General features: G+C 44.6%; 1 protein-coding gene and 2 pseudogenes across 17 annotated transcripts; 1 reads left to right on the forward strand and 2 right to left on the reverse strand.

The window, feature by feature from the left end:
* Positions 1–1,904: 1,904 nt before the first annotated feature.
* On the reverse strand, positions 1,905–2,375 carry LOC125162640 (succinate dehydrogenase [ubiquinone] cytochrome b small subunit, mitochondrial-like; annotated as a pseudogene).
* Positions 2,376–15,595: 13,220 nt separating this feature from the next.
* On the reverse strand, positions 15,596–120,659 carry ADD2 (adducin 2). 17 transcript variants are annotated; one of them, XM_047853645.1, is made up of 17 exons: positions 120,116–120,659; positions 63,428–63,545; positions 58,927–59,063; positions 57,760–57,976; positions 55,872–56,010; positions 48,522–48,673; positions 48,041–48,121; positions 45,448–45,597; positions 43,910–44,053; positions 41,881–41,979; positions 37,195–37,371; positions 33,210–33,467; positions 32,122–32,241; positions 31,139–31,228; positions 29,086–29,233; positions 27,291–27,416; positions 15,596–22,084 (listed from the first exon to the last, which is right to left on the reverse strand). In XM_047853645.1, the coding sequence occupies exons 4-17, from the start codon at positions 57,940–57,942 to the stop codon at positions 21,780–21,782; spliced, it is 2,172 nt and encodes a 723-aa protein (XP_047709601.1). In that variant the 5' UTR covers positions 57,943–57,976; positions 58,927–59,063; positions 63,428–63,545; positions 120,116–120,659; the 3' UTR covers positions 15,596–21,779. The 17 variants fall into 17 exon arrangements, with proteins under 17 accessions (XP_047709601.1, XP_047709597.1, XP_047709596.1 ...); XM_047853641.1 differs by lacking the exon at positions 58,927–59,063 and adding an exon at positions 62,933–63,036; XM_047853640.1 differs by lacking the exon at positions 58,927–59,063 and adding an exon at positions 62,933–63,036 and having other exon boundaries at positions 63,136–63,545.
* Positions 101,097–101,961, forward strand: LOC125162948 (high mobility group protein B1-like; annotated as a pseudogene).
* Positions 120,660–126,599: the final 5,940 nt, after the last annotated feature.

Genomic DNA, 126,599 nt, shown 5'->3' on the forward strand with positions numbered 1-126,599 from the left:
CAGGAATACAGCTATGCAGCAGGCCTACAGACCAAAAACCAGCTCCTGTAGGAGAAAGCAGGTCCTCATGAAAGGTGGTTCCAATAGCGAAAGAAAGAAAGAAAGAAAGAAAGAAAGAAGAAAGAAAGAAAGAAAGAAAGAAAGAAAGAAAGAATTAAGTTGCTTGATGTTGTTGGCCTTGTAGAAAAACATTCTGAGAGACTTTTGGAAGTTGCAGGGTTAATTGACAATTAAATGCAAAAAAGTTAAGTCAATGAAAAAGCAAGGCAATTATCCACTACAGATAAAACAAGAATTAAGAAAGGAAACATAATCGTAGTGCACTACAATGCTCACTGTGAATAATATTTGTCTAGGCAGACAATGTAAACAGCGACTATTGATCTAAAAACTGTAATCTACATGAGGAGGAGGAGGGACAGGAAACAGAGGGATGCGGACAGTGGTGTCCAAGAACGAGATTGAGATCCTCATCTACCACAATAGGAAGTCAGTGGATCGCACCTAGAATTGATGAAGTGAAAGATAGCATAAACTTGTTATTTAGAAACACAGGGATGAGGAAACCCAGGGAAACAGCAGTTGGCAGTGCTGGCCCCTGGGGTGGAACCATGTGGAATAGGACAGGTAGAACAAGGAATTTGTATTTTGTTCCAAATACGTTCGTTCAATTTGACGTTTGAAACTGTGTGCACTGCTAAAAAATTAATTTTAAAAATGGATGGATTTTTCCTAGCATCTTTTCTTCCACGTCTCCTCATGGCCTCTGAATGCTCTGGTGTCTTTTTCTGGCTGCCCTGGTCAAGGGGTAAGGCTTAGAAGATGACAATCCCACACACCCTTAAAAACTACCTCTTATTTTTCTACAGGTGTATGTTTCTTTTTTTTTTTTATTATTATATAGCATTTTATTTAAAATTTTTTAATGTTTATTTATTTTTGAGAGAGAGAGAGACAAAGAGAGAGGGGAAGGGCCAGAGAGAGAGGGAGACACAGAATCTGAAGCAGGCTCCAGGCTCCTAGCTGTCAGCACAGAGCCCGAAGCGGGGCTCGAACTCACAAATCGCGAGATCATGACCTGAGCTGAAGTTGGATGCTTAACCGACTGAGCCACCCAGACGCCCCTATAGCATTTTATTTTTTAAAAAAAACTTTATTTCATAGAATACATTTTCACATTAGAGATTCCTACAGTGGAAGAATAACTATTACTTACAGTTTTATATTTGTAGAACATTAGGACAAGTGAAATAAACACATTTGAGGATTAAGTCCCAGTTCAGAATCTGTAATATTTTGATACATCTATAAGGGGACCTCTTCCCTACATGGAATTTTTCTACACTCAGAAGCTCTCCAGGCTCCTCCTCCCAAGTTTTAGAAATGAGCAGTATTTCCTAACTTTAAAGCTTCCCTAGGACATGTAACCATTAATAACTGGTATAACAGAGAGGAAGTTTTCAAAAATTAAACACTGACTGATTTTCTGCAAAGTCTTTACTCGTGAATGAACAGTCTTTCCCTTTCACCATCATTCCCAGGACAAACATATACGTTTGATCAGGTATTGATAGTGATAAAGCTGAATTCCCTTTAAGAATTTGAAAAGCTAACAGGCAAAAGCTCATATGCAATGTTTAGTTATGCTGAGTCTTGTGAGAAGCTGGGAGACAACCCCTATAAACTCACCAGAACAAGGAACTCAGTCCCCAAAATACTTGGATACAATTCCTCTCAAACCTTTTCCTCAAAGACGAAATTCTAAAAATAACAAGGCAATTAGGAGAAGAGGTTTGTCTCACCAATGGACTTACCTGTCATTTCCTCCTTATTGTGAGTTGAATGGTATGCAGGGCAGAGGCAAAAAGGTGTACATCAATTCTCGCGGTATTGAGTCAAAAAGGTCAGAGCTTCCACAGCATGGCAACAGCTTTTGCAGATGCCCACATCATGATAGTTGAAATAACACAGCCCAGCAAAGGTTAAAGCTGACAGGGCCAAAACGCCTGCCTTGGCAGTTTTCTGCAAAGCATCTCCAGGAACGTAGTCAGTTAACCATTTATCCAAGGCCCCAGTGACTATGGAGCATGAGGGCTGCAGCCAAGAAGTAGTCCATCGCAGAGCTGGGATTCAAATAAGCAGCTGGAATTAGGCCCAGGAGCAAAATACTGACCACCCTCTCACCAGTCCAGTGGAGAGATACAGCCTTGGAACCAGCATGGTGGTTGGGTGACAGGTGAATGTGCTGTGTTCTACACTGTCCTGGGGTAGGTTGGTCCTGAGACATAAGCAGGTCTGACCACTGGAATTCGGAGAAACGGAGCTTGGCCTCCTTGTGCACCACACAGGACACTCAGCCTCCAGAGATTCGCCATCTTTTATAGGTGTGTGTTTCTTAAAGTGGGCTATTATTTCAAAGAACAGTGCCCTACGTAATTTTATATGGAAGAATGAAGAAAGTGATCATGGCAAGAAAATTAGAACTGTAAATTCCTTAAATGCAAGTTCAACACTTTGCATTTATCAGCCATCTTAATTTCTCATGTCCTTAATTTCCTTTTTGACCTCTTGGGAAATCTTTAGTTTCCCCCCTTGCATTCCTGGACTGAAGTCCAGCTCTCAGGCAACTGATGGCTTCCCACATTTTGGGACCCGCTCTGGGGACTCTGTGGAGCCCAGGCTTCTGCTGACTTAAGCCCGTGTCTAGTTCTTTCTAACCGGCTCATCTTCCCCTTGAAAAACAAGGATGTCCCCTCCCTTAGAGCAGTGTCCCGCTCACCACCCAGAGCTTGGCACAGAATATAGTCTAGGATAATTAACTGAATGAATGAACTGCTTTTCTAACCTCAGAACAATCCTTAAACTGCTGTAAGAGCTGAAGGGATCCTAGTTGATCAAGTCCAACCACCTCATTTTGCAAAATCCCTGACAGGAGCCAGCATTTGTTCAGGTCACTTGGTGAGTTAGATACGGAGTAGGTGTGCATACTCATATCCTCGGGCCACTGTAGCAAAGCACCAAGAAATGGGTGGCATTAAACAACAGGAATTTATTCTCTCATGGTTCTGGAGGCTAGAAGTACAGAATCAAGGTGTGGCCAGGGCCATGCTCCTTCCAAAGGCTCTGGGGGAGGGTCTTTCCTTACCTCTTCCAGCTTCTGGTGGCCCCAAGAGTTCCTTGGCTTGTGAAAGACTAGCTCCAATCTCTGCCTGTCTTCACGTGGCCATCTTCCCTCTGTGCTGGGCGTCTTCGCATGGTGTTCTCCCCACCTATCTTCACATCTTCTTTGTATAAAAACACCAATTATATTGGATAAAAGGCCCACCCTACTCCAACATGACTTCATCTTAACTACATCTGCAACAACCCTATTTCCAGATGAGGTCATATTCTGAGGTAGCAGGAGTTCAGACTTGAACGTAGCTTTGGGGAGGGGACCCATTACCACCCGTAACAAGATGGAAAAAGGATTTTCTGTTTTCTAAACCTGGCCAGTTGGGTTGCCCACTTGTTTGCATGGTTGCCTTTCTGTCCCCTCCCCCCCCCCCCCAGGCTGGACAGCCTGGCTCCACCCAGCTCCCACCCCATGAAGACAGCTTGTCCAGCTTGCTGGGAGGAATACTTTAATATTACTGCTTAATGTCAGTTTGCATATTAAAAGAGGCTCTTAAAAAACCATAGATTCCTTTGAGAGCGAAATAAATGGAATAAGTGATTAAATGAGAGACAGAATTTCAAACTCAGTGAAAGGAGTGGGGGGAGATATTTGAGAAAGTGTCCTTCCTGGAACCCCTCCATCGCACTTTGTGAGTTTCCGCCCTCTCCTCATGAGCTCAGATGTGAAGGCAGGCATTTGGGGATAGAAATGCTGGCCCTCATCCGAGAGGATAGATCTCCTCTTCTGCTTCCCATATGCCAGCACCCCCGTATCCCGGGGCTCCAGCAGTGGCTGGGAGGTTGGGAAAGCAGGTGGCCACAGAACATTCCCATAATGCCTGCCTTTGTGCTGTCATCTGTGGTCTGTGCCTTTCTTGCCCACATCCAATGGCCTGTTCCTCTCCAGTTGCCACATTGACCTGACCCGGCTCATGATGACATGGAAACAGGAGCCCAGGGTCACGGGTCTCTTTCTTGCCATGGAAGAACAAGAATGATGGTCTCACCCATTTAGGATGACACAATCTTTTGGGCTGGAACATGCTGTCTTTTCTTTTTTAAGTTGAGACCACAGGCCTCTGTGGATAAGGACAGGCTGTCAGGTCACAATAGCCCTGTGGTGTTTATTTTAAAAGCCACGAGAATAAATCTGATTCATGCCTCTAATGATTCAGCCTTCCCCGTAATTGTGAGGGAGGAGAAGTTTTTCTCTACTTCCCCTTCCTTGCTCCTCTTTTCCCTTTAGCTGTCCTAAGGTCCCACCAGTCCTTCTAAAAGCCGTATCTCTTGGGGCGCCTGGGTGGCGCAGTCGGTTAAGCGTCCGACTTCAGCCAGGTCATGATCTCACGGTCCGTGAGTTCGAGCCCCGCGTCAGGCTCTGGGCTGATGGCTCAGAGCCTGGAGTCTGTTTCCGATTCTGTGTCTCCCTCTCTCTCTGCCCCTACCCCGTTCATGCTCTGTCTCTCTGTCCCAAAAATAAAATAAACGTTGAAAAAAAAAAAAAAATAAATAAAATAAAATAAAAGCCGTATCTCATGCCTGTGTGTTAACTGGTGTCATCCCTCCAAGGAGGCTTTGCACTATTAAAGAGCAAAGCAGAAAGAGGGACACAGAAGCACCAAGCACCTTTTGTGCAAAGAAGGCAATCTGGGGGGAGTGGGAGGGCTTCCAGTTAGTTCACCGCTAACTCTGCTCAGAATTGATGTAGGCAGTGGGCTTTGGTGTTGGGAGCCCAGGCTGCTAGAGGAGGGGCTAGAGATGGAGGCCCAGGGGCTGACAAGAGCCATGGGGAGCCCAGGGCCCAGGGGCTAGCCACATGGATGAGACCTAGGGAAACCATTATGTTCTTCCACCAAAACAAATTTCAAAGGCAGTGATAAGACAGAAAAGCTGGGTAATGACATGTCTGAGCTTCCTTTCATCTAAGCATCTGGATTCTCTTGAAAGCATTAATTACGTCTTCCTCCCTCTGGATAGAGAAGGAACCCTATGGTTGTCACCGTAGAAGGACATCTCAGCTCACTGGGAAAGCGGAGAGCAATGGACTCAAGCCAGGAGATGGGGTTCCAGCCTTGGCCTGTCAGCATGTGGTTCTCAGGCAAATTCCTTGACTGGAGTCTTAGTTTCATTATGCTACAAATGGGAGAAAGAATAATAATACTAGTAATGATAATATTAACCTCTGTGAAACACTTCTGTGGAGCTGGGTATTGTGTGAGAGCTGCACCTGCCTTATCTCAGGAGGCTGGTACTACCATGGAACCCATTTTGCAGGTGAGAACATCAAGTCCTGGAGAGAATGAATGGCTTTGGCGGTAAGTAGAGATGTTGGTGGGTGAACACAGGTCAGCTGAGGGCAAAGCAAGGGCTGATAGGCTGATATGAAAATCTAATGAGACAGTGTGTGGTAGAGTGCTCAAGCAGGTTCCACATTGCGTGGTAACAGAAGTGAGTGTCAGGACCAGAGTTCCAGGCCGGGGCTGCCATCCCACCTTCCACCCCAGGCTATAGGCTATTATTGTATCTCTGGGTCCAACTTTCTCAGGGATGGTGCTTGTGCAAGACTTAGATCTCCAGTGGCTTGATTCTGTGGGAGGAACAGCATAGAATGTTCTAGATTAAAACGTTTTGTTCCTTTCAAAACCCCCACACGGCTTCTGAATGCTTTAGTCCAGGAAAGCCAAACCATTCTAGCCTTCATCAATTCTGCACAAGCAATTGTCATAGTGAGATGATAATTGAAAAAAGACTATTCTCTGTGTGTTACTTTGTACCCCTTCCCAAAGCTTGAGCAACATTGTTAGATGGAGGAAAAAAAACCTGGGGTAGGATATGAAGTGTCTTTTCCCCTTTTGGTGTTGAAAAGATGGCTGATTTTGTAATTAATGGTGTGCACTCTAAATTAGTGACATCAGGGTTGCATAGCATTCGCCTGAGTGCAGGTGAATAACCAGCCAGGAGAAAAGTCCCCATGGCCTGTCTCGCCTTCCAAGAGCCTTTTCTCGATTGTCCCCCCCAACTCCTCCCCCTACAAGTTTGCTGGGCACGGTGCTGGGTGCTGCAGTTGCGGGGCGGGGGGGGGGGGGGAGGATGGGGAAACCCCCGCTGCAGGTGGAGAGCCCTAGGAGTCCACACTTGGCCAGTATTGACAGACGGGTGGAAGTATTGACAGAAGAGGTGAAGGGTACGCTAGGCAGGCATAGGAACACGGGATGCTGGGACACAGGACGGTGTCCCAGAGTCCAGCAGGTGAGGCTTGCGGCGCGCTTAGGTCCAGATCTAAAAGGTATCCTGGTAAGTCTCGTGAAATAGGTGGCGTGGCCTACTGGAGCGGGCGGTCCTTGAAGTCGCTGAAGCAAGGATGTGAACGGAGGGACCGGAGTCCTGTGTGGGCGGGCGCCCTCTGGCGGCTGTGGGGCAGTGCAGCGAGGCAGGGAGGAGGGGGCTGCTTCCCCAAGCCTGGGAGACAGACGGCAACGCACTGGCGACCCAGACGCAAGTGTTCTTTTTAATCCTTGTCCAGCATTCTGCAAGAGAAGCTGCTGCCTATTGAATCATCCGTGTAGTTAGTGAGAATCTAAGACACGAAACAAGATTTCCTCAAAAGTAAGTTGTTTCATGATTGCTGTAAGGGTCCCAGCACAAACTGGAACAGAGGAATCATTCGTCAATGGATTGTTAGATCCTTTTATTTTATTCTTATTTTTATTTATTGGGGGGGGGGAGGTTGTTAAATCCTTTAAAATAAATTTTTTTTAATGTTTATTTATTTTGAGAGAGAGGGAGACACAGAATTGGAAGCAGCTCCAGGCTCTGGGCTGTCAGCACAGAGCCCACCAGGGGCTGGAACCCACCAGCCATGAGATCATGACCTGAGCTGAAGACTGAGCCACCCAGGCGCCCCTGTTAAATCCTTTTTAAAAGTATTGCTGCTGCTGTTCTTCACTTAGGGGTTCACCTGGTGATGGTAATGACAACAGCAAACAGAGAACATTTACTACATGTCCTGCTGTGCTCTAGGAACTTTCAACAGGTCAGTGTGTTAATGTCTGCAACGACCTATTATCTCCCATTTGTTGGTGAGGACATTAAATAAGCAGTTTGGCTCTGGAGCCCCCTCTCGGCTGCTGATCTGCTGTCTCATCACTTGACATGTCCAACGTGCCCAGCATTTAGTGGCACTGAGCTGCAGAGGGTTCTTTAGCCAGAAGATACACGTAAGAGCTTTGTGCACATGTGTATTTTTTGGAAGAGAGGGTCTTTGCTTTAGGCACTTTCTTGGTCTCAATCACTGAGTGGCAGTGTGACTTTGGGCAGGTGGCAGCCCCTCTTTGCCTCAGTTTCCTCATCTGTAGAATGAAGGAGGGGTGGTGAGCCCTGTGATCTCCATGACTTCTTGCAGTTCTGGTATCTGCTGCTCTGAGTTAGTCTGAGAAATATCTGAGCCCCAGGGACCATGCATGGTCCAAGTGCTCTGCTGGGCCCTGGGCTACAGGGGAGTAAGACCGGCCTGTGCCTCCAAGAAGCTTGTGTTCCCCCACAGGGAAACAGCCATTAGGTCCAGTCTCCCTCCCTGACAGCTGGGGCTGGGAGAGGAAAGTTTGATGGGATAGCATCCTGGCTGACCATGAAGGCAGAGCCTCTCTTGGAACAGTGGTGGCACAGAGCCGAGAGTGCGGGACTCCTGTGCCCCAGGCTGCTGTGAGTGGAGTCCTACTCGTGAGGCCAGTGGGCTTCCTACTTAAGCCCTCAGGACAAAGATTCTGCCGTCTCTGCCTGACTCTGAGTTGTGATCTACCAGTGAGCACGGCCTCACTTCCTTCTGTCTGGTTTTCAGTATTAGCTCTTTCTCCAGAATCCAGTGTCATTTTAGGACCTTCTCATCCATCAGCCTGAGCCACCTGCCCCACCCTCAAGGTCACGCCTGAGCTCGTCATGACCCCAGGTTCAGACTCTGCCCTTCCCGTGTTCATCCATAGGCCCCCACTGGCCCTCCCTCACCCTCACAGAGCCCATCAGCCAGCAGGCCCCTCTGCTTCCCTCCCTGTTCAGTCTCTCTGCCCTTCACCTCTCAGTGCCATTCTTGACAACAAACGAGATGCCTCTGGCCCCTGCTCAGTTTAATTCCCTACCAGGCCAACCACCACGGCAGTTCCCCTGACTCTACGGGTCCCGGGCTTTTCGGGCAGCCACAAGCCAGCAGCACGGGCACTGCATAGTCAGTGCCCACCAGCCGCCTGCCAGGCGGTGGTAGGGGTTTGTCTTGTGAGCACGCCCCCCCCCCCCCCCCCCGCCACTTACCCCTCAACGGTCTCTGCTCTCGGCACATCTCTAGCCTCCCTTCCGGGTCCCCCTGACTCCCGGCAGACAACCTCACCTCCTGCTTCAGAAGGAACCAATAACTGGTCACCCCAAAGAAACTCACTCACAGTTCTGTAGCCACACTGCCCAGCCATCTGCACCTCACCCTTCACATGTCCCTTCTCTGCAGGGGCTCCAGTTGTAGTTTTTCTTAACGTAATACATTTATTTAACATTATCTGCAACGTGATTAAAAGGATGGCATGTGGTAGGCATTCTTCTGGGACTTACCTTTTTCACTTACTATGCATCGCTAAGACTCTTCCATTTGGTTGCATGTTTTTGCAATTCATTTGTATGAACTGCTCTGAAATGTTCTGTGTGGGAAAAGACCACAAAGGAATGATAAAAAATGGGATTCAGGATGGTGGTCACTTTCAGTGGGGGGTGGCCAAGGGCATGATGGGGAAGGAATACATAGTAAGTTATTGTCAATAGGCTAGTTCTTATGTAGGATGATAATTTCACAACTGTTTCCTATAATATTAATGTTAGTAAATAAATATCTCAGATATGTACCTAAGATGAGGATGTTCTATGAACTAAGACATGCAATTATTACTGTTATATATAATCTTGTTATAAAGTATATTAATCATAATCCTTATATATGCTCTTATGTGTATGCATGTATACATAATGTGTAATATATAATACACAGCATGTATTATGTACTATATACTAATAAAATACGTTAATATATATACCATTGTTATGTATTATATAATAACATACTTTATTATTTTATGACATATTTAATCTTTAATAAAATAAAAAATATATTATCATATATGGTAATAAATTAAAACACTCATACTCCTTACCCCCCATACTGCTCCAGCTGTCACTGTTCTTTTTCCTTCCTTTTCAGAATCACATTGCCATCCTCCCTGTCTTCATTTCCCTATCTCGAACCTTCCTTCTCTTCTGACCCGCGTCATCCCTCTGAAGCAGGTCTTGCCAAGGTCACCGATGGCCTCCGTGTCACTGAATTCAATAGGCACTTTCAGGCTGCCTGTCAGCAGCTGCTGCCACTGTTGACGACTCCCACTTTCTCAGCACACTCTTCCCCTGGACCCCACGGACCACACTCTTTCGTTTCCCTCCTACCACGCTGGCTGCTCCTTCTCAGTCTCCTTTACCAGATCACCCTTCTCCCCCATGGCTTAGAGTCTCCTCAAAACTTCATTTAAGGCTCTTTTCTTACTCTCTCCCTTCATCCATTTCCTCACTGCATCATCCTCATCTGTCCCCCAAGCCGGGTCATTGGTCATTGGTGACATGTCCAGCCAGACATCTCTTTTGAGCTCTAGATTCAAACGTCTGACAACTTGGATGTCTCGGAGCTCTGCAACGTAGTGTGCCAAAACAAAGCTCACGCCCTCCTCCAGCCGGATCCTTCTCCCATGTTCCCTGTCTCAACATGGGCAAATGATCCAGCTGGGCCAGTGGTGGCCACCCCTGGCCCTAGTAAGTGGCCCTGGAGTGCGCATGGGGCCTCAGTCAGGCCGATCGGAGCCCTTCCTGAGATTTCTTGTGTGCATCTCAGGGAGCAGACTCCCTTGTCTCTTGGATTATGAAGCTAAGGGGGTATGAGATATGAGATGGAGTGTCCTGATGAAAACCTATCTGCAGCAGAGAAAATGATGAGTCTAGGCAAAGTTGAGTCCTGCGGCTTTAAGCGCTGGTTCCTGTCCCCAAGGCTCTTGCCCCTATTCCTGCACTGCTTCCTTTGGTTTGTTGAGCACCTCCACATCTATCCAGTAAACCAAACTTTTTGTTTAAGCTAGTTTCTGGTAAGACCCAGGGGTCCTTGCAGAATGAAGAAACCAAGACCTTATAAGCTCTCCCTGTGTCTCGATCATGAGGATAGACTAAAGTGTGAGTGACTTAGATCTGTTGCTTGGCAAGAATGAGTAGGCTTCTAAGGAATGTGGCTAGTATCCCAGGCCCAGCAAAGACCCTAGGAGCTGGTGGGGCTGGGGCTGGATGATCCACTGGACCCGGCTCCCCCAGCCTCTGGTGGAGTCTTTTGGGAAGAAGTGACTGCCTCAAGGCTTGATCTCTGTGGGGATTGGGCCAGTGTCAGAGAAGCACTATAGCTGTAGGCAAGTGTCCCTCAGGCCATGTGTGATCCATTTCCACAGCCCAGCAGAGCTTCACTGACAGGCACAATGGCAGAAGTGGGTTCGTGTTACTGTCTGGTTATCTTCCTAGTGTTTGAATGCCAGACTTCAGACCCAGTCTCCCCAGCCTGGGTGTTAGGACAATTCTAGAGGCAGCTGGGGAAGGCCTCAGGAGGGGAAAGCCGACCTTTCTGCAAAAATGGTCCCATGTAGACTGAACAATCAGTGGGATGATCACATCTGCACCCCAAGGTGAGTTGTGGGTCATGGGTGATATTAATAGACAGTACAGTGAGGCTGCAGGCCCAGAGCTAGAGGCCAGGTCAGCAGATGCCATTGCCAGTATGGCACTAAGGAGCATGGAGATGTGGAGGCTGGAATTAGAGACCTGCAGTTTCTCCCAGAAGGAGCCTGTGTTTGGGAGAGGCCTAAAGGATAAGATGAAGGTGCCTCCCTGCATGTCACCAGGAAATAATCACACAAAAATGCAATCTCTGGAAAATAAGCTATAATCCTGAGCCAGATCACCCCTGGGGGATCTGATAAAATCAGTTATCTGGCCCTACAAAGGGGAGAGGCATATGGGTAGTGAACTAACCAACAGTCCAGTGCTGTTTCCTGTCTGCACTCACCATGTTTCAGTAGCCATGAATGAGAGGGAGAGAATGGAAATGCTCACCATTCTGGTTTCAACACCGCAAGAGGGTTCCTTGTCTCACTGCATTTTGGCATCACCGGAAGAAACTCATGCGGTTGTTTAGATCCAGTGAAGGCAAAAGACAGCTTGGTTTCTTTCAGCCCTCATGAACCTGGCAAATCAACCTACCATCTTAGACCAGGTCTTGTCAAGTGTTTATCTTCCCTTGTTGTAGCCAAACACTTCTCACCCAAGCCCATGGTGAGTGTCCATTTTATGGTTAATGGGAATAAGGATATTGTGCTGTCTTCTCAGGAACGTTACAGACAGTAGCCACTGCTTCCTGGCCCCTCCCAAGGGCTTTGGGAAAAAATACTGCCCTTAGACCTGAACAAGAGGGGCCCCTGCCTTGAGTCCTGTACTATAGAAGGTCCTGCCCTGATGCTTGCTCCAGCCACACTCTCCATGGGGGTGGAGTCAGCAGGGCCAAGGGAGAGAGACAGAGTGCGAGTGGAGCGGGGGCGGGGGGGGGGCGGGGGTGTTGCAGAGAGAGGGAGACACAGAATCTGAAGCAGACTCCAGGCTCTGAGCTGTCACCACAGAGCTTGATGCGGGGCTCAGATTCATGGATTGCGAGATCATGACCTGAGCTAAAGTCAGATGTTTAACCGACTGAGCCACCCAGGTGCACTAAAACTTTTTGATGTTTAGATATATGGTATGTGAGCTTCCAAGTATATCCTGGGCCTGCACTTCCAAAGGTTCAGAGTGGTTATGTCGGTCAGGGGTGACCTTTGTTATATGCTGACTGTACGAGGCAAAAATCCATCTCTAGAGAGGAGCCTCCTGCTGCTTGCTCTGAAGTCAGGGTCTTTTGAGCAGATAAAACAATGGAGGCTGAGATAATCTATTTCAAGTTCATTTAGAATAAGGCCAAGGGTGAGTATGAGAGAGAGAGACAGAGAGAGAGAGAGAGACAGAGACAGAGAGAGAATGTGTGGGTGGATGTGTTGGTTGTATGTGGGGGTGTGCATGAGAGGACTATGCGTGTGTGTGGGGATGTGTGTGGGTGTGTGTCTGGGAGTGTGTGTGGATATGTCTGTACATGCATTAGGTTTAAGAATAGTAGAGGCTGACCTTTAGAAGCCCAAAGGAGTGAAGATTTTATGGTGTCCTTCACTGTACAATTGAAAAATAAAATAATCTTAATCATCAAAATTAGACCCCCAAATTGGGATTTTCCATACCGATTATTTTCTCATTTTGCAGCTGAGGGAACTGTAGTTTAGAGATGTTAAATGACTTGTCCAAGGGCACAGGGTCAGGATTCAGTCCAAGCAGTGTGGCTCCAGAGCTCTAGAACCCAGTTCACTATCATGCATGGCCTCTTGGCCAGAACAGATCTCGGTGAGCTGGGGCCAGTGGGCCAGCTCCCCAAAAGATGGGGAATCTGGAAACCAGGCAGAGAGTACTGAGTATTAGGTAAGTGTTAAGAGCTGCTCAGAAATCAGGTTGTTAGGTCTTGGGTAAGGAGGCTCACTGCTCATCCTTGATCCCGTTGCTGGTGACAAAAAGAGGTCGAGTTCCACGACAGCACTGCTGGGGTGTATCTGTCAGAAAATGGAAGAGTACTGCTTGGGACTGTTTCTGCAAAGTGGTAGCAGAGAAGAGAAATGTCACCTCCTGGTGGTCATCTTTAGTAGTGGCAGCAGGAGGCATAGCAGCCTTAGCTTTGGGGTTGGTGGTTAAGGCAGGGAAACTTTGTTGTGTCCTCCATGGACAATCATTTCCAAGTGCTGTAAAAATCATTATTTCATATATTTTATCCGTTTGGGGGGTATTTATTTTAGCAGGATGGTAAAAATGGTTTCTGTTATTCCATCTTAGCTGGATTCCTATTGATTTCTTTTTTATGGTTATTTTTCTGTTCCATGATATGGAAGCTATATAGTCTTTTAATAAAAATCATCTTTACATTTTTATAAATCATCTCTATGTTTACAACTTTATATGTAAGTGAACCATTATTCCTATAGTAACAATTTAAAAGATGAAATGATTACATCTTTCTCTCATCAGTAATGATAAGTCTAGCATAGTCTACCTCTCTGCTGTTCTAGATGTGTATGTATTTCAATAGCTACTTTTTAAACAATTGCTTTAAGTTTGTTAAATTAATAATGCAAAACTAGACTTCGCTACAAATTTGTGACTTAATTGCTTACTACCATTTTTTAATTCAGTGTTTTCCTCATTTGTGAATTATTTACTTACATTGATTTCCCAATCAGCAGGATGCATGACTGGCTAATTTTTTTCAAGTGATGGGCTTGGGATCTTTCCATGTCTAAACATATCTTTATGTTCTCCTCATTCATCAACAATATTCAACCTGCTGCTGACTATGCCTCATTTTAAAATGTGGCATTGTTTTTCATCACCAAAAAATGTTTTCTTGATTTGAAGTGCTCCCTTTTCATGACTGGCTGGTGCTTTCTGACAAATGGATATTAACAGAGATATTCTTAGCCTTCCTCCTGCTTCTTGCAGTAACTCTGCTTCATTGAGGAGCATGTCTTCCAGTTTGTCAGAATGGCCTCCTTCTTTTGAACTATTAAATCAATAGTTTTAAACTATTACCACATTATTTTTCTCCATGCTGATTCTTGATAGAGTGAGATCTCTATCAGATTACGTGTGGTTCCTGTCAGAGATGTGTGGATCTGTGTCCAAAGGCCCAAAGGAAGAAAAAAGGAAAGATTTCTACTTTTCTAATGGTTACATTTTGCCGGATTATGGTTAGGTGGCAGCCGTGGCATCCACAATAACTTGGCTGAAAATTTCCTTTTGCATATTTATTAGGGTAGGCAGCATTACCTAGGGTCATGGCACCCCTCTCTGATGCTTGTCAGGATCCTGGTGCTCAAGCATCCCCCTTCTCACCTCCTCATTTAGACCTTGCAAACAGGGCTCCACAGTGTGAACCCTGGCACCCTGCTCACGCTCTGAGGTCAGGCCTGGAGCCCACCGCATTTCCCCAGTGTCCACGGTCGCCCCTCGCTGCTTTCATCCAGCTCCGGGTGGAAGCTGGCGCCCCCTGCCCGGCCTTTCCACTTCCTGTCCAGGTGGTGCTCCTTTCATGCACAGGGAATTGTGGGTCGCTGGGCCCTAGGCCTTCTCTCCCCTGCTGGGCATACTCTGAAGAAATCCCTCAGCGTTTCTGGAAGGTGGAGGGCGTTCTGTTTCCATGTTTGTATGCCTCAGGTCTGCAGTGGACATTGAGGACGTGAGGAAGAGGAGCTCCCCTTGATGGCTTGCACCACCACTGTCAGCTGCAGCAAGCTCTATAAGATGGTGTGGGCACACTGGCTGTGCTTCTTGGCCTGAGTGGTGCGCACAGCTGTGTGTCACATGGCATGCAGGTGGTCTCCTTGGGGACTTCAGGAGAGAAGACACTGATGGCCTTGGGGCAGGGCTGTGCTAGGTCCATAGGAACCCGTGGGAGCTTTGGGTATAAGAGGCAGCACTGGGGACACAGGCCCACCAGGAAGTAGTGGGCCTGGGAGTGACGATGGGGATGGGGAGATTTGCTCAGGACACTTGGTTAGTGGGAAGTGGTGGAAAGATTAAGGGCTTGCTTACCTAGAAGACCTCGGTTTGAATTTGGGCTTCACGACATACAAACCTGTGGCCCATGAAAACCTCATTTCAGAGCCGGCTCCTCATCTGTAAAGTAGGTAATAATAGGACTTCCTTTTGGGTTTTATGGGGTTTAAATGAGGTGCTACATGTGAGACACAATGCCTGACCTATATGTGTGTGGACCTTCAACAAATCCTGGGCTCCTTATGTAAGTAGAGAGGAGCAGGGATGGGGCGAATGGTCTCTTTCATCTTTCTCTTCCCTAGGATCTCTATTCCCCTTTCACCCTCTGGGTGACCTCTCAGCTCTCCCCAGCCCACTGATTCTGGCCTGACACTTCTTTGCATTCCAGCCCATGAATCTGCAACCCATGGGGACCATCCACATGTTTTTGTATGCCTCTCCTGTACCCCACCCCATCTAAACTGATCTTCCTCCACAAGCTGTTTGCAAATCCACATGGCCTTTCCCTTCTTAGAAGCCTACAGTATTTTACTCTATTACCTCCCTCCCCAGCCAGAACTCAATTATTCACATGTGTGAGGAATGGTTTCAAAAATGGGAGTTTCCTGTGTGGCTGGATGTTCCTCTACATGGACCCCCTCTCTGGCTTCTACTCTCCTGAGAGCAGGGCAAGCTGGGTGGCCGACAGAGATGGGTCACACACTGGGAAGCCAAGCACGGTAGATTTACTAGGGTAATATCTGCAGGTGAGATAACAGCACATACATACAGAAATTCATGGGCAGAGATGCCACCCAGCACCACAAACACCAAAGCAGAGAGGGAGTGGGGGGCCTCAGGAAGTGGCTTTGGAAAGTTCTCTTGAAAATCCAAGGGCAGCTTTGGTGCTCAGAGATTCAAACAGAAAACTATACAAAACCAACCCATAAATATATATATATATATATATATTATATATGTGTGTATTATATATATATAAAATTGCAAAATAAAAGCCCAAGAAACTAATCATCAATCTGCACATCAGTGGCTCAAAAAGTGTTAGCGTAAAGGCAAAACCGTTTGTGGGAATGATGCATGATCCAGGGGGCTGGCATTTTCAGTAGCAGAAAGAGTATTTACATGGAACCCCTATTTGAGACTTCACAATACTAGGAAAAGCTAAACACAGACAATGCATGTACAAGGGAAGACGATTGTCAGACACAGACATTTCACTGAAACCATCCACGGCTTTAGAGAACACGGCACTCTCTACCTAGACCCCCGCACGCTCAGCCAGGTGAGCCCAGGCCCTGGACGCCCTCCCCACTTGAGTCTTCCTGGGAGAGGGATGAACACAGTGCTGGACTCGGCTGTAGCATAGATGGCAGGAATTTAAAGGTGGCTGGACCACGGAGATCAAAGCAGGCCTGGCAGGCATGAGGTGGGGTTGAAATGTGGGGGCAGAGGTCCCCAAAATACAGTCCCGTTTTATAAGAGCTTTGATGTATTTAAATGTGACCCCTCCATCCTTGGTCCAACCGTTGTCCTCCTTTGATTCACTTAAAAAGAGAAGATCTAAAGTTATACGAGATGATCTGCTGGAGATGAGAACAGTTTGGGGGGTTTTCTATAGTTCTCCCACCACCCCAAACCCTCACAATGTTTTCTCTAAGCTACTTAGAGGTAGGGACTTGCCATATTGCAGACGGCCTCTTCCTGCCCCTTGGGAACCAATGGGTGAGAAGAGAAGCTGCCCCACGGGGAAAGCTACTGAGGCTCGGCCTCCAGCCACACCTGTGTCCCCTGTGTCAGTGACTGTGACCAGTTCTCCTCCATCTTCAGGTCTAATTTCTCATAGCAATGACCCAACTTTTGGGGACACCTTGAAGGCAAATGGCACCAAACATCGATTTGGCAAAACCCAAGTACGAACCAATATGAACCATCACTTCCATATTTTTAAGAAAACCCTCAACTGGAGATTCTAATTGTTCCTAAAGAGAGTAACCTATCTATATAAAATGGTGAAAGGAAATTTCTCCACTAAAGAAGGACACCCCACCTGAAATGCCCACGTTGATTCCTGGGTGAGGGTGGCTTCTCACTGAGAGGCTCAAGAGGGTTGGATGTGCCCTGGTGACAGGGCTCTACCTATGCTTTTATTTCTGGCAAAAAGTATGCCACATCCAAGTGGATAGGTTGGCTAGACAGGGCATTTGGCAATAATCACTCTACTGTGTCTGCTCTTTCATATTGTGGCACAAGTGGGATTGCAACAGAGAAATAACCAATGAGCATATTTCATCGGTCAGTTCAGGCCTCTGACTTTTCACATTGAATCATCCCTTTTGGAACAGATGGGGAACAATTGTGGGGGTGCCCTGTGTTTTCTGTGGGAGTGGATTTACCTCCTCCCTAATTTCTTCTGAGACTCTTTGAATGTTATTGTCTTTGAGAGTTTGCTTAGACTCAAGTGGTGAGAGAAAATACAAGACCTGTTTTCCTCTAAGCTCAGAGAGTCAACAGCAACTGTACCAACCAATTCAAGGGCTTATGCTGACCTGTGTAAGGAAAACGAGTAAGGACTGTATGTTTTCTCATTTGTTCAACAAAAACTGAATACTCTTGGCCTGGAACTAGAACATATAAAATACACTTGTGCAAAAGATGGCCTACAGGCCAATGGGAGACTATGTGTATATCCACCCCCATGGATACCTCCATGGAAAATTCCAAATTTCTTTTTGATCTTTTCAGCTTTCAGAAGTAAATCGTGGTGTTGGGTGAATGGTTCTTTCAAATCCATGGTAACCAGAGAAGTGGCCTTACAGTGCTTCTCCACATGTTGACAAGAGTGATAGCCCTGTTATCATGGTGCCGAATGACTTCTGAATGACTGCCTTGCCACATTCAGGAGTGACAGTGCATTAGACACTGGGAGCAGGATTCAAGGCTCAGTATACATAAATCCATAGTATGAGAGCAATGTTTTTAGTGGGGCTCTTACTAGACCAGGGTGCTCATCCAAATCCCTGCAAGTCCCTTAAGAAGAACTTCTCTGTCTGCAGAGGAAGAACCCTATTTTCATTACAGCACTGTTGAGGGAGGCTATTTTTAATCTGTGTGTAACCTGGACAAAGTCAGATAGTTGGGTCACTACAGGCCAGGAGGCCCTTTTGGAGCACAGATCTGGGCTGGAGGCTTGCCTCTTAGCAGAGCTTTTTGCAAAGTTTGAGAAAGGCCACACTGTGTGGACAGTTCTCCCACATCACTGCTGGGTGCCAGCCATCAGCGCACAGAGAGTCACTGGAGCCAATTTGTCTCTCTGTAACTGTCTCCTGCCTCCTGACCTCACTCCAGTCTGTCTTCCCATGGAAACAGCCTCAAAACCTCCCACTGCCCAGCTCAGCCATCCATAACACTGCAGACTGGCTCGTGTTTTCTCATCCCTTTCTGTGGCAGATTCATGACCAGTGGCTTTACTAGAAATGAACCTACTGCCTACCCATTCTGAGCTCCCCATAGATGCATTTTCTCCAGAAGGATACTGGTAAAAGTTTTCAGCCAACTTTTATCCAAATCCAAAGAAAATGGCCTCTCCTCTAAAAACCTCTGGGTTTTTTTGGATTGCATGTCCCCTGCAATAGCACCCAGTGCACCACCTTAAGCCTAGAGCTAAGGGCCCCACCTCCTGCGCATACAAGGGAGGAAGAAATTGGCAGAATGACTCAAAAGCTCTTGTAGCAATTCTGCACTAAGGCAAAATAGACCTGCAAACTGCACCAGGGATTAGCTCTTTGAATATTTCCCTCTCCTTGTTGAAAATCTCTAAGATGCTTTATCCAAAGAATTTTAGGGAAGTAAAATTCTGTGCCAGAAGCATGCTATATGCTATAAAGGAAAATGTAGGTAAGGCAGGCCACCAAGAACGTTTCAGTGCTGACATTTCAGAAAGGCCTCATTTTAAGATCTCCTGTGCCTTCACTGCTCTCCTCCTCTCCAGGCCATTCTCCACCCAGCCGCCAAAGAGATTTTTGTAAAATTCAAGCTTGATTATGACATCCTGACTGTAAGCCATCAGCAACTCCAAACACCCTACATGATAAAATCTAGTTGCACATTTTCTACAGGTTTCTCTCTGATCCAGCCCTTCCCACCTATAAAACAAAGCCTCCCACCCCCTCACACTTTATGCTCTGGCATTACTATATCACTCAGTGGACCTGTCATGGAGCCTTGCACTTCCATGCCTTTGCACATGCTTTTCCCTCATCAGGAATATTCGAACAACCCTTTTGTCTTCCTGGAGAATTCCTCTTTGTCTGAAAACCTAACTTAATCATCACATCTTTCAGGAAAGTTTCTCTGGTCCAGAAGATAGTAAATCATTACTTCCTTATGCCATCTCTGCCCTCTTGCCCTTTTGGTAACTTGTCTACATGCCTCCTACACTTAAAAACTTCCTGTGGGCAGAGACTATGTTTTGCTTTCAGGTCTGCTGTTTTGTTTGAATGTATGAGGAATGAGAAAATGGATAAATGTAAGGTGGACCCATGGCATAAATTCCAAGGATGATGCTCCAGCAAGGCTCTGGCATTTTCACCTATGAGGCCTCATTGTTGTAAAGGGAATAAAGAGAATTTGTTGAATGCAGAGTCAAATCAACATCATCTCTGAGCTACAACCACTTGAACACAAAAAGCTGTGTCAACGGTTATGTCGTCTCCACTCCTAACATTGTTTCCTGCTGATTATTCTAGCTACAATGATTATTTCCTTTTAATGACAGCATAATGCCTGATGCTTAGTGGGTACTCAACAAAGATGGTGAGGGATAAATGAATGAATGTGAAATCTATTTTTTTAAAGAAGGCATCAGAGGATTGGCTTTTGAAGGCATTTCCCACATCACAGACTTTTTCTGAGGCATACATGCCCTTGACCATTGGCTTGCCCATCACAAGATCCAATCAATCAGAAAGTAGAACGAAGTAGAGGGTGGGGGAGCAGTTAGGAATCTGACTAGAGAGATGCAGCACTGGGTTCTCCTTAGTCAGGTGTCAGTTTCCTTCCTTCTTAAGAAATAGCCCAACTATACTCTGGCCCAACCAGACGGCTCCTGCCTCTCCTTTGTTGGAGGTCCACATTGGCCTCACCACAATCCACGTTTATTGGGAACTTAACGTGTATTGATGAGGGAGAACACGGGTAGTTTTCTGCTTTCATGTCAACTGCTGACATTACACAGTGGAGACCAGTCACAGAAATGGGTCCTGGACTAAAACAACCATCCTTGGGGATTCAAGTTTTCTAATCATCATCAACTGTTAAGAACAAGGCTCTGGACTCAGACTGAGCTGGGCTCAAATCCACGCTCTGATCTTTCTAGCCACATCACCTGAGCAAGTCAATTGTCCTTTTGGGGCTCAGTTTCCTTAATCATAAAATGGGAATACCTCACCCACATCACAGGATTATTGTGATGGTCAAAGGGTGCAACGAATGTAAAGGCTGCACAGTGTCTATACATAGAAAATAAGTGCCCCAAAGTGGAAAACGATGATTAAGAACTTTCAAAAGTACTTTCACAATCATCAGGACAAAAAGGAAAAATACTCTTTGAAGACACTGTGCTATAAAGAGAATGGATTGTCTATTTTTTAGGAGCCAACAACGCTTATTACTCGATGTCCCATGGAAGGATATGAAAAGGTAGTGCTGGCATTTACAACGAAAGCCATAGCTCTTACTAGGCCCCAGGATGGACAGATAGTGACAGGGTGAGGACACTCAAGCTGATTTCTCTCCTAGATGATTCAAGAGACTTAATCTTGAAGGGCTCATCTCACTCTCCTCTGCTGGACCCAGAGTGACTGAGTCGGAACTCAAAGGAGCCAAGGGTAAGATGCCAGTTCCAGTGTGTGAGCCAGGTTCCAGGTTTGCGGGAAAGTCAGGGGACACCTGACTGCCAGGTAGGAGTGAAACAGGTAGAGCCACATTGCTCCGTGTGTCATGCAAAGCTAGAAAGGCATAGCATTTCCTGTGTTGTTTTGATCCTCCTTGTACAACCCAAAGCCAAAGGAGGATCTAAATTTCCCCAAATTTCTGCCCTGAGCATGAGACAACTTTTCTCTAAGCTAAATTTGGTTTTAGTTTTGAAGCGCCTGAGATGCACGATTCAAATGGGCCGAGTTCCTGGCTTCTTATATTGATTAAACTACTCGAATCCTGTGGCTGACTTGGCTTGCCCTCACGTCTGCCCGCTCTTACAATTCTTCATCCATCCGTCATTCAGGAGGTTCCATGAAGAAAGCTCAGGGTTAGTGGTTGGGGAAGCATGAGCTAAGCCATCAGCCCTTGGGAACAAAGATTAACTTCTGGTGGAGGGAACAGGTCAATTTGTCTGGTTACTGTGAGCAGCAGAGCAAGGACCCTGTGGGAAAGAGAGATTTCTAAACTGTGACAGCTCCATCAGCAGGAGATTGGATTCCCGCAAGGAAAAGGACCTTTCTCAGGGGAAGCCTCGACCTGTCTGATTTGGTCTGAGGCTGTGCGAGCTTGCAGCCCACTCTGGCCTTCTGCCCTGGGCTCAGATTGGTGGGCAGCAACCTCACAAAGGCGGCCCACAACTAGGCAGTGTTATATAGTGGAAAAAGCACTGGACTAGGGGCCAGGAGACCCGAATTCTAGTGCTGGCTCTGCCACTAACTAGCTGTGTGACCTTGGGAAAGTCACCTGATTTCTCTGGGGCAATTGTAAAATGAGGGGTTGGTTGGGTGATCTCTAAGTTCCCCCTCAGAGTGTGATCCAGGGTCCTATTCTATCCTTTGTTGGCCCTGTGCTTCTAGGGACAAAGTTGGGAGAAGGGAAGGGGTGGAGAGAGAGGGTGCAGATGAGAATGCTACCAATCAGGACTCCACTTTCTCCTTCTTTTTGCTCTTTTTCAGGAAGGACGGGGTTCGGAATTTCTTCTTCTTTTTGGAGGGAGACTTGGAAGGTGAGCCCTCTGGGGACATGGGGCCGCTGGTGACCGACTCAGTTTTGTCCTTAGAGGTATCAACATCTGTGTCAGCATTGGTGGTCATCTGGCTCAAGCCCTTGCTGAGAATTTCCTCTGCGGTCTGTTCTTCCTCCTTCCCGTTGACCACCACTCCTTCTGGCTGCGTTGTTTCAGGCTCTGTGGTGGCTTTGCTTGTTTCTGTCTTAGCACCTTCTAGAAAAAGATCAAAAGACATGACCCATAAGATTTCAATTTCAGGTGACGGTTTCTACCTGGGGTTAACAGAACCATTTCTAAATAATTCTGTAAAATAAGTGTAGAGCAACAGGAGAGACAGGCTGGCATTGCAGGGGGTTGGCAGGTCTGTTACTCTGGGCTATTGTCTACAAATGTAAATAAGGTAATGATGTCCAAATGTGGCAGGGGGCTCAGTGAGGACCAAGTTGAGAACTTTTCTAGGCACAAAATGAAGAGACAGACTCAGGCTATAGGAAAGGGGAGAGCAGTGACACTCATGACTCAGAAGGGGAAGCTAAGAATTGTAACTATTTCAGTTTCCTCAGTGAAAATATGGAAATTACATTTTTAAAATTTTTATTTAAATTCCAATTAGTTAACATGGAAATTACATGTTTTTATAGCCATTTCCTTTTCTGTACCTGAGAAGAACTTTGGGAAAAAAGGAGAATATCTTCCCAGGAGGCACAGAAGGGAAGGCAGAGGGAGAATGGAATCCCTGAGGGACATGGACCCTGTATTTCCAAGATAAAAGGATTAACCGAAGGGGAAGATGAAGGGGAAGATGCATGGTCGGCTCATTCTAGTGGCCACCTGGAGGGAACATGTTTAGATTGCCGTCATGTTTAAGGCCAGAGCTGCTCAGATCCCAGAAAATAAGCCCCCCGGCCCACCTGCCTCCCTTTCTCCTCCCCACCCCCCATCCCATTTCCACTCAAGCTTTGGAATGCCTGGATGGGGAGGGAGGAGGGGAAATTATAAAACCACAGACTTTGAAAAGTAGAAAGGAATTTAAAGATCATCTAACTCAGCTCCTCCCCATTTTACAGAAATGAAAACTGAGTAAAGTAGTAAAAGTGGGCAGACCTCAGTCTCCTGACACCCGTTCTTGTGTTCTTTTCACTATGTGAAACTAAGAGGAGTATATGAGTGATAAGCATGTGTGTGTGTGTGTGTGTGTGTGTGTTTATAAGTGTGTAAATGTGTGGTGAGCTGTATATGTGTGTGTGAGTTGAGTTTGAGTATATGTGTGTGTTTGTGAATGAGTGTGTGGGTGTGGTGTGTGAGTGTTGGTGTCAGTGAGTGAACTGTGTGAGTTGTGTGAGTGTGGGTGTGTGAGATCTCACACTGGGCATGCTCAACTCTGGGAATGTGAGTAATGGGTGAGGTATAACTGGTATGACTTACAGAAGAAATAGGTGAGGATAGAAGTTTCATGAAAAGACAAGGGTTTTTGACAGGGGTAAAGACTGGAGAAATGTATGGTTGCATGGAAGATGGGACAGATGAGTGTAAATTTGGGGACAGTCAGAATGGGTTAGTTTGACTATGGGCAGACTCTTATAATGAGATCTTTTATAACTTCTGAAATTCTCTGGGCAAGTCAACATCCTCTTTCAGATGAATTCTAAGGACTGTCTTTCTCTTAGTATCCAGCACCTTGGCCTCCTATCCTTCTACTATCTGTGGCCCATGTCCTGTCATCATCCAGCTACTAAATTCTCTAATTCCCTTTACTTCAATGGTCCTCACTCCCCTTCCCTTGCACCATGTGTTCCCATCATCATCACCTGGCAATAGACTTGAAACTTGCCTAGACACAACCTTCTTTCTGTCCACTCTCCTCTCCTCACTTCACCTGCTAGTTGGCCTCATAAACCCTCTTGTCTGGCTAAAGCCTCCCTTGACATTTGGCAATGATCTTGTCCTTTTCTAAACCTATTGCCAATATATCCATTTTACACTTGCGTATGTCATTTACCTTTTTTTAAGAAGACACAGTTGGGCATGGTCCCCTCCCAAAATGAATCTGGCTGGCTCTGTGGCTCACAGTGACCAACAGAATGATGAGGAAGTGCCACTGAGCCAGCTACAGGCTGAAGACTTAAGAAGGCCTAGAATTTCTTGCTTTTAGATTTTGGGAAGCCCTGAGCCACTATGTAATAAAATCTGACTACTATAATGGAAACACACATGGAGAGGCCACATGGAAAGGCCCTACAACCACATGGAGACAGAGAGACACAGAGAGAGAAAGAGAGAAACAGAAAGAGAGAGAGACAGAAGACCAGCCATCCCAGTGTCCCCAGCTGAACCCAGTCTTCCAGCTATTGACAAGAGTGCACCATCTTGGAAATTCTAGTTTAATCAAGCTCCCAGATGACTGCAGCCCCAGTGAACATGAATGGAGCAGAACCATCCAGGCGAGTCTAGTCAACACACAAAACAACTAATTTCTATAAAACCAGCTCTTATTATGCATCATGATTTAATAATTATCTATTGCTGTATAACACCCCCCACTCCCCGCCCCATCCCAACTTAGTGGCTTAAAACAGCAAGCCTGTATTTTCTCCCACAATCCTGGGAACATAGGACATAATGAGAACTCATTCACGTAAGCACATCATAAGGCCCTTTGGTATTCATTTGCAAATTTTATCCCAATAACAACACTATGAGTCAGGAAGGGCAAGATTTGTGTTAGGCACACTCCCCGCCCACCCACCCCCCCCCCAAATTCTGCAAGGTTTTTAAGTAACTTATTTAGATGGTGAAATCAGTAAGTGATGGTGTTGAATATAGGGCTATTTCTTGGCAGGCACAGCCAGTGCTTCCTGCAAATTTACTGGGGGATGGAGTCAGTAGGGACAGGGACAGTCAGGAGCCAGTCAAAGAGAAGGCAACGACAGAGATGACCAGTGTGGAGGAAGAGGGTTTGCAAGAGTCTCCTTCAGGGAAGCCAATGGGGTAGGAAACAGATGAGGAGGGACACCAAGGTGACTCAGCACCAGAGCATTTGAGAGCATGGTGATGCATGATGACAAATGGAGAAAAACCAGCCCTGATCCAATGGATGAGCTAAATGTGAAAGTGCACACGTAGAGGGGAGGGTCAGCCCTGTCTGCCCTGGGGAGCCAGGCAAGCTATCGGGCCACCTGGCCATGTCCACCCAGCCCTGCTTCACATCGGTCACTTGAGGCAGCTACAACTCTGGCCTCGTCATGCAGAGTTGGCTCTGTCTGTGCTACAGGAAGAGTCTTCAGGGAAGACCTTGACTTTTCCAACAATTCAACCAGGGTATGCCTCTCTGTGAGGGCTCAAATTTGGACCAGAGAGGGCAGGAATCGTGCTACCAGTGGGAATGATGTCAGGGGTGGGTAAGCAGTTATCCCACCTGTCATACACCTCTCCTCCCGCCCTCTGTCCCCCTGAACAGCAGAGATTGCTCCAAGGAGCTCCCAGGAGCTGAAATGGAATTACTAACCTTTGTCCCACTGCTTCCATAAGCCTCCTCTCCAGCTTGGATTTCCCTCCTGCAGTTGGTGCACATGCCCCAAGGGATGACAAAGACATGGTCATTCAGGTCAGGTGCTCTAAACATCTCCATAAGGCAGTTGGTCCCAAGGCCATTCAGGCTCTGGGCCACAACCCTAGAAGAGGTCATGAGCTCCTTGGAGGGGCCACGTATTAGGAACAGGGATGCAGATGTGCTCCTGACGGCATAAGCATTCCCTCAAAGGGAGTGCCCAGGAGCCAGCCCCACTGCCCTTTCACTATGCAGGCTTGTTGCTTCTGGGTGGTATGCCCTGTGTGAGTACAAGTGTGTGTTTGTGCATGAGTGCATCCTGTGTGTGTATATCCTAGAGTGAGGCCTAGCCCATGCATAGCACATATGGACTTGGCCTTGAATTTTGTAGCCAGGAACCTCCTGAAGGCAGAGTTGCCATAGAAAAAGATGGGGAGAAACACATTTCTTTTGAAAAAGTCCTCCCTCCCCCATTGCAAGTGTTGGAGTGAGTTAGTAAATGGCCTCTCTATACTTACTACAGAGACAAGTATTCAGAATCGGAGGAAAGTCCTTTGATGAAGGCACAAATGGGAAGAGAAAGGAAGACATTGTGGAGACAGGTTGACAACACCATGATGAGACACAATGAACACAAACAGGCAGGGGACATCCACTTGGAGCTCTGGCCACAAGCAGATGGGTTTCCTCTGGCAATGCTGGGACTGCACTCAAGGCAGCAATTCACCTCTGGAGGAAGCTCAGGGCTTAGGGGATTCTAGCAGCATCCACACATGTGGTCATTCGACCCAGGAGGGAGAAGATCTCATCAGTCCACCAAGCCCGGCTTGGCGGTACAGCCTTCCCTGGTGAGGGCTCAAGGGACCCAGGGGAGGAGTGTTCATGCCCCAGAGTGATTCCAGAAGCTCATTAAGGACACTTTTCTGATCTAGGTGGTATAGACTATAATAACGTCATTATCTACCATATGTATATTATTAATCATTATCACAATTAGATCTTACATTTAAACGTTCTTATTCTTTCAAAGTGTACTCTCTTCCATCGACAACTTCCCTTATATGTATAAGAACCTTTAAAAGGGAAAATATTAGTAGTCTCATTTGACAGATAAGGAAACTGAAGCCCAGAGATTATCTGATTTTCTAAAATTAGCAGTTATTATTAGTTAGTGGTTGAGTTGGGCCTAGACATTAATTGTCTAAACTAGTATCTAATTAAGTGTTTCTCAGCCTGGGCTACACATTAGGTTTATCTGGAGAGATCTTAAAACTCCAGTGCACTCTTCTCTAACCTACCCCTAGCCCATTTAGCTGAGAACTACTGGGAGTGCTGTGGTGGGAACCCAGGCCGACGTCAGGATTTTCAAAGTTCCCCATGTAATTCCAGTGTTGAGATTCCAAAGGTTGAGAATGACATCATCATCCTTACCCGGGAGCTTGTTGGAAATATATGGTCTTGGGTCCCACCCTAGACCTACTGCAACAGAGTTTTCATTTTAACAAGATCCTGATGATCCCTACGCACATTACAGTTTGAGCACTGGGCTGGTGCATCTAGAAAGACCCATCAGCCAGTCTGAGTTAGTGGTGAAAAGGCTGTGGGCCAATCATTAACTCACTCATCACTGCTCAGACAGGCACTTAAATTGTAAACTGTGTTATCACAGGTTGTGAATGAAACAAGGTTACATTTGGTAATCCCTATTTCAGATTCCCTAGAAATGGCAGATCAGAAAGCTTTTGGGGTAGCTTTTCAACACCTGTTTAAAGGCAGGGTCCCTGCAGTGTGCACCCCTGCCCTGCCTTTCACACAGACCCCTTTCCGGGCTGTGGACATGCCTTCTCCCTCCCAGCTGCACACTGCACTCACCGTCTAAAGACTTGGAGGGAGAGACCAGGGGGCTCTTCGTCTCTGACTTTGCTGGACTCTGTGCTGGAGAAGCAGGTGCAGACCTTACAGGGGAGCCAGGCTCCTCTGCAGGGGTTTCTTTCTCTCCTGAAAATACAGGAAACCACCTCAGGTTAGGGATCAAACAGAGGAGAGGTAGGCAGAGAGAAAACATTTACAAAAATGCTTTCTTCTAGCTGGTCCTCATTTCTCCAGGCTGAAGTTAGCTCCTTCCCCCAACCTTTTTAAAATCTCTGCTACATTCTGGGGGAGGCAAATGGGAGGAGTCAGACTCCTGTCTTGTTTCCTCCACCCAAGCGCATCTGCCAGTGGAACGCTAGCCCTGATGTGGACCTCAAGGCTGCAGGCTTCCTGCCTGTGATTTGTTTACATGTAGCTTATGTATCATTTATCTAATTTTCATGTTCAACCCAAATAACCCCTAGGGATGTAAAGCACCACGTTTTCTATCTACTTTTTCAATTGTCATATTAGAATTCCAAGCAAGCTAGCAAGGGTTTTTCTAGTGTGTGCTTTGTGCCCAGGAGGATGACTGACTCTGGGTGGGGAGGGGGTTGTGGAAGAAGACTCTGCCCTGAGGGAATAAAAGCCTCGCCTAGTGGCCTAAACCAGGAGCTGAATTCTTCTGTGTCTCAGACCCCAAGTGCTCTTGAAACAAAGAGAAGGGATAGCTCAAAGTGGGGGGGGGGGGGGCGGTGGAGAGGGACAGAGAGGGCTTTTTAGCTGGAGAGGGGCTGGAGATGGAAGTCCGGATCAGGCTAGCTGAGAGGGGAAACTGTGCCAGGAAGGGACAAAGGCATGAGTGAGAGCCCACAGGCTATCATGAATGTGAATATTTGGGAGTCAACATGGAGAAATGAGCTTGACTGAAGATTCTGAAATAAAGAAGGAATAATAATTTTATAGATTAATAAATATCACTGTTATAATTACCTTATCATACCTAATGTTTATCTGACCTAAACCATACTTACAGGCACTGTTCTTTTTTTTTTTTTTTTAAAGAAATCAGTAATGTTCTTTTTCTTTTTAAAATATTTATTGATTTTTGAGAGAGAGAGAAAGAGCATGCACACAAGCAGGGGAGGGGCAGAGAGAGAGAAGGAGGGAGGGAGGGAGAGGGAGACACAGAATCCGAAGCAGGCTCCAGGCTGAGCTGTCAGCACCAAGCCTGACGCAGGGCTCATTGGGAGAGGGAAACAGAATCTGAAGCTGTCCATGCAGGGCTGGATGTGGGGCTGGATGAGGAGCTTGACGGGGGGTTCAATGGGGGGGGGGCGTTGGACGGGGGGCTTGAACCCACGAGCCATGAGATCATGACTTGAGCTGAAGTCTGACACTTAACCAACTGAGCCACCCAGGCGCCCCTTAAAGGCACTGTTCTAAGTACTGTGCAAGGATTAACTCCTTTATACCCAGGTGAGAGGCTCAGACAAGGTCATGGCAACACTGTGTCGCCGTCACCATTAGGCGCTGAGCAATGAGGACCATTCTGTAACTAATAGCATTATGCTGGTTTATGGGGCAGGAAGGGCAAACTGAGGATATGAGAGAGGAGGGAGAGAAGCAAGTGAAGATTGAGAGTGAGAGCAAATGAAGGCTAGCTGGAGCCCCGTGGGCCCTGCCAAGCAGAGGCATGGGTCACAGGGGTACTGGTGGGAGTGAATGGCTGGCGGCTCTGCTGCCTCTCTGGGTGCCCCCAGCTCTCCCTCCACCCTGGGAGATCCTGAAGCACTAGGGAGCCAGGGTTATTTACCGTCAAGTTCTAGTTTCTTCCTCTCCACCTCCTTCTTGTACTCCTCCAGCTCCTGGTCAGTGAGTTGGCTGAAGGGGTTGGGCACAGTCTCCTCTGAGTCGTCTTTGGTATCCGCATCGCCCTTGGACATCAGCTGGCTCTCTGTAGACTGAAAGTTAACCACAGAGTGTGTGTTGCTCTCTGAATGCCGTGGTTGGGGCCCAGGCCCGAGCTTCCTTTCAGACTCATGTGGCTGCCAGCGGTCTTGCTAGGGGCAGCGTGGCATGCAGCTCCTTGGAAACAGCTCAGGGCCTCTGGGTAGGGGTTGTTCATTCCTCCCCACGGCTACCTCACCCCCAAACCTGGGTTCTTTGCAACTACCTGGGTAAATGCAGGGAGTCCACCCTCTGCCCTAGAAATAAAATCAAAGGATGCTCCCAAGCAGAAGGAAGACACACGTTTATTGCAATCCCTCCTGTGGATGCTTGCAAGCCATCACTATGCAAATACAGTTGGCAGCCCAAAGTCAGTTAGCCAAAAGCCGGCAAGCAAAGCGTTGGCTCAAGCCAGCTTCATGCCAGCCATTCCCCACTACACCCTCCTCCCACCCCCCGACAGCAGCACAAGCCACAGCACACAGCAGTAAGTCAAATGCAAAACACACAATGGCTTCAGCGTTCTCAGTCCAAATGGTTAGTCCTGTTTTGCACACAGTCATAAATTACAAGGAGGCCAAGGTCCTGAATCTCAGATCTTCAACCTGCCTGTACTGCAGGTCCCTGGGGGACAGTGGCAACAATTCCTGGGGGGCTCATTGGCTGGACCTTGTGTGAGCTTCAGGAATCCTTTGACCTTTCTAGCCCATGACAAGGTCTAAAATTCAGACCCCATAGCCCTTTCTCCTAATTTGGCATCTTCATTGTGACCTTTGAGAATGCAGTGCTTGGAAGCTGAGGAGGAGTCAGAGTGTGAAACTCAGGAGGTGAGCCCACAACAGCTGGGCCACACCACACACTCCAGGCCACCTTCCCTGGCCTACCAGGTCCTCTGACAATGGGCCTTGGGCATCTTCCAAAAGAGAAGCAGCATTGGCTTATCTTAAGGAATCACAGAGTTCAAGAGAGAATCCAAGACCAGGATCCCCAAAAAAGAGGGATTCCAAGAACATGGTGTAAATCTCAGAGTTTTTAACAGTTTTGCTCACTGTACCGAACTATCACCACCACCACGCCAGTATCATGGGGTGTTTCTATCCTTGCTCCTGTGGCACATTGGGTGTTCCTCATCCTGGCTAGTGGAGGTGGGTGACCGTGCTGTTGCAATGACATAACCTTCATGCCTCCTGGCATGGGCACCCACCTTGTGGGCTGCAGCCTGATCTAAACTATCTCAATTCACTCTGCAGAGGGGAACAGTTCCTGTATTTTCCCCCTTCTTACCACTAAGGTATATGCCATGCCCACTGCTACCTTGCAATGAGTAACAATGATTTTCAACACAAGCCAGAATTATGATCTTCACCCTTTTTGCTAAGCACTAGTAAAACACTGTCCTATCTCAGGCATGGAAACAACTTTATACTTTCTAACTCTATGTGGGTTTGTGTGGGCAACTAACTGCCCCTAACTGAGCACCAGTCCTTATATACATGCCTTCCCTCTGTGAGCACATGAGCATCTTCCCAGCGCTATGGCCTGATGATGCCATATCCATGCACAGAGGCCAGAAACGCTCAGGGCAGGCAGGCCTGGAGCAGCTGGGAGTCACCAGCCACACTCCTGTGATGCCCACTGGCAGGATACCAATAGAGGGCAGAGTGGAGTTCCATGGGTAAGGCATGGAAGTTAGCATCCCTCCTGGGGCAGGCCAGGCTCCCCTGCCCAGTACCCAGAGAGAGCAATTAGACACTGTCCCTGGTCCTCACAGCATCCGTCTTGCAGCAAGAGCACCAGCACCCCGAATCATGGGGGAAGGTGGGCATGAGGACTCAGGGGTCCTGCTGCCCAGCCCCAGGCACTGAAGACCCAGAAGGCAAACACGTTTCCCCTCCAGACAGGGGCAGCCTCTGTTGTACCGGGCTTCGACTCTTCTCAGCGATGACGCTCGCCAGGAGCTGGGATTGAGGCCCCGCTGACTTCACATCTTGTCGGTTTTGTTCTCGAATCTGTGTGGCAAGGGAAGGGGAGAGTGAGCTTGCTGTTCAGTGTCACGGTGTGGAGTTTGGGAGGGAGCATTTGGAAGGCATACTGGTGTCCATCGTGTTCCGTGACTAGGGTCTACAAAGGTCCTTCCAGTGGGGTGGGGGCCTGTCTCCTCTAACACAGTGTGTGCCTTGAAGAGACAGTCTCCATGTCTGCTTCAGGGTGAATGAGTAGTTTATGTAAAATACCAGATTCTCATGCACTCTGAGGAGGTCATTTTAAGAGGTGAACAAGGCATAGTAGCCCCTTGAAGGAGGTCCTCATGTTTTATCGAAGCCCCTGAGAAATTTCTTTAATATAACAGATTCCCGGGGCCACCCCACAACCACTGAATCTGAATCTGTCTGTGGGGAGGAACAGGGGATTGGCCGTGGAATCTGCATTTTAAACAAGCACTGCAGAGGGTCCTTGAACCACACATTAAATCACCATTCTGTGATTTTACCTTTTGGGGGTGGTCTACTACAACTTAAGTTCTTAAAGTAACATGAGAAATATGAGTGAGTGAACTATAAAGCAAAGGTCGAGAAATAAACAGAAAAGATTTTGAAATTTTAAAAATGAGCCAAAAGAAAAATAGCATAAAATTCGTAAAAACTCAATTTGTGGGCAGGTTTCTTAGACATATCTAATGTCTCAAGCAAGTATCTGTGTCTGAGGGTTATTTAGGACCACATAAGTACAGGAGTGAGCACAGCGCTAGAGTATGGCCAATGAATAGTAGCTTCTTCCCCACAAGAGGCATCTGGGGTGTTAAGACAGGTGCACCCTGGGAACTCATCTCACGTTTGTGAGACCTGAGACTGCTCCCTGCTTGAGGGAGAAGCGATGGCAAGGCAAGCAGCTCCCACCTTACCTTGTTCCGCATGTCCAGCACTTCTTGGGGGTCGGTATAGAGAGGCACAAATTGGTTTGGGTTTTCGATCCGTATTGGCATGCCACTGCTGGATTTCTCCACTTCATCAGCCTTCATCCACTGAACACACACAAGGCCAGGTGGGTAAGGCAAAGGAATAAAGTCACCATGTCCTCCCCCATGGCTCACCCCCTGAGATCTGGGCCATGTGGCCTACACGGAAGGTCAGCAGGCCTACATAAAGATGTCTTCTCTTCTTGGGTCTCTTTCATGTCTGTCTGTTTCCCAGAAGAGACATGGGTAACAAACGACCCAGCTGTCAAAGAAGGTCCCTCAGGTCAATAGTCAGTCATAAAGAGCACTGGAGACTAGGGCTCAGAACCTTGACAACCAGCTTTGAGAAACAGGTAGCCACTTGAGCTTCAGTATCAAAGGATTTAATGATTTTTTAATTTGCAGGGCTTCATTTTTTTTTTTTTTATGAAGAGCTATTCTATTTGGCTGCTAGTTACTTTAATGTTAATGAAAAATCAAATTAAGAGTGGATGTGTATGTATGTGTATTTGTGTGTGTGTGTGTGTGAGAGAGAGAGAGAGAGACAGAGAGAAAGGGAGGGGGAGAGAGAAAGAGAAAGAGAAAGAGAAAGAGAAAGAGAAAGAGAGGAGGACAGAGAGAGAAGAGGGGTGGGGAAGGAGAAGACTACGTAATAGAAATTAATATCCCACCTGCCTCTTGGGTTTATATCAGATGTACAGTCCAAATGTTGGATGGCCATGAACTTTGCAGAAGCCCCCTCTGCATGGGGGAGCAAGAAGCAAAAACCAATTGCTCCTAGGTTGTGTGCTGTTGAGAGTGAGGTCCAGCTGTGCCCTGAAGAAATCTGCTCCTCAGGCCCCAAAATCTCAATGCAGAGGTGCAACAAGGTGGCCAGAGATTTTGTGGGCATGAGCAGCTGCTCCCAGATGCCCAATAGGAAGCCCTAAAGGGAAACTGTAATAACCCAGACCTGGGGATATTTGTTCTGTTCCCCCTTTAAAGCTGTCTAGCCCACAGAGGTAGCCAGGCACCCTCCCTCCTGATCTCCTTACTGTGGTCTTGGGCCGGGGGCTGCCCATGCTCCTCTGCACCTCGTCAGCCACGTTGACCCGTAGGTAGGTATTGGGCGTGTTGAGCCAACGGGTCTTCTCCTTCTGCTGTTTTTGGGCATGCTGCCGCAAGGCAGGCATTGGGACCCCGTCCTCCTCAAACACGAAGGCTGTGACGGTGGCTGGAATCTCCACCTCACTTTTGTGTTTGGTTTTCTCTTGAACAAAGGGATAGCGGTATGTGTAGCCTGTTCTGTAACCCTAAACAAGACAGAAATAGAAAGAATCACTTACTGTGGGGAAAATGGCCTCCACGCACATATCCCACATACACTTGTCCCTTCTCTCTAAGGGATTCTGTTTAAACCAAAATCTCCGTAACGCAACATAGGCCTTGCTGTTCCTTTTTTGTGTTTCAGAATTGCTCCCTCATCCTGATCCCCCAACATCTTCCTCCCTTCACCCCAACAAGCCCTCTGATTAGAGCTGAGAAAATCCCTAGAATCCTAGACAGGGCTCCTTACTCTAATAGTGCCCCAATTTTTCATCTACCCCAGTGGTTCTCAACCCTGGCCACACTTTGGGATCACTTGGGAGCTTTAAAAATGCTGGTGCCTGGGCCCCTCAGAGCTGCTGATTTCCATGGACAGTGGTGCAGTCTGGGATGCAGGATTTCTGAAAGCCTCCCAGATGATTCTAAAGTCAACCCTCATTTTCTCGACTCCAAGGCTTCTTAACTATTTCCTTCTTAGAACTCCAAAATCGGACTCAAAAACATCCCTGCTTCTAAGCAAGACCATATCCCAAGGTGGAAATGAGTGATGATTGGTGAGAACATTCAGTCATCTTGCTTGGCAGCTTCTGAAGCAATAATTTCTTGACTTTGCCTACCTTCTTCCTTTATTTTTTTAAATTAAAGAGGCATTAAGATATTTTTATGATTGTAAAGAAAATATAGACCTATCTAGAAAAATCAGGCAATATGGAAAAACATAAAGAAAAATGGGGGGGGATGTCTTGGGGGGCTCAGTTGGTTAAGCATCTGACTCTTGATTTCAACTCAGGTCATGATTTCCTGGTTCATGAGCTCGAGCCCTGCATCAGGCTCTGAGCGGACAGTGTGGAACCTGCTTGGGACTCTCTCTCCCTCTTTGTCTCTGCCCCTCCCCTGCTCTCTCTCTCTCTCAAAATAAATAAACATTAAAAAAAGAAAGAAAAAAGTGGGTTTTATATAAAAATCTCATCCCCAGAGAAAACTAATAAAAATATTTGTGGCTGTCTCTGTAAACACACACACACACACACACACACAAATACACATATGTAAGTATATACATAATATATAACTATAGAATACATACAGTAATTATATATAACATATATAAAATAGTATATAAATGGGACCATACTGCATAAACAGCTTTATAAGCTGCTTTTCTAGCTTATCAATGTGTTTTTGGAGATTTTTTTTCATGTTATTGAACCTATAAACACACAGAAACCTTTTTTTAAAAATTTTTTTTTAACATTTATTTATTTTTGAGACAGAGAGAGACAAAGCATGAATGGGGGAGGGTCCGAGAGAGAGGGAGACACAGAATCTGAAACGGGCTCCAGGCTCTGAGCCATCAGCACAGAGCCCGACGCGGGGCTGGAACTCACGGACCATGAGATCATGACCTGAGCCGAAGTCGGACGCTCAACCGACTGAGCCACCCAGGTGCCCCAGAAACCTTTTTTTTAAATATGAAATTTGTTGTCAAATTGGTTTCCATACAACACCCAGTGGTCATCCCAACAGGTGCCCTCCTCAATGCCCATCACCCACTTTCCCCTCCCTCTCACCCCCCATCAACCTTCAGTTTATTCTCAGTTTTTAAGAGTCTCTTATGGTTTGGCTCCCTTCCTAACTTTTTTTTTCCTTCCCCTCCCCCATGATCTTAAGTTTCTCAGGATCCACATAAGAGTGAAAACATATGGTATCTGTCTTTCTCCATATGACTTATTGCACTTAGCATAACACTCTCCAGTTCCATCCACATTGCTACAAAGGGCCATATTTCATTCTTTCTCATTGCCACATAGTATTCCATTGTGTATATAAACCACAACTTCTTTATCTATTTGTCAGTTGATGGATATTTAGGCTCTTTCCACAATTTGGCTATTGTTGAAAGTGCTTCTATAAACACTGGGGTACAAGTGCTCCTGTGCATCAGCACTCCCACACAGAAACCTTTAAACAGCTACAGAATATGCCAATGAATGAATATATCATAATTTAGCTAACCAACAGTGGTAGATACTTTGTCATTTTCAAAATATTATAAACAACCCTGAAATACGTATATTTATACATTTAACCATACTATCTATAAAAAATAGTAATTTTGGGGGCAGCTGGGTGGCTCAGTTGGTTAAGCATACAACTTTGGCTCAGGTCATGATCTCACAGTTTGGGAGTTCGAGCCCCATGGAGCCTATTTCAGATTCTGTGTCTCTCTCTCTCTGCCCCTCCACCTCTTGTACTGTGTTTCTCTTTCTCTCAAAAATAAACATTAAAAAAATTTTTTAATAGTAAATTTGTTTCCTTTTCAATATTTTATTTTTATGCCTCCCATTTTAGATTGAGGTCCAATATTATTCTAGAACAATATTAAAAGTGCTGACAGCAAGAATCATTGTTTTGTTTCAAAATTTAATGGAAATACTTTTACTTCTACTTCTAGTGTTTTACCATGATTTATTTTATCATGTTAAATGTCCTCCTGTCTTAACAGCTATATTTATAAGTTGATATATTTTTATCAAATAACTTCTGATACTAAAATGACCAAAAGGTTTTTATCCTTTGACTCATTAATATCATAAAATACATTTAAAAGATTTATAATATTAAACCATCCTTGAATACTAGGAATGAGCCTTCACTTGGTTATTAGGTATTATTATTCAATGTTATGCCACATACTATCTGCTAGTGTTCAGAAAGCATTTTTCATCAACTCAAAGACTGGTCTGAATGTATTATGATCATTATGGTTTTGTGTCCTGTTTTCATCCTCTGAAACAGTTTAAGATGGCACAAGAATTGTCTGTTTCTTAAAGATTTGAAAGAATTCCTGTATGAAACTTTCTGGCTCTGGTGCTTTACTTAGGCATGGATTACTCGGCACACGAATGTTAATGGGAATTATATTTTCAGTGTGGATTGTATTTTTCATCATTATAACGTGGCCCTCATGGTCAGTCTCATAATAATGTGGAGATGGTTTGGAGGGACTGGAGGCAAGGGGAAAAAGATTAATTATCACAATGGCCTGGACACAATAAAGAGGGTCCAAGGTAGTAGCAATGAGGAGGGGAACATGAATTAGATATAGAAACGTCTAAGGATAGGTTTCATCCTTCACTTCTCTGAGCAATCAATGTTATAGTCTCTTCCTGCAACCAGTACCTCATGGTGCATGCTTTCCTCTTGTTCTCCAATTGTCTCCTGTTTATAGGTTGTATCATCAACTAAACTGTTAGCCCCTAGAAGGAAGAACATCTTAACTTTCTTTTGTATCCTTTCAAGCACACTCCTGGACACATACTGGTTAACTCCTTGCAGGATTGATTCGTTCAATCATTATGACAGCACGTTGTTAGAATACTGCTCACCAGAATAAGGAAATTAGTATATTATGTGTTTTCTACATTAAAATCATGAGATAAGAAAGGCAGAACTAACCACAAAGGAGTGAACTGAGCCACAATATAAGATGGCATCCACAGCCCTTAGAAGGGGTGGCAAAGGCCATCATTTAAGAAGACTCAACTACTATTAGAATGACCACAAATTCTGAGTCAGGTGCCAATCAATGAGGCCTTCACAACTTAACCCTGATGCTGGCAGTTCTCATGCCCACGTTATTGTTCCACTGACTGGTTACAGGGGCCTGAGGCTCAAGAGACTGGCCTGAAAGGACAATGGCACAAGACTCACCAGGTTGTCCAGCATCCTCATGAGGGCCTCAAACTCGTGCTCCCCCAGCCGGCTCTTCTGCATGGGTCCGAAGGTGCTCCCTGCCCACTGCACAGAGCCCACTTCGTGGGGTCGGTGCTTCTCCTGCTCCAGGAGGATGAGGTTCTCCACTCCCCCAGCGCTGGACAGGGCGGACACCTGCGGCAAAGAGCAGAGAGACCTCAGTTTGTGTGTGTGTGTGTGTGTGTGTGTGTGTGTGTGTGTGTGTACACATGTCTAGAAATGTGAGCTGCATGTGACTTTTTCCTCCCAGAGGAAACTTACTGGGCATACACCCATTTCCAGGAACAGAGGTATTAGCAATTTCTTTCTTAGTGTTAGTTCTTAGAGACTACAGAGGAGGAGGAAATCACGCAAATGTTAAACCTTAAGAATAAAGCAATATGGAGGACTCAAAAGTTACCTGGGATACAGACTAACCTCAAATTGTGATTATTTTGCAGGTGGGGTCATACAGTAAGATCAGAAAGGGCTCCAAAGGGGCTTCAATTCTTGTCTGTAATATTTTATTTCTTAAAGAGGAAAAAATCTTAAGTAAAAAGGCTTTTACTTTTTAAATCTGAGTGGTGAATAGTGGGTGTATATTCTATTATTCTTCTGCACCTTTCTCTTTCTCTCTTCAAAATCTCTCCCTCTGTTTTTTTTTTTTTTTGTTTTTTTTGTTTTGTTTTGTTTTTTTAGAAAAAAAGTCACTCGAAAGAAAATAGGCTAGCTTCTCAGGCAATAAAAAACATCGGAGTAGCCTGATGGCCTGAATTAACAGGTCTAAAGGAAGAATTCATCTTCAGCAGTGGTATTAGTTGGTCAAGGAAACCCAGAAAAAGGAGATACATGATGTGCTGGTAGTACACAGCCGGGCGCTGTGCAGGAGTCAGGCAGCTTCACCAATGAACTTGGAGTATATGTCCCAACATGTCTCCATGGAAAGGGGCTATAACAAGTGGTTGCAGGCAATGGACTCTGGGTATTAGGGCAAGAGGTGTGTGTATACAGCAGGCGATTTTAATGATCCTAAAAAACATTTCCTAATCTAACTAATCTCCTTATTTCCTAATTCTATATTCATCTAATGGTACATTCTATTTGTTCCATGAATCCACCGCTCGGACATAATTGGTTATGATTTAGCTTCCAGGGTGAGTCCACCAACAGGGAGAGATGGTGATTTCTGAGTATTATAGGTAGTGAGCCAGGTGTTTTGTGCTGCAAATCTGATTGATATTTGATATCTCTTGTAAGCCTACTTATTCTAGGAGAATGCTCCAATTATATAAACATTCGGTGTTCCAGTTTTTACTGAAAATAAAAGTGTACAATTTAGCTTGCTGGAAAACATGTCTATGAAACCCATGAGGCTCTGGGACACACCCAGAGTGTGTAAAATTCACCAATGTAACAAATGGCTCCTACGAGATATCCTAGAGGTCAGCCAGGCCACCCCTGCAAGGTGACCCCTGTCACCCTGTGAAGTGGAGGGAGCAAGAACACTCATTTTCCATTCCCTCTTCATTCAAGACATGTGTCCAGTGGAAGCCTCCATTTTTATCTTACAAAGATGACTCCATTTCCTGGCAAAAACAGAGACTTCAGTAGGCATTTACTCCCCTCTCCCACCAAAACTAAATGTCCCTGTCCAATATCCCTGGAAGATGCTCAGATCCGTGCCTATTGAGGTAGCCTACTATACTGTTGTCCAAATGTGAGAAGGGTTACAGTGAGTTCATACAGATTGCATTGAGTTCAAACCTTCCTTTTTGTTACGTGCATTCACTAGTTCCAGTTCTGCCCTCTGTTGCTGTATTTTCTAATGCTGAAGTCCCTCACACCTACACTGGGGCCACACCATGGGAATGCACTCTCAATGGCCATGAATCCCAACTGGTAGATCAATTACTTAGTTCATCGTGGGTCCCTATCTAGCCAAGGCAGGGCTTTAGTCCTGGGACCGTGAAACCCTGACTTGGAGTGCAGACTGTCAGTTGATGTTTCCCTGGCTGACTTGGAGTGAAACCCTGACTATCAGCTGATCTTTCCCACTGACCCTCATTGCCCCAAGAGGCAATGCAATGTAGTGTCTAAGGACATGGACTTGGGACATAGGCTGCCTGGGTTTGAATCCTGGCTCTGCTACTCACTCACTGTGTGACTTGGAACAGTTATTTACCCTTTCTGTGCCTCAGTTTTCTCATCTGTAAAATGAAAATAGTAGGATCTACCTCATGAGTATCATGTAAGGCAATATTCGTGAAGTACCTAGAATAGCACCTGGTACATAGAGAGTGCCACATAAATGTTTATGATAAATATATTCTGAGGTTTTACTATGAAAGAAACAATATGCCCTGGGGGCTAGTCGTTATGGAGGAGGAAAGAATTGCCCACATCCTTACAAGAGCTGACTCCTTCCACCTCCCTTCCCCGCCCCCCATTAGTTTCCATGGTGATGGGTAGCAGATGGGGAAGAATTGCCTGAGCTTCTTCCCATCTGCCTGTAAGCAAAGCAGGGAGCTGCCTCTCTCAGCTGGGGATGACCCAGATTCCTAGAACCCCAAACTGATGGAGAGCAATGAGAACACTCTCCCCAAGGTGAATGGATAGGCTTTTAGCCTTGAACCACTAAAATGACCACAGCCACATTTGCTTGTTTGCCAAGGTCACTGGGGGAGAAAAGTAGGCCCACAATGGAGATAGAACCTCAGTGCTGGCTGTTCAACTAGAAATGGCCTGGCCAGGGGCTGCAATCCCAACAGCATATGTCAGCCCCTGGGATCATTCATGCCTTAAACCATCCACACTTCTGGTCTAATCTTGCCTGTTTTGCTTCTATACCTTCCAGCTTCCTCTCTCTCTCTCTAGAAGCTTCCCTGTTCTACAAGCTGGGGAAAAAAGCCACTGGAGCTTTTCTGGGAGTTATTTGGCTCCATTGCCTGATGCACTTTAACAAGGTCACATCGAGTCAGTCCTGACTGAAAAGAAAGGGACAGCAGGCAGGGCCAAGAGAAGCAGCTGGGGCTGTTGGGGCCAGTGGCTGACAGCTCTGCGCTTTCATCCCCTCAGCTGCTAGACAGCCATCCTGCCTTTGGTTAAACTGCACAGAGGCCATTTCTTAGTGTGGAGCAGTCTTCACCATGTGGGGGGATACATGGGCATCTCTCTCCATTCATTTTAGGTCCATGCTGTCTTTGCAAAGTGATAAGAGCTATTTTCTCATGGAAGCCTCTTCTTCAGCAGGAAGGTGGGGAACTTGTAAGAGCTCAGATATGGGGGAAACAAATTGGGCATATCAGAGGCTCTGCCAGGTTCTAATGTCAGTCATGGGACAGAGCTCAGGGCCAGCATCTCTGGTTGGGGTAGGGAGGCCACCGCATCTGAAAGGTACTGCCTTGATCCTGGTTCTACCTTCACCTTCTTCGGTTCTGACCACTGCTGTTTGGGGGGTGGGGAGACTTCTTCTAACACCTATTCATCATTGTCTTAATAACTGTCCTCTCAACTTAGGCCTTTAAAAACCATTGAGAAAGGTGCCACTTGTAGTCTCCACCTGGGATGCTTCTGGGATTGTCCCATTCTTCCGCCCACCCCTCAACTCCCAAGACAAAGGCAGGCCTTCTGTCTGTGGCACTGCTCTGCCTAGACGGGCCAGAAGAGAGCAGACAGGAGACCAAAGGACCTTGCAAGGAGCTGACTCATCCTGGAGCAGTTAGCCTCCCCTTGTGTCAACCGAGTCCTAAAAATACCATCAGCAACACCTCTCCTTGTCTGAAAGGCCCCATCCTCACAAGGACTCCACAGGCCCCATGTCTCCAGCTGAGGAAACATAGGCTATGGAAAGCAAGTCCCTGACCCAAATGGAACACCTCCCAGAGCTGGGAAGGATGATGTCCATTCAGCTTGCAAGGCCACCTTCCTCACCCCTGACAGCTTGTCACACTGAAAGGAGCATGTGTTTGGGTTATCCAACATTATTTTGTTAACTGGAAGAACTATAGGGTTTGTGCTTTCCTATTGCTTCTCCACCAATTCCTCTAGGAGGCCCATGATCACTGACACTCCCCACCCACCCTCTATCCCATCGCTTACTAGTTAGGGGAACTTTGTGATGGGCTCCCTGGACATTACTTTGGGGATTCCCTGGTGTTCAGGCTTGCCATGTCAAACTTCACCCTGGCCTGCTCTCCGCTTCTCTTTCTGGGCTGGACCATGTTAATAGTATTTACAAACTACACCCTCCACGCAAAAAAAAAAAAAAAAAAAAAAAAAAAAAAAAAAAAAAAGACCTACCTAAGTGGTGTCTATTTGGCATAGCTAGATGTTACAATTATACCCCAGGTAGGACCTGAGCATGGTAAGAACTTTTATATGCCCTATTATGGTTTCTACCACCATCCAATTGATGGGCCTACAAAGTTCCCTGCCCCGAGCACTGACCCTCAAGAGGTAGGCAATGGTTGTTAGATAACAGTGATAAATATTTTAAAGCTGCAAAACTGATTCTAATTGTGAAACTTTAGAAGGATAAGGTGGTTCCAAGGCAGAGAAACAGGGCAAGGCTTTCAGATGGCTGGCTCACAGGACTCCTTAAATCACAGCCAGGGGGGCCTGCGTCAGAGGCACTCTGGGGCCCACTCTCCAGAGGAACTTGCTCACCTGTATCTCACATGCAGCCTGCAGGTGGAAGACCTTATAAAACGCCTCCTCCACGGTGTCACCTAGAGCAACCACTCCATGGTTTCTTAGCACCAGGATCTGCAGAGGAGCAAATGGCCAATTAAAACTTCAAGTCTTTTAAACTTTAGTTAAGAAGGAGCAATTTTTCATTTATTCCAGATCAGTTTCCATATCCAATCCCAAAGCACCCTCCCCACCAACTCCTTGTTCATTCTCCCCCTACAAACATTCCTAGCTACCCCACATGTAATATGAACCCGAGGCATCATCTGTAAGAAATGGAAGATGCTTTGTAAAACTGAGACTAGGTAGCTTGCTGGATTTCTTTGGGCAATACCTGGATTTTTAGGCTTTGGAGGGCTTAGAAATCTAAAAAACTGGTGTCTGTTAAATTGAACGAAATTACTTGATGTCCAATATTAGGGACTAACCTCAAAAGCAACCTCTGGATCCTGTGACTTGGTTGACTTGGAAACCAAAACCCAAGGGGGTGGCTCTCTCAAGAGGTGGTTCTGAAGAAACAGGTGAGTCATGTCACCTCTCTGGACCTCAAGTCTCCTCTCCATGAATTCGGTGATGTCCTGCCAGCTCTAAGACCCTATAGCTCTGTGAAAGAAGCTGTAGTGACCTTATACTCTAACTCTCTGGTTTTACAGAAGAGGAAACAGAGGCCTAAAGAAATTGAAAGTCTCCCAGCTAGTCAGGGGCAGAATCCGAACTAGAACCCAGGTGTTTTCACTGTTGGTGCAATGTTTGTGAGTCAGCCAAGAGCAGGGAGATAAAAGGGGTGGTGGTGGGGGAGAGAAACAGAAATGAATTTACACTAAGAGCCTGACTCCCCAAAGTTCAGATGTAGAAACTGTTCCTTGGTTAGTTTTATCTTCAAGAACTCTCTGAAAACAGATGATGCCCACTGAGTAACAGGAACACAGATCGGTGTGTTGGATTTGTCCTTGCAGACCTCGGCTGAGGCCTAGTGGCCTCATCATCACATTCTCTGTTGCTGAATGAAAACAGCTGGAGTTTTTTTCCTCTCAAGGGAAACAGGAAGGGATGATGACTCTGGCCTCCAAAAGACTTTGTAGATAGCAAATGCCCCATGTCTCAAACTCTGACAGCATTTCATAGATGTGAACATCTCCTCCTTCTCCGGGCATTGCTAATGAGGCATTAGAGAATGTCAGGAGAGAGTGGCAGGGATTTCTCCCTTGTGTCAGAGATGGGAAGACAGGGGCTCTCAGACTGGAAATGACTCAGGCAGTGAGTGCCTTTTGAGGACAGGAACAAGCATCTATCAGCCCAGGCTCCGCTCCAAAACTTCCTGTACTAAGCTGGCCACCCCTAATTATTTGCTGTTAAAATATAGGTCTTTAGATTAAAAAAAAAAAAACAATAGTGAGATTCTGTTTCTACCAAGTTAGCAAAAAAAAAAAAAAAATGATAACAAGTTTAGGAAGACTAGGAAGCAGCGTTCTCACATACCAGATGCTGGGGAGGAGAGGGCAATTTGCCTATATGAAGTAAGAGTTCTAAAATGTGCATCCCAGGCATTTATCCTAAGGATGCAGTCTCAGGCATACACAGAGATTTAAATGAAAGAATTTTCATTGCATGTTGTTCATATCCAGGAAAAATTAAGGGGAAAAAACCCTCCAAATGTCCAACTACAGAAGACTGTTAAGGTAAAATGGTGACACAGCCATTCATATAATGAGGTATATTTTAATAATTTAAAATAGTGATTTATAAAATAATAAAACACAACGGTATTTACTGGATATTGCTAAGGGAGAAAGGAGAATATATTTTATGATCCTAGTTTTATAAATTTATGTGACTATATTTCGAGTGAGCACCAAAATCTCAGGGTAGTGGCATATAGAGAATCTTTTTTCACTTTTTTGTATATGTGCAACTTTGAAACATTGTCCACTGAACACATGTCACTCATGATGTAGGCTTTTGACAATCCCACCCCAGAGCGTCTTCCCGGAACAGCTGAGCAAACCTTGCAGGTGGGTCCAAGGCACTTCTGCAGGCTGATTCGATCCGCTTCCTGCTCCATCCCACCATTGAAGTCATAGTAGGCCATGTCCCCCACCAGCAGGGCATTGTGGGAGACAGGCAGGAGGCCGCACTTCATGGCCGACACCTTCAGTGAGACAGTGGAATGATTAGCACCTGCAGCTCCCCTAGCTCCTCTGTCACATCTGCGCTTTCCTCAGAGTGGCACAGCCAGACTCTCCTCTGGGGACTACTGGTAGAGGGAGTAAGCCCCCAACAAAGGCACCACCCTCTGCCTCTGCTGCACCTGATTGGGTCTGGCTTTCTGCTTCCTCTGATGTCTTTCCAGATTTCCCAAATCTTACCATTTTGATAGCAGCCATGTCAATATACCATTTTCTAAAACTGCTACAGAGAATGCCCTTGAGAGAGCTGGTGCTGCTGCCCACTCCCAGCTCTTCTCTTGTCCTAGGACTCAGGGAAGAGGCTGGGGTGAGGCAGGGTCCAGGGTCCTCTGGGATGGGCTGGTGGAAGTCCTCAACCTTGAGGTCAGGGCAGAAACAGGGAGGCTCACTGAGAAGCCCCGTCTTACTCGTGACAGGGCAATAAGAGCACCAGGGAACAGGGTTAAAATCCATGCCCCACACCCTGCCTTTTATTAAAAGCAAGGGCATGGAGAGATTTAGGAGAGCTTCTTGCCTTTGTTCACTCATTCTGCCCCATGAGCAAGCCTGCAGAAATGGACACTCAGCACACATATATCATTCAGTCTTGGCCCAAATTTTGGAAAATCTGAATCCTCATAACTAGTGTACTTGGTAGAAAAAGCCCAAGGCCAGTGACAAGTCTGCTCTGCCCCTGTAGGTATGAGGCCTCGTAGTCAGAAAGATGGGTTGAAGGCTGGGGAAACATCCAGAACTGGTTGGTGGTTGCCTTTCCAAGTGACACTGCAGTGTCTTAGGTACACATGGGGAAATTACCAGAGCCCTTGAACGGACAATCTGATACTTGAGGGTATCGCTTCTACTCTCTCCTGGTTTTCCTTGCTGCAATCCCAGCTCTCAGCCTACCTTGGGCAATGAGGAGTGGACAAGTCCAGGTTCCCACTGTATTATCTTTTATCAAGATCTCTCCTTACTAGAGAGAGGGGCTGGGGGCAGGTGTCAGCCCTTAGTCCAGTAGGACTGACCTGAACAGAACTCAAGAGATACCATTACCTGGGTCAGTAGTGCTTGTGTATGTGTGTGCAGCAGGGTGGGGGACGCAGTAGAGCAGGCATTACACATCTTTACCTTATCTCCCCAAACCAAGACTTTGGTGCTTAGAAAATGGAGAGGATTAGTGTCCCCACGTTGGGTGTTCCCTCTCCTCAACTTGGCCTGAGTTCCAGGAAATCTTTCCAGAACTGTTTTTAAAAAACAAGACTGCTACCAGCTTGGGGGGCTTAGGTCTTTCCTCAGGGAGAACCTCAGAGAAGCAGGTAGCAGGGGTCTGTCGCCAGCCTCAGGGTCTGAAATGCCGGCCTAAGGAGTGGACACTCACGGCTGCGGTGGCTGGCGTGTGCAGGTGGATGATGCAACGCACGTCAGGTCTGGCTGCGTAGATGGCCGAATGCAGACAGAAGCCCGTGGTATCCACTGGGAAGCAGCTGCTGCCCTTCTCCACCACCTCTCCCAGGATATTCACCTTGATCTGGGCCAACGAAGAAGAGAGACTGATGGCCACAGGGCCGGCAGAGGCCCTCACAAGTCTCCCTGCCCGTGGGCCAGCACACGCCTACCCACTGTATTCAGACATTCCAGCACACCAGGAGCTAGGGCTGGGCTTGGTGTTGGGAGAAAAAGAGACCTGGTTTCTGCCCTCAGTGAGTATACAGGCCAACAGGCAACATGGGTGATTATAATTCAGCAGGAAAAATACTACAGCAGAGTTTCTCAAACTTTACTGGGTATAATAATCACCTGGAGATCCCATCAAAATGCAGATTCTGATTCAGTAGCCAAGAATGGGGCCCAAGAGTCTACATTCCTAACAAGTTCCCAAGTGACACCCAGGCTGTTGGTCTACAGACCACAACTTGGGTAGAGGGGCTAGAAGACAGTCCATCACAGAATTCTCTAGAAACAGATGGAAGGAGTGTTTGATCCCAGTAAAAGAAGGAGATCAGAGAAGTCTTCCCAAAAGAAGTAACATCTGAGATGTTTTCTTGTTTTTTTACTCTTTACTTTGAATTTTTAAACATACACAAAGGTAAAGAGAGTGGTATAATAAACATCCATTTACTAATCACCCAAAAGCTAGGTCTTAAAGGACAGGTAGAAACTAGTCACTGGTCTTATAATATAATCTGCTTCTGATGCCAAGGAGGTAGTAGGTGTCATGGCTAAAAATCACACATTCATGTGATGTGCGCGCGCGCGCACACACACACACACACACACACACACACACACACCCCTAATGGTGGCTCTGGCTGGCTCTGCACACAGTCAGGCTGTGGTGTTCCCTGCTTAGCATAAACAGTTTCACGGAACATCACCACTAGAGAAGGTCACTTTGTGACACAGCAAGACAAAAGACTATTCCTTAATCATGCTTAAGCATAGACAAAAACAACCCTGTGCGAGTACAATCATGTCCATACCTCCTCCTGGCTAAGGGGAAACCCTGGAGCTTCTTTATCAATGGCAGCTTCTGCCTCACTCCAATCCCCCACTCCTGCCTCACAGAACTGCCCCTATGCCTGACATTGCACTATCCAAGGCAGCACCCTCTTCTTAGCACCAGCCAGTTGTCCTAAAGTCACTTCTGCACACAGCTGGCAGGGTACGATTGCTACACGGAAACCTGGCCACATCACTCACCTGCTTACAGTGCTTCAGAGGCTCTACACAACCAGCAGAATAAAGTGAAAGCACCATAACAAGGCTTTTGGTGCCATTTATCATCTGGTCCCTGTCACCATTCCAGCCTCACTAATATATGAGCCAGATGCAGCCACTCACTGTCCTCCTAAGTGCACCATGATCTGGCATGTGTCTGGCTTTGTGCAAACTGTCTTCCTGCTGAGGACACAATTGCCTCTGCCCAGCCCCTCCCTGCTGTCCCGGTCTATGTCTGCCTATCCTGTGGTTTCCTGGGGACTCAGTTCATTCACCACTGGGTCAACCCAACTCCTTTGCCCCTCCTGCTGGGGCTCCCTAAGCTTCCTGCTATAGGAGAGCATTCTTCACTCTGAGTTTACTTGCCTGCTCCCCCACTAGGCCACGAATGACTTAAAGGCAGAGCCTGTGCCTCCTTGTGTCTTTGGTTCCAGTCTGACTCAACCATGACCTTGTTAGGTGGCCCTGTTCAAGTCACTTACCTCCCTGGGCACCAGCATCCTCTCTTCCCTGTAAAGTGGCCTTGGCAGTCCTCATGGTCCTGCCCTGCCCAAATACACTGTGACTTTGTCAGCTGGCTCTTTTAACTGCAAGCCTGGACTCAACATGTGAGAGTGTGTCAAGGCTGGCAGAGGCCTGGAGGTGGCACCCTCTGGCCTCGGCTGTGCAGCACAGATGATGTAGCCCCTCGCAACCACTGGCCCTCTTCTGCTTGTAAGACAGTCCTTTCTACTGTTTTCCTTCTCCCACCCAGGAATCTTTCCTGCTCAAGACCAACTTCTGGAACTTTCTTCCTACTACACCTAAAAGGAGCAAGAGAACCAAAAGGGGTCCCAGAAGCTATCTCGAATGGCACCAGCACTAGGCAGGTCTTGCAGAGTGCTTGAGAGAAAGTACTGGCTGTTGTTCTAATATATCCCCGAATCTAGTAAGGCCTCCCCACTCCCAGCCTTTGGGGTCCAATCCCAGGCATAGGAAGACCCCGTGCCCATCTCCTCCATTTCCTCCTCCTCCTCCTCCTCCTCTTCCTCCTCCTCCCTCCGACTGCGCTTGTTGCCTGCACCTTGCATTTGGTCTCATGGTTGGGTTGTGCTATGGGTATTCTGCTTCAGGGCCATGTGTCTTCTCTGGCCCACCAGACTGCAAGCTCCACAAGGAACAGGACAACAGCAGCTAATCTGGAGATGGCCTGTCACTCTAGGCTGCTGTTGTTTCAACAAGGAATAGGCAGCAAGATGCCAGACTGTACTCACCAGGCTGGATGCGGTGACTTCACTACAAGAAACTCCCTTAGGGCTAATCAGGAAGTGATCCTGTTCCTTGCTGACTCTCAGCTGGAAGGAAGACACATGTTGTCAGTGGCAAGGAGAGAGAGGGATCATTTCCAAGGACTCTCTGCTTGAATCCCCTCTTCCCCTGAATCCACTGCATCTAAAACTTCCTCCCAGGAACCCTTATCTCCCTCCAGCACATGAGAGATGAAGAAGATCCAGCCTTTATTTGGAACTGGGGCAATGGACCTACAATAGGAATCTCCCAATGATTAGGGGTAGCCCTAGAAATAGGCTCCAGGAGTTCCTAGCTCCTTATCTAGAGAAGTGGCCACGAGTGACCACAATGGTTAGAAACCTTGAAAGGGCTCAGTGCATGACCATGCCAACAGCAGGAGTTCTCCCTTCCGATTTTGTCAGGGCCACACACAGTGCCCACCCCACTCCACGATGCTCTCCTCACCGTAACGTAGGTGTCGCTCAGCTGGGCCCAGCCATAAAGGTCTAAGAGACGGTACACGCTGCTGATCTTGCACCGCATGAGCCGCTCTCCCTTGGCCAGGTTCAAGGTGTCAGCTGTGTGGAGGTCATTGATGGGTGTCATCATGGAGAAGTCTGCAGGGAAACAGGGCGGGGACACGGCAGCTCTCAGGATCAGGGCTCCTGTCTGCCCCCCTTCCTTCCTTGCCTTAGTCCTCTCCAAATTCTCACTGGCACCACAACTGCACAAAACTTCCACAGGCAGGGAATTAAATATTCTTTGACTCTTACCCAGGGGGAGAATGTCCATAGAATGGATAGTTGTGCCCAAGTAAGTCTTCTGCTTATTCAGATAAAAATGGCATTGCTTTTGGTCAAAACTCATGGCAATATTCAAACCACAGAATGGAGAGTTCTCAGAATGCCAAGCCTACAATAAATCCTGAAGATGGACACTGAATAAAAGCAGAAGTAAGTTTATGGGCATCAATAGGGATATATTTCATCAACTAGTTTTCATGAAGAAGTTCCTAATCATTAGACCTGCTATTATCATATTGTTTAAACTATATCATGTAATATAACTTCTCCTCTGCTTTAGAAACAGGGAAGATTAGAAAGCCAAGTCAGGCAGGAAGTCAATTCCTCAACCTTTTCTGACAAGTCATAAACTTCCAGAAGTCAGTATGGCTGGCTGAAAGGCTTCAGGCCTCAGGCAGGCCACATCTTTTCCCCTCTGGATGTGCAGTCCCTTGGTTACTTATGGTTCTTTCTGGGAATTTGGAGGGATGTGGAAAGGATTTGGAAATTGGCCTAGAAGATTTGATGGTCCTATCCTCAGGGCACCCAAAGGGTCTAGGAGGTGATGTCCAGTCTATCCCATTAAAAATGATGACTGCTGCCTGCACACCTCCAGAAGGCATAAGAGGGTGTCTGAGACCAGCACTTCTGATTAGTATCCAGAAACCAATAAAAGAATCAATAGGAGAGGGTTCTGGCTTAAAATGATGTCTGGCTGGGAGCCTCCTGATGCTGCCTCTCCCAGCATCTCACTAAAAACTTTAATGGATTCAAATGCCCTTTAGAAGCTTCCGCCATCTCAATAACCTCACTACTACACAATGTGATATATGTCCTATATCAGGTTTGCCATTAGTTGAAATGATGAGGTTGTTTGCAGAAGTGAGGGTGTATCAGGTGCTGTTGGGCCTATGTAAAGCAAACAGAACCAAACTCAAAACACCCCATGTCAGGAATATGCCCCCAGAAAGCCTGTGACCACCAGAGGGATACCTCCAGGGCATGTGTCCAGTAACCATGGTTGACAGAGAAAGAAGTGGTCCAAAGGCTCAGCTGAACTGGCAAAAAGGACAACAAAATTCTAAAGTCAACAATTTCTAATTGGAATTGACCAGTCTGGGATCCTTTCTTCCTCTCTGTGCATTCCCTAGACAAGCAATTACCTCTTTGCTTCATCCCTAGCAGCAAGAAGGGAGGGATATCAAAAGCAACCCCGCCCCCATATAAAGCCAGGCAAGAGGGGCTATCCACGATTTCTTGGAATCCTTCTTTTACAAATAACTATGGAGTCCCAGGGATGGCCAGGAGGCCAGAATAGGTCTAAAAACATGCCATCACATCTTCCGTGTCCTGTATCAGTGTCCCCCTCCCCCACTCCATGGAGCTTTGCTGTAAGGATTATCCCACCCACAGGCCCACGGTGGGAGAAGAGACCAGAAGCTTCCACCAGCAACTCAGAACCTCTGCTTTCAGGGTTTTAAGAGAAAGAATGCTTGTTCTGACCAGCTTCACAAAAGTTAGGATACTGAGTGCCAGGTTTATGACTTAGATCTAACCAAGCCATTTACTCAAGGGACCTAAGAGAACACAGAAAAAGATGAAAATTCACTAACCCCTCTAGGAAAGCTAAGACTGAAGGACACACTATTGCAAAAAAAAAAAAAAAAGAAACCAAAATAAAAACACAGAACCACCACAAAATTCTAAGGCAAATGGAGCTGGACAAAGAACAACCTATCTGTGCGTGAATTCATGACTCTTGGAACCTCCCCTGTCCACAATCCCTGACTCAGATACCCTGGACATAGACTAATCAGATTTTCAGGCATCCAACTGTCTTTCTGACAGTTGCTGGCCAGTGAGGCAGTGAGAATTCTGGTCAGCTCTATTTCTCTCCCAAAAGAAAGAATATAAGGTCAGAGACATGAAAACGATGAGAAAAAAATAGGATAGCTATGGAAGACAAAGACCAGAGAGTCAGCATATAGATAATTAACATCAATATAACAGAAACAATTTCTGAACTGAAAAAGAGACCTGTGTAAATAAGTTATAAGGATTTACTACATGCCAGAGGGAAAAGTCCATGAAGGGAAAAAGCCTATAATTATATGCTTCCTGACACATTTCTGAAATACAAGGATAAGGAGAAAAAATGCACAAACACCTACAAAAAAATTTGGGTTACCTACAAAGTAACAAAAAAATAGCCTGTTTCAAATTTCTCTGCTATAGCAATAGATGCCAGAAGACAATGCTACAGGAGGTTTACTAACAAACAACACTAAAATAAAGTGACATAAAGCAGGTAAAAAGAAAAGAGTCACCAAAACTATGCCCAGAAAATGTAAACAAAAATAAACAGAGATCATAATACTATTATCAAAATAGAAATCAGGGAAAGCACATCCTTTTGGAATATTCATCCTTGGCACCAAGAAGGGAGGTATAACAAAAGCATAAGGACCCCAGACAAAGCCAGACAGCAGAGGTCACTGTTGGGAGGACCATTGTATACATTATCCTACATGAAATAAACCTATAATTCATAATGAAGCTACAGCTATAAAGAACACTTTTGCTTTGGATACCGTTTCAGCAAGGTCCAAAGCAAAAGCCATCAGAAATACAAAGAGAAATGAACAGTAATCAAATATACAGAGGAAAACAACACAAATCTCACTTTTTATAAAATTGAAAATAATAAATGAAGATACAGATTAAACACTATGCCCTAGAGACAGAATCTACATATCATTTAAAAATGATATTAGGGCACAAAGAAAATCTCAGTAAATCCCCAACATAGACATTAAATAGGCCACATTACCCAAACACAATGCAATAAAATTAGACATTATCAACAAACCTTTAAAACAATACAAATTAAACCACTTGGAAATGAGAAAGCACACTCCCAGACAGTTCTTAGAATAAAAATAAATCAAAGCAGCAACTGCAAACTATCTAGAAATTAACAATAAAGGAAATACTGTGTCAAAATTAATGAGGTAAGACCAAACTTACATTCAGAGAAAAAAAATTCATAGCCTAAAATGTCTTTATTATTGAATTAGAATGAAAATAAAGTATTCATTTTATTCTATTCCAGAAAAAAATATAAATATCAAAATAAACCAAAGAAAACTTTTGGAAAATAATTAATGAATAGAAAAACAAAATCAATGAATTGGGAAACTTGAAAATTAGTAGAACAAATACATAGATCCAAGAATTGGCTTATGCAAGATATATGAATAAACCAACATCTGGATTGGCTGTAAAAAGACAGGGGGAATACACAACACCAGAAATGAGAATGGGATGTCATCTCGTCCACAACTGAAAGTTTAAATGGTAGAAAGATGGTACATTACTCTAATAATTTTGAGACTCCCTATGAAATGAATCATTTATTTAAAATATATGGCCAAAATTTACTCAGGACCTAGCAAAATAAATTTTTTAAAGACCCTAGATAAAACTGAGAAAAAAAAATGTTATAAAAAATGTCGCCTATCTGGATGGCTTTACTAGTGAATAATAAATCTCCAAGGAAGAGAGACTTCCTATCTTATTTAAATTCCATCAGGACAGGGGCATCTGTGTGACTCAGTTGGTTGAGCATCCAACTCTTGATTTCAGCTCTGGTTCATGATCCCAGAGTCCTGGGATCAAGCCCCATGTCCAGCTCCACACTGAGTGTGGAGCCTGCTTAAGATTGTCTCCCCCTCAGCCCCTCTCCTCCTCTCTAAAATAAAAACAAACAAATAAATAAATGCCATCAGGACAAAGAAAAGTGCAGGGATCACCTGATTTATCTTATGAAATTATAGCCTTAATACCAGTACTAAATGAGGACTGCACAAAAAGGGAATTTCTGACCAATCTCATGTATGAATATGCAAAATCCTGAATAAGTCTAGCAAATCAAATCTAGAAGAATATTTTCAGAAGAATGCATCAAGACCAGGAATGATTGATTTCAGGAACGAAAAAATACTTCAATATTCAGAAATCTATTAATATAATTCATCACATCACTAGTTCAAAGAAAGGAAAGTCAATAAATGCCCAAAATGCATTTTATAAACTCAACATCCATTTCTGAGAAGAACCCATATTGAACTAGAATAAGAAGAGATTTCCTCAACATGATCACAAACTCAACTCTTCGGGTAAAGGGTTTCTATTAAAGTCAGAAACAAGACAAGAATGATTATTCTCTAATCGATTATTAAACATCGTTCTGAGAGTTCTAATGAATACAGTGAGAAAACTGGAAAAAGAAAACAAAGGGTAAATGTTGAAATGAAGGATTCAAAATGAACATCATTTGCAGGTCATGGGATTTTTTTTAAATATACAAAACCCAAGAGAATTAATTGAGAAACTATTAGAATTTAAGAGTTCAGCAAGAAGCTACCTTTCTGGTACTGGTAAGCTTCTGGTAAGAAGCTACTGGTGACAGCTATAACCAGAAAGAAAATTGAGTGGAGAAAAAAATCATTTAAATAACAAAGTTACATAAAATTTCCAAGATAAACTTAATAAGAAATTAGTAGGGACTATATGAAAAGAACTACTAACCTTCTCTGATGGACACTAAAAAAGGTTAAAAAAAAAGCAAATAAACAGAAGACATACATCATCTCTGAACAGACTTAAAATTCATTCATGCAAATATTTTTAAAACACCTACTCTGTGACAGCTACTTTTCTAAGTCCAGGACACTACTCTAGGGTACAGCAGTGAACAAAGGATACAAATATCTTTTCTCCTGTGGAACTTATATTCTAACATAAAATTGTAAATTTATAAATGCTTCACCAAATGAATCCATTCAATACAATCCCAACCAAAATCCCAAAAGGGAATTTTTGAGGTAGATTGGCGGAGGGTGGGGGGGGGGTGGTGGTGGTGGTGCGGAACATGACAAATTCTAAAGTTACTTTTAAGAACAAACTGGCACAAATAGTTGAGGATTTGACAAATAAATAATTAAGGGTATTTGTCCCATGAGATGATAAAACATGGGAAAGGTGTTTCTGAGTGTGTAACCAAAAACAGAACACACAAAGGAAAGTACCGACAGATTCAGAATGTGATACAATTCTGAATTGTACTACAATTTACTACAAAAATAAAATCATCCCAGTATGTATATGAAAATATATCCAACCTCATTAGTAATTAAATAAATGCACATTAAAACACAAAGTGCTATTTATTGCCTATCAAATCAAAAAGATGAAACGAATGGCATAATACATACTATGCACAGATCAAGGTGCAGGAAATGGGCATGACTGCATTTTTTGTGGGAATGTATATTGGTTCTTTCTTTCTCCAGGGAAATCTGGCATTATGCATTAACATCTTCAAAACATGCAAATTCTTTAATCCAGCAATTCTACTTCCAGCAATCTGTCTTTAGAAACTAGTCATAGAATAAATCGAAGAATTTATTGCATTGTTGTTCACAACAGCAAAAAATTGTAAACAACCTAAAAGTCCAAAAATAGGAAACTGGTTAAATGAACTATGGCATACTCAGCCATGCCACAGAATATGCATACCTCCACCAAACATTGTATTACAGAACCATGTTTTATTATGTGAAAAATTAGTCAAGATATGTTAAGCTATCAAATTTGCATATATAATGTGATTCCATTTTTGTTTTCTTAATTTATCTATGTTAAGAGAAAAAGGCTGGAAGGATATACACCAAAATATTGATAATAGTCATTTCTTGGTTGTAAGAACACAGTACAGTGATTTTTATTTCTCTTTCTTGAATTATTTTCCTAATTTTCAGTCATATTCCTGTATTTATGCTGTTGAGGGGAAGTATTTTTAAAATTTTTTTTTAATGTTTATTGATTTTTGAAGGAAAGAGAGACAAAGTGTGAGTGGGGGAGGGCCACAGAGAGAGGGAGACACAGAATCCGAAGCAGGCTCCAGGCTCTGAGCTGTCAGCACAGAGCCCGATGCGGGACTCGAACTCATGAACTGCAAGATCATGACCTGAGCTGAAGTCGGACAATTAACTAACTGAGCCATTCAGGTGCCCCAAGTATTTTTTTTTTTTTTTTAATTTTTTTTTCAACGTTTATTTATTTTTGGGACAGAGAGAGACAGAGCATGAACGGGGGAGGGGCAGAGAGAGAGGGAGACACAGAATCTGAAACAGGCTCCAGGCTCTGAACCATCAGCCCAGAGCCCGACGCGGGGCTCAAACTCGCGGACCGCGAGATCGTGACCTGGCTGAAGTCGGACGCTTAACCGACTGCGCCACCCAGGCGCCCCGCCCCAAGTATTTTTTAATGTTTGTTTCTTAAAGGTTGTGGGCAGAGCTTCAGAGACTAGGAAAATGGTTTCATGCCCAGCTCTGGATGTGTGTGGCTCTTGTCTAGGGAGTCAGGTTGGTCTGTCCAGTGTGAGACTGAGACACTGGCTTCAATGGCCTCCTCTCATCCCCACGACCCCATCTGCAAGGGAGTGGCTCCAGGAGACTGAGGAAAGAGCAGCCTGAGTCAGGGCCTGCTGCTAGAACACAAGGATTTTTCTTCGGTTCTGCACCTGTAACTAGAGTAACAGGGAGCAGAATCCTCACTCCCCACTCCTGGTTGCTCAAGTAGAGGCCATGTAAGGGACTTTGAGCTGCAACACTCTTCCCTTCATGCTAATCCACTTATGATATGAGGGGGACTGGAAGAGTCACATAGAGGCTGCCCTGCCTCTCACAGCAGTGACACCATGTCATTCCCGTTCCCTCCCCCAGCAGAACGAGAAAAAGGTTTTCCTGTACGTCATCCTCCCCATTCTATTTCTGGGCATCAGGAAGAATTCTTCTGTGGGTCTTTAAATCCAGCAGCCTCAGAAGCAGAGCCAGGTACCTCTTTGGCTGGTCCCCCAGGTCTGCAAACCCAGTTGCACCACTCACTCCGTAGCCTGGCAACCAACCCTCTCTTCCCCGCCCCACTTCCTCCACCTCTGCTCCTGGCAGCTCCCCAGCTCCCCACATACTCATGGAAGATGTTGGGAAGACTGCGTGGGAGGTGCTGGCCATGAAGTCCGCGATCTGCCGCAGGGCCCAGATGTTGGAGGAATTGTTCCCCTTCTTCATCTGCTCCTGGATGAGGCCTTCCAGCTCCTCCCTGAAAGACTGAAGCAGGCCCCAAGGCGCTGGTCCCCCCAGTGTGTCTCATGCAGGAGACTGAGGGCCCCTCTTCCAAGTGCCCGCCCCTATCCCCGGCTCAACTAGGCCAGGGCCACACATGGGATCCTCAGGCCCCAGAAAATACTGGGGGTTCCACAGGTACCTCAGGAGACCCCCCCCCCCAAACTGCTGTTTGGGAAGCAAAAAGGAGATTCCCCTGCTGTGTTCCCTTTGCCCTATGAACCGTAATCCAGATTCCAGGTCCTTCCTGGGTCTAAGTGATAGTCAAGACACACTCCCCATCACCCACCTGGACTTCCCCTACCCACCACCATCAGGCTAAGGCGGCTTCACTTTAGTAATTGAGACATTTTAAAAAGCAGAACTGAATGGAAAAGTGTGCTATTGTCCCTGTCCAGTAGGCATGCCTATGGCTCTTCTAGGCCTCCGTTTCCTCATATATGGAAGGATTTGCTGTCCTCCCTGTAGCTTCCATTTCTGATGTCCTATAACTCTAAGCCTGGCTTTTCAGACCATAACTAAGACATGCCTGTCCACCAGATGGCAGCAGGGAACACGCAGGAGGAAATAGGCATTGGTGAATCTATAAAAGGACAGAAGAAACATGACCTCCTCATGTCCTCATTTCTTGCCTGGGAATAGAGTCCTATCCATTCAGGCCCCAAAACTTGGGTTGGTACTAACTCTGCCACTCCTACCACACCTGCCATCTCTCCTAGTCACAAGTTGGAGTTTTTCCATCATCTCAATGCTTTTAGTACCTGCCATATTCCTCCAGGCTCCTCACATAGACACCTGTCACCCAAAACTCAGGACCATTACCTCAACGCTCCTCTGTGAGGTCTGAGCATTCACTGTGTGCTCTCAACCAGGGTCCCACACAGCCCACTACATGTCCTGGCCCTCCAAACCCCGTGGGGACTGAGGCAGACCCCCATCCCAGCAGGCACCTGGAGATGCCAGCTCCATCCTGAGCTTCCCAAGCCTTAGGATCATGCACTGTTTCCTGAGGACCTCGCAGCTCTTGTGCCCTCACCCTCCCATTCCACAATGCTCTGCTGCCCCCACCCCCCACACCACCCAACCTGCATCAGCCTCCCACTCAGTGGTCCATTAGGTCCATGCTTTGTTCTTCTCAATGCACCACTTGTGGAAGGATGAGTTCTGTGTCCATGCCATGCAGGTACCAACTGACCTCAAGTCTGGGGCCATGGTAGGGTGATCGTGACTTGCCCTCTCTTGCCCGGCCCATATCTCTCTGTACCCTCCACTCTCTCCACCTCCTGGGGCTTCCAGACCCTCTTCACCTCTGCCCCATACGTGTCAACCTTCTTGCCCTGACAGTGAGTTCTTTGCGCTGTTCAAAAATGGGAGGCCCGAGCCTTCCACATGGCGCCCCCTGCTGGCCTCTGGTTTATACAAATATGCCTGTTAGTTCAGTGTTACAGCTTTGGTGGAAGACTGGAAACTGAGGCAGGGCTCCTGTCTTTCATACCCACCTCCTCCCAGTACCAAGCCAAGCCATCTGCACATAAACCAGGTTTTGCCATCCACCAGTGACTAGGGAGAGAGTTAAATCCAGGGCCAGGCCCGTCAACGGGCTTAAAATTGCTAAGACGCTGAGCAAGTAGGAGTTCTATAGCTTTCAGGTTCACCCAAATGAATACGAGTTCCCCTCTCCCCTCCCTCCTTCTCCTTCTCCTCTCCCACCCGCCTGGGGCGGACCTCGCTCACCGGGCTCTGCAGGATCATGGTGACGCGCTTCTTCTGCTCCATCAGGTTGAAGTCCTGTCGCAGGTCCGCTGCGCGACCGCGAAGGCGCAAGTATTCGGGGTCGTCCTCAGAAAAGCGGTCGAAGTACTGCTGCCCCTGCGGGGGCGGGGGGGAGGCAGCCTCTGGGACGGTCTCTTCACTCATTCTCCTGGTGGGTTTACGATCCACTCCTGGAAACCTACAAAGAGAAGAGAAGAGGGTGCTCCCAGTCGTAGTACAGTTTTCTAAAACAGAGGGGCTGGATTCGGTTGTATTTACACGCTGGAGGTGGCTATTTTCAGTAGGGTTTGTAAGCCAAGCAGCGGTTTGGACTGCAGTGCGCCGGCAGCTGCCTATCTATAGGGGGCGCTAACACATCATCGGACCAAGCGAAAATATGGCAGAGGCTCAGGCGTCTACCACCCTTCCCTCACTAACCTGCCCCGCTTAAACAGCAACACCCCGGTGGAAGTGGACAGTTTGGAATCCAGTGTGAGTATGACCTGCACATCTTTTGGAGCATTTCTATGATGCATATCTATATAGTGTAAACCTATATATTGGGAGTTAGTACTTACTAAAGTACTATATCTAGACCTGATCCCACGAATGAGGACTAGGGCAGCCTTAGGAGAGTTGGACTGGGACCCCTTTTTAAGCATGCTTTTTTTTCCTAAGGTCTGAGGACAAATATAGGAATGTCTTCTCTTACTATATTGGAGCCCTTCTGAAGAAGCAGGCTCTGCAGTTCCAGCCTCTACCTCCCAGCTGTGGGACTTTGGCCACAGCAGTCTCCCTTCGTGTGTCAGCACCACTAGGCCTTCAAATCAAGGTTATGCCCCTTCAACACTCAGGCCAGCCTTACAGAGCTCTAGCCTTCTCCCTGTTGTGTGATCCCCTTCTCAGCAAGAGGGCCTTAACCGAGCAAGAATTAGCTTCTGAACACGAGTAGAGAGATGCCAACAAAAGAGCATTACAGGGGATCAGGACACTGGCTTTCATCCTTAACCTGTCCCTCCCTCACTTTACCTCCATGGGCTCACATTTGCATTCCATGAGGAGGTGGAATGCTCTCTTGTTCCCTCAGAGCACTCCTGCCTCCTCATCCTGATCTCTTCTTTCCCTTTGGCCCATTCTGTTAGTCCAAACCTTGACCTTCATGACAGCCAGCAGCTCATTGCACAAGAAGCCTTGCTGACAGCTAGTAAAGCATATTCTTGTTGTCGGTGAGCTGTATGTGACTTCTTCCATCTTCTGTCAGGCCTCTACCCTCCACCTTATAGTTTCTGAGTGGGGCAGACAGGATGAAGCATTAGGTAATAGGTAAAGTGGGAATTCACCCCATCAGCCCAGAACACTCAGGTGATCTTTCTTCCTCTCCCTCTTCTTTCATTTTTCCTTCCTACCTTCGTTCCATTTTTCCCTTCCTTCCATTCCTTCCTTCCTTCCTTCCTTCCTTCCTTCCTTCCTTCCTCCCTCCCTCCCTTCCCTCCATCCTTCCATTCCTTCCTTCCTTCCTTCCTTCCTTCCTTCCTTCCTTCCTTCCTTCTTTTTCCCCTTTTGGGGAATAGCAAATGGCAAAGTTAAGGGAGGGAACATATGCAGAGTCCCTTAGCTTATTGCCTGAACCTGTGGCCTAAAGCAGTGGTTCTTAAACTTGGGTGCAGGTTGAAATCTGCTGGGAAACTTGAAAAAAATACTGATATCAAGGATTTTCATGTTATTAGTCTGCGGTGTGACCTGGACATCAGGATTTTTAAAAGCTCCCTGGGTGATTCCAATAGGCAGCCAGGTTGAAATACCACTGGCTAGATGTTAATAGTTGTACCATGTAATGGAAGGTATACATCCCAGGTGTTGGCCATTTAGCATGCCAGCCAAAGATGGCACAAAGCCTCATCTTCTAATACTATTTCCAGGTGCCACTTCCCATGACTATCCCAAGCCCAGTCACCACCTGCCACCATACACTTGACCTGGGACAGCAAGAGTGCTCTAAATGCCACCACAACCCGCTTTTACAAGTTTGCCAAACCATGACATCTCCTCTTAATTCTTTCAGTAATTAATCATTTCCTTATAAATGCCCTCATCAGATCTCCCCCAACCAGCATCATGCCTACCAGTCCTGTAGATGAGCTATTTGCCTGCAAGGGATGGAGTATGGGGAAGGCATCTTCCGGAAGTGGCAGCGAAAACACCCAAAAAAACAAAAAGCATTCTCTAAAGAAAGATTTGTAGCGGATTTGGCAGAGTGCTAGAGTGGCTGATGTTGTGCTTAGTAACATTCAAGCCAGATTCTTCATTTAAGTAGAGAAAGCGATTGAGTCCATCATGGATGTTTCTGGTGGGATTAGCTATAGACTAGAAGCCAGAGTCTGCAGTATCACCCCCCCCCCCCCCCGTCATTCTCTAGCTGCAAAGGCTTGGGCAAGTAGTAATTTCCCTCTTGGGGTCTCCTCTTGTCCGTCTGTAAATGAGGTAGTGAACAGAATGAACTCTGGAGCTCCTTCCAGCTGTACACCATATGGAGAGAGACAGATTCGTATAGAAAAGCAGAAGGATGGAGGATCTGGATTTCCAGAGCAAGAGACCTTCCTTGTGCATCCTCATATTCTCCCCTTCCCCCTGGGGCCTCTCCCTCAAGCCAGATGCCAGAAGAGAAACATCTGCAAAGAATACACATGACCTATTGACATTTGCCTTGTAGGTTCAAGTCAATCCCTTGAGCATAGGTTGAGTTAAGAATACTTCACCTCCACCACGCTCTCAGACAGCCTCATCCCTGCAACTTGGGCAGTAAGGAAAGGGACTGCAAGGACAAAGACAATGGGAGTGCATCAGAGCTGTGCACACACGCAGTCACCACCCAGACTCTCCTGGGCAGACAGCACTGCAGACATTTTTCCAGAGGCACTGCCCCACCCTTTGTAATTCTCTTTGGCATTTTTGTAGCCCCAGTTTTTGATGTTACTTTAAAAACAAGCAGCCTTCTAATGAGTACAATGGATGTGCACATGGGGATGAGCTCCCTGTGTTCCTTATGACTCCAGGTCCCACCAGAGGCTGACCCTCTTTCCTTCCCCTTGGAGTGGCTGCATTCCCAGGAATGGGTCTGTGAAGGCTTGAAGTAGCATTATCCTCCCTGAAGCATGAGGAACAAAAAAGTTCAGGTTCTGCTGGACAGGAGCCCGTATCACCATGCCCCCAGCCCTGCCTTCACTTCTCAGAGCCCATCCCAGAAGGTTACTCCAGAGATGCTCCAATGGGACTGGGTTAGAAAATGGAAGCCCTGACTCCCTCACCATGACAACAGGGGGCAGAGAAAACCACTCTTTGACTTTGTGCACCAGAGGCATTCTTTTGTGCTCCTTCTTTTCCTTCTAACATGTTACATAGGTGACCAAATTTACGTGCAGTGTGGCTTAGTGGTTAAAATCAGGGACTCTAGGGGCGCCTGGCTGGCTCAGTTGGAGTAGGTGACTCTTGATCTTGGAGTTATAAGTTTGAGCCCCACATTGGGTGTAGAGATTACTTAAAACTAAAATCTATTTTTTTTTTTAAAGCATGGACTCTGGAATAAGAACGTGATGAGTTCCAATCTTAACTGTGCCACTTATTAGCTATGTGATCTTGTTGGGCAAGTTACCTAACCTCTCTGCCTCAGTTTCCCCATATACAAAATGGGGATTGGAACTATTTAACCACCTCTTTAGGCTGTTTTGAGGATCTAGATGAGTTAATGTATGTAAAGAACTTAAAACAGCACCTGGTGTATATCGAGTGCTCTTAAGCATTTGCTCTTATTATGTGTTGTTTGGGGCTAGAATCATTACAGCATTAGGAACTCAAGTAATGAGAGGCTTAGGATTCAACTGTAAACAGGTGCATATCAAGTACTGTAATTATATGTTGTAGTCCAAAAAACTAACTCAATCTTGAGCTATATTAACAAAAAGAACATCCAGAAAAAGACTGATGAGATTGAGTCGTTCTCTGACCAGAGAGTGGGAACATGTCAACCTGGAGATCACAAAAAAAGAGGATAAGCAGGATGGTGACCATCAGAGGCAAGCGCTTTTTGGGCCAGGTGTGACATCATAAAGAATGTATCTGGCCTTTGTCCCCAGTTCCTGGTACAGAGCTTCAAAAAGCCTTGAGATTTCTAAGATATCCAAAAAACATGAAGAGGGTCTTTTGTTATTCATAATGAGTCCATCTCATCAAACCTGAATTTATGCTAATGAGGTGACTTATGGCGGGCCCTTAGATGTTTCAAGGGAGGGACTAGCCAGCAAGAAAGACCAAGCACATGATTAGAGGGTTGGAACTTCAGCCCCATTCCCAACCATGGAGGACAGGAGGGGAAGGAGATGGAGTTCAATCAAGTGGCAGATGATTTAAACAACTATGCCTAGTACTAATAAAGCCCCCGTCCCCAGTGGTGCCCCCCATTAAAAATCTCTGGACAGCAAGACTTAGAAGAGCTTCCTGATTGGTATGCTGGGATGGTGAGACACCCAGATTCTGCAAGGAGGGGGCACGGATGCTCTGCACCAATCCCCCACCCTCCCCATGTTCTGCCTTATGCATCGCTTCTATTTCACTGTTCCTGAGTTGAATCCTTTATAGTAAAACTGTAATCACAATTATAGTGAGTTCTGTGAGTTGTTACAGTGAATTAGAGACTAAAGAGGGAGCATGGGAACCCTCAAATTTATACCCAAGTAAGTGAGAAGTACAGTGGCAGAGGAGGGGCAGAGAGAGAGGGAGACAGAGGATCTGAGGCAGGCTCTGTGCTGACAGCAGAGAGCCCAACAGCAGGGCTTGAACTCAAGAACCATGAGACCATGACCTGAACCAAAGTCAAAGGCTTAACTTACTGAGCCACCAAGGTGCCTCAAGTGTGGACAATTTTATTGGTGACCTTGCCCTTTACTTGTGGTAGTTAACCTGTGTGCCCTTTAACTCAGTGTAGTGTCAGAATTGAGCTGAATTGTAGGACACCCCATTTGCATCAGAGAATTGGTGGCAGGACAGCACCAGGTAACTTCTATTTATGGTTCATTTTCATTCCCAGGACGCTTCCATAGAACAGATGTTATTGTCACAGTTTTACAGATAAAGTGAATTGCAGAGAGGTTAACTAACTTGCCTGAGATCACACAGATAACAGTGAGGTCAGGATTTCAACCAGGACTGTCTCTGGCTCCAGATCCTGCATTCCTCCACCCCAGTTGTCCCCAGATGTCTGTTAGGCTGCCATGTGGAAGAGGGAGGAAACGGATTCCTTAGAGACTCCAGGGCCAGAATTAGGTGGGCAGATTTTAGCTGAGGGTACAAGGGGAAACTTTGTACCAGCAGGAGCTCCTCAGGAACAGGAAGATGGGACAGGCTGCTTTGTCAGGTGGTGTCTCTCTTCTTGGAGCTCCGTGACTACAGGATTCTGTAGAGGGGCTTCTGCCTCTTCCAAGGGGATTGCACTAATGACCACTAAAGTCCTTCAGAGTTCATGGGAGCTCTCGAGTCAGCAGGATTGGGGGAGTTCGTGGCAATGACTTGGGAAACTGGAAGCTCATCCTGGTGAGATGACCTCAACCAAAAAGCCTGCCTCACTCCCTGTCACCACCAAAAACTGCTGACAAATTACCGGGAGGCTGGACCAGCCTTGTCCCAGGCTGCTGCTTCTCAGTGCTCGGCCCGTGCACCCTGCTTCGTTCTCAGGGACTCCAACCACATCTACAGGATTTCAAACATCTGGGTGGAAGCTGAAAAACACAAACAACAAATATCAGGGTCTTGTCTGTACCACCAGGACTCCTCATCCTGTTTTTGTAGCACCATTAGGTGCTGATTTATTTTAAGGACTGTTAAGAAATTCTTTAAAATGAAGTAGAAATGAAATTTTAGTTTAAAAGCAAATTATACCTATGAAAAGAAGTAAAGAAATCTTCATTATCTTGACAAATGGTATCAAAACTCCTTTCAAAGAGAGGAATTGAAAAATCTCTTTGCTGAGTGTTGGCTTCAAGGAACAGGGGAGAGAAATTGCTCTACACAGTGGAGGGACAATGTGGAACTCCCGAATGAGCCCAGAGGGGTCACGGGCTGCTGTGCTGGAAGGCATATGACCCCTTCCTCACACCCCCCAATACTTCACTAACAGCTATTCAACTCACAGACATGGGTATGAGAGAATTTTGGGCACAGCCAAAGAAGCAGGAGAAGCCTGAAGAATATCACACCCCAGGAAAGTGGAAGGGTTTTGGAGGTGCACAGGCTATGAATTGGTGGATTCAAGACAATTTCACTGAGAATTCAAGGGGAAGAGAGGCCCCCAGCTGATACCTGGGGAACTGGTCATGAAATACCCCTGAAGGAGGAATGGAAAGTTTTGAAAGTCTTACAAACAAGGATGAGTTACTACTCCAAAAATCCTGGGGATCAAGGTCTTCAAAAAACACAGTTTTCCATTTTCACTTGGGCAATGTTCACTTGTTGCTCAGAGCAAGGATGCTTGTCTCCCCCAGAGATGGCAGCATCCCAGACACCAACTCCTATTCCCACCATGGCCCCAGGCCCAGTCCCTGACTGTCCTGCCTCACTGGCCAGCTCAGCTCCATCCCTGACCCAGTACTGCCCACAGCGGAGCATCTGGGAAGACTTGACTTACCACTGAGGGACAGGGAGATTGCATCTTGGTAGTTACTGTGTGCCTGAGGGAGTCCGGGACACTGCATGCCTGCTGAGGCACAGCTTCCTTCTCAGCCCGGACGGGGTACCCTGGGCTCAGCAATTCAGTACTGTGATGGCCCCTGAGCCCAGTCTTGATGCTCACGGCTCTAGTTAGGGACCTGGCAGTTGCTTCCATAACCTATTCTCTATGCTCTGCACGTCCAACTGCCAGCTGGGGTCCTCTTCCCACTAGTTTTATTTTTAGGCAGAACAGGGCCATGGCCACCACCTGATGCTGCTTCTGTCCAACATCTACCAACATGGAAGGGACCCTCCCTTCCAGGGCTGTCTAGCTCTAGGGCAGGGCTTGCTGACATAACTCTGGATGCTATTCTTTTTTTTTTTTTTAAGTTTGTTTATTTTTGAGAGAGAGAGGGGGAGGGAGAGAGCGGGGGAGGGGCAGGGAGAAAGGGATATAGAGAATCCCAAGCAGGCTCCACACTGTCAGTACAGAGCCTCATGCGGGGCTTGAACCCACTAACCATGAGATCATGACCTGATCCAAAACCAAGAGTCAAATGCTTAATTGACTGAGCCACCCAGGTGCTCCTTTGCTATTCTTTTACAGGTGGCCATTGATGTCCCATAAGGACCAATCCTGCAGCCTCGTAAGTTGTCTTATCCAAAGCACAAGCTTCTTCCCCATCCCCAGCAGCCCATGCCACAGGGTATGAGATATGAGGTATACTTTAGTGGCCATAACCTGCTAAGATTTGGATTTTCAGAGTCTGAGCTATTAATTGTATCCACTAAGAAAACTAATATTTTGCCCCCAGAAGTGACCTGTGTTATTCATGTAAGAAGACAGACATCTTTCCCCCAGATAAGTGGACCCTGAAAATAATAATTCCCATCCTAATCTCTGTTGGTGTTGAAATTCCACTATTAGAGTTTCATTCCATAGGTTGTAGTATTATCCCCTGATTAAAATGAAAATAGGCCTGAAAGATATCATAGGCAAATATTGCAAAATATTCCCCTGCGGTACCAAAACTATCAGATCTCTGACTGTACAGTCAGGCTGAGCAGGGCCAGGACAGACACCATATCAACAAGTCTTAATGAGAAAAAGGTGTGATGCCAGGGCCACTCAGAAGGGTCTAGCAATTGGGGCAGGACTGCCACCCTGAATGGACCTCAAGGGACCCCGGTCTGACAACTCTCTGAAGAGAGATGATAAGATGCAGGCTTTTAGCCAGCACACAAAGCCCCATGAATCTCTCAGTGCCTGCCCCCACCCTCCCTGCCTCTCGTGGGTGCTCGGAGGCTGTGCCCAGGACCTAGAAGGCACCAGGCTGGTTCCCAACTCTATGCCTTTGTCCGTGCTGATCTCTCCCTGGAGAACTCTTTCCTCTTTGCCTTCTCCCTTCAGCTCTCCTCTTCAGCTCTTTGTCCTTTCCTCCTGGAAGCCTCCCCGCCACACCCCTGTCCCTTAGGCTCTCCCATCATCTTTCCTCACCTCTTTTGTTCCACTTACAATCTGACAGCAACAGACTATTACCATGAGCTCCTCAGCAGGCAGGGCCTGTGTCTTTGGCATTTCTCTGTTTCCCATGTTGCCACAAGTCGTGGTGCCAGTCAGATGCTGAATGAATGTTAGTTGAACCAAAACTCAATTAACAGTACTTTGGAAGTTCGGCCAGTTCGGCAAAGCAGCACTGTCCAGGTCCTGGGGTGCCAGAGGTGAGAGAGGCTCTAGGCCCTAGGGGGGCTCATGGACAGTGTGGGGAAACAGAGCCCTAAGCAGCCTATTTCATGGTAAGGTGCTGAGTGTTAACGGAAGCACATATGGCAGGCTCCCTAGTGCCCAGATCACCTCCTTTAAAACAAAATGGTCTTTTGTTGTACAACCCAAATGGCTGGGCCCCCTCTGGCAGCCAATCTTCCTACCTATTTTGAAGCAGAATTCTAGCAATTGACCACAACTCTTTAACAAATCCAATTCCACATTATAACACTGATTATGGGGAGACAGAGGAGAAAGCAATATGCACCACATACCACCAGCCACAATCCCCTTGGCTCTCCACAATTCAGCCCTGCCCCCTTATCTGTCTCTCTCACCTCTGCCCTCTAGCAGCCCTTCTCCTGCCCCCATCCCAGGACCCTTGATTCTGTGCTCAGGGGAGCCCTGAGGCTCCCTCTCAGTATCCCCAGTTTGTATCCTCACACCCTTGACCCCTACTCGGCAAAGACTCTGCCTGGGGTTTCATCCTCCTAGCAGAGCAGCTGGGGACTGCAAATCACGAAAGATGCTCTCTGTCACAAGTCATTTTCCTCACTGTCCCACCGAACACCAGGTGTTTGTAATCACTCGAGTATAAAACCACATTTCTATGGGTCATTCTTAACTGCTCTAAAAGGAACAGAAGGTCTAGAAGGAAAGTAACAGATGCCCAAGTTGTCTGACCTTTTGTTAGAAGCTGTTTGAGCTCCATGTGCACCTAAGAGAGGTGGGTGCCTGTCTCCTGCCCCTTCAGCGGGAGGTATCAAACAGGAACAGACAGTCTGAGCACCCTGGGCCCAAAATGGAAAGATGCTGCAAGCGATCACTCCCAGCTACCCCCACCACCACCATGGGCATGGACTCCCCTGGGGTGGTCCCAGCCCTGGAAAGCCCTAGGCCCCCAGCCCCACAGCACACCATTTGCTCCAAGCCTCAGACCAAGTCAGAACCCAAGCTCACCGATCCTTGAGACTTCCAGAAGGGAGGGAGGAGCCGGTCATGGCTTTGCTGCGGTTACTTTGCTAAGTAAATGGAGACTGCTGAACAAGGGGCTGGACCACACCCTGCCTGGTCTGTTCAGATAAAGAGAAAGCTCGCAGCTCTGCATGGTGGGATTATGGGTGAAGCTTATCATCAGCTTCTTCATACGGTTCTGAATTTCCCAAGTTTTACATTAGGTATCAACTGCTGTGACCACTTAGGACAAAAATAGTTTAAAAGAAGAAGAGGAGAAGGAGGAAGGAGAGAAATGGTAAAGTCTCTCTCTATCCATCTCTGGAAACCCCCTTGGCTGGAAGAACCCTTTAATCTCCTGACTGCTACAAGTCTAAGAAGTGCTCATTTCTGAGCATCCCTGATGCATCTTTTCCTAGCAAAGTCCAGTGAATTTTAAAAGCCCTTTAGTAAAGGGCCCCAGACCTAATGGTTGGTAGGCACTTTTTTCCATTCTTCTATCATCTAGAAATTGTGCTGCTGTGGAATGAATGGACCCAGTATTTTTTCTCACCGCTTGAAATCAGTCCCATTGCCCCTCGCTAGACAAGCACAATTATTTGTTCAGTACCTATTGGTGCCCAAGAATGAGCATGAACTGAAATTGGGCATGAGAGGAAAGATTTCCAAAAGAAATGAGATTTGGCCCCTGCTTGCTAGAGGCCTACAGTCATAGTGAAAAATGTGAATACAAATGTAGATAGATAGAATAACAAGCATTGAACACATACTTTCAGACCACCTCTGAAATGACGATCTCTCTCTCTCTCATATTATATATATATATATGGACCGAAGTTCTGAGTTAGATATTGAAGGAAGACATTATTCAATCAACAGAATTCGGGCTATTAAAGCCAAATAGGCACAGTTGTGCTGGGCCCTTCTCATTGACACTTCAGTGAAGGGCTCATCTTCCTGGATTTCAGGTGAGGAAAGTGAGGCTCCAGGAAATGGGGTGGCCTGATCAGGGCTACAGAGCTATTGAAGGGCAGAGGATAGTTTGAACCCATCTGGTTCCAGAGCCTGGTCTCTCTTTTCACTTCGCCATGATTCCCTCCCCTCCTCCAAATGAAGATGAACACATGCAAGGGGCCTGGTAGGAAGGTGGGGAATGGAAAACAGCAAATAGCAAAAGCCCAAGGCCCAGACTTCATATTCTTCAAAGAAGCCAGGCCCTTAAAGGATCATTTTGTTTCCTATTTCTGGCATGGTGACACCAAAGGATATGATTCCCAATCCCTGCTCTCAAAAGGCCCACAATGTAGTTGAAGCAGGGACAGTTCATAAAGCAATCATTGCAATACTAGGGGGCCAGTGCTCTAGTGGATCCTCATGAACCATGGAGTTCCAGGGAGGTCCCCACCTTGGGTCTCCAGCATTAAGCTTTAATCCACTTGTCAGATGTCTGCCACCAATCACAAAAACATGTGGACTTCATGCCTTCAATGAAGAGGAAAGAAAGGGGGATTCAGGAATTCCTGGTGATGCAGAGACAATGCTGAACTAGCAGGAAGGCTGGGTTCAGCCTTCAAATAGTCCCTTCAGTGAAAAGGTCAGCCAAACTTGCACACTCTGTGGATAAAAGCTCATCAAAAAGACTGTCTAATTGAACTGACATGTCCTCTGATTCACTGTTCCACACCTCAGGCTGTCCTAGAATCCAGTCACAGATACTTTTAAGCAGTCATCTTGTCTACCTTTGGCTTCTGGCAAGACTATACCTAAGACCAATGGGGCTATATTTTGAAAAGCTTTACCTCTGTCAAGTTCAAACATAAAACATTTGGTTCTGCTTTTTTTGACCTAATCTGAGAACATGTGTTCTTCAATAGGAAAGTAAAATGTAACTCATTGAATCATGTGGCAGGACTATCCTTGCCCCCCATCCCCACCTCCAGCCAGGAAATCCAGAAAACAGCTATTGGGTGATGTGCCCTTCTATGTCTAATAAAGTTCTACAGCCACAGAGATGAAAATAAATGCTCTTTTAGCACATTAAAGCCAGAATTGTCTTGTTGTTTTTTCCATTGGTGGTGTTGGAAGGGTTTTCCTCACTAACTGGGCATAAGAGAAAATTATAAGAACACCTTGCACCTAGGACTAGAAGGGGATCTGACACCATCTCTCCTCTCTCCAGACTAAAGAAACTAAAACTTCACAACCCCAGTGAGAAGACTTTGTAGCCCCAGGAAGAAGGGATGGTGAAGAAGTGTTAAAGGGCAGAGGGTCTAAAGGCTCACATGGAGAACTCTACTGGCCTCTAGAATATCCATGTGGAGACATCCCAAAAGCCTGAGAGGTGAGGTTCAGACTGTCACAAAGTGTCAGGACAAAGATGGAAAAATTAGGAGGCATGCTGTTTGGCTTTGCTGTCCTCTCTGTGATCCTCGCTATTATTCTGTATGGTTTAGATTTTATTGTGAAGGTATTAAGGGAGGAACTATTTCAACTTCTCTGTATATCTGTATGTGTACTTGCATCATAGACAATGCCATGTGCTCACCAAACCTACTTCCTCTTCTTCCTGGGCACCCAAGTTCCCAGCCCCACTCCGATCTATCTGGCAAGGGCCATATGGGATGTAAGTCAATGGGATATAAGCAGAAGTGATGTGCCTCACCTATAGCCCAGGCAATTAAGAGCAGAAATGGGTTCTTGTTGGGATGAGCACTGGGTGTTGTATGTAAGTGATGAATCACTAGGTTCTACTCCTGAAATCATTATTGCACTGTTTATTAACTGACTTGGATTTACAATTTTTTAAGTTAAAAAAAAAAAGCAGGGGCACTTGGGTGGCTCAGTTGGTTAAGCGTCTGACTTTGGCTCAGATAATGATCTCGCGGTCTATGAGCTTGAGCCCTGCATCAGGCTCTGTGTTGTCAGCTCAGAGCCTGGAGCCTGCTTCAGATTATGTGTCTCAGTCTCTCTCTCTGCCCCTCCCCTGTGGTCTCTCCCTCTCAAAAATAAATAAACGTTAAAAAAGAGAGAGAGAAGTGTCTTGTCTACACTTTCTCCTTTCTTGCCTCCCTGCTGGATGCAGAGGATCCAGTAGACATTCTGGTACCCTTGGGGGATAATGCAGCTGCCAAATGGAAGGAACCACAGTGTCGCTAAAAGCAGTCCATTGAGCATCTGATTGGAGATTCTGAGGTTGCTGTTACAGCAGACAGCCTACCCTGAACAACATCTTCACACCTTTTTTTTTTTTTTTTTTTTTAGCTCAAGATAGTCTTCTATTAACTGAATCCTAATGTCTCAGGATCACCAATTATCCATATACTGAATCTCTGTTCTCTACATTTTTTCATTTTTCCCCTCATTAGTTTTATTATTGACACTTTCCTTGCGTTCTGACAGTTTGTCAGGATTTCCAACTTCACTGGTGTTAATTCAGCAGAACTGGTATGGTTTTAATTAGAATATGGGGCATTTTGTCTGTTGCATACTTTCCTTCATCTCCATTTTCACCTCCGCCCCTTTCCTCCTAAGCTCTTCGCTCCTGTGCCTATCCTCTCCTATTTCTTAGAAGCCATGTCTTTTTGAACTACATTAAGAAAACCAAATCATTTTCTGACATTTTTCTTGTGATTCCTATAGCAGATTATTACAAGAAGCAAGCACTTTTGAGTCTCCCAGATCACTTATGTTCCTCTGAAGTGTCTTTTCTCAAGACACTTCTAATTGTTTTTTCGTTCACTTTATTCTCAAATAAGATGAACTCAAGTCCTCTAATGTACAGGAAAAATAGCTTCTAGCAAAAGATGATCAGGAAACCACATGTTTTCTGGAAATCAATCACACAGGCCAGCATAAGGAAGACTTTTGATTCAGGCCTCAGAAGTGAAGGCAGAAAGATACAAGCCCAGATATTGATTTGATAGTGAGGGGTAAAAATAAACATTGGCATGATTTTATTTCTTCAAATCTAAGACATCATTGACTGACACGCTATTATTTCAAGTATTACTAGGAAAGGAAAACCATTATCAGTTATAATTATAAGTCATCATTAACTGGAGGACACATCCCAATTTCAAAATGCTGACATGTGGGGAAAATGTGTGCTTTAGAACTGACGAAGTATGGAAACACAACTTAGAAGTTAGGTCACCAACTTTGGAACCGCTTTTCACATGTGGATGGCAGATCACCCACTGGGTCAGGAAGCCAAGGGATGGAGACAAGAGAAAGAGGCCATGAGGCTTCAGGAGAGGCCCATAAACCTGGATTTGGGGATTTACCAGCAACTAAGTTTGTTGGCTGTCAGTCCTACTTCCACCAGGCAGTGCCCCAATATCCACAATTGCAAGGCAGGCTGATGTGCCTGGCTGCTGAACATGTTTTGCTCCATGCACATCCACGTTCTCCCAAGGAGGTATCTTCCCCCTCTGTGAGACAGGAGCATGATGTCATAACGTATTATGACATTATGACATTTGTCGTCCTATGATGAGAAAGCCAAAGCAAAGCTTAAAATGTGAGACAAAAATGGAGATGGATCCACTACCTGGATTTCTGATTTGCTAAGTGGATGAAAACCACCCTGGCTGGAAGTATTCTCCAGAGGGACTAGCACATAGTAGGTGCTCAATAAATTCTACTTCCCATCTCCTATATCCTCTTTCAGAACCCTCCCTGATCTGCCATTGAGATCTGCCCTGCATTTTCTCAATACTGGGAATAGACAGATTCGAAGCAAATGGAAGGGAAATTAAGAACTCCTGAGAGGGTTAGGGGAGTAGAAGTCCAAAGCTATCTCACATTACTTACATTAGGGAGTTGGCTCCACACTACAGCCTTGTGGGTAAGAATCCAGGCTCTGAAAAGCACTGAGGCCTCGGATCAAATCCTGCCTCTGCATCTTTCTAGCTGCGTGTACTTGGACAAATTAATTAATTTCTCTAGACCTCAGTTTCTTGATCTGTACAATGGAGAGAGGAACAGCACCTCCTCAGAGGATTATTTGAGATAATATATGAAAGCACAGGGCCTGGTAAATAATATGGGCTCAATAAATGTTAGATTAAATCATTTTTCCTGTGGTATATTGACACTATAACAATTGAATTTTTAAAATTGCAGTCAGTCTGGATTCCATCTTGCCAGCAAGCATACATCTGGGCTCACTGCCCTATCAAATGTTCTCAAGGGAATGTCAATGCATTTGTGAAACTGAGCTTAATAAAATTAGGCAGATTATGTTTGCTGCTGAATTTCTGTACTAAAGACATAGGTAGATTTTTGGCTGATAGGCAGCTTTAAATGGTAGGTTCCACTCTTCCATCTGAGCAGGTGATCTAGAGATTCCAGTGCTGTTACAATGCTCCTTGCATCAGTGATGAGAATGCCTGGACTGGTAACAGATTTCTCCAGCTAATTCCCTGACCCCCTTGACCTGGCTATTTATTATGGGTACTAAAAGCTGTGCCCAGCCATCTGACATGCTTGTGTCTTGGCAATAAAAGACTTCTGGCCCTTCCTGGCAGGTAAGCCTAGAATTCAAAAGAAAGGGGTGAGATTTTCAGTCTGGGAAAGATAAAAGTGGCAAAGGACTGCAAACTAAGGCAGAAAATCACGAAAGGTATAAGGAGAGCTAACACATGGGAGAGCCTACTTCTCACCACTCAAAATAAGGGCATTTAAAGCAAATTAAATAAGGTTTTACAAGTGGTTAGTAAACAAATGGAATGTGCTAGCCCAAGGAAGGATATATACTAAAGTGTATGAAGCCTACTAAACATCCACCTAAAGACCTTTTTGATAATAAACTCCCATAAGGCATTTAGCCTGGACAGGCTGTGTGCATCGATACAGTGTTAAATGAAAAAGGCTTTGGGTTGGAATAAATAACAGCGGGGTGTCCCCCAACTCCATACATTATAGGGTAGGGGTAGGACAGCTGCCCACACTCCATCTTTGCCTTCTTTGTGCCCAGCGTTTCTGGGAAGTGGGACAAAGGGCACTCATGGCACCTCTCTCCTACACCTTTTAGAACCCTCTATAATTTTGGAAACACATTACATAACTTCAGAAGCATTACTATATGCTAAAGCATACAGATTCTGGGGAAGACTGCCTGATTTGTATCCTAGGTTCACCTCCACCAGCTGTGAGATTTTAATGTTTATTTATTTTTGAGACAATGTGAGAGACAGAGTGCAAGCAGAAGAGGGGCAGACAAAGGGAGACACAGAATCTTAAGCAGGCTCCCGGCTCTGAGCTGTCAGCACAGAGCCCGACGCGGGGCTCGAACTCACGAACCGTGAGACCATGACCTGAGCCTAAGTCGGATGCTTAACTCACTGAGCCACTCAGGTGCCCCAACAGCTGTGAGATTTTAGGAGAATTACTGAACCCCCCGGGCCTCCGTTTCCTCATCTATAAAGTGGGGGTAGTAGTTATGATAGCAACCCCAAAGAACTGCTGCAATTAAATGGATTCATTCATGAAAAGCACATAGGACAATGTCTGTCACAGAAGATGTATTCAATAATGCTATTATGTGGCAGTTGTCAGCTGTATGGGTGAATCCAAACACCACGCTGGACCAGCTGAGGAGGGTGAGCAATGGCAAGTAGCTCGGAAGCACGCTGCCTCGGAATGTTCTGAGGGGTGTGTAAATGGGTTGGATAGTAGCCTCTCAAAAAATATGTCCATGTCCTAACTCCCAGAACATGAGAATATGACCTTATTTGGAAAATGGATCTTGAACAATGAAATTAATTTAAGAATCTCAAGATGAAATCGTCCAAGATTATCCAGGTGGACCCCAAATCCCATTACAAGTGTCCTTATAAGACACACAGATGAGATGGCCATGTGAAGACAGGCAGATATAGGAGTGGTGCAGCCACAAGTCAAGGGACACCAGCAGCCAGCAGAAGCTGAAAGAAGGAAGGATTGATTCTCCCTTAGAACCTTTGGAGGGAGCACAGCACTGCTGATGCCTCGTGATTTTGCACTTCTGGTCTCTAGAACGGTCTTAGGGTTACTCCAACCTTAATATGTATACAAATTGCTTGATGATCTTGCTAACCTACAGGTTCTGATTCATCAGGTATGGGGTGAGGCCTGAGATTGTGCATTTCCCAAAAGGCCTTAAGTGATGCCAGTGCTGATGGTCCACAGACCACGCTTTGAGTCACAGGGGTTTAAGAGCATATTGTCACCAGCAGCGCCATGATGACAAAGGGGATGCCTGGAACAAAGGGTCAGAAGTTGTAGATCCAATCAGCCACCACACTTGGCCACTGTGACAGTGGAGGAGCCCCCTTTGCAGCTAGAGGATAAAGAGCAGAAGCAAGTCACTGAGCTCTGGCGGCACGTCTCCCTAGGCTCGGTCGATGCTTCTGAATTGAACAGCAGCTCACTGGGGCAGTGCTAATGGGTTCTGACTGCTCCTGTTCATCACTCTCTAACAGGGTCAACCAAGAAGTGGTCTCGTCCTTTTGGATAAAAACAAAACAAAACAAAGACAGAATAAGATTTCCTTATCCCTGGCTTATGGAGGACCCAGAATATCTCGTGGGAGAATGGAAACTTTGGTTACAGAATCCCAGTTTCCAAATTTAAGTGAACTTGATGGAGACTTATACATCAGTACTTTTGCCCTATTGTTTTTATGGAATGAAAAATGCTTGGTCCAATTTGAGGACGAGAACTTGCCTCTAAGGTAGCCTGGGCTCTTACACCTGTGAATACATCTTGAGAAGCTCAGGTTGGTCACCAAGAGAGGAGGGGATACTGGTATGCCACAGGATGAGGGTGGGAATAAATAAAGTAGCTTATCCACTAAAACAACCTCAGTTAAAAGAATGAAGGAAGGAAGGAAGGAAGGAAGGAAGGAAGGAAGGAAAGAAGAAAGAAAGAAAGAAAGAAAGAAAGAAAGAAAGAAAGAAAGAAAGAAAAAAGAAAAAGAAAGAAAAGAACAGAAAAAGAAAAAGCCAGTCCACCAAGTCTAATCAAGTCTAATGTAGGAATGGGAAGAAGACACAGAAGTTTCTTGGCCTTGTTAAAAGAAAACCACAAGCCCAAAATGGAGTCACTTATGCTAGGCCAAGTCACCAAACCAGGGCTTACTACCTAACCTAATTGCAGTTTCAACCTCCTCCCAGAAATGTTGTCTTCACTGCTCAGTCAGGAATTTTCTAGTCAGTACCAGTGAGGTCATCTGTCACATGGGCCCTCTCCCTGTCCCAAAGGAAGATGAGGTCATCCACCTAATAAGACCCCTTGCTCCGTCCCCTAAGGGGAAGTGACCTTGCCTGAAACAATCCTTTCTATTCTTTTGCCAGTTGTCCCTCTCTGTTTCTGCCTATAAAACCCTTCCATTTTGTACAGCTCCTCTGAGCTCCTCTGAGCTCCTTTCTATTTGCTAAATGGGATGCTGTCTGATTCATGAATCACCGAATAAAGCCAACTTGGTCTTTAAATTTACTTAGATGAATTTTGTTTTTAACAGCCTGAATTCTATTTTCATTTCCCACTGATCTCCTTCTCCAGTGCCCCTCCTGCAAACCAATCCACACACACAGTTTTGTCTCTAAAATGCTTCACAAAAGCCACCCAAGACTTCCCATTGTCCGTAGCCAAGCCAGCCATGAGGCTTTCGATCATGTACCAAGTCCAGTGGATTGGTGGCACTGACTTAAGAGAGCTTGAGTCCTCCTCTGAGTTCGGTCGGAGAGGAGGAGGGGATTGGTTTCCAGAGTCAGCCATGAGCTCAGGGCAGAGGCAGTGGCATAGTGCCATTTTTTTCTAAACAACAGGATAAAGCTCCTATTGGCTCTCAAGGTCCTCAGGCTAGCACTTCTCCCAGTCTTCCTCTGAAGGAAAGCCCCCAGCTCTACACATGTCTCTCCCTCCTCTTCCCCTGGTCAAGGTCTTTCCATTCTCCAGCACTTAACTCTCTCCCTCTTCTTGGTTCTGGCACCTCTCATTTGCCACCAAACTGGCATCTTTTCCTGCTATTACTCATCTCTGTATATGAGTCAGGACAAAAATGATTAATGTATGAGTGTTCCCAGCTTTTCCCCTTCCCGCAGCCTCTCTCCTCCATGAACTCCAAGAAAAGCCCACCTTGCCTTATTGGCTCCTTTTGGCTTTGTGAGGTAGAATCAACAGGGAAGGGAGCTGGGAGAGAACAAGAGGAGGGATCTTCAAGGAAGCTGGTGGCTTTTAAGGCCTTGTGTTGAGACAGGAGCAGCAATATGAGGTAAGACGGCAGCAGGCAGCAGAAAAAAGTGGATTTATAGGAGTTGTGTAGCTTGCACCCTCCCTGTTTCAAAGTCAAGAAATGCGAGACCTTAAGTTATCACAAAGGGCTTCTGTTTATTTAAGTTTGTGCTGAGGCCACAACGATACACTCAGTCCGGACCTCATGGGACATGGCCATGCAAGTGTCCCATTTATGCCTCCCGTGCTCTCTTCCTGCATGACTTGAGGGGCCATTCCTGCACCTGTCTTCCAGGGTCTGGGGCAGATCCCAGAGTGGCAGAGTCAGGCAGGCCTGAAAGCTCACTCAATGTCCTTACTTTACAAAGAGCCTGAAGCCCAGAGAAAGGGTCTATAGTCCCTCAACTTCCACGGCAGCTAAAATGCCTGTGTGAGCAGTTTTCCCAGAGCTGATGGCACAGTGTGTCTGCTAATGCCACTTCCCTTCCTTCCTCCTTCAGGATGAGGTACCTTAGGTCAGGGGATATCAAACCAGTCCAGTTTGACAGGTATTGATTGAAGACACTCAATGAAAAAGTACTCTGTATGAAAATATGTTAAACATTCTAGAAAAGCCTACTATGGACACTAACCTATTGTGAATTATTTTATGATGGGAAGTATCACTTTACATAGGCAGTAATCATCCCTGGTCATGGATAAGACCCTCTGACCTCTTTGCCTTTGGGTTCAGCCCTGCACTTACAGGTACAACCCCTCCCCTATCTTCTCTTTCTCATCCTCTCCTACTCTCATACCTTCCTCATTCTCCTCATCCACAAACACCACCCCTGAAAGCTTATCTCATCTTCCCTGCATAGAGGCAAGTCCATTGCATAAAAAGCTAGGTGCACCTTGGGAATGTTTGTTTCTGATGGTGGGAGTGGGGGAGTCTCATTAAAGATCACTCTGGTGTTATTGGCCTGACATACCCATTGGCAAACTCTCAAGGACACATTTAATGTCTGGTTCTTACTGAATGAAGCAACCTGGCCTGGGCTGTTCACAGCTAATCATTCCTCAGCCTTCCCAGCTGACGATGGCAGACTCCATGTCAGCTGGCTTCCTGCTGGGCTGGGGGCAATAGTAGGCATTGACCCAAGACAGAGGGAAGACGCCAGGACATTTCCTCCCTCTCTCTGCCTCATGTGGCACCTCCTCCATGGCCCCAGCTCCCACCTGAGAGGCCTACCATGCCAAAGAGCGAGTGACCCTGGCCCTATGGCTGGGATGACACCACTTTCCCCAGCTTCACCCTCCAGCCTCCTAGCCTCCTTCCTGGCAGAAGTAACTTCCTGCTGGGGCTAATACCTGGGCTACCTCCCAGGAATCTGATCTTTTACTTCCTCCATTACCTGTGCAAATGTCCTGCATTCAATGCCCTCTGCTGAGATACTTAGAGAAGTTCCTGTTTTCCTTCTACGAGGCTAACTGATACACACCCCAACTCTCCACCTCCCTTCATAAAATCTATGAGAAAACTGAGGCCAAGAGAGTGTGAGTCATCCAAAGAAAGACTCAGTGACACTTTATGGTCAGTGCCTGGATTGGGCTTCCTGGCTCTGCCCTCCTCATCTCCGCAGAAAATGTCAGGGAATGCTTGATTTTCACTTTTAAGCTAAGATTTGCAACTTATCGAGATCAGCAAGTTTGAAATATGTGACTTGTAAAGCACAGCCACAGTCCCTTCACACTCCTGACATGCCCACTGGACATGGGGAGTGATTTAAAGCTTTGCTCTGAGAGATGGAAACACATCAAGTAGAATAGCCAAGCTGTCACCACAGCCAGTCACCATCGGCTTCTGTACCTCAGTTTCTACATCTAAGGAAACAAAAGTGACACAAAATGATCACTTCCAGAAGCATTTGAACAGTTCTTTTAATATATGCAGCAAAATTCAACTCTTCAGAATTTGGACCAGATGGATTCTCAACTCTGCAAAGTAGGTTTAATTTAATAGTTATTTAAACATGCCACATATTTTAAATACACAGTGCTTCTCCTAATTAACACTTCATAATTTCTCAAAAGAGTCCCATAGGCAATTGCTACTATTTGTAACTGGTGAAAGGTTGTGTCAAGAAAATGAATCCTATTTCTTTCCTGAATTGCAGCCCTGGGATAGTGTATGTGAAGGATCTTGTCTCTTCTACCTCATATGAATGAAATGGTAGGAGAAAACAAGGGTCACTCCCCTGGGGTTGGTTGATGGAGACATGTGGGCATAGGACCACCTTGTGCACTTCAAGCACTGATGTTCTTCAGAAGGTCTGAGGGGCCAAGGTTGGTTATGCAGATGCACATAAATTACACAGTGACCTAATAAGAAGATGTGGACGGACACACACACACACACACACACACACACACACACACACACAGCACTTGCAAGAAAAAGCCAGTTGGTTGGGCAAAATAACCTGAAATAATAGTCTGTGTGAGGCTGAGAGGCAAAGCAAATGAAGCCACAGGTACAGAGTGGGGGCTGGTGGCACTTGGCCCCCAAATCTCACCAGGCTGCCCAAATATCCTCACCCTACTCCTCTGTGCCTAAAGTTTGATCACTGAGAGGTTTGTTAGACTAGTGTCTTCTCTCTTTAAAGGCCAGCACTCCTGGAAGACTTGACCAAATATTTGTAATCTCTTCCTACATCAGTGTGACCTAATGAGACAGCTTTCTTCCCGGAGCTTTGCAGACATCAGGGGCTAAGTCAGGGACCCCAAAGAGAACATGCAGCACTTAGGGCCATGCACTGGGAAGATGCCTTACTTTATTGTAACGGGGACCCTGGACACCTGAGGAGTTGAGGTAAGGCATTTTTAGAGGTTCATAGGGCACCAAAGGGGGAGGGAGGAGGGAATGTCTACTTACCCAGGGTTCTGCCTAGGATGACCCTACACGCACCCGCTCCCACTCTCACTCTCCACACCCACACAACCTCAGGATTGCTTCTTCTTTGGGGGAAGAAGGAAACATGAACAAAAGGTTGACAATGAGGCAGAAGAAACTGAGTGCGACTGGGGAAGAGCTCATTGTGTGAAACTTTTTTTCTGGAAATTCTAAAAATAACAAAGAACTAGAACAGGCTTTCACTCATCACTACATTGGATGATATAGGAGGGAAAGGCCTTGTCTGATTTTGTTCATCACTGTATCCTCCGCATCTAGGATAGTGCCTAAAAGATAAGAGGTGCTCAGTAGGAGCTTGTTAAATGAATGAGACGGTACAGACCAGTGTGCAATGAGAACACCTGAAGGCCCCTCTAGCGGCATTTCTGAAGGCCTGCTGGGCATTTGTGTCTGCATAATCTCTTGTTGGAGTTACGGATGGGCATCTGGGAAAAAAGGAAATCCCTCTGCAGTCCCCTACAGATATGTATGCTGAGCTCTGCAGGCTTTCTGCTGTTGCCCTGGGTCACTGCCTTCATTAGGCAGCATCTGCTGAATGGCCAGCCCACACGGCACATCAGGCAACCTGGGCATCTTCTCTGCTGATGCCCACAACAGGAGATGGAGGCTGCAGCAACCAACCTTAAGTTTCTCTCAACCAAAACTTTCTGCCCTTCAGTAGGCGGCAGGCTCTGCACCTGAAGATACTGAAGGGAAACTCCTTGGGATATTTTCTGCCCTTCATTTTTGAGTCACCACAGGCAAAATGAAACTGCTGGTATTCTGCTGGACCCAATGTCCCAAGGTGATGTTTATGGCCACCTTTTCAGTCTGCCCCTCCCCTCTCATGAGGTTTAGGGGATTAAGTGCTGCAGGCAGCAGATGAATACCTAGCCATGATTCTGTAGGAAGGTAGAACAAACTAAGTAATTTCTAACCAAACCATGAAGTGGTAATATATATTATATATATAGTCTAGCATATAGTATATACTATATAAAGAGTATATATAGTGTGTATATATAGTATGAGACCTATAGAGCTTGATAATTTGCAAACACCATTTGTCAACCAATCAAAAACAGCACTAGGTGCAGCCAGTGACACTCCTACCTAAAGCACATCTACAAAAATCCACTTCCAAAAAAAAAAAAAATCCACCTCCACATGGAAGCACCTCGCACAATTCTAGGCTCACAGTAAGTCTTCAAATTCTGTTTGATTTAGAAACATTTTAGTACAGGGGCCCCTGGGTGGCTCGGTCGGTTAAGTGTCCGACTTCGGCTCAGGTCATGACCTCACAGTCTGTGAGTTCGAGCCCCGCGTCGGGCTCTGTGCTGACCACTCAGAGCCTGGAGCCTGTTTCAGATTCTGTGTCTCCCTCTCTCTCTGCCCCTCCCCTGTTCATGCTCTGTCTCTGTCTCAAAAATAAATAAACGTTAAAAAAAAATTAAAAAAATTAAAAAAGAAACATTTTAGTGCAATGTATATCTGGACCAATTGAGATCATATATGTGTGAAACAAAGCTTTCCTGATCCTTGGATAGACACTTGAACCATACACCATACTGAGAAACCACAGCACGAAGTGGGCACTCCAGGAACCGTGTCCTCGGGAAAGAGCACTGGACAGACTCAAGAGCCTGGGGTTTTTGGTCCTAGATCTCTAATTAACTTGCTCTGTGATCAAAGCAAGCCACTCATAGTCTCTGGGCTTCTGGGCATCTGTAAAATAAAGTGTGGGACAAGGCAGCCTCTGAAGTTCCTTCTAGTACAGAGATGCTCTTTTACTGAGAGTCTGGTTTGACTGGCTCCAGTGGTGTCTCTGCTTGGTCCGTGTGGCATATGGGCTGAGGCAGGCTCTCCCTCTCCCTGAACATCCTCAACTGGCCCTGAGAGATGTGGGAAGTGTGGAAGGAGAGGAGGATCTGGCAAGGTCCCAGGGACAGGGAGGTTGCCTCTAAACAAAGAACTCAGCCTAGGAAGCTTCCTGTAAGGGGAGCCCACTGTTTGCCTGGGGGAGTCAGGGTCTTTTCCTTTGAGGAGATGAAAGAAACAAAGGAACTTGTGGAAGGCTTTAGAATGCCACAGCTCATCCCCTGGTTACTGGGGGAGGGAGGCATGCAGGAGCTAAATTTGAGCCACAGAGCTTTGAACTTCATAAGAGGAAAGAATCACCAAAACATCTCAAGAAAAAGGTACGGGGTTCCAGCCCCCAGCTGTCTGTTCATGCATCTGTCTGAATTGGCATTCCCCTGCTAATTAATTCCTGCCTCATCAGTCGCTCTTGGTATGTAAGTCCTGCTCACAATCTCCCATCTACATTACCTAGCATTTGAGAATGCTGTGCATTGACACAGACACATGAAAAGTAAGACAGATTTGAACAAATTAGCTGCTTTTATAAGCTCAAGGTCCAAGGGCCATCTTTATCAGATCTACCACAGGCTACAATTTTGCAGATCTTTTCCCTGCATTTTCTGGCAACAGATGTTGCTTCTTGCAGGAGACGTGAAATCACTGCTGGCATGTCTTCTCCCCTGTGATCTGTAGGCCGCTTTTTAAAGAGGCTTTAATAATGCATAGGAAGGGAAGGGTGGTGCATGAATTAAACACCAAACCGCTGCCTTGAAATCAGGCCTGGTAGGCAAAGCGAATGGACCAGTTTTGAGCCTGAATCTTCCGGTTTGCATCAGGAAAGGGTTTGGATCCCAAAGCCTTTTCTCAGGATGCCATATGACAAGTGCAGGTCTGAGCCAACATCAGCTTGTCAAGTGCTGATTTTCATTACCTCCCAACTGCCTGGCCACACAAATCACTTCGAGCTAAAGAAGGAAAAAATGCTTTTCATTTAGCCATCAAGAGTTCTGGGGTAAGTACATATTTGACTGACATCTTAAAACTTAAAAAACTGACATCAAAAAGATGTTGCAGGTCTGGTAAAATACATCAAGAATCAGAAGCAAAGCAGTGAAAAGGAAGGGACGATTCTATGTTTGGATTCCCAATGCGTAGATTACATAACTGATGTCGCTGTGCCACCTGGGAAGTTTATAATATTGTTAAAATACAGTAAGAGTTGGCGAGTTTTCAGAAAGGATAAAGAAAGGATCTCCTTTCTTGTCCCCAAGTCCCAGTGCTTTCCACAGACACACAAAGCCCACCTCCAGGAGCAGATGAGCAAACTTCATCTCTGTTGTCAAGGAAACCAGTCTGTTCTTAGCTCTAGAATTAGAAAGCCTGCGTCTGGCTTCAGCAGTGCCTTATGCCCACTTCTCGATGAGGCCCGCCATTTCTTGCCCACTGGGGACACCGAAGACCATGTCACAAAATCACTAGCACTGGCCAGTGGAGTGGGGGCTCCTTCAACAGCCCAAAGCAACCCACCAGACGGGTGCACAGCCCATGAGAACAAATCCATGGGGGGAGAATTGAGTTCATCCACACAGAAAGGGAGAAGACAATTGACAAAGAACAAGCAATTGACCCATGTTACTGGGAACAGCTTAGAAAATAGGATTGACCATCCAATGCCACCCAACATTTTTCCCTCCAAAACATTAACCCCAAAATTTCTCCAAAGAGTCAGCCCACTGGCATCCATCAATGGCTCAAACCTGGTGCTCTACTTGAGGCAGAGAGTGGGGCCCAGAAAAGCCTTTTGTGGTAAAGGGTCTGGGTAAGTGCTTCACTTTTGGGGGGAAAGCATTTGGAGAGTTGGGGGTAGGACAGGGGTCTGAGAAGGAGAGAGGAGAACCACAATATTATTACCACCAAAGAAGTGGGAGTCTGAGATGGAAAAGAAACAGAGACAGAATGAACAGCCTGCTGGCAGGAGAGGGGAGAGGACGACTGGTATCTTCAGGGATATGCTCTGTGGAAACAAAGCATGGAGAATAAATTAAGGGGACCCTGAAATTATACATGTTAAGGACATGGGTTGCCCAGAAAACAACCCATGTGCTTGATCCTCTGAACTCCCTAAGCCCACATGGTCAGAAGTGAGTACCCTCTACCTTGCATTATACCTATTTGGATACATGCTTTATCTATTCTTACAAACCAGGAGCCCCACAGATCTATTTCTGACCCATCCTCCACAGCCCTGGAAGAACTGCTTACACATATGAGGACTGATTAGGGTCTGTCGAGTTTTCCTGAATGAATGAATGAATGAATGCTTATTCTAGACACTGTGAAATCACCTACAGAAAGTGCTCACAATTTTGTAGTGATCCTGAGAAAGAATTTTAAGATTTTCATCTCTCGAGTTCAGAGAGTATTAGTTGGGATTTCACTTCCTGTGGTGCTTTATCCAACTGTCCCAATTATTGCAATTGCTTTATTATAATTAATAATCCCACTGACAATGATGGTCCTTGTCAGCACAAGGAAGCTATAATAAGACACCAGAACAGAGAAATGGGGAATAAAGAACACTCGCTGAATTAAACCCTAAGAGTGGACACAGTGTTGAGGGCAGACTGACATAAGGATTAGCTGACAGAGGAAATGAGTCCTTGTCCAGTAGGAGTGGACTTTCACCTGACAGTGTAATAGCAAAACCAAACTTCATTGCACACCCAGGTCAGTCCTGGAGGGATGGCACAGCCCTGGGGACGTGGTTTGTACAACACAAAGTTTAAAGTATCTCAGGTGCTTTGCTTGGATTTCTCAAACACCAGGAAGAATTGAGAGTCTCTAGCGGTACTTTTTAAAATCTCCCTTTTCCTTTCCAATTCACTGCACTCACATACAAAGCTACCACAAGCCTTTTCCCCTAAGCCTCAACCTCCCCACTGCCCAAAACTCCTCTCCTGAACCAGTGGCTATGCCTTAGTCCTACTTCCCTCCTCCTCCCTCTTTCCCCTCACTCCTTCCCTGACAGCCTCAACTTTACTACACAAATTTAACCTCATTCAATTCAGCTTTCCTTTCTCCTACCCTGCCCACCTCTCCTTCCAAGCTCTGTCTCTTCCCCTACTTTCCACCCCAGAAGCCAGGAGTATAGGCTGAATTAGGCAGTCATGCCTTTCCTCCTCAAGAGGGTCCAACAGGGCAAGGGAAGTACCTATGTGCACAAACCAGAGTCTTCTTCAACTGCCAAGGGAGCAGAAAGGCTGAGAAACATCAGATAGATGGTAATGACTTTCTCCCCCATCCCCTAAAGACTGTATAAGGAGGAAGGAGAACCAGATGAGCATGAAGGCATAAACAAGTACTGCAGGGCAGTGGTTGGATAAAAGCTGGGTTAAAGGGTGGGCCAGCTGGGCAGGAGCCTGGAGCACCAATTATCAAGCCACACTAAAAAATCATTGGCACAAGTTAACTCTAGTTCATGTAGAAATACAGTGTTAGTTAACCACTTTTTCATAGAAACAACACACACTAGCTGAGGTTTCTATACAAGACTCCTCCCATTGTGGTGAAATTTAAACTGGTTCTGCTCCCACTAAGCAGACAGAAAACTTATGACGGCTCCTTGACCATGTTGATGTATAATTTTCAAGTATTTTTGCAAAATGCTCCTCGAGGCTTCATGGTATAAACATAACAGTCCCCAGAGGTCTGTCACCACATCCAGTTGAAATTTCTAAACAAATAAGACAAGAGAGAGTGCTATGTACTGAGATAAGTTAATTAGCTTACATAAAGTCTAGAACTTGTCATATGCCTTTCAAGAAGCTGCCCGGTTCAGAAAATCTTATTGAGACTTTCTTGACTTTGGGCACGTAAAGAATCTAGTTCTCCCCACTCTTGATTTAAAAGAAAAAAAGTTGAGGGGCACCTGGGTGGCTCAGTCAGTTGAGCGTCCGACTCTTGATTTCGGCTCACATCATGATCTCACAGTTTGTGAGTTTGAGACCCACAGTGGGCTCCGCAATGTCAATGCTGGAGATTCTCTCTTCCCTCTTTCTCTGTCCCTACCCTGCTTGCTCACTCGCACGCTCTCTCTCAAAATAAATAAACTTAAGAAAGAAAGAAAGAAAGAAAGAAAGAAAGAAAGAAAGCAAGAAAGAAAGCTGAATAAATAAATACTTAAATAATATCAGCCTGGAGAGAGGCAGAATCATTAGTCCACCCAATATACTCATAAAGGCACAATTCAGGAGAGAAAGACCATCCCTGTTATAAAAAGGATACTTCAGGCTTGACACTATTTTGAAACATTTAATTCATCCCAGTTCTGTTCTGATTCCATCTCCTTAAGAATTCTGTGATTCAGCTCCTCACATCCATTTGAGGCCAAAAGAGAGCAAGTTCTGGCAAATATACCACAAATTGCCTCTAATCATTCACTACCACTCTTCAGAGTGGAAATCATTATCCCCATTTTACAGAAAAGGAAACTGAAGCCCAGAGCATTAAAGTTTCTCAGAAACATGCAGCTAATAAGTGGTGGAGCTGAACACCAGCCCTGGGTGCATCTGATTCCAAAGTCCAGTGCACCAAGAGGCCTCTGATTATTTCTAATAGCTTATTTACTTAAAAAGAAAATTAATCACCACTTAAGAGACTTGTTTATAAATGAAGACAAAAATCTGGTCATGGATGACCAGAATTTTTTAAATAATTACAAATATTATAAAATATTCCAATTTAGGATGGTGTCTACCTAGTTATCCATTACTCACTCTCCCCCAACTTTTCATTAAGAACTTATGTTGACTCACACACTAAATCAGATCAGAACTCATAAAGACTCCAGAAACAAAGACTGACGATTAGACTAGAGCCAGGACAATGGATGAACATTTACTCATCAAAGACCTATGAGATTGAAAAGAGAGACACAAACAGAGACTGACACAGGCACTTGTCTTTGTCCCTTTGTGAAGAGAAAAATCAGATAGAAGGTGATGTCTTATTCCTCCCTACTGCCTGCCTTCTGGCTCTGAACCTCCAGAAAATTTAGCAACCTTCCCAGTACGATGTGGAGGTTGTTCCTTGAGAGGCCAGAGTCATTTCACACACACCACAACCGTGAACATCTCTCATGCTATGTCTGTACCAGGACTGCAGTGTCAGTCAAGCAACATGGCTGGGGACAGACACGGATTCCAATACTACGTTGCAGCCAGGGATTTGAAGACACAAATAAGAAGTGGCTGTAACAGGTTATGTGTGGGAATCAGATAAAGGCTACTTATATAAAGATATATAGCTATAGACGTAGATATAGATATGTCATTCAACGTGAATAAAAACTGTTAGCTATCTAGGAAAAATAAATGTAAACAAACTATGTGTTGCATTATTTATATCAAAGCCAACAAAATTCAAGGTAAAAATCTCTAGATAATGCAAAGATTATTTTTATCTTTGAAGAGAGTAGTTCCCACAATGAAAATACCATATTGAATGATTATGCATCAAACAACATAGTATTGGACTATATATATGTATTTTGATATATATGTATATAATATATATATATATCAAAACCAATTGGGAATTGGTCAGAAAATAACAGGATCTCAATAATAATGGATGACATTAATATGCTTGTCAGTGCATAACAAATTAAAGAGGTTAAAACGAGTGTGTGGGGGGAGAGAGGGTAAAAAAGCCTGAATAAGTTGATTAGACTTAAATGTATCCCTCAGTACCCACATTCTCACAATACAAACTCAGGAACCAATAGGTTTGGGTGACAAACTTGGAGTGCAAATTAACATTATAGAAAGCAATTTCACTGCAAGTACTAAGAACAGGGAAAAATGCCTCTTAAAATAAACAATCCAGCAAAACATTTCTTCATTCTAAGAGAAGCATCATTTATCTTCAGGGGGACAGTGGGGTTTTATGTTTTGTTTTTTATTTTTTGGGTCTAAGAAATTTTTTGATGGCCCTCTTAAAAAGTGAAAAGTGAGTTCCTTCTTCCCTTGCTATGAAATAAATATATATACTAGTCTCTACCCCTAGTTCCTGACACAGAGCTCTTAAAACCCTTGTAATCTCCTGAGAAACAGGGGTGCTAGAAACATCTTTTTTTCCCTAGTATTTGGTCTTTGACCCAGGTTCCTGACCCACAGCTTAAACCCTTGTAATTTTATGACTGATAGGAATGAAAGGCACATCTACCCAGAGTTCTTAAATCTCTTGGAGTTTCCAGCATTATAGGAACATCTTTTGCACTAATGAAGTGAATCTTGGTGGGCTTCAGGATGGGGGCTAGTCACCGGAAAGATGAAGGTATGATTACAAGCTTAGAACTTTCAGTCTTGTCTCTCATCTTCCAGCACAGGGAGAGGAGCTGGAAATTGAGTTAATTGACAATGTCTTTGTGATGAAGCCTCCATAAAAATCCCTAAAATACAGGATTTGGAGAGTTTCCAGTATGGCGAATGCATCCACATGCTAGGAGGGTAGACTACCCCACCTCCATAGAGAGAGAAACTCCTATACTTGAAACCCTTCCACACCTCACTCTATGTACTTCCTCATCTGACTGTTCATCTGTATCCTTTATCATATCCTTTGTTATATAATAAACCAGTGGACATAAGTAACTCCCTAAGTTCTGTGAGCTGTTCTAGTAAATTATTAAATGCAAAGAAGGGCTGGGGGAGCCCCTGATTTATAGCCAGTCAGAAGTAGCAGAGGCCCAGGCTTGCAACTTGCATCTGAAGTGGGTGTAGTCTTGTGGGACTGAGCCTTTGACCTGTTGGATCAGATGCTAAGTCCAGCTCTGTAGTGTCAGAACTGAATAGAATTATAGGGTGCCCCACTGGAATTATGGAGTTGATGTGGAAAAAAAAAACACACACAATTTCATGTCAGAAACGTTGTGGGTAAAGGAAACAAGTTCCTTTTACTTGCCAACCTTCATCAACCTTGATGTGGAAGAAGATGGGGAAACAAAGGGATAAACTGCCCTGCAGAAAGAGTAACAAAAAAATGAGAAGTGGTGTTCCAACAGCAAATGGGGAAAGACGAGAGATGCAAGAACAGGCAGCGGCACTGGGACAAGAACACAGCAAAGAACAGGGCCTACAGAAAGAAATAGACAATGAAAAATTCCCTCTGATGGAGAACGGCCAATAAATTTCAAGAATCATTGATGCTGAGTTGAATTTAAAAGTTGTTTCTGGCCCTACACTATAAATACCTTCTCTGTGCCTAATCCTTTGATTAGGAGTCTGACGTGCAGAAGAGCCTTGTGTTAGTGGTGCTTTGGGAGAATAAAGGAGAAAGGACAGTGTTTAGTGAGGGCAAATGTATTAACAAAGAGGGCAGCTCCTCTGGGAGGCAAGCTGTCAAGTATGATGGACACCCTTGTTCACCAGTATCTTTTTCTCCTCCATTTCTGGGTACAGAAGAGGATGATAGTTTCCCACTCTCTTGCAGCTCAGCACTGCCTATGTCCTTCTGTGATCAATGCAATATGAGCAGAAATTCATCTGGGAAGAAGCATTTTAGAACCCATCCTCCTGCTACAGCCACCAGCAATTTCCAGATGGTGACAACTCCATCAGCCTGTGAGGGAGACATGGGACAGGTCCCCCCCAAAACTCAATAGACACACAGCAGGAGCAAGAGATACATTTCTGTTGTGTTCAGCCACTGAGGTCATGGAGGGGCTTGATACTTCAGTGTAATAGTCCTGTCATAACAAATAATCTGAATGAGGCCACCATCAGAAGCACCAATAATATAGACTAAGAGGCAGACTAAAATAAAAGCCCCTCCTCCCAAAATGTCTTGGGGAATCTGTGAACGGTAAGGACCTTCCACAGTTTGTGGAGTAGAGATCTGAAGCATTTTGATTGCATATTAAAAGAAAGGTAAACTGCATATCAAAAACGGGTGGGAGGTCTTAGAGACATTTGGACTACATACTGATGGAACATTTATAAAAATCTACAAATCAGGACACAAAGGAATCTCCAATAAACCCTAAAAATTGAGAAAGACATATTCTCTGACCACAAAACTAGGTAATACATTTTTAACAACAAACAAAAAATGCCACCTAGAAATCTTAAAACTCTCCCCTAAATAACATCTGTTCACAAAGGAAATCTAAACTGCAATTGCATATTATTTTTTAAAATGACAAAAGGGACACTATATATCAACAATTAGTGGCTGCAGCCAGAGCCACATTTAGAAACAAATTTACAGCCTTTAATATTTTTATTAACAAGAATGAAGGAGCGCCTGGGTGGCTCAGATGGTTAAGCATCTGACTCCTGATTTCGGCCCAGGTCATGATCTCATGGTTTATGAGATTGAGCCCCAGCACGGAGCATGCTTGGGATCCTCTCTCCCTCTCTTTCTGTCCCTCCACTCTGTCTCTCAAAATAAATAAATAAACTTTCAAAAAAAAAAAAAGAATGAAAATCAAATAAGCATTCAACTTTAAAAGTTAGAAAAACAGAATAGGCTTAAGGAAAGAAGAAGGAAATTAACATATTAAAAATAATGAAATAATTAATCCAAGAGCTGGTTATAAATAAAGACATATTCTTAGCAAGTCAATTAAGAAGTAGCTAGCACAGAAAATTGGGAATGGGAATGGGAACATACCAGTTTATAGAGAGAAAATAAAAATTTACGAGGACAAGAGCAAAGCCAGCCTAGCCAATGGGGCTGAGGGGGGAACCGAGGGGAAGGAGGAATATGTGGTGTCACTCAGCCATGGCCTTGTTTTGGAAAATGGCTGCCCGTTTGTGATGAATGTTAGCATTTAATTTGGCAGCGTCCAGAGAGAATCATATTTCAACAAGCTCTATGCATAATGAGACTACAGGAAGCAAAATTCTCAACATAGAGAACAATCCAATTCTGCTTTGCCGTTTTGGGGAGGGAAACAACAGATACATTTCTTCATGACTGTTCATGGTGCATCATCACATATCACACCACCCTGGATCTGGATGGTTGCCTCACACTAGGCCTGGCTCACAAAGTGTCACTGGTTATTGGAGAGGTGGGAAGGAGCCACAGTCTACCAGGGGAACAACCTGACCCCAAGGTGTGGTACAACAGGTGTGTTAAACCTCTGTAGGTGGTAATGATCAAGGCCTTCCCTCTCCTTTCAGGGCCAGGTCAAACCCCTCCTCCAGCTTGAGCCCTTACTTAAAATCTAACTGGTAAGAATTTACCCTAATGCAAACTATGGACTTTGGGTGATAATGATGTGTTAGTATGGCTCATCAATTATAACACATGTAACATTCTTGTAGGGGATATTGATAATGGGGAAGGTTAAGCAGGTATGGGGCAGGAGGCATATGGGAAACCTCTGTAGCTTCTGCTAAGTTTTGCTGTGAACCTACAAATGCTCTAAAAGAAATCTATGCCAAAATCTAACTATCATTTGCAGCTCTGACGAGGCAATCGCCACCTATTGTCCTTTGGCATTCACTAGCTTTCTCTCCCACTTTCCTTTCTCTCTTTCCCTTCTCTCACATCAGACCAGTCTGACCACCCTCGAGTCAGGAAGTCAGGACCATAATCTCAGCTCCTCCACCACATACCCCAGCTAGTTGTGGACTTGAAGGCAAATCAGTTAATCAATTTTGACATCTCTTCAATCAGCAATTAAAATGAGGATATTGGTTTGTATAAGTTTTCAAACTATCCTGAGAATACTGAAGGTTCTAAAGAAATGAATCAGTCATTCTATGAGCATTTGATTCCATCTGTTCTATTTGAAAGACTATAATAAGCCATGCTTTTAATATCCCTAACATAAATATGTCTGAGATTACCAATACCTTGTGCTAATTCTTTCTTTCCTGCTGCAGACTTGAGAACTGCCTAAAACATGTCCTGGGACAGGAGAGTTCTATTTCTGAGCTGGTAAATTTTTTTTTTTTTTTTTTTTTTTTAAATTTTTTTTTTCAACGTTTATTTATTTTTGGGACAGAGAGAGACAGAGCATGAACGGGGGAGGGGCAGAGAGAGAGGGAGACACAGAATCGGAAACAGGCTCCAGGCTCTGAGCCATCAGCCCAGAGCCCGACGCGGGGCTCGAACTCACGGACCGCGAGATCATGACCTGGCTGAAGTCGGACGCTTAACCGACTGCGCCACCCAGGCGCCCCTGAGCTGGTAAATTTTTTGAGAGTAAAGCCTGTTTGTGTCTGTTCACATGAAAATGTACCATCAAGTCCATCACCAACAAATATGTGTGCTGGGCCCAATAAGACAGCTTGAGAAGCTCAGCTCCAATCAGAGCCAGGTCTTGACATTGCAAAACTAAGTGTTGGGTGTTCTTATATAACTTTATTTATACATACTGTTTCTTTTGGGGGAAGTAGAATAGTTACTGTTACAAAAGAGAAATGGTCTGCTGGCTGAAGAGAGAGTCTTTTAAGAGAAAATATGAGATACTTATGACCAAAGCGATCAAGTTCAAAGTGAAGCATCAAGTCAGACTCAGCCAGTACCAACTGATCCTTCAACTCTTTTTGGCTACAGAACAACAGTGACACAAACAGGAGGAAGGCCACAAAAACTCAAAAGACAAGAAAATACAGTAGCTATTATCGATCTTTGGAACTCACCTCCTAGGACAACAAAATCCATTCAAGTTCTTGATATGCTTTGTAGCAAACCCTGGCAAAATAGCTTTAGAGTCTCTGCCATAGAACATGTATCTAATGAGCCTGAAAATGAGGTTCTTGGCTACATTCAATCTAAAACATACATCATAATGTATTTTTTAAGTTATGTAATATTTAAGTTTGACAGTGCATGTTTAACATTGCCCATGAGGGAAAAACACACGCTCTCTTGTAAAAGCTTATTAAATCTTATACCACAGACCTTGTCATATGTGCATTAAGTGAAAAGCCTCCTTCAAAAATATAGTGTTGCTGTCAGATAGCACAGTCCACCCAAGAATCTAAGACAGTGGATTTAATGACTTAGCTAAGTAGGTCAAAATTATCACTGCAAATCACATCTTATGATGGATTAGGTTCCCAAGTCCATTAATATGGCCAAAATTAGTTAAAGTGAAAATTATCCTTGAACATCTCAATGGCTAGGAAGAAGAGAGCTCTATGTATCGCCCTGTACAGTAATGTACGTGGGCAATTATGTAACATGTACATTGTAACGTATGACTCACAAAAGAGTACGTGCAAAATATAATCGTCATATTACCCTGTTTCTCTAGGAGTTGGATTACCATGAGATACATGCGAGCATAAAGAACCAGCTCTACATGAAATGTTCAGGCTTGCTGATGGAAATGAAGGAATTTGTGGTTCTCTTTACGCTGCTTCTTGGACATGACAATCACCCAGGTAATTTATAAGGGAGAATACATGCTTTGAAACCCTTAACATTAATACAAGAAGAGAAGAAAATGTTTTTTCTTCTCAATAGGCATGTAAAATCTCAAATAAGTTTGTAAAATTTGGAAATACTTCTCTTTAAAAATAAACCTATTTAAAAATAAACCTGGTTTTAAAAACCCAGGAGTAGAGACCTCCCAAAAGCATGGTTGTACAAGTATCATATGACTTCACTCATATGAGGACTTTAAGACACAGAACAGATGAACATAAGGGAAAGGAAGCAAAAATAATATAAAAACAGGGAGGGGGACAAAACAGAAGAGACTCATAAATAAGGAGAACAAACAGAGGGCTACTGGAGGGGTTTGGGGAGGGGGGATGGGCTAAGTGGGTAAGGGGAATTAAGGAATCTACTCCTGAAATCATTGTTGCACTATATGCTAAATAATTGGGATGTAAATTTAAAAAATAAAATAAAACAAAAGCATGGTTGTAGCTTATTTAAAGCCATCCTTGTGTATGGCGAAGATAAGCACAAGCTATTAGGAAGGAGGCAATACTTTTCAAATCAAAGTTTTAATGTGTCAAACAAATGAAGACGTTTCTTTAAACATTCCGTTCTCAGAATTCCTCATAATATTTTGAGGAGTAAATCCCAGAATATTAGTTTTTCATTACAAAATTTATTGCCTGTGGGGCACCTGGGTGGCTCAGTCGGTTAAGCATCTGACTTCGGCTCAGGTCATGATCTCATAGTTCATGGGTTTGAGCCGCACATCCGGCTCTGTGCTAACAGCTCAGAGCCTGGAGCCCGTTACAGATTCTGAGTCTCCCTCTCTCTCTGCCTCTTCCCTGCTCATGCTCTGTCTCTCTCTCAAAAATAAACATTAAAAAAAATTTTTTTTAAGTTTATTACCTGTTTAAAGGCAAGGTGCTGGTATAAATACTTCAAATGAAGCAAGAAATTTTTTTGACTTTATTTTTCTGACAAGAAACTTACCAGACACCTCTGAAACCTAACAAGAGTACCCTAGCTTGCATATATTGTTAATATTTTTAATAAATCAAATGAGCTTAATTTGGCAATTTAGTTTACAATATTATCTGTTTACACATCATTCTACATTGACAATGAAAGCATTTGGATTTGACATTCCAAACAGCATGCATTTGACATTTTAAAACTCTGTGTAAATATCTGATAGAAGTAACAGCTAAAGAAAAACTTAATAGCATTGGACATTTTGTAGTTTTAAAAGCACACTGACAAGAATTTTCTATCAAACACTAAAGATTTAAATTGGGCTGAGTTGCTTGTTCAATCAATTCTATCCAAATTGAACTTGGAGAAAAAAAATGAATGCTGTTGTTAGATGTTGCCAATGATTCAACTGAGGAAAAAAAGCATCAGCAAATGCTATGTAGAAGGTAGGCTGGTGAGCAAAACCAGGCAACATCCTAGCAAACATAGAAATCACAGTTTGGTACAAGAAATAGGCATTGACCAGAAATACAGAAACATTGTACATGTACCTGTGATCACTGCTATTTAGCAGAGACACCCATGCCAGAAAATCGTATAGTTGAAGGATTTAGCCACCTGGTAAAGCAGGTCTGAGACAGCTTCCCAGTGGCAATGACATTTGAGCTAACACTACAAGGAAGAATGAGAGCAGGGCTTAGGGGGCGGGGCACAAGTGGTGTTGGGAGACTAGTTAGAGGCCCTGCAGGTGTCCAGATGGGGTGATGGAGATGATGAGGCTTGGAGTTGGGGCATGAGGAGATGGTGAAAAGTACATGGGTTTGGGAATGTTTAGGAGACAATAAAAAAAAAAAATCAAACAGGACTTTATGGTGACCTGGATGTGCCCTCTGGTTCTCTTTTTTTAAGCTTTGGATCAATTAATGAAACTGAACCTAAGATTTCAAGGTGAACTGTTAAAGTGCCCCTACACTACACTTGCTATAGGTTTGGGTTTTGTTTTGCTTTGCTTTGTTTCTTATTCCCACACCCCTTTTCCAGACAGTGCCACAAAATACAGAATCAGAGACTGAGCAAGTATATGCTATGGGAAGGTCTTCAGAGTATAGGAAATGGTGCTTAGACATAAAGGGGGCTGGTCTCCTCCTGAGGCACAGGGCACATCCCTGTGGCATTTCTAACATCCCAGCACAAAGCGGGGAAATGCCATGTGCCATCCACTGCCACACTATGGCCTTGGAACACACACCCCTCCTCCCCGCCCCCCCCCCCGCCCCCCCGGAAGCGCAGCTGTCTGTGCTGACTAGGAAATTGCCTGCCCCTCCCTCTTGAGAAAGCACAGCAGATGCTTTTTATATAATGTCCAATTACTCCAAGGAATGTCATCATTTTTATGATTAATCAGTTGCACACATTCAGGGACATATGTGAGATGGGTATTCAAGGACAACAAAAGACCCTGCAGAGAGGAGATAAATTGAGCCCAGCATCTGTGGCCAATATATACAGAAACAAATTAACTGTATATATTGCATAAATACCTCTCTATGTAGATTACTGCCAAAACAAGGACTAATTTAATCTAAATTCATTGTGAAGCAAATCTATTTTTTAAATCTACAGGTTATACAAATGGTGAGGAAAAACTGTAAATAATAAATATCCCCTTGATAGAACTCAAATAATAATGAGCTAGGGAGCCTGCAACTGTGATGATCACATATAAAATAGCACCCAATAAATAAAAAAGAGTTTCTGTGCTCAAAAGGATTCTTTCAAGAAAGAATCAAATCAAGCAGGAATATTCCAACTTGCTTTGTAAGGCCCAGCTCAAATGTCAGCCCCTTTGTGAAGTTTTCTCTGATCTCTTGAGCAGAATTAATAGGCCTCTCCTCCGAGCCCTTACGACACTTGTCAGCGGGTAGTGGAATTATTTATCATGGGGTGTCTCTCGGGTGGTTCTCTTCGATTTCATTTTCCTAGCATACAACCCAACTTCCTTCTCATTCTGCGGCTTTGAAGAAAATGCAAATATGAGAAGCATTGACAGTAGAGCTGGCAGCTGCTAACACCAGGAAACTGTCCATGGGGCCAGGCACTAACCCCATGCAATCATTCCTTTCATCCTCACAATGATCCAAATGACAGAAGTCCCACCAAGATGAGCAAACCGAGCAACAGAGGTGAAAAGATGTGTCCTCAGCCACACAGCTAGTAAGTGAGGACAATCAGGATTCTAATTCAGGCAGTCCCACTCTGCAACCCTGCAGACTGGGGTGAGATGGGAAATCACTGGCCTTGGAGTCCAAATACCTGGAGTCAAGGTCTTTATTTGGTAGTTTACTAGCTGTGTCATCCTAGGATACTCACTGAGCACTCTGGCCTCTGAGATTCCCCCTACAACTCCACAGTTCCAGGTTTCATGCACACCCACCTGTAAAACAGCAACCGTCCCCTTAGTGGCTGGGCTTCCCACCAGTAAGCACAGCCTGCAGCTACTGGATTGGCATCTCAGCCAAACATTTTTGCTGAGACAAATGTTTCTGGCTGGATTTACTGGGGCATTCTTTCTTTCCTGGTGTCCTTACCCATCTTGCAGCTTTTAGGCTAAGTGCTGGGAGACGGCAAAGGTTTAGCAGATGGGTTTTCCTCGGCATTGCCTGGGGAGGTGGCAGCCATCTCCTACTGGGCATTACAGCCACCCTCAGACCTCTGGTGAAGCCCAAGTTGTTAAAGAGGACCAAGAAGTTCATCTGGTGCCAGTTAGACTGATATATCAAAATTAAGCACAACTGGCGGAAACCCAGAGGCACTGACAATAGAGTGTGCAGAAGACTCAAGGGCCAGATCTTGATGCCCAACATTGGTTACGGGAGCAATAAGAAGACAAAGCACATGCTGCCCAGTGGCTTCCCGAAGTTCCTGGTCCACAGTGTCAAGGAGCTCGAAGTGCTGCTGATGTGCAACAAATCTCACTGTGCAGGGATTTCACAATGTCTCCTCCAAGAACCACAAAGCATTGTGGAAAGAGCAGCCCAGCTGGCCATCAGGATCACCAATCCCAATGCCAGGCTGCGCAGAGAAGAAAAGGAACAGACAGACAGCTTATGTGCATGTCGGATTTGTGTTAATAAAACCTAATACTACAAAAAAAAATGTTTAGCAAATGGTTCCTGCACTCCAGAACTAAGAGCTTAACAAGGGATTCGAACAAGGAAACCAAGTCTCAAGATACAATCCAATGCTGTAGGGCACGTGCTCACCCACTATGCCACATAGTCACTCAGGCAAGAGAAACTCATCCTGGCTTCTGCTACATTATTACCCTTCTCCTTATACCTTCTGTACAATATTTTGTGTTCCAGGGACAGTATCTTTGGGTCAGTGGCTTGGGAACCCCTTACAATTTTCAGAGTGCCCTTTCTGAAACACCATTCTGTGATAAACGGTTTCCCTTGTACTAGGGGGATTAGAAATTGAAAAAATTTTTTCTTTATAGTATGTCAACTACCAAAATCATATAGGAGCATTTGTTCCTTTCAGCTGCTGCCTTTGGATATGAGGCCAGTGTAATCTGTGTTTTTTTAGAAATGTATAAGAGTGGGACACCTGGAGGACTCAGTTGGTTAAGTGTCTAATTTCAACTCAGGTCATGATCTCATGGTTGGTGGGTGAGAGCCCCGCGTTGGGCTCTGTGTTGACAGCTCAGAGCCTGGAGCCTGCTTCGGATTGTGTCTCCCTCTCTCTCTGCCCCTCCTCCACTTGCACTCTGTCTCTCTCAAAAATAAATAAAAATGTTTTAAAAAATTAAAAAAAAGAAACATATAATGGCATAATGTTTTAAAGGTTTTTAAGAAATCTTGACATGATGGGGCGCCTGGGTGGCTCAGTCGGTTGAGCGTCCGACTTCAGCTCAGGTCACGATCTCTCGGTCCGTGAGTTCGAGCCCTGCGTCGGGCTCTGGGCTGATGGCTCAGAGCCTGGAGCCTGCTTCCAATTCTGTGTCTCCCTCTCTCTCTGCCCCTCCCCCGTTCATGCTCTGTCTCTCTCTGTCTCAAAAATAAATAAATGTTAAAAATAAAGAAAGAAAGAAAGAAAGAAATCTTGACATGTTTTTGCTGAAAGGAAAAACAGGTGTTTTGACATCCCAGGTTGATTACCTGCACCCAGAATGAAGGAAAGACCTTATATACATAGCAGAGAATGGAGAATAGCTCAGTTTCCATGATTGTTTTCCCCAGGCCACTAAGCACTCACTTGCAAAGCACATTCCTATTCTCAGGTTTGATGACCTGATTGCTTTATCCTGTGGGTCCTTTCCTCCTCCTCACCTATCTCCAGAAGTAAGATTAGAAATGTCACATATTTGGGGGCGCCTGGGTGGCGCAGTCGGTTAAGCGTCCGACTTCAGCCAGGTCACGATCTCACGGTCCGTGAGTTCGAGCCCCCGCATCAGGCTCTGGGCTGATGGCTCGGAGCCTGGAGCCTGTTTCTGATTCTGTGTCTCCCTCTCTCTCTGCCCCTCCCCCGTTCATGCTCTGTCTCTCTCTGTCCCAAAAATAAATAAACGTTGAAAAAAAAATTAAAAAAAAAAAAAAAGAAATGTCACATATTTGGGGTGCCTGGGTGGCTCTGTCGGTCAAGCATCTGACTCTTGATTTCGGCTCAGGTCATGATCTCGTGGTCTATGGGTTCAAGCCCTGCATCAGGCTCTGTGCTGAGAGCATGGAACCTGTTTGGGATTCTCTCTCTGCCCCTCTCCTGCTCTCTCTCTCTCTCTCTCTCTCTCTCTCTCTCTCTTAAAATAAATAAACATTTTTTAAAAATGTCATATATTCAGAGATCAAAAGGAAACCTTTTTTGGAATCTGTTTATGTCTCTGGATCTTTCTCTTTGACATTATTGTCTGCTGTGTTCTTCAGGCTAAGCTAGGCTATGCTGCACTAATGAGCTTTCTTTCCCCTGGCCTGTGTGCTTTCCCTGATCACACAAAGTAAAAGGGGAGAACCAAAGACAGAATGAGACCCTTTTGGCTCCTTCTCCTAGTAGGCTCTTCTTTGCAGGTCCTACCTGGGAATGGAGGAATGCGTTCTAGATCCACTGGTGATTTGAATATGTGACCACAACAGTGATCATTGAGGACTCTGTCATTGACAAGGCTCTCCTAAGTCACAAGGCAGCATCCATTGTCTCTGAGAAGGTGGGAGCCTCTCTTTTCACTGCTTTAAATGTTGACCAGAAGAAACAGCGATGCTTCCACAATGCATTCCTAATGTATTACTCTATTACTCAAAACCTGGCAGCTATATATTTAAGGGATTTGGGGTCATAGGGAGGGAAGCTCCAAATACCATTAGAGCACATTAAAGAAGATGAAATTAGCTTAGGAATGTAAGCACATATCAAGCCATTAAATAATTTAAAAGGCACTTAGGGTAGCATTGAGCCATACAAGTATGAGCACTTCAAACTTCTTTGGTTGAACTGAGCTAAAATGTTTGGTAGGATTAAACTTGGAGGCTGGTGCAAAAACCCTGGAACTCTACAGAAAACATTCTATCATGTGGACACATTTTTAACAAGGGTGATCTCTTGGTCACTAACGCCATAGGAAATTGTGTATGTGGCAGTCATGGCCAGCTGCCTAGACAATATCACCTCCCTTTCTTCCTTCCTAACAGAATCTCAATTTTGTCCAACATACAATGTGTCCAATAAAAAACCTGTGTTTCTGGGGCACCTGAGTGGCTCAGTCAGTTAGGTGGCTGACTCTTGGTTTCGTCTCAGGTCAGGATCTCATGGTTCATGAGTTCAAGCCCCACATCAGGCTCTGAGCTGCCAGTGTGGAGCCTATTTGGCGCTCGCTCTCGCTCTCTCTCTCTCTCTCTCTCTCTCTCCCCCCCTCTCTCTCCCCCTTCCCCACTCTCTTTCTCTCTCAAAAATAAACTTTATTAAAAAAAACCAAAATCTACATTTCTCAGCATTCCCTGAAGCTAGAAGCAACCATATGATACAGTCCTAGTCAATAACGTGCAAGTATAAATCTGGGAATTTTTTGGAAACTCTAATTTCCTGATAGAAATGCTACTCCTTCTCCCTCACCACTTCCTCTTCCTCTCTGAATAGAAGGTAGTTGAGAGATAAGAAATGGAGTATCTGGTTTGCAAACTTTCAAGAGAAAGAATCCCACTGAATACATCAGAGCAGAGAGATAGAAGGAGCCCAGTCTACTGGTGCCATAATGAGCTACTGTGTAAATCCCAGACTCTGACTTTGGAACTTTCTAGGTAAGGGAATAAATCCCTATTGGATTAAGCTACTGTGGTTGGGTTTCTGTTTCATGAAGTGGAGGCAACCCTTAATCAATATAGACACACAGACAGAAGTGTTTCCTGTCCAATATCACTTTGAAATTGGAAGGATAAACACAGGTGCTTGTTACAGGACCTTTCTCAATATTTTCTGTCCTAGGTACCTGATGATGCTTCAAGAGGGGGTAGAATACAGGGTCCTCAAATTCTCTTGACCATGGAAACTTTTATTTCATGTTACATTTCTTGAGAATAGTGTTTTACCAGATATACATTGGAAAGCAGTGTTTCAGGTGCATTTCTCTCTCTCTCCTGAACTAAGAAAAAACATGCCTTTCTAGAGCAATACAAATATAAATTCTTAGAAAAAGTTAAAACATAAAACATTGTAACTTTGCATACTGGGTTGAATAGTTATCTCCCTGAAATTCATGTCTCCTGGAACCTGTGAATGTGACCTTATTTAGCAATAGGGTATTTGTAGAAAATTAAGAATAATTCATAGTGGATTAGGATGGGCCCTAAATCCAACGATGGGGGACTTTATAAGGAGAGGGAGATTTGGGTATAAAGAAACACAGAGGACACACAGGCACAGAGGAGAAGCCTATGTGATGATGGGGGCAGAGACTGGAGTCATGTGGCTGCAAGCCAAGGACACCAAAGACTGCTGCTAACCACCAGAAGTCAGGAACAGGCAAGGAAGGATTCTTCCTTTACAGCCTCCAGAGGGAGCACGGCCCAATGGAAACCTTGATTCCAGACATCTACCCTCCAGAACTATGAACAAATATATCTACAATTGTAAGCCATCCAGTGTGTAGTACTTTGTTAAGGCAGCCCTAGGGAACTAATATGCTTTGTGATGCTGTAATTGTAATAAAGTTTAAATCATTGTAAATTTGTCCCTGTGTCCAGGATGAGGATGAAGCGTCAACATGGGTGGAGGCCTGTCTCAGCCCCACCCGTCTCCTCTACCATATTTAAGATTCTTACAAGGAACTTACATTCTTCCTGTCTTTTTCCCTTGAAACCAAATAGGATCTTGAAAACTGTAACATTAAAAAAGGGAGAAGCTGACATTTAGAAAGAAAGGTCCTGGACAGCCACCACAGTACCCTAAGCTCCACAGAGGCAGCACTGGGGCAAGTGAGAGCCAGACGGGCACTGGGCGGCTCTGCCACATTGAGGAAAATAATTAAACATGGGCAAAGGAGATCCTAAGAAGCCCAGAGGCAAAATGTCGTCATATGCAAACTTGCAGAGAGGAGCCAGGAAGAATCACCTAGATGCTTCAATCAGCTCAGAATTTTCTTTTTTTTTTTTTTTTTAATTTTTTTTTTCAACGTTTATTTATTTTTGGGACAGAGAGAGACAGAGCATGAACGGGGGAGGGTCAGAGAGAGAGGGAGACACAGAATCGGAAACAGGCTCCAGGCTCTGCGCCATCAGCCCAGAGCCTGACGCGGGGCTCAAACTCACGGGCCGTGAGATCATGACCTGGCTGAAGTCGGACGCTTAACCGACTGCGCCACCCAGGCGCCCCCAGCTCAGAATTTTCTAAGGAGTGCTCAAAGAGGTGGAGGCCCATGTGCTCAAAAGAAAGGAAAATGTGAAGACCTGGTAAAGGCAGGCAAAGCCCATTATAAAAGAGTAAATGAAAACTTACATCCCCCTCTAAAGAAGAAACAAAAAAGAAGTTCAAGGATCCCAATGCACCTAAGAAGCCTCCTTCGGCCTTTTTCTTGTTTGGTTCTGAGTATCACCCAAAAACCAAAGGAGAATATCCTGGCCTATCTGTTGGTGATGCCGCAAAGAAACTGGAGAGGTGTGGAATCACGCTGCCGCAGAGAACATGCATCCTTACGAAAAGAAGGCTGCTAAGCTGAAGGAAAAATATAAAAAGACTATTGCTGCATACTGAGCCAAAGGAAAGCCTGACACAGCAAAAAAGGGAGTCGTCAGGGCTGAAAAAAGCAAGAAAAAGATGGAAGACAAGGAAGATAAGAGAGGAAGATGAAGAAGATGAACAAGTTCATCCTAGCGTAGTTTTTTGTTCTGGTCTATAAAACATTTAACCCCTCCCCCTTCCTGTACACAGCTCACTCCTTTTAAAGAAAAAAACTGAAATGTAAGACTGTATAATATTTGTTTTTAAACTGTACAGGGTCTTTTTTTTTTTTTTTTCTGTATAGTTAACACACTACCGAATGTGTCTTCAGGTAGACCTATCCTGGTGGTATCTTCAATAGCCACTAACTTTGCCTGGTCGGTATGGGGGTTGTAAACTGGCATGGAAATTTAAAGCAGGTTCCTGTTGGTGCATAGCACTAATTAGTTATATATGGCGATGGTAGCTGGTTCATTTTCAGTGGTCTCTGATGCAGTTTATACAAAATAATTGTTGTTCTTGGGGTGCCTGAGTGGCTCAGTTGGTTAAGTGTCTGACATCAGCTCAGGTCATGATCTCATAGTTCATGGGTTCCATCCCTGCGTTGGGCTCTATGCTAACAGGTCAGAGCCTGGAGCCTGCTTCAGATTCTGTGTCTCCTTCTGTCTCTGCCCCTCCCCTGTTCTCTCTTTAGCTCTCAAAAATAAATAAACATTAAAAAACTGTTGTTGTATTAACTGAGTACCACTCTGTAATTGCAAAAAAAAAAAAAGTTGTAGCTATTTTGTTGACATTATGAATGCTTCTAATACAATTTTTTTTTGAAGGGAGGGAGGACGGATGGACAGAAAATCCTGAAGAACAACTTTTCAGCAACCCTGGATTTGCCAGTAATTATGGCCTCACCTTGGGTCAGAGTCTTGTCTTCTCTCGGTTTCATCTGTGTGTTCTCTAGAACTCCAGGGGTGGACTGGAGGGTCTGCATGGCTCCTTCTGCTTTGACATGCCAGAATTCCAGTGGGAGCATTTCTCATATATAGGAACATCTGGTGCATGTTTCTCAGAAATAAAGAATTGCAGCCCCTTGCTAATGGTTGGGGCTCCTTTTAGAGCTTTCCTGAGTTCATTTATATGCAAGAATATTACTTCCTAGGATATTATAACTGAGCAAGAGAAAATACTGAAGTGTTGTGCTTGGTGTAATGTTTGCCTTGGCATATTGGACATTCTTAGAGAGGACTGGTTGTCTAGAGAAAGGCGTAATACTAATTACCAGGATAATGATGACTGTGTATCTCCTTTTCCCACCCTCAAGAGAAACTCACACTTATAAAGCTAACTAAATTGGGGCACCTCAGTAGCTCAGTCAGTTAAGCACCCAACTCTTGACTTCAGCTCAGATCATGATCTCACGGTGCATGAGATCAAGCTCCGCGTTGGTCTCTGCACTGACAGTATGAGGCCTGCTTGGGATTCTCTCTCCTCGTCTCTCTCTGACCCTCCCCTGCTCTCTCCCTCTCAAATAAACTTACAAAAAATGATAAAAAAAAAATAAAGCCAAGTAAATTACACCCATTACAAAAGATGTCTTTATTTTACCAACAAGTTTACTAAGAATTTCCTTTAACATTAACAGTGTAGCAAAGAGCTCAACCTACTCTCCAGTCTAAACAACCCCACATTTGAGACTTTCTTCATATGCACTACTTTCCATCTATAAGACCATGGTCTAGCAGACCATGTAGGCTGCTTTTTCCTGAACCCCAGCTACTTGTCATCATAGGTTGTAAGGGTGAAAAACAACACAGCACAACACTCTTGAAACTGACCAACACAGAGTAAGCTTAGGAAAGGAATACATCTTGGAGCTTGAAGGTTGTGTTGTCAATGTATCCTATGGGTTACCAGAAATTCAGGGGTGAAAATAAAGAATCCCTGCTTTGCACAAGGATGCACAAGACACAATGTCTTTGTAAGGTGCATCACAATATTATAATTATCAGACACAAATATTTTTAGCATTTTAAATGCATATAGCCCTTGCCAAAAATGGTTTGAGAATGCAAAAGAGACTATAAATTCTGGAAGATGCACAGAATTGGACGTTGACTTATGGACATTTGCAATATAATTTGTGCTTAGCAAGGACACCAAAACCTTAAAATAACATCTCCATAATTCTCTAAGTATATCAATAGCCCTATTGACAACCATATTTACAACAAAGGAGAAAAATAAACCAAAAGAGTAAATTGGGTTTTTAAACTGTTCATCTATGTAGCATTACCTAGAAATAAGTTTTCCTCATCTAAATAATGAGATTAATAATACTTGACCTTATACAATTGTTGCAATTAGAGTTTTAATAATAAATACAAAAACACAGCACTGTCTTAGCCCAAGCTGCCATAACAAAATACTATAGGCTGGGTAACTTATAAACAACAGAAATTTATTTCTGACAGTTCTGGAGGCTGGGAAGTCCAAGATCAAGGCACCAGCAGATTTGGTGTCTGGTGAGAGCCTGCTTTCCAGTTTATAGACCACTGTCTTCTCACTGTCCTCACATAGCAGAAGGGGCAAGGGAGATCTCTGAGATCTCTTTTATTTATTTTTTTTAATGTTCATTTTTGAGAGAGAGAGAGAGAGAGAGAGAGAGAGAGAGAGAGAGAATGAGTAGGGGAGGGGCAGAGAGAGAGGGAGACACAGAATCTGAAGCAGGCTCCAGGTTCCATGCTGTTAGCACAGAGCCCGAAGCGGGACCTGAACCCACGAATCATGAGATCATGACCAAGCCAAAGTCAGATGCTTAACCAACTGAGCCACCCAGGCACCCCTCTGAGATCTCTTTTATAATGTCATTAATCTCATTATTGCAGAGCCCTCATGACTTAATCATCTCCAAAGGCGCCACCTCCAAATACCATTGTATTAGGGATTAGATTTCAATGTATGAATTCTGGAGAGACATTAACATTCAGTCTATAACAAATCATTAACACAGCCTGATATGTAGAAAGTGCTCAATAAATTTTAGCTACTACTATTATGGTGGAGCCAAGTGAAAGATTTGGGATATGTTTTAGAGAATTAAGCCAATTGAATTTGCTGATAGATTGGATGGGAAAGTGAAGAAAATAGAGAAACCAAGAAAAATTCCAAGATTTTTGGTATGAACAACTGGGAAGATAATGTAATACAGAAAAAAGTGGGTTTGAGGAAAGAAATTAAGACTCTGCTAGGGTTGTTAGGCTTGATCTGAGTTACCTGTAAGACGTCCATGTAGAAACGTCAAGGAGGCAGTTGGGAATACAAGTCTGTAGCCTCACTGCTCAGCACCATTCAAAATAAGATCCCAAAACCAGCAGCCTCAGCATCACCCAGGAACTTGTTGGAAATACAGAATCTTAAGTCCTACCTCAGATCACTGGAATCAGAGTGTGCATTTTAACAAGATTCCCAAGTGATCTGTATGCACAATAAAGACTAAGTAGCACTAAGCTAGAGTTCTCAGAAAAAAGAGACCAGATGTAGCTTTAGACCAGAACCTAAAGCTAAGGCCTGGAAAAGCTCCCCGGGGGGAAGCGAGAATAGGGGACCCAGAGTAGAGTCATGGGACTCTCCCACATTCAGAGGTCTAGTAGAGCTAAATGGAACTCCACAGAGGAAGAAAGAGAAACAGCCAGTGAGGCAAGGGAAAACCAGGAGAGTGAAGGGTACCAGAAAGTCAGACAACAAAATGTTTCAAGAAGAGGTCCACTGTGTTGACAGCTGCTGATAGGTCAGTAAGATAAGAATAGAGAAGAGACCATTAGACTTGGCAATAAGGAGGTCACTAATGACCTTGACAAGAGCAGCCTCAGTAGCAGAGAGGGGACAAAAGCCCATGTGTAGACAGTGGGGAAGAGAAAGTGAGGCAGTGAACAAGGCAGTTCTTGCAAGGAGTTTTGCTGAGAATATAAAGAGAGAAATGGGGTAGTAGCAGGGATACTTAGGTAGGAGATACTAGAGCATGCCTGAATGCCAATGGGGATGTTGAAAGGTGGGGGGGGGGGGGGGGCTGACAATGCAGAAAAAAGAATGACCAATTGCTGGAGTGGTGGTTTTGAGAAGGTATGAGGAAAGGGGGCCCAGATCCCAGAGAAAGGATGGTGCCTAATAAAAGCAGGACCACTCAGCTCATTGCTTCTGTCTTTCAATGAAATTGGAGGCACCTAGCAAGATGTGTGGGAGTGGGAGGAGAGGATATTTTTTTTAAAAGAGGAGTGAAATACTCATTTTGGAGAGTGGGAAAGTGAATGTCTCAGGATTACCACGTAGTACAGAGTACTTTTTTGAGATTTTTGGCCAGGCATTGAAGAAAACCCACACTTTCCTATAACATGCTTCATTCCCCGCCCCCCCAAATGTCCTGTTCTAATGGGTAAGTATGAATTATGAAAAAGTACATCTTCTCCGTCAATCCTTATTTTTCCCGTGGCAGTTTATTATGTTAAAGGTCACCATCAGCAGAGCAAGGCTAGACAAGAGAGTCATCTCAGAGCCACAGGAAGATGGTGATATGGAAGGACAGAAGCCTTCTGTCCCCTCCATGAGATGCATGGCTGGGGGGAATGCAGGAATTAATGACATGAAAACACAAGATGTTTCAAGAAAGGAAGTTTTCCTTCTCTTCTCACAATGCCCCAAGAACTACTAGGAGATCTCTCATGAGACTAGCACTTTCATAAACAACACCATATACTGTTAATTGCCTTTAATTGAGTTTTGAACAAGCCCAAAGTCACTAATGCCTCCTTGGTTACCTTCCTGCCTCCTTGGAAGCCAAGCTCATTGAACAATCCCATAATTCTTTGCAGGATTCCCTAATCCAGCTACATGAAGCCCATTTCTGTGATCCAAAAATAAAAAATCCAAAGGCTCACTCTCCTCTGAGCTCACTGTTCTCTCACAGCACACATCCCACATACTCAGGGCCTTGGCACAGTGTAGATAGCCTCTGTACGACCTACGGCCACTTCCTTCTATTTGGAAGCCCACGGCTCCCAACTGGACAGACTTCCCATCAGCCCCCTTGTAGCTATCCTCCATCACTATTTCTTGGTCATTCCCCTCACTCACGGATGACTTCACCATCTTCCCCTGGGTCACTAGGCCTTCTGATTCCTGATGACTTCAACATTCATTCCCATGCAGTGATACACCCAACACCCAGCCTCACATTTCCTTGGCCTCTCATGCCAGCCATGTTTCCTTCTACCCCAGTCTCAGTCATCCACTCCCATGGTTATATTCCCTAGATCTTGCTGCCACCAATAAGTGCACCATTTCCAACATCTGGATTTTACATCCTCCTCCTTAACCATCTCCTTCTAGCCCATCTACTCTGATTCTCCAATGTCTCTGTGAACTTCTGCTCATTTTTTCACTATCTAGCCTCAAACTCCACTCTTCACATCCTTCCTTATCTTGCTTACATTAACTAGTTCCACTAGGTAATAATCCCCTTGCAAAAATACCTCAAATTCCTCTTTTCCATTCTCCTCCGCTGTTCTCACCTCAAAGAGCCCTACCTTTGGTCAAATGCTACAAGGCCTTGTTTCCAGTATACATTTGAATAGTTGACCTTTGCACACAGCTGTGCAAACTAGACTTATTTCAAAACTCTCTCTACACCTTTCAAATTATTTCTAAATATTACCAAACAGTCTGCCCTTCCTTGGTGTAGACTCTTCAAGGAGATTGTTTCCTACTTTCTCACCTCTCCTCAAATACCCACATTGGCCTCTTCTCTCTTACTAGAGTATAATCTCCTAGTTCACAGAGGCATGCCCAGCACTTGGAACAGTAGATGGACATAGAGGGTGTTAAGTAAATACTTGTCAACTGACTAATTGATACTCATAGTCAAACCATAATAAATTTACCTACTACTGTGATAAATTATTCATTGTTGCTAATATACCTCAATCACATTAAACATTTTTATTGCTATAAAATGTACATAGCATAAAATTTATTATCTCAACCATTTAAAAAAATTTTTTGAACATTTATTCCTTTTTTGAGAGACAGAGAGAGACAGTGAGTTGGGGAATGACAGAGAGAGAGGGAGACACAGAATTTAAAGCAGGCTCCAAGCTCTGAGCTGTCAGCACAGAGCCCGACACGGGGCTTGAACTCACAAACTGTGAGATCATGACTTGAGCTGAAGTCAGACGCTTAACCCACTGAGCCACCCAGGTGCCCCAACCATCTTAATCATTTTTAAGTGTACCATCCATTCATAATGTTATGTAACCATCACATCTCTAGATCTCTTTTCATCTTGTAAAACTGGAACTCTATACCCATTAAACATTAAGGCATTAGAAAATTTCCCCCACCCCAGACCCTGGCTACCACCATGTTACTTTCTGTTTCTATGATTTTGACTACTCTAAGTACCTCATATAAGTGAAATCATACTGTATTCGTCTTCCTGCGACTGGCTTATTTCATTTAGTGATATCCTCAAGGTTCATCCTTATTACAGTATATGTCAGACACACCATGTTTTCCTTGTCCATTCATCCATTTATGGCCACTTGAGTTGCTTCTGTGTTTTAGCTATTGTGAAAATGCTGCTATGAACATGGGTATACAAATATCTCCTTGAGTCCCTATATCAATCAAATTTAAATACATTTTCTTGAACGTTTATGTAACTCTACTTTCCCTTCTTCCCAAAAATTAACAGAAGGGGTGATCCGGGCCAAACATCTATTTTAAAGAAATATTTACTGAACTAAATGTATAAAGACCAGTACTTGGATAAAAAAAAAAAAAAAAAAAAGGATCAATATTATAGCTGTTTTCCTCCTTTCCTCCATCACTTCCTAAGGGGGTAGTTCCTCATAATGTAAACCACAAAATCCTCCAGGGAAGAGCTCAAGAAGCAGCCTGGGTAGGAGGGAAGGATGAGATACCCTAGTTCCTGACTTCACCCCCTCCAGCCCTTCCATATTACCTTCCTCTTAGGCAACTCTCCCTACATCCCCCCATATGGCTCCTCCCCACCCCCATTATGCTTCTGCTCCCCCTTGGAGACTAAAGAAATATCCCTTCCCCTGTTTGTTAGAATGGCAGAAACTTGCAGACATTTAAAAGACAAGAAACAACCAAAAAGATACTGTGGCATTCAAGCACATGAAAAGATGCTCGGAGTCATTGACATTAAGGAAATGCAAATTAACACCACAATAAGATACTACCCATATCTATCATAATAGCTAGAATTTAAAAAAACAAACTAGCAATACCAAGTTTAGAGCAACTAGAACTCATACATTGCTGGTGGGGATGCAAAATGGGGTACATTTTAGAACCAGTTTGGCAGTTTCTTATAAAGTTAAGAATACACTTACCAAACTACGATGCAATCCCACTCCTAGGTACTTATTTACCCGAAAGAATGGAAATACACAAAAATCCATAAGGCAATATGTACAGTGGCTTTATTCATAATCATCAAAAACTGGAAACAACCCAAATGTCTTTTAACGGGTAGACAGCTAAAGAAACTGGTATAGCCATCCAAAGAAATATTACGCAGCAATCAAAAGAAATAAACTGTTAATATTTGTAACAACATGGATTAATCTCGAAAAGATTATACAAAGTGAAAGAAGTTGGACACAAAAGACTACACTGCATGATCCCATTTATTGGACATTCTGGATAAGGCAAAACCAGATGGGTGGTTATCAAGGGCCATGGGTGGATGGCGGAGATTTACTACAAAGGGGCACATGGGAACTTTATTCTATCTTGATTGTGGTGGTTGTTACATGAATGTCTATATTTGTCAAAATTCATAGAACAATACATCTAAGAATAGTGAATTGTACTATATGATGTTTATTATAGCTCAATAAGCTTGACTTTAAAAAGCACAGCAAATAAATTTAAAAAGTCACCTTCTTTTGCATAATACAGGGGACACAAAAGTAAATTATGTAAATTATACTAGCAACACAAACAGCATCAGAACAAATCATTTTTACAGAACTGGTTTCTGATCCTACAGAAGCAGCACTCTAGCCTTGAAAAAGCCCATATTTATATACTACCTTGCCTCGTACTCCTGTCAGGGTACCATCTGGGAGTTGGTCAGTCATTCATCTCAGCCCTCCTTGAACAGGGCAAAAGGACCTCACCCCAAATCCACAACCACCTGGGCCCTCTTACTGGCAGAAACAAAATGACTCATCCTGAAAGAGCCCACCCTTGCTGCCTCATCCACGTACCTCAGCCATACCACCTTACAGGCACAGAAGCAAAAATACCAGTAAACTGTGGGATGACATACCATGGTAATTACAAAACGAGACTGGAGACCTTCTTTCTCAAACTCTAACTCTGAAAGACTATTTTAGCAGGTAAAAGGTAATGGAGAACCTCAAATAGGAGAGACACCAAAGTAGTTATAGATCAGCATGTGGACTTGCTCCGCAAATAGAAACGCTGCTTTCTTGGCTTTGCTCCTCATTTCCCAACAGACTTGACCTTTCTGGGGATGCACCCATCCATCCATAAAATCCTGATGAACCCAACTCAGCAATAGAAACAAGGCTCCTTTGCATAAATAAGCTAGAGATCTGCTTTATAACATTGTCTACTTAATTAAGTATTGCTTCCTGGATGTCCCAGTTGCAGAATCTATGGATTTTTATCCCATTATTATAAATTAATAGATTTGTCCTTTAACAATACTCTCTAGCTATTTTCATTTTGTGTTTGAAGTTAACTAATGTTTAACATCATGGTTAAGATGAAAGGCTCCAATCTTAATAAAACAGCAAAGAGTATAAAACAGTAGACATTTTTAATTATGGAAAAATTTGAAAATATGCAAAATTAGAGAGCATTCTATATAATGAACTCCAAGTACCCATCACCTAGCTTCAGAGTAGATTATAATTTTCCTGAGTGTCTGGGTCATGCCTCTTGTTCCAGTGTGATTATTAATAGCACCTCCGTTCACTCTAAAAAGTGCCAGTTTAGATAACAGATTATACCCAACCTCAACAATTAGCAATTTGTAGTCCATCCCAATCCACTCATCTCCCAATAAAAAAGATTTTGAGATAAATCATAGACGGTGTTATCATTTGATCCATAAATATAATAGACTTTGAAAAGCAGATTTTAATTCTTTGACATCCTTAATCTTGATAGATATTCAGTATAACAAGTACAGGCTTCAAACAGTTGGCAACAGTTTTCACAGCTTGTAAGTTTAACAGTTAAGATATATAAAGCAGGAGCCCCCAAACTGTGTTCCGTCTCAATGATCATTGCTAAGGCTGAAAAATGAAGCAATAATCTCTAAATTCGATGGAAACATAGAGGCAACTGAAATTTCTTGTGCATCATAACTCCAGATTTACTTTCTGAACAAAGAACCTTTGGTACCCACAAATCCTTCCTTCTCAACCAGGTTTAAAAAAAAAAAGCTAGCAGTCCCTTTCCCTAGAGGATGCACACTGTTAGTGAGTTCACTAACTTTCTGTGTTAGTTCCTTACTTTCTGCATCTAAATCGAGTACTGGCAACTCTGACCTATGATCTCCCTAGCACCTGGGCAATAACTACAACCCAGGGTCCCTAGAGAAGCTTCTGTCTTCTCTTAGCCCTCATTTTATCCCGAGCTCTTTTAGACTATTAGCCAAACCCTTCTAATTTGCCATTTGCCCTTTTCTGAATAGAAACAACGGAGCTTGTTAGAACTGTACATAAGCTAAGAGTCATTCATCTTAGAGTGGAGTAGAAGGATGTTTCTGTATTTCTGCACTATTCTAGATGTGAGAAGATACTGGAATTGAGCTGATACGTACTGCACACATTTGAAGTCGTTTTCACAACAAAGAAGAGCAAACTTCACTAGAGTTTGAATTTAAATCATGTCATTGCCACTAGTTTATTCTATTGCTACCATGCATGGCTTGATGAAAACTAATGACCGTGGCTTCTAATTCAAGATGGCAGGCCTAATCCCACCTATCCCTATGTTCCTCTCTCTCTCCTAAGTCTCCATTAAATTGATCATAAGGGAAGAAAAATGCACAACCCTACAATGACGAAGTAAAAGCAGGTGGTTATCAGAGGAGAGATTTCAACAACTTTCTGGAGGACAAAAAGCAGATGGAGAACTGGTGACTAATGTTTGAAGCAAAAGAAGCCTCAGCCCAAATTTCAGGCAGAGGATGCTGGAGCCAAGGAAGCAGATGATCTGTGGCAGAGCCTTGAAGGTGTCCTATACTCTGATATGGCAGGCATGATAAAGGGCAGGAAGAAAAAAGAGACTGAATAAAGGGGTGCAAACTGCACATCTCCGTGGAGCAGCAGGCCCCCCCCCAGTCGCTTCTCCTGTGCTCAATCACAGGACACGGCCCTGGCCAGGCGCTCAGCTGTAGATCCCTCTGTATCTCAGAGGGATCTGGAGGGGTCTTACAGAAACTGCACCCTACAGGGGGTGAACCAGGGCAGCTGTGGTGGTGATGGTGTCCCCAGGGTCACTCTGTGAGTGTTTGCCACCTAGGGGCCCAAAGGCTGGAATATCCCCTGAAAAGGATATGAGATCCTAGCATATTACTTATTGTGCAGTGAACAATATCAACCCAGTTAATGAACAGTTTAAAAGTTTTCAGCTTTTAGAATCACCATAATTATAGACAAATCATAGATACCAACTATGGCCATGGAACAGAATGAATATTTTATCAACTTTGATAATGCAAAAGTAAAGGGAAGCTAGAGGGGAAGGAGGAAGCAGGGCAAGAAGAGGCAGTAATAGCCTTATGTTATACACAGTAGAGAGTCAAATGACCTAGTCAATAGTCCATGGAATGAAAAATCAGATTTTAATAAATGCATTGTCTGGAGCAGCAGGGATGACGAGAGAAAGACAGTGAGGAGATGTAGGCATGATGTAAATAAATTACATCCTTGACTTTCATGGCAGAAGATCACTAGATGATGATTGAAATTGATAAATTCAGAAACAGCAGTGTATGTATATTATTTTGAGATACAGAGGGAACTACAGCAGAATGGGAAACACAGCTAAAAGCAGTTTGCCGGTATGTAGATAAGGATTTGGGGTGGGGCAGGGATTGTTGCTTTCTCTTAGAAGCCCTTCAGTCCTGTCTGATTTATTAACTATGCATATGCATTGCCTTAAAAACAGTTTAAAAGGCGGGGGGAAGGAGAAGAAGAAAGAAAACTAACAGTACGACTTACGGAAACGCAAGAAAGGAAGTCTCATGCACAGCACAGCACGAACAAGCATGGAATGGGTTAAGCTGCATAACTATGGTAACAGATGTAGCTAATTTGGGACACAAATGAGGGTGTTGGAAAGATCTAAGAGAAATGTGGTGCTAAGAGGGAAGACGAATAAATTCTAAATAAAGGACTGTTGAGATAATCAGTATGGATGCTCTGCCATCTGACACAGTAGAGGAAGAAAGAACTGTACATGCCCTCACTTTTCGAGTATCTTTTCACCATAAATTTTTAAAATCAAAAGTCAAGAGATTCTTATATGGACTCCATGCTGAGTAAAGAAAGCAAACATAACGAAATTCATAATAAAATATGGGCTGAAAATCATGTCCCTTTTTAAGTGAAATTCTGTCTTCATAAAGTCCCTTTGCATTTCAAAGTTAAATAACTTCACTTGCTCTTCGAGAAAAACAGTTTATAAATGACATTCAAATGCACACATATTGACCTTCCCTTCAATACAATGATTTGCAATGGAGTATATGCAGTTAAGTAACCCTTTCAAAATTCCACAGAAAATAATCAAAGGAATAGAAAAATAGGAAGAAATCTGCATCACTTCTGGTTACTGGGAAGGCTGCCATCCATGTGGCAGAATCTGTGAAGAAACGGCATCTTTGCAATATCAACTCTTCCCATCCAGAAACATGACATTCGATTTCTGAAATAGTGGTGGCTCATATGTTCTGTGAAAACGTCCACTTCATCAAGATTTTCACGTTAGGATATAATAATGCATAGTGTTATGATTTCAAATCTTCTCTGCTTTGTTCCATATATCATTTCTAGTATTATTGTTTTTATCTTAATCAGGCTTGCTAGAAGTTTGTCTATTTGGTTGGCTTTCTAAAAGAAGCAACTTGCCAGTTACAAAGTGGGGGGGGGGGCATGTAAGGTGGAGGAAAGAGGATGAGAAAGATGTGGAAGCTGGTGGGGAGCTGTGGAGAAGCGGCATGTCCAGAAAGATGCTTGGTCAGCCTACCTAGGAGGTGGAGTATGAAGGAAGAAGATGTAAAGCAGATCTAAGCAAGGAGTTTGGGCTTTATCCTGAAAGTAACGTTGAGATTTGCTTTGTTTCAGCAAGATCACTGTGGATTGATGGAGTTCAAGTTGGATGTAGGGAAGACAAATGGGAGGCTCTGGAGTAACCCAAAGTTCTACCCAGGAGCAGTGTGGCTGATAAAACACAAACCCAAGCAAACTAGCCCAGGCAAGATGGAAGGCAACCTCATCAACATAGGAACCAAAATCTAGCTGGGCCTCATGGAAGCTACTAGAACTGGAATCGCTGTGGCCACCTCAGGAAAACCAAGTGGCTTCTTCTCTAAATTGGCGCGGGAAGTAGGGGGATGACCTATCACTATCATTGCATCATGTCTGTTTTGGTTTGTTGTTTTGTTTTGGGTTTGGCTTCTCTTTTTTTTTTTTTTTTTTTTTCTTTTTTGGCCTCCTCACCCTGACTCCCTCTCTTATTTGGCCTAATATGGCCACCAGCTCTGAGATCCCAAGTCCTCACAGGTCCACACCTGGTTCAATCAGCTGTCTGCATGTGTTGGGGGGGGGGGGGTGCATGGGGTAGAGGATGTCAAATGATCCTTAGGGCTGTCACTCATAAAAGCCAGAGGCATTTGCTACTTGGCTCGGTAAGTAGCCACTTGAAATCCACTTCAAGGCTTGGCTCAGGGAAGACCATTCCAGATATCATAAGGAGCACTGATATTTGTTCTCTGGCAACCACATCCTAAATTCCCTAGCCTCTGGGTCTTACCCAGGTTGCTTGTGGGGTGACATCCAAGTACATTAGAGATATTTACTGCTGGGCCAGATGACATTTATTTATGTACTTATTTATCTTTATTTTCAGCTGTACCTGTTGGGGTGATTAGAACTGATATGGCTTGAAGCTGGCTATGTTAAAACCCCACTTTATTGGAGGCTCCCTCAGCACAAATCAAGATTGGGGGGGGGGCCAGATACCCAAAGTGGAAGGTGCTGATAAAGTTCTTAGAGTCTTTTAATACCCCCACGCTCTCCCAGACCACACCATAGCCCACTCAGGTTTGGTGCTTTGAGCCTGAGTATTATTCTAGGATTCAGCTGAGAGAACATTCCTTTTTCTGGGGAGTGCCCCTTATTGAATCATGGGCTGGTTGACGTTGGCTGGCACCATCTCTGCCATATCTTCTGGAGAGTCCTTGAAGAATCTGGGCCCACTGTTTGTTATCTCCCTCTTCTCTACAACTAAAATAGATCTGTCTTCCTTTGCTTGGCATGTTCTTGTTTTAGCACTAAATGTCCCCCATCCCAGGAAAGCCATCAGGGCCCTAAGTAATACTGCATTAAATATAACCTGTGTGTAACATAATACAATATACATGCATATGTCTATGATATGTATACATCAAAAGGAAATCTATCAAAAACACAATTATAGTAGGAGACTGACATATTTCTTGTAATCTTTGACAGATCACTTAGGTACAAAGAAAAATAAAAATAGACTTGAATATAATCAATAAACTTGTTTTAATCTATACAATCCAACATTGTAGTGCACAGAGAATAGACTTTCTTTTCACCTCACTCAATAACATTGGCAAACCTCTCACATGTAGTTTATCATGGAAGATAGGCCTGGGTGAATCTTTGCTGGAAGCTTGCCATTCTATAGGTGCTCTTTGAGTTTGGGGGACTTTGCTGTTGTTGTTGTTGTTGAAAACAGAGGCAGTTTTTGGTATTACTGTCTTAAAATTATTTCAGGCTAAAACTATGGCAGTCAAGGTATATAGAGTCAAACATTAGGACTGCAATCTCTCTCCTAGAGAGTGAAAATTCTATTCCAAGAATCTTGGGTGTGTCCTTGCACACAGTGCAAAATGCTTAAACTAAACAATTATCTCTTTTGAAGAGAAAAATTTCCCATGGACCCAGGGTTGACCTACATCACTTTTATTAAATATGTGCACACATAAAGACCAGTTCTAAACACCTAGGCATTAATAGCTAGTTATATAACTAAAATACCAAAGCCAATTTACAAGCACATGTAATTATCAAACTTTAAAATGTCAAATTAATAAAATTAACTTTATACAACAGATAATATTGTTTTGCTAAGATTAAAACACCATTTGGGGCTTAACAGAAAGATCTAGTCTCAGGCCCAGTTACTACATGTTACCACTATCTGAATCCTGGCTTCAACAATACCAATGCAGACAACTCCTAAAGCATGTGTGCAAAACAATATTGATAACCTCAAAAATGTGTTTGCTACTTTAAGATAATCAGGTATCATAATTTAAAATTCTGCTAAAATCCACCCACCTAAGTGGGTGCCATTTCATACTAATAAAGATAATAATAATTGCTAACACTTATTGAACTTTACTGAAGACTTTACCAGTCTTTCACACATAATAGCCCTAATCCTTGTGATATCACTATGAAATCAATACCACATCTTTATCTCCATATTATCAAAAGAAGAAACTGAGAAACAGAGAGGTTGAGTTATTTGCCCAGGTTTCACAGCTAGTAAGTAGAAAAGTGAATTAGAAGTCAGTCTGGCTCCACCCAATCATTATGCCTAGTTACCTGTCTCATTGTTTTGGACATAAGGTAGTTATCACAGGTCACTGAATCTGTATTGCATACAGATCTAACCCAATTATTGCTGAAATCAGCAACAGCAACTCTGTCATTGTGTTTTCACTACAACACCTGCTGCTAATAAATGGCTACAGCCCAGTCCATATGAGGGCGGAACCAGCATGAGAGCATCATTCCTTGCCAATATAGCACTGATCCCAGGAGTTGTTCCTTTGAGTTTGACAAGTCTGTGCCCTGTGTGGGCTCACCCTTCTCTCCATGTGCCTCTAATTAAACTCCTCGCTGCCTCATGACCTGAGCTACCACGCCTGCCCCTGGTTCACATGGGAAGATGCAGAGGCAAACACAGGCCCCACCATGGGTTTTGGGGTTGCCATCAAGATAATCCAGAACACATTTTTATGTTAAGATTATCACTGAAGAGGCAACTGGGTGGCTTAGTCGGTTAAGCGTCCGACTTTGGCTCAGTTCATGATCTCATTGTTCGTGAGTTCGAGCCCCATGTCAGACCCTGTGCTGACAGCTCAGAGCCTGAAGCCTGCTTCAGATTCTGTGTGTGTGTCTCTCTCTCTCTCTGCCTTCCTCTGCTCATGCTCTCTCTCTCTTAAAATATATAATAAACATTACAAAAATATTATCACTGAAGTAAAACTGCTAATTTTAGAAAAGACACAGATCCCTCAAAATGTATATATTCTCAGAACCCCAGGGGTCTGAGAGCCCCAAGAAGTAATATGAGCGCACACCAAGGAACACTATAAAAACAGCGGTATGAAAACCTCCTTGTGGCTGACAAGGACATGATTGAAGACATCATTCCAAACACTGTAATATTTGCAAAAAGTTCCTTTCTGCTCTTAGAATCAAGAATTGTTGTGCTTCTCTTAAGTTTCTGTGTTTCATGTTCTAGATATGGGACGTTTTGTTTCATGCTTTTTCTGCACGGCTCTCAGCACTATTTGTAATTATACATTCGTATATATACAAGGTTTTCTAATGAATGTCAGTTCCTTGCAATCATCTGTAACTGCTGTCAGAGCAGAGACCATGTCTGTCCCTGCACCTTGCACAGAGCCTGGTACATAGTAAGTCCTGAGTGTTTGTTAAGTGAACAAATGAGTGAATGAATCAATGAATAGATAGAACATATGAACCATGGATTGGTCAGGTCCCCTTTTTCCATGAAATGCTCGAAAGTTTAGTGCTGGATTTATTTCCCCGCTTAGCAAGTGTAGAGGGTCTCACACTTGTATTTTTGTATTAGCTTCATTCTTAATACCATTTTATACCTCTACCCTTAGTCTTGTTTTTTTCTTTCTCATTTACTTCTAATTTAGTCTCCCTTGCTATGATTTATGAAGCCCTGTAAATGGTCTTAAAGTCCTTGTGATAAATATATTTATTGAAGTCTTTTATATATATATACATATTTAAAGCCTTAACACTAAACTTTCTCCCAACAAACCTATTTGATCACCTGTAGGCTCTTAAGAATAGCTGTAATTTGCTAATTCCAGCACCTTACTAACATTTAAGGCAAATTCAACCCAAGCCTAGAAACAACATGTAGTGCGTCATTTCAGGCAGTGTTGTATATTCTGAATGTAACAGGCAGATTTCTAATAAGGCTAGGCAATTGGACAAGAAAGAATAAATGGCTTGCCACAGAAATATATGGATTTGGGATCAAGGAATGATTTATCTCTAGTGGTTCTCCAAAATATATTGAAATTATAATAATAAAAGGTTTGCTATTGGGGGTGGGGAGATGAGCAGCAGGAAGAGACAGGGAGGCAGGGCTGGGCATGATCTTGGTCCATATGCACTGACAAAAGTCTGATCACCTTACAGAATGAAGGTAGAATGCTATAATCCAAATATCCAACAGTCTAAACCCCTTTGTAAAGTCTGCAGCATGTGCTATTCATAGGCTTGTGGCTGGAGTGACTTGCAAGTCTGAAACTTCAGTTTCTGCTCTGCTCTCACTCTTTTAAAGTACTTTCACTTCATATGTGGACCATTTTTCATTTCTCAAAAATGAAATCCAATGTTTAAATCCATTTAACAAAGACACCCCTTGCTGCACAAGTTAAACATGCATCCCATGTACCTCAACTAGACCCACACACTAGGCGTGAAAGGAGGTGGGTCTGCCCTCTCCAATCACTTCCTCCCATCAGGGCATCAGACCAACCCCTCCTTGGGGCTTAGTCAGGAAGCACAAGATGTCCATTTAACAAACTGAGCCTTGATTTCTATTATTTATAAGGCTCATTTGAGTCAGTTGAACCTTAGACGACAAACAGCAAGAGGGAAGAGTGGGTGTAAAGAAACAGATGGGTAATAATCATGTGTCACAGATACATAACAATTTTTAAAAGAATTTGATAGGGTGTGGGCTGGGGCTTCCCCCCCCCCCCCTTCCCTTCTGTCTCCCTCTCTCTCTCTCCTGGGGCTTTCTGTCTTTCTCTTTCTCTTTGGCAAGGGGTGGAGATTACAGAAGAAAAGGAAGGGGGAGAAAAAGCAAGACAATAGGCTAGACAGAGCGCCTGATCGGCATCCTAAAGCAGTATGCCCCGCCCCACCCCCCAACACCTGGTAGCTCAGTGGTCGCGATTTCAAAACTGGCAGACGCTCCCCATCCTCCCCACTCCACCCCCATCTCCCCGAGCCAGGGTGGCCTCCAACCCGGAGGCGGGAGGAGAAGGCAGGCAGAAAAAAGAGAGGGGAGGGAAGATGGAAGCTAAGAGAGGAGGAACAGACTGGCAAGACCTCTTGGGGGCAGTGGCTTTTTATCCCTCCAAAGTGGTGGAGTCGCACAAAAATCCAAGTCCAATGGGGCCCACTCACGTGCCAGCTCCCCTGCTCCAAATGCAGGCGGCTGCCGACACCGACACCGCGCCTGCTGGCCCCGCAGCTGCGGCACAATGCCCCGCCTCGAGCCTTAGCTACGCCCGGGGGAACGCGCCCAGCCCGCCGAGCACCCCGCACGGCTCCCCGGGAGGGCGTCGGCTGAGCAGGAAGGGAAGGGAGGGGCGGCCCCCGCGAGGCAACAACGCTTGCCACCCGCCAGCCCGGACCCCAGAAGAAAGCCCCACCTGTCAGGCGTGGCGCTCGGAGCGAGGGCATCCAACCATCCTCATGCAGAGGCCAACGCCAGTTAGCCCCGCTTTCCAAACAACCTCCAACGTTACATCGTCAACAGAAACCTTTAGGCATGAAACACACAGCCGCCGGGAAGGGTGAATCGCAGACACCCACACTAGCAGACGCTCACCAATCTGGACCAACCAGCTCTCTCACGGTGGAGGGATGCTGTAGGGGTCTCAAATTCCATTAAAAGAAACAAAACCAAGGCAAAAGCCATGATACCCATTGCCAAGACGGGCTTACCTCCTACACGGCATCTTATCCATTCCTGGTCTTCCACTGTGGGCTGTTGTTTTGCTTTGTTGTTGTTGTTGTTGTCTTTTGAGTGTCTGCTTAATGCACCCAGCTAATCTGCAGAGCAATGTTTTCTTCCCATCCTGCAGCCCCACACTTGTCAGAGCTGCCTGGAATTCCACCAGCAATGCAGCTTCTCCGCGTCAGTGGTAATTACAGACGACAGAGGCTGCTACTCCTTGACAAAAGGCTTTCGTTCCCGCTCGTCCCTTACAGCCCTGCCGTCAGAATTAAATCCATTTCCCGCACGAGGCTGGGAGGAAATGAGAGCTCTCCTGGCCGAGTGCGCTGACAAAAGGACGCTTGGCGGCGCCCACAGCGCCCCCTCTAGCGGGCCACTGCCCGTCTGCCCCAGGGCCGCGGTGCTGCAGTGCCCCCACCCTCAGCGCGCGCCGCCCGCGCTGCCGCAGTCCCGCCGCCTGGCCTCTGCTCACGTCCACTCCGGCACCACCAACTGCCCGCAAAAGCCAAGAGCTAGGAAGAAAATCTGAAACGTGAGCTCCCTTAAAGGATGTATCCTCCCTGGGATTAATAGAAGAAAAAAGTCTTGCAGCTGGAATGTTTATTGTCTGGGAAGGACATCTGCCTTTAGAAAATTAACTATTAGCGATTTTAATAGCAATTGTTGACCATTTGAATTCTGAGCCAAAATTATCCCTCTGCCAGCTCCATTTTCAACTAGAGCAAAATTTTTGTTGTGCTACTCTGTGGAACTGTGAGCCCAGCTCCTTCCAATTCTCATTACTTCCTCCTCTCACCCCCTCTCCTCATTCCAGAGGGAACAGGTGTTTAGTGAATGGTGAATGGGGAAGGGGATGGAGAACAGAATACTTGGTTACAGTTTCAGACCTGCCAATAACTAGCTGTGTGACCTTGATGAAGTCACTTAACCTTTCTGGGCATTTACTCTGTAAAATGACAGTGTACCTAAGACATCTCCCACTTCTACTTTCTGACAGTGTTTCTCAATATGCCCTCAGAGTAGGCATATCAAGTGGTTGCTTGGGACTTTAGACCCGCATAATCTCACCAGCTCCCCCAATCAGCATTTACTCTGTTTTTAAAAATGTGAATGCAGGGCAAGTATGGTTTCCAGAAAAGCCCCCTGGTCATTTCCCCCAACCAGTTCATGGCCCCTTTGCTCCCTGTAGGTTCCAGGGCACCATGGCCTTAAGACACTCCCATAAAAACCACAGACCCCGCCACAGTGCTGCTACAGAATCAGAATCTCTGGAGGTAGGCCTAGGAATCCATATTTTTAATAAGCATCCCTAGTAATTCCTTCGTACACTAACATTTAAAAAATGCCACTCTATGTGAGTTACTAGTGATGTAGAAGAGAAAATGCCCACAACAACCCCAGAACTGAAAAATATTCTGAGACACTAAACTGTGTCTTTCTGCTGTAGCTCTTCCAACCCTTCCAACCCCCCCCCCCCAAGTCTCAATCCCCTCTTTCTCATTCATTCCCCCTTCACTTTCAGAATTGAGTCCACAAGCCCTCTCCCCATTCACCTGTCAAAACCTGCTAGAATTACAAGCAATTCAGCTAATGGGACCCAAGGTCTGTCTGGCCAGAACCAGGAAGTGATGTGTTTATTGAGACACTTCAAGTGGCTATGCAATATATTTAATTTTAGATGTATTTTGTAAGTGATATTTGGTACTGAGTGATGATATCTAGGGAATCAGGAACATCTTTTCCAGAGCCCTGAAATCATAGGTATGGTGGGCCCTTTTCTGAAATAGAACTCAAAAAGAATAGAGAATTTTTTAGTCCAGAAATAACAGGCTTCATAAATCCCCTTAAGTCATCTCCATCACTCAAATATATCACTTCATGATATATTATTTAGCTTTCTCAAACTAAACTACACTAAATTGCAAACTCTTGTTGGCTCCTGCCACTGCTCTGAGGGCTTTACATGCATTTTTATTCATTTAATCCTCACAAGAACTCCATAAGGTCAGTACTATTATTACTCCTATTTTACAGTTGAAAAGATTGAGGCACAGAGAGGTTAGGTAACTTGCTCGAGGTCACACAGCTAGTGGATGGCTGAGCCAGGATTCAAACTCAAGCAATATGGCTCCAGAGCTTATGAGCCCTAACCACTACCCTGCACATGGCTTCTTGGAGGGGACAAAAAAATTAACTTTAAAAAGTAGAACTGGCACACCTTCATGGCTCAGTCAGTTGAGCATCCAACTCTTGATTTCAACTTAGGTCATGATCCCAGGGTCATGGGATTGAGCCCTGCATCTGGCTCCATGCTGAGTGTGGAGCCTGCTTAAGATTCCCATGCCCGCACCCACCGCTGCCTCTCTACCCCTCCGCCCCTCTCCCCGACTCATGCTCTCTAAAAATTAAAATAATAAAAAGCAGAACTAGAACTAGTACAAGTCACTGATAAAGTTGATAGGCTGATATACATTCTTTTCCCAAAAAAGTGATTCTGTTCTTCTACTCCTCAGTCTTAAAAAAAAATAAATCCTCCAGCTTCTCTTAGATGCCACCTGAATGTGACAAGTGCTGGAAAGATTAGCACCATCCTGTGGCTTTAGGAATTGTTCCAATATCAGATAGGAAGCAAGACTTCAACATATAAATTTCCATATTGATAGCCTATATGGAATTTTAGTTGAAGTTCCTGAAGTTCTTGCTCAATTCCAAATTCACTTTGAAATCCAACAAAGGGACTTGAAAAAAGGATTTTCAAAAGTTGTCTATATAGGCTATCCTGGGAAGATCGCTAGAATTCAGAGTCCACACCACAAAAAGCTCAAGCTACCTAGCCCTTAACTAGGGACATAGAAGACACCATGTCAGACCCAGAAAAAATCACATTTGGCTAGCCTCCAATAGCCAGGTTAAAATTAGATTTTCTGACTGGTTTGCAATAAAAAATTTTTTTGCAGTAAAATTATTTCTAATCCCCAGGTCTCTTGACAAAAAATGTTTCTGGCCAGCAATAACTTATAGAGAGAGCAGATGGCAGTATATCAGACACCCACAGTGTTTCCACCTCCTGATATTCGTGTCCTGGGGTAATCCCCTCCCCTTAGGTGCTGGCAGGACCTGTGACTTGCTCCTAACCAATGGAATACAGCAAAGGGAATGGGATGCCACTTCTGTGATTGCATCACATAAGATTCTTCAACTTGCTGACTTTCTCGAGCACCTTCTTGGTTTGCATGCTTTGATCAATCAAATAGCAATGCTAGGACGACTTACATGGCAAGGAACTTAGGGTGACACCTGACCAACAGCCAGCTAGAAACTGAGGTCATCAGTCCAAAAGTCCTAGAGGAAATGAACTCTGCCAACAACCATGTAAGCTTGGAAGCAGATCCTTCCCCAGCCAAGCCTTCAGCTGAGACCCCAGCCCAGACTGATACCTTGATTTCTGCCTTGAGAGTAAGCTTAAAGCAGAGGACCCAGCTAAGCCATTCCCAGGTGTGACTCCTGACCCACTGAAATGGTGAGATAATGAATGTGTTAAGTTCTATGTTCGTGGTAATTTGTTACACAGCTTTAGATAACCAATACAGTGCCTTAGCACCCTCCAGGCCAAAGCATACTTATCAGTTGCCTTCCCCAGGGCATGCCAGAGGTTCTGGAGGAATTGACACCCCAGGGGATCAGTTTTCAACCAACGACCATCGGGAATCTATGAATAGCCCACCTCCCTCATTCCTGGGTGTTAGGAAGACACCACTGAGGCATGCTGTACACAGTTTCCCAGAGTGCCTCAGCAGGACTGAGCCCCAGAGGCCCCCAGTAGTATCCTCCTCAGTCATGCATGTTTCATAGTCTGGCTTTTCTTCCTTGTATTACTTTCCCACTCCTCTATTAGTGGTTCCTGGCCTTGTGTCCCAAATAAAATATAAATCATGGCCTACTTTTAGGGAAATCAAATTTAAGACAGGAGGGGGGGTTGGAGAATGACAGTGCTTTCAAAGTAAGACCAATGATAAATTCTAAGTCTAGGTCTCCTGAAGATGCCCCTCTCCCAACAAGCAAAAGTGTGCCCAACCCTATGGCTGAGGTGTGCTGTGGAAAGAGAACTGAACTAGGAGTCCAGGGCCTGGGGCTCGTCTCAGTTCCAGTGACTGGGTGGACTCAGAAAGGACTGACCCCAGGTCTCACTTCCTGGCTGTAAAGTAAGGGTAACAGCCCTTGCCCTCTGGTAAGGGATGAACTGTGCTCCTCTACCTGCCCTCTACCACCAATCCCTACATTGAAGTTCTAACCTCCAGAACCACAGAATGTGACTATGTTTGGAGATGGGGGTCTTCAAAGAGATAATGAGGTAAATTAATAAGATAATTAAAAATGAAAAAATTAGGTGTCCTCTAATCTAGGACAGGTGTCTTTATAAGAGGAAATGTTGACACAGGCTGCCATAGAGGGAAGACCATGTGAAGATACAGGAAGAAGTCAACCACCAACAGCCAAGGAGAAAGGAAAACCAACACTGCTGACACCTTGATTTCTTGATCTCACACAAACTTCTGTTGCTCAAGTCACCCAGGCCAGGCTACTTTGTTATGGTGGCCCTAGAAAACTAATGGTCTCCTACCATCCAGGGTTGTCATGCAGACAAAATAGGACACCAAGCCTTAGTAAGTTTTACAGTCTTATTACAGACTAGAAAGACACAGCTAAACCATGGTCATAGAGGGAAGAGTCATCAGGGTGAGGTAGAGAGGCCCCGACTCCAGAGGAAAGGCAGTCCTTATTATAAAGTGGCAGAGAGCTTGGCTGAATTGTTCCCTAGTGTTTCATATAGGGTAGAACTTACAAGTGATGAAATTAGATATTTAATGGAGGAGATTTCTAAGCAAAATAGTGAAAGTGCAACTAGCGTCCTTCTTACTATTTCTAGCAAAATGCAAGAGGAGAGATGAATTAAAGGAAGACTCTTTAAACACAAAGGAGCCAGAGCTTGAAGACTGGGAAAATTCTCAGCCCATCTACATTGCAAAACATGACAAAGCTTGTTCTGAAGGGAGTATGAAGGGTGTGGCTGAATAACCATTTGATAAAGAGGTCATGGGTGTAACTCATGGACCTAATCGGCCATCTCAGCAGAGGCCAGGAATAGAGATGGGTTTTTCCAGCAAAGACAGTGCCATTTTGAACTAAAGGGAACAGAAAAAGCAGGACAGAATGAAGGAAGGCTATTAAACTTCTTGAATTCTACTGGAGGAGACCACAAAACTATTTGGTTGCAAAAGTACACTGTTATTCCAGGAAAGGAGAGAATGACCTCCAACGTGATTCAGAGATCATCAGCACTGCCATTCTAACCACAGGCCCAGGGGCCAAGTTTGTTTCCTCCTGGCTTCAGGGGGCAGGGCCACTGCAGAGCTGTGTGGGGTGAGGCTTCCACCACAGTGGACCTGGAAGGTGGGACACTGCCAATGAGGATTATTATGACGGCTTAAGATATAATGGAATTGTCTTGCTAGGTTTGGAGCTTGCTTGGGACCCATCACTCCTTTCTTCTTTCCAATTTCTTCCCTTTGGAATGGGAATGTCTGCCCTAGGCCTGCTCACCATTATACTTTGGAAGCACATAACTTGTCTGGTTTCACAGGTTCACAGCTAGGGAAGAATTTCACCTCAAGATGAATCATATCTCAAGTCTCAACCATACATGATTTAGAGGACATTTAGATGAGACTTTGGACTTCAGAATTTAGAACTGATGCTGGAACAAGACTTTTGGGGATGTTGAGATGGAATGCATGTATTTTGCATGTGTTAAGGGTATGAAGTTTTGGAGTCAGGCACCAAAAACCATCGACTGAATTGTGCCCTGCAAAATTCCTATATTAAAGCCCTAACCCCTAGTGTGACTAAGAGCCAGGGATTTTAGGTGGTTGTTAGGGTTAAATGAGGTCATAAGGTTGGGCCCTTAATCCAATAGGATTGGTGTCCTTATAAGAGGAAGAGAGACAAGAGTTTGCTGACTGCACACACACTGCTTGCTCTCTCTCTGCCCCCACCATGCGAGGCCAGAGAGAGAAATCTGCAAACCAGGAAAAGCAACCTCATTAGAAACCAAAACTGTTCAGCCTTGATCTTGGACTTCTCAGCCTCCAAAACTGTGAGAAATTTCTGTTGTTTAAGCCACCCAGTACAGGATTATATTATGGCAGCCCAAGCAGACTATATACTTTCTGTGCCTTGGTTTATCCACCTGTAAAACAGGGATAATCATGCCTATCTTATAGGACTGTTATAAGAACAAGGGAACATATGGAAAGTATGGGAACAGATACAGCATATAACAAGTGCTAGGTCTTTGTGAGCAGTTGTTACAGAGATGAAGACGGTCTCTGTGGCCAAGGTGCTTGGGTGTCTAACTTGCATAAGGTGTATTATGGATTTAGCTGGGTATTTAGACAGCCTTGAAAATTCTCA

This window comes from Prionailurus viverrinus, chromosome A3 (assembly GCF_022837055.1).
Source record: "Prionailurus viverrinus isolate Anna chromosome A3, UM_Priviv_1.0, whole genome shotgun sequence".
In the NCBI taxonomy this organism is placed as follows: Eukaryota; Metazoa; Chordata; class Mammalia; order Carnivora; family Felidae; genus Prionailurus; species Prionailurus viverrinus.

Bases quoted from the DNA above. Each gene is read 5' to 3' on its own strand.
- ADD2 (XM_047853630.1), bottom strand. From the start codon at position 58,883: ATGAGGAGGCAGGAGTGCTCTGAGGGAACAAGAGAGCATTCCACCTCC. The intron at 57,977-58,806 runs GTAAAGTGAGGG...TTCTCTTTGTAG, and splicing joins GCAAATGTGAGCCCATGGAG to GTTTCCAGGAGTGGATCGTA. The intron at 41,980-43,909 runs GTTTGCTCAGCT...GCTCCTCTGCAG, and splicing joins GCCTTGGACCCACCTGCAAG to ATCCTGGTGCTAAGAAACCA.